The following is a 118165-nucleotide window of genomic DNA, read 5'->3' on the forward strand; positions in this document are numbered from 1 at the left end:
ACTCCTGGAGTTCACCCAAACTCATGTCCATCGAGTCGGTGATGCCATCCAGCCATCTCATTCTCTGTCGTCCCCTTCTCCTCCTGCCCCCAATCCCTCCCAGCATCAGAGTCTTCCAGTGAGTTAACTCTTCGCATAAGGATGCCAAAGTATTGGAGTTTCAGCTTTAGCATCAGTCCTGCCAATGAACACCCAGGACTGATCTCTTTTAGAATGGACTGGTTGGATCTCCTTGCAGTCCAAGGAACTCTCAAGAGTCTTCTCCAGCACCACAGTTCAAAAGCATCAATTCTTCGGCAATCAGTTTTCTTCATAGTCCAAATCTCACATCCATACATGACCACTGGAAAAACCATAGCCTTGACTAGATGGACCTTGGTTGGCAAAGTAATGTCTCTGCTTTTTAATATGCTATCTAGGTTGGTCATAAATTTCCTTCCAAGGAGTAAGCATCTTTTAATTAATTGCATGGCTGCAATCAGCATCCGCAGTGATTTTGGAACCCCCCAAAATAAAGTCTGACACTGTTTCCACTGTTTCTCCATCTATTTCCCATGAAGTGATGGGACTAGATGCCATGATATTAGTTTTCTGAATGTTGAGCTTCAAGGTTAGACCTAAGTTATTGTACCTAACCAGAAAGAGTTAGGAAAAAAAGACTGCTTTCTTTTTGTTGAGCAGCAGATAAATAGCTCATCCTTTACCAAAGCTACCTTTAAAAGACAAATGCAAAATGTAAAATTAAATAATATTAACTAAAAACCCAGCCAACAGAAAAATCTATGTTGAAGATGAAAATAGAAAAATAAATAAAAAGCAAAAAAGGGAGAAACAAGTGTAAAAAGGCAAACTCAGGAGATATTAGAAAACATCCAGTTAAAACTAAGAAGCATGATTGAATTTACATGTAAAGTTTAATTAAAGAAAATGCCTCCAGATTAACTACAGAATAGATAAAGACATGAAATAAAATACATTGACAAAAAGTTGGAATAGCTAATGAAAACACTGATGTGATGAAAAGTAATAGTTAACAGACCAGCTATACACTGCAAGGTAGGAAACTCATTTCCCAACTTGGCTGAACAACAGAATCACTTGGATTGATAAAAATTCCGATTCCCAGGCCCCACTCAGTTGAGCTTGTGAGTCAGTGGGATTGGAGTGGGGTCCAGGAAGCTGCTGTCTGATGCCAGACCCTGATCTCTGCTGGAAGGCTATTTCTCTCTCTCTGTTCTGAACACTCTGGTTCTAACATGGCTCATGCATCTCAGTTTATTCCAAGGGGGATGACAGAGGACCCAGAGAAACGCTGTGGAAGAGACTGTCGAAAAGAAGCTCCATACTGGGCACACCTGCGGAGCAGAGAGATGGTGAGTCAGAACCAGATGGTGGCCTGGGTGGACAGGAACTTGGGAGGAAACTGCTTGGCCCTGCAGGGCAGAGGATGCAGAGAAGCTGGGAAGACCCCCTGGGGACGTGAAGTCCTCACCTTGCAGGGCAGGCTCCTCTCCCCTGGAAATAAGACACTCCATTTTTACTTCTGCTTCACTGGAAAAGACTGATGCTGGGAGGGATTGGGGGCGGGAGGAGACGGGGATGACAGAGAATGAGATGGCTGGATGGCATCACCGACTCGATGGACATGAGTTTGAGTGAACTCCGAGAGTTGGTGATGGACAGGGAGGCCTGGCATGCTGTGATTCATGGGGTCGCAAAGAGTCGGACACGACTGAGCCACTGAACTGAACTGAACAAGCTAGGAATGCCCTCAGATCTTTATCTTATTTCGTGGTTCTTACACATTAAAGAGTCACTCATGGGTCTCTATTTCAGGAGTTCTTACATATCGGGATATACCATAATTGCCCCCAAGAGCTTGTTGAACATGCAAAACCACAGACCCCAGTCCCAGACGTGGTGTGTGCTCCAGGGGTCCGCTTCCCCGGAGATTCGAATGATGGGGGCTGGGTGAGGACCACACTTGGAGAAGCGCTGCTTTGTGCCGCTGGGGAATCCAACCTGCTGAGGGCCCTTGGTCAGCAGCCGGCCCTGGGAACTTTTATCAGCCTAGTCGCCTCTCTAAATCATTCCTGCAGAAAGAGGAGATAATAAAAATTGCAGCTCCTCAAGTGCTATTCAGTACCTGGACCTAGATGGATACTTGGTTCATTCATTTCCTTAGAGGCAAGTACTGTTATCAGCATCCGCGTTTTGCAGACAAGCAGAGTGGCAGGTAACCTGCCCACGCAGGCCACACAGCTACTGAGATGAGAAGCAAACCCAGAGTCTGCTCAGCGCTCTGAGACCCCTCCCTACCTGCTCCTGGGGAGGTGGAGGCGCCAGCGAGGTGGTCCCAGCAAAGCTCTTGGGAGAAGTGAAGGGCGGGAGCAAGCTAATGGGAGGAGCCCACCCTCTCCCGAAGAAGTACAGCCTGGGGCGGGGCAGAGCACAGCCCCCCTAGTAAAGCACAGCACATGCGTCTATTGTACAAGGGCTTTTCTTTTTTTTCTTTCTGGTACCCTTGGCTCCACACTGGCGATGACTCAGTGCCAAGCATCCTAGAATCAAGAAATGTTTCTTAAGCTAAAATAGTAAGGCGCCCTGAGCTTAGAGCTTCTGTATTCTTCAGTTCAGTCCAGTCGCTCAGTAGTGTCTGAGTCTTTGCGACCCCATGAATCACAGCACGCCAGGCCTCCCTGTGCATCACCAACTCCCGGAGTTCACTCAAACTCATCTCCATCGAGTCGGTGATGCCATCCAGCCATCTCATCCTCTGTCGTCCCCTTCTCCTCCCACCCCCAATCCCTGCCAGCATCAGAGTCTTTTCCAGTGAGTCAACTCGTCGCATGAGATGGCCAAAGTATTGGAGTTTCAGCTTTAGCATCAGTCCTTCCAATGGACATCCAGGACTGATCTCCTTTAGAATGGATGGGTTGGATCTCCTTGCAGTCCAAGGGACTCAAGAGTCTTCACCAACACCACAGTTCAAAAGCATCAATTCTTCGGCACTCAGCTTTCTTCATAGTCCAACTCTCACATCCATACATGACCCTGGAAACACCATAGCCTTGGCTAGACAGACCTTGTTGGCAAAGTAATGTCTCTGCTTTTTAATATACTATCTAAGTTGGTCATAACTTTCCTTCCAAAGAGTAAGCGTCTTTTAATTTCATGGCTGCAGTCACCATCTGCAGTGATTTTGGAGCCCCCCCCCAACAAAATAAAACATAATATGTGTCTTTTTAGATGTAGATATTCTTGCCAGTGGAAATGGGAGGATCCAACAGGAAGTGCTTTTGAAATGAATAAAGCAAAGCCGGATGTTTCCCCAGGAGGCCTGCCGAGGTCAGGCAGGGATGACCCCAGCCATAGCTGAGGACTCTATAGCAACCTGATCGAGGACCCCTGGGAGCTATGAGGATGTGCTAAAGTTCCTATTCGGTCCCTGTCCTGTTCCGTCCCTGTTTCCTCCTCCCTGGTAAAATAGGGACAGTAATCGGAGATCAGGGAGTGCTGACACTGCAATGGGCTTAGCCCTGTGTCAGGAACCCGGATGGCACCTGATGAACAGTAGTTACTGTCTGGTGATGACAGGGATTACTTTGCCAACAAAGGTCCGTCTAGTCAAGGCTATGGTTTTTCCCATGGTCATGTATGGATGTGAGAGTTGGACTGTGAAGAAAGCTGATCGCTGAAGAATTGATGCTTTTGAACTGTGGTGTCAGAGAAGACTCTTGAGAGTCCCTTGGACTGCAAGGAGATCCAACCAGTCCATTCTAAAGGAATGGGTGTTCATTGGAAGGACTGATGTTCATTGGAAGGACTGATGTTCATTGGAATCCTGGGTGTTCATTGGAAGGACTGATGCTAAAGCTGAAACTCCAATACTTTGGCCACCTCATGCGATGAGTTGACTCACTGGAAAAGACTCTGATGCTGGGAAAGGTTGGGGTCAGGAGGAGAAGGGGACGACAGAGAATGAGATGGCTGGATGGCATCACCGACTCTGTGGACATCAGTTTGAGTGAACTCTGGGAGTTGGTGATGGACAGGGAGGCCTGGCGTGCTGTGATTCATGGGGTTGTGGAGAGTCAGACATGACTGAGCAACTGAACTGAACTGAACTGATGACAGGGATGAGGGAGATGCTGACTCCGGTCACCAGCACTTTGGCGGGGGCTGGGGGACTGCCTTTCTCCCAAAGACTGGTTTGCTGTGCAGCTCATGGAAGGTTAGGGAAGGTGCTCTGGCCGCGGCAGGGTGTATTTTGAAGGCGTGTAGTGCACGGTATGTGACGACCTGTGGGACGTGAGTGACGCGCAGTGGTGTGCTGGCACTGGGCTGCGGGCCGGCCGTCTCTGCCCCCGGAGGGGCCCGCTTCCGCCGGGGCGCCGGCCCCATTCTTCTGGCCCAGAGGCGGTGTTCTGGGGTGGAGTCGTCCCTGGCGCGGTGCTCCCGCGCTGGCTGTGCGCATGGGGAAGACGCCGGGGTCATCTGCCCCGGTAAATGTCTCTCTCTTCACCCAGAGTCGATGTTTCATTTTTTCCAGCTGTTTCCTCAGTTTCCCCTTGACTCGCCTTGTTGTTCAGTCGCTCAGTCGTGTCCGACTCTTAGTGACCCCATAGACTGCAGCAGGTCAGGCTCCCTTCCCTGTCTTTCACCGTCTCCTGAGAGTTTGCTCAAACCTAAGTCCACTGGGTCGGTGGTGCCATCCAACCATCTCGTCCTCTGTCATCCCCTTCTCCTGCCTCCAATCTTTCCCAGCATCAGGGTGTTTTCCAGGGCGTGGGCTCTTTGAATCAGGTGGCCAAAGTATTGGAGCTTCAGTTAGACACTCTAACCCCAATCTTCATGTGTCTGTTTGAGAAGCCAAAGGTAATCATTCTAGGAAACAATACTAGGTTTGAAGTGAAAAGGCTTAGTCTAGTTGCAACAATTGCAGATCCCAGTGAAAAATGATTATGTGCGTCTTTTTTCAAAAACTATTAAGAATTTCAAGAACCATCATCAAGAGCCAAGCACCCATTCATGAATGCTTGGTGGGTGACCCAGCAGTGGACACAGTGTCCGTCTCCTGTGGAACTGACTATTCCGTGACTTCCAGACTATTCCATGTGCCAGCTTCTGTCACAAAGGAGTGGACTCACTTCTCTTGGTGATAACTGAGACCAGACCTGCCCTTCAGGAACCTTTCCTGCTGAAGGTGGCTCTGTCCTGAGAGTAGGATAAGGGGATGGAGGAGGATTCTGGTCCATTAAACCATCATTCCCAACCGCCTCACCATCCCTGCCTCCTCACCCAGGGTAAAGGCAGTTCTGGTCCCTCCAAACTCCTGGGCCCACTTCACGGTCAGACCATGCCAGACACTCCCAAGACCTTTCCTGTACAGGCAGAGTCACCTTTGTTGTGTTTGGGTGCTCCAGAGGGCTTGGCCTGGTGATAAGAGGAGGCTGCTAATCTATTCTACAGTGTGTCCTTGAGGCCAAGCACCTAGGCTGGCAGTGGGTGGGTGGGTGGGGGGGGGGTACTGCTGCATACAGAGAGGTGCTGAGAGTAGTCCAGTTAGCGAATCATTGAAGTCACTTACTTCGGGGGAATTGAAAACCACTTTTCAAATAGGATTTTTAACAGTTATTCTCAACCAGGGGGGATTTTGTCCCCCAGGGGATATTTGGCAGTGTCTGGAGATATTTTTGATTGTCACAACAAGGGGGCGCTGCTAGCATCTTATGGGTGGGGGCCAGGGATGTTGCTCAACATCCTGCAGTGCACAGAACAGCCCCCATTCCCCCCCAGAATGTTCCAGAACAAAGTGTCATTAAAGCTGAAGTTAAGAAACCTTGTTTTAGAACCAGGCATGTGCCATTGAATTTGTTCATTTTAATAAGGACTTATTAATTGATATTCATTGATGGTTAATTCATTGTTTTACCAAAAAAGCAGACTTATCTATAGCTCCGTCCTCAAGTGTCAGCCTCAGTCCAGTTATTTTTCCAATTCTCCCCTTTAGGGATTAAAGTTGATTAAGTTTCCTCTGTCATTTTTCTGGGGAGATGAATAATCTAATTTCTTTCCAGTATGATTTGTTGACAGACTTACTGGATCTTTATTGTAATCTTAGCCTGCCGCTTTTTCCAAGGCCATGTGCTTTGAGTCTCTTGAACGGTTTTGCCTGAGAACCTGCCTCAAGAGGTCAATTCCGACATGACTCATTAACTCCTCCCCGTTTTCTAGACATCTTCTAGGCTTTTCTAGACACCTTCCAGTCACTATCCCTTGCTATCCATACCAACTCAGGTGGGCTTGTTTTATGATCTCTGTTTTACAAATAAGGAAACTGAGGTTCAGGTTAAGACAAAGTCATGTACCTTGACCAAAGTCACATGGCAAATATTCAGCCCTCTAAACTCCATATCAGGTATTCAGTCCCTTAGATGGCATCACCGACTCAATGGACATGAGTTTGAGTAAACTCTGGGAGTTGGTGATGGACAGGGAGGCCTGGCATGCCGCAGTCCATGGGGTCACAAAGAGTCAGACACGACTGAGCGACCAAACTGAACTGAACTGAACTGAACACCACATACGCCTACATTCTCGAAAAAATTGCCCTGAACCTAAACAGAATTGGCGAATATGTAGAGTTGTCTTTGTTGCTCTGCTGCTGACCTCACCCTTCTCCCCCACCTCACATGCCCCCAACCTCCCCTCACCCTCCACCAAACACACACACAGTCAACGCCCTACAGCCTGGCCAGCTCCCCAGCGGCCCTCATTTATTAAAACCAGAGCCTCCAGACCCACCTTCCCCTGTCTTTGCAACTCACTCTACCCCCTTCCATTTCCTGAAGTGCTCTTCCCGCAGAGGATTTGGAAGAAGGTCAGTGTCTGTTAATGGGAGAAATGAGTGATTGACTGGTGGGTGGGTGAGGGGACCAGTGTGAATGGAGTAATCAGCTCCCATGTTTCTCAAACAAATTCTCCCAAAAGCGTGGCCCAGAGTTGCCTGCCCAGAGCAGAGACTCTTTGAGATCCTTTTATCTTAAAAAGTCACCTGGAGTTTTACTTCCCAATCATAACAAAACCGCATTTATTGTGGTATGAAAATAGTGTTTTGAATATGTGACATATGGTAACATTGGTCCCTGGGGAAGATGCACCTGTTTAGCCTGCAGATGTCTCCAACCCCAATCTCAGGATAAGAAACAGAAAAACCAATCCTAGTTGAAGGTGTGTTATTCCTGAGTATGAAGTTTGGGGCTTCCCTGATAGCTCAGTTGGTAAAGAGTCTGCCTGCAATGGAGGAGACCCCAGTTCGATTCCTGGGTCGGGAAGATCTGCTGGAGAAGGGATAGGTTACCCACGCCAGTGTTCTTAGGCTTCCCTTGCGGCTCAGCTGGTAAAGAATCTGCCTGCAATGTGGGAGACCCCTGATCAATCCCTGGGTTGGGAAGGTACCCTGGAGAAGGGAAAGGCTACCCACTCCAGTATTCTGGCCTGGAGAATTCCATGGACTGTATAGTCCATGGTTCGCAAAGAGACACGAGTGAGTGACTTTCACTTTCTTTTTTTTTGAAGTTTGGATTAAGATGTTTGTATTTCAGCAACTATTGAAATAGTCAAAAGGCCTTTCCTTCCAATATTCCTTTTTGGAGAAACTGTATGAAAGACTAATTCCAGGCTCAACTGCTTCACTGGAATCTTAACAGTGGGATGATGGCTGAACTGTCCAGCAAGTGCAGGACATTCCAGAATCTTAACTGTCTCTGCTAGACCCAAGTTACAATCAGCTTTCTTTTCTTTCTCATAGATGATGAATACGAAACTTCTGGAGCTTTTGGTAAGAAACACACCTTAGTATATCTTTAACAGAGCACCCCCAAGCGCCCCATCCTCTGATGATATTTGCCAACATAACCCACTGCAGGAGGTTGGGGAGGAGCAGAAAACAAATAGTGAATTTAACCGAAAGGACTAAGTAAGGGAAAGAAAACAAGCAGTCAATTCCTGGCCTTGAACCATGCATAAAACATTTTCTCCCCTAACTGTTTTGTTCTTGTTGCCTAGATGCATTTTAGAAAACTATGAAGAGAGGATGTGGATATGATTTAATCAACTATCATTCAAAGATATAATTAAACTAAAATCAGACCCAAAAATCCTAACTTCAGCTCCCCCAGTAATGCCTGTGGCTTTGTGGGTGCTCATAAAGTCTTATGGAAAAACCCAAATGAACTTTTTGGCCAACCCAATACTATCTGTTTCTAGAAAGAACCTGCCAGATATACCCCCGGAATCACGCCTTTAGCTTAATGTCTACTCCATGGGGTTATCATCACATATGTGCAGGGCTCACCAAGAAACTTGGGTGGGCTATTTAGCAATGACAGCAATGATACCTCATTTCCTCCTCTCTGCTCTTAGATGCTGAGATGCCGACACTGTTTCCCGGGGGTGAGTCGAGGTTTTATGACTCCTCACTTGATGTGGTTTGGCGGGTTGTGCGCTTTTAAATGGTGAGTAGGTCCCAACCTTATAAATACTACCAAACAGAGTGATTTCGTCTGGGGAGTTCTATGCGTTCTCATCACTCATAACCTCGGCCTTTTCTCAGTGCTTCAAGGAAGGCTCTGCCTCTACTCCATCCCTCTTTGTCTTCTTAACTCCGCCCTTCTCTTCCTCCAAGCCTCAGGTCCATCATCCCTTCTTAGAAAAAATATCCTGGAACCGCTACCCCTTATGCTCTCAAAAGATTATGAACATCTCCACGTTTGCTTCTTAGCACCTTGCAGAATTGTAAGTTTAAACTTAATGTTGGATCAATGGGACTGCCTCCTCTAGTCTCCTCAAACTAAACTCTGAACTTTGGGCCAGGAAAGACCAGATCTGGTCTGTGAATCACAGTAGCCACAGGGCTATCTGCTGGGATCCAGCATGTGTTCAATAAATCTTTGTCGAACAGCTCAACAAATGGGTCAATGCAGAGAGTGTCCCTTCTCCTAACATGCAATGTTGTGGTTTTTTTTTGAAGACTGACTGCAATTGCAGCTAGTGAATGGGTCAGGCAGATGTTGTGGAGGTGGGGAGGCTTTCTACCACGGCCAGTGGCGCAGGGTCTGTGATGACCACTGGGACATGCATGAAGCCGAGGTGGTGTGCCGGCAACTGAGCTGTGGGCCTGCCCTGGCAGTGCCGGTGAAGGCCTGCTTTGGGGAGGGGGAAGGCCAGCTTCTGCTGGATGATGTGGACTGTACAGGAAGAGAGAGTTTTCTGGGACAGGGTCCCCATGCTGACCGGTACATCCGTAACTGCGGTCCTGGAGAAGACGCCAGTGCCATCTGCTCAGGTAACAGTCACCTCTCCTCCCAAGCATGCTCATGTCATCATCCAGAGGGCATCTCTAGTAATCCCATCAGCAGAGCCTGCACTTGTGTGCGGTATTGCTGGAAGTGTGTATGTGCATGTGTCTGTGCGTGTGTTTGGGTTTTTATCATATATCTTTTGTTTCTTTTTTTCCCCTCTTTGATTTCCCTTTGTTTTATTCTATTAGTTGGGTTTTTGGTTTAGGGTGCCATAAAATCATATGTGCAGACCATCTATGACCACTTGTATGAGCCCAAAGTCAAGAGGCAGTTGTCAGGTGAGGCATTCAACTTGAGCACAGGAATTTTCTAGCAAATAGATGTTGAAATGGATTTTAAACAGAGAAATATAATGGAAGATACTAGGGTTTCCATTACAAGGACTGGATTCCAAAGTGACTGTGACAAAACACTGGAAGTCAGCAGTGACATTAATCATTCCCTGAGTGTGTTCTACTTCCACAGGGCACTGTGGGGAACTAAAAGATAAAGCTTTGCCCACTGAAAAGTATGCAGTCAAATGAAGGTGTAGAAACCAGGAGTTTAGAAATTAGAATAGCACTGAGTTTTGTCCTATTGATTGTGAGTACAGGCCATGTATTGCTAATCACACGTCTTTGACCAGTTAGTAATTGTCTTGATTGTTTTAGCCCAGGGTTTCTCAGCCTCAGCACTATGGATGTTTGGGGCCACATAATTCTCCATGATGGGGGCTGCCCTGCACATTGTAGGATGTTTAATAGTATACCTGGTGACTACCCACTGAAGGACCACCCCCCAAACTGTGGCAACCAAAAATGTCTTCAGACATTATCCAGTGTCTGCTGGGGTGGGGGAAGGGGAAATTGCCACTGATTGAGAACCACTGGTCCAGACAAACAAGTGAATTTCCCCCAAACATGTGACTGATACTTATACAACCAACCCTGAAGTCATAAAGGTGTGTACTAGCTGGGAAACAACGGAAATCATCTAGCGGATCTAGAGCAAATAACTTGGCTGTTTGCTAAACATCCCAGTTGTATTCAACCGGAATGAGTGTATCCAAGACAATTAAAAAGTTTTTAAAGTCCACTCAGACAGCTCAAATGTTGGTGGAAGTGTGCATGTACATGTGTTTGTGCATGTGTGTGTGTGTTGGTTTTTTATCATATTTTTTTTGTTTCTTTTCCCTTTGATTTGCCTTTGTTCTGTTCTATTAGTTGGGTTTTTGGTTTAGAATGCCGTAAAAGCAGAAATTCTGTAGAGCCACTGTGTTCCACCTGTTTCATGTGTATCAGGAACTATTTGCCTCCTATTTGGAGATATTGCAGAGTCTCTGGGAGGAACTAGCACAGCCACAATTGTGTAGGATGTGTTACTAGACACACTGGGCTAGTATGTGTCTGTGTATCTGATGGTTAGTTAAAGTAATCTGAACTAAGGCAGGGAGCATCAACATTTTTATTTCCAGGAGTCATATTCTTTCATTTAAAAATTCATTTTGAATTGAAGCCCCTCTAGAAACAATATCCCTTTTCCTAAAAGCGATCTTTTCTTTCTCCACATATTAACAGAGTGAAAATTTAAACCAGCATAGGGTAGATGCCTGTTTTTGTTTTATTGACTTGACATTTTTCGTTCTATGAGCCACCCAGGAAGGTAATAGGTAGATCATAAAGGAAAAAGTAAAATAAACAGTAGGATGGACCAGATTCCCATGTTTACTATCCTTATTTGCTGTTTCCACATTCCTGGGCCACTGAGATGATCCCACCATTAAGTTTTCACGTACAAAATATGTAGTATGCTCAGCTGGTAAAGAATCTGCAATGCGGGAGACCTGGGTTCGATCCCTGGGTTGGGAAGATCACCTGGAGAAGGGAAAGGCTACCTACTCCAGTATTCTGGCCTAGAGAATTCCATGGACTGTATAATCCTTGGGGTCACAAAGGGTCAGACACGACTGAGCGATTTTCACTTCACTTCACTTCTCCCCGCCCAGTTTGGCTCATCAGCTCCAACCAAAAAAACCTTTTTTAAGTCAAAAGGAAAGTTTGCATCAAGTAAGTTGGGCTTCCCTGGTGGCTCAGAGGTTAAAGCGTCTGCCTCCAATGTGGGAGACCCAGGTTCGATCGATCCCTGGGTCGGGAAGATCCCCTGGAGAAGGAAATGGTAACCCCCTCCAGTATTCTTGCCTGGAGAATCCCATGGATGGAGAAGCCTGCTAGGCTACAGTCCATGGGGTCGCAAAGAGTCGGACACGACTGAGCGACGGAATGGAATGGAAGTTGAAAGTGCTATTGGGCCACTTTCTTCCCTCCTTAAAAGTTAGCTTCATTTTGTTTTCAATCTTGAGGGTTTTATGTTATCAACTAGTATTGATATTTTCTTTTTGCCAATAGAGTTGCCACTAAAAGCCTTATTGCTACCACTGTATTAAGGGAAAGTCTTGGTAAATCTTCGTGTAGCTTATGCAGCTGTTCAACCTATGTTCTTTCCCACTATGTGGGCTCAGAATGAATATTTTATGTCTTAACTGGGGTCTCACAGAGTCAGACACGACTGAAGCAACTTCGCAGCAGCAGCAGCCACTGAAATCTTGACTCCTCTCCTTGAAAAGAATGCTAATGAGTCACTGCCCTTGCCACAGGGTCGAAAGTCTTTTCACGTTGAATTTGCTATATTAATCCTTATTTGATGCAAATTTTCCTTTTGACTTAAAACTAAAAGCTTTTCTGGTTGGAACTGATGAGCCAAACTGGGGAGGGAGAACATATACATATGTTGTACGTGAATCATCCATTTATTGATGGACTAGGAAACTGCTGAGTCTTGCATTGTGCAAGACTGGTAAACCCAGTGGGAACATGTTGAAGACAGGCATATATTACCCAGCTGAGCTGTGGGTTGAGGGAAAAGGCTATGGGTTTAGCAGTAGAAGCTCCATGTTTGAGTTCCACTCTGCATTTTTGGGCTTCCCTGGTGGCTCAGATGGTAAAGAATCTTCCTGCAATGCAAGAGTCCCAGGTTCAATACCTGAGTTGGGAAGAGTCCCTGGAGAAGGGAATGGCACACATTCCAGTATTCTTGCCTGAAGAATCCCACGGACAGAGGACCCTAGTGGTCTACATGCAGTTCATGGGGCTGCCAAAGAGTCAGACACGACTGAGCAACTAACACTTTCGCTGCCATTTATTTAGTGTAGCCTTGGGCAAGCCATTTTTTTAAGGAGATTAAAACATCTCTCTCTCCTTTTTTTAATAAAGAGGACTAAAACATTTGCTTCAGTGTCCTCCATTTGGGTTAAATGAGGTTATGTACATGGAATGATAAGAGCAAACTTTATTGAGTGTCAGTGACACTTGGGGCATTGTTCTAGGTCTTGGCATGCAGAGTTATTATTTAATTCTCTAGTTCATTCTTGATAACTCGCCTGCTCTCAGGGGGTGAGCATTCTTTGGAGCTAGCATCACAGGTTGAAGTTACTACCTTTAGAGTCTCTTCAAATCAATCAAATCAGCAAATATTTCTGAGAGTCTGTTATGTCCAAGGGGCTGTATTTCAGCAGGAGTTCACTATGTTTCATATTTGCTATTTTTGACCTGTCACATTATAGATTTGTTGAAAATGATTAAGTAGGTGAGGTATAAGTTATTCGATTTAATTGAGTATTAAATATTTTCACTTATGTGTACCCAATAGGTGAAGGAAATTCAGAAACTGTACTGTCAGGTAAGAGAACATTTTTGTGCTCTTTCCTGGGACACTTCTGGTTGCTTGTCAAAATACAGGAGAAAAATAAGTGAAAGAGTTGCTGTTGAGTTATTTTGCTGAGTGATTCATTATGTGTGTTGTGCTTAGTTGCTCAGGCATATCCAAATCTTTGACACCCCATGCACTGCAGCTGGCCATGATCCTCTGTCCTTGGGGATTCTCCAGGCAAGAATACTGGACTGGCTTGCCATGCTCTCCTCTAGGGAATCTTCCCAACCCAGGGATCGAATCCAGGTCTTCCACATTTCAGGCAGATTCTTTACCGACTGAGCTACCAGGAAAGCCCAAGAATACTGGAGTGGGTACCCTATTCCTTCTCCAGCAGATCTTCCCAATCCAGGAATCGAACCGGGGTCTTTTGCACTGCAAGTGGATTCTTTACCAGCGGAGCTACCAGGGAAGCCCAATTCTTTATAACCTGCTCTTTATAATGAAGCTTGTGTGGGTGATTTTCAGAGTGCTGCTCCAGCTGATTCTTTAAAAAAAATAAAATGAGATAACAATATCATTATTTTAAACAAATACTAGAAACTATTTTGAACATCACAATTTTATAATTACTTTTAATCTTCATCTTGGCAGCTTCTCTGAGAGTTTTCAAAATTCCTTAATTTTCATAAATGATACATTTCAGTTTTTCTTTGGAGGAAGCATCATTTGATCACATGTAATATTTGCTTATTGTATGAGTTTCTAATCTCTGCCTTAAAAGATTGGCATACACTTAGTGGCTTAAACAATGCACGCTTACTATCTTACAGTTCTGAAGGTAAAAAATAGGTCTTACTGAGTTAAAACCCAAGGCTACACCAGGCATTGTTCGTTCCAGAGGGTCTAGAAGTGGAGATCAATTTCCTTGCCTTTTCCAGTTTCTAGAGGCCGCCTGCATTCTTTGGCTCATGGCCTCCTGCCTATCTTCAAAGCCAACAGTGGGAAGAATATTAAGACCCAAAACATATCATTATTGTAAAAAAAAAAAACAAAAAAACTGAGCACCTGAGCTTGGACATCAAGTATGAGAGAGAGAGAAAGGGGCTGGTTAAATCTCATAGGACTGAAGGTTGAGAGGTGGTCTAGCATCTCTGTCACTCCCACTCTGTAAGGAGTGTGAGGAAAAGGCAGGATTGTGTTATGTGGGGGCGTGGGGGTGGGTCTGTGTGTCAGTGAATGAGAAAGGGGTGTTCCTAAAGAGTCACCTTATATCTTTAAAATCTAAGAAATAAATCAGGACACCTGGCCTGATGCCTGGGAAGTGGCTACCCTGGAAAGACGCCACTGTTTCCCTGAGTCACTTGAAGAGGGGACGCGTCTTCCTGGTCATGGTGTGTGCAGTACCATGCAGGTCATTTTGTCTTCGCGTCGTGCGAGTCCATGCCCTTTTCCTTACTCCATCATCTGTGAGGCTGCCATGTCAGTTACACCATCAAGTGACTCACGTCCTGAGGATGCTGATGGGATCTTCAATGAGCCCTCGGACCTGTGTTCCATGTGGCTCTGTGGGGCTGAAACCCGCTGTGCGTGTCAGATACACCCTGGATCTTTGGTACCCTCAGTTCAGTTCAGTTCAGTTCAGTTGCTCAGTCGTGTCCGACTCTCTGCGACCCCATGAATCACAGCACGCCAGGCCTCCCTGTCCATCACCAACTCCCGGAGTTCACTCAAACTCATGTCCATCGAGTCGGTGATGGCATCCAGCCATCTCACTCTCTGTCGTCCCCTTCTCCTCCCGCCCCCAATCCTTCCTAGGGTCAGAGTCTTCCAGTGAATCAACTCTTCGCATTAGGTTGCCAAAGTATTGGAGTTTCAGCTTTAGCATCAGTCCCTCCAATGAACACCCAGGATTGATCTCCTTTAGAATGAACTGGTTGAATTTCCTTACAGTCCAAGGAACTCTCAAGAGTCTTCTCCAGCACCACACTTTAAAAGCATCAATTCTTCGGTGATCAGCTTTCTTCACAGTCCAACTCTCACATCCATACATGACCACGGGAAAAACCATAGCCTTGACTGGACAGACCTTTGTTGGCAAAGTAATGTCTCTGCTTTTTAATATACTCCTAGGAAGACTGTAATACTGCTTCATCCACATTCTTATATGGATGGCATGTTGAAGTGATCATAATTTGCACGTATTGGATTAAATAGGGTACATTGCTGAAATTAATCTCACCTCTTTCCTTTCTAAAATGTGCTGCCGGAGCTCAGGCTCTGCGCCTGGCGGACAGCAGTTCCTTCCTCCACGCCAGTCCCTGTGTTGACTGCCCCACGTGGATTTTCTTATCTGATCCTCCTGACAGTCAAATTAAGAAAACTTCTATAACCTGCCTTCTCTCAACAGGGAAACTCATACTCAAATGGGCAGTGGAATGATAACACAGACAGTCTGACTCCAGAGCTTAGAGATTAGTCTCTGAACTACTTTTTCTCCCTAAACCACATTCAAATCCTATTAACTACTAAAAACACTGACTAGGCATGTGGCCTATTCAGAGATTCTGCGATGGGGAAAGTGAAGAGTAAAGAGAGGCGACCAGCATCCAGTCCCATCACTTCATGGCAAATAGATGGGGAAAAGTGGAAACAGTGGCAGATTTCATTTTCTTGGGCTCCAAAATCACCACGGAAGGTGAATGCAGCCGTGAAATTAAGAGTCACTTACTTCTTGGAAGAAAAACTATGACAAACCTAGACAGCACATTAAAAAGCAGAGACATCACTTTGCTGACAAAGGTCTGTATAGGCAAAGTTATGGTTTTTCCAGTAGTCATGTACGGATGTGAGAGTTGGACCATAAGGAAGGCTGAGTGCCCAAGAACTGATGCTTTCAAACTGTGATGCTGGAGAAGACTCTTAAGAGTCCCTTGGACAGCAAGGCAATCAAACCAGTCAATCCTAAAGGAAATCAACCCTGAATATTCACTTACAGGACTGAGGTTGAAGCTGAAGCTCTAACACTTTGGCCACCTGATGCAAAGAGCCGACTCACTGGAAAAGACCCTGATGCTGGGGAAGATTGAGGGCAGGAGGAGAAGGGGATGACAGAGGATGAGATGGTTGGACGGCATCATCAACACAATGGACATGAGTCTGAGTAAGCTGCCGGAGATGGTGAAGAACAGGAGAGCCTGGCGCGCTGCGGTCCACGGGGTCGCAGAGAGTCAGACACGACTGAGAAACTGAACAAGAGTGAAGAGGCAGCTCAGCTGAGTCAGCCCTGCGTTTATATTCCTCCTCTTGCGCTTGCTCGTCCTTTGCCTCCAGAGCACCCGTTAAAACACCAGCCACAGCCTCCAGAGCACTCGTCCAGTCCCCCACCCCAGGCTGGCAGCTGCCATCCCTCTTCTGGGCCCACAGTTCCCTGTCCTCACTTTTAGCTGTATTCCTTTCCTGCACAGTTGTCTGTCCATTCATCTCTCCAATGATGTCATCAGCTTCCCAGAGCAGAATCCGTATCTTTCTCATCTTTGACATTGTCCCCAGCCAAACACACACACGCACACACAGGGTCTCAAGAATAGTGTCTCCTGTATGATAGGCATTCAGTGCTCATTAAATGAATAAATAACTAAATGCTTGAACAATGAACACTGCTCCACCGACCCCGGTTTACAAATGTGCGTTCACTTCCAAATGTTTACAGAAGGAAAGAGTGGACCCAGTCAGTTCTTTCATCTCCTGTCCAAGAGGCTCCGGGTTCTTCTGAAATCAGAGGGGCATGGCCCAGCTCTTGGCAGGACGATGCTCAGTGCCAGCTGCTGGCCTCTGGGTTTGGAGCTCCCTCTCCTGCCTCCCAGCTGTGTGACCCTCCCCGGGTTTCTGTCCCTCTTGGTGCTTCAGTTTCTGATCTGAAACATGGGGTGATAACTGTGTTTCAAGGAGCGTTAGTGAGTGTCAAGTCAGTGAGTTCGTGTTAAGAGCCTGGTGCACAATCAGGCACCATGAGCCTGGGTTTCTGTGCCTTGAGGTGTGTCCAGTGCGACAGTGCCCCTCTGGAAGAGGGGATTCAGCTCTGCTCTTTGCTAATGGCCTCAGCCATTTTGTCATCACAAGTCCTCCCCCCAGCACTTGGCTGTCACCAACTTGCTTTCTATCTCTACGGATGCGCTTCATCTGATTCGTTCCTATAAATGAAATCATACAACATGTGGCCTGTGGTGTCTAGCACAATGTTTTCAAGGCTGATGGTTCCTTTTTAAATGCTCTGTCTTGAATGAACTTGTCCACAGCTAATTGAATTCTTCTCCTGGAAATGTGAAGCAGGTGAAGAAAGTCCTCTTTCTGTGCTGTGTTTAGTCAGTTGTGTCCGACTCTTTGTGACCCCGTGGACTGTAGCCTTGCAGGTTCCTCTGTCCATGAAATTTCCCAGGCGGGAATACTGGAGTGGATTGCCATGCCCTTCTCCAGGGGATCTTCCCAACCCAGGGATTGAACCAGCATTACAGGTGGACTCTTGACCATCTGAACCACCAGGGAAGCCCCCTTAGCTTCCTGTTTGGTATTAAACATAAGGAGTCATTTCTCTTATACTGTTGCTTTCCCAGCAGCTCTCTCAACTTCTGCCATCCCAGAAGATGTGAACCACCCAGCTGTATCCTCAGGTAGGTCAGTGAACTGTGAGTTAAAGCAATGAAGATGGGTGTGGTACTTTGTTACATGCCACTTCCAGCATTTTTTTTTTTATTTCTAAAAAAGAATTTTATTAAAAAAGCACAAATGCAAAGAAATGAACAGAGGAAAATTTATGCGTCGAACCTGGACTGGTCACTTATGATAATATACATGCTACAATTCCATTCTCCCCAATCATTCCACCTTCACCCTCTCCCACAGAGTCCCAAAGACTGTTCTAAATGCCTATGTCACTTCCAGCATTTTAAGCCCAGAAGAAGGATGAGTTGTAGGTCAGGGCCTGGGAGAACTCACTGCCAAGGGCTCTATGGACAATGTGGTGCCCAGTGTCACCTTCGGAACCAGATTTTAAGCTCCAGAGGACAAGGGTTTTATCTGCCTTTCTTATCACTGTATCTGCAGCACTTGTCACAGTGCTTGTCACATTAGAGGCACCCAGGGAAAGTTCACTGGATCAGTAAATGAATGTGTAAGCCCTGCATGGGTTTCCCAGGTGGCACAGTGGGAAAGATTTCACCTGCCAGTGCAGGAGACACAAGAGATGCAGGTTGGATCCCTGGGTCAGAAAGATCCTCTAGAGTAGGAAATGGCAACCTTCTCCAATATTCTTGCCTGGAGAATTCCACAGACGGAGGAGCCTGGCAGGCTACAGACTATGGGGTTGCAAAGAGTCAGACACGATTCATCGACTAAGCGCGTAGCCCTGCACGTGTGGATGGGCTGTCTGACCCTGCTGGGGTAGCTCTGGTCTTAGTTAAACATAGTCCTGCTAGGCAGTGCGTAGTGGCGGCAAGTCCCTCTGCTTAAGAGACCTGGGCATCTCTCTGGAAAATGCTGGTAGCCCCCTGTTGGCACTCACATCCCTTCTCAGAAAGAAGTGCTAGGATTTCACATGTGAGCAAACTAATGAAGCCGAATTTCAACAAATATTTTTCTTTTTCCATCTCAGCAGACAATGAAGAGTTACCGACTGGCGTACCAGGTACGGCAATGATTTTGTCACTGGATCTATACATACACAGCCTTACTGTGCAGATGGGTGGGACCTGGATGGTCATGTCATCAGATTACACAGTGTCCTCCGAGTGGTCGACAATCAAATCTGTATGGATACTATGATTCTTAGAACTTTTGCCCGATTCTTTCATGATCGCTTTATTACTGCTGAGCATCCTTATGCAGAAAGGGGACTATCGGGGACCAGCCTCGATATGACCCAGGGTATCCTCGGGATGAACGGCGTCGGCGTCAGAGAGAGAGAGAGAAAGAAGAGAGAGACAGGGGCTGATGATTCCTTGGTTTACGCTGGAAACCAATAAAACCCCAGCACGGGGCTTGCTCTGTTTACGTAGGCCGCAGGCGCCCTCTCAAATCGCTGGAGGCACCCCACCAGGGCACCCCCTCGAGTGAGTCTTAGAAGCCCAGGCAGATAAGTAAACTCAGAGGGCCCAGCGCTCCAAGGATCTCAACCAGAAAAAGGAGAATAGAGAAAAGGATGGAAAAAGAGAAAAGAACGACACGGGGAGACCAAGCTTCAGTGAGCAAGGCCCAAAACTTTATTTTCCAGTGCTGCTTTTATACCCTAAGTTATGTGCATAAGAAACAGAGAAAGGGAGGTATAGATTCACGCCAAAATCACGTGGGGTCAGCAGTCTTGACCCTTATCAGGATCAGGGCTTATTTTTGTGTGTCTTGTGATAAAAGTTTTAGGTGATTTACATCATCTTCTGGCCAGGGGGCCTGCTAACAGTTTTATGGCCCTCTCTCCTAACAATAGGTTAGTTAGCAAGTAAAAGGCTTATATTCTTTTAAGGTGACTTTCCTAAAGTTAGGTGCTAGACACATAACAAAGTTACATTCCTATAAGGCACCGGTGTAGTGAGCTGCAAGAAAGGAACTTATTAACTTAAGATCTGATGTGGTTAAATCAAAGGCTACTACTTATATTCTCTATATGTGATTAATATATTTCCAAGGATACAATGGATAGAGGAAACTTTGCAGCAAGCATTGATTCAACAATGAAATCTTTTTTAGTACTACTCTAATGATTTTAACTTCTTCAACAGATTCCTGTATTTTAGAATATTAGGCTTTCTGTCCTTGCATGGCTGGGAGGCTATAAACAGTCACATTCATAGTTGTAAGAGCCCGGACAAACTTGTCATGCAAGTTAGAAAGCTATCAGAGGCGCTTGGATTGGAACACTCCTATTAAGCCGAGGAGAACTTTTAAACTACAGCTCTGAATTAATGTTTTCAGAGAAAGGTGGTTGGGGGGAAGCCCCCGTAAGTATTAGAGGACTTGGTAAGAGGCGTAAGATAGTAAAGCAGTCAGATTCCGGTTTTCTTTGGGGTAGATGCTCAGGTAAGTCCAGGGGGTTCCTCGAGTCCTGATTAGCCTTTGCCCGTCAGGCCTCTTCCCCAGTTGACCTTTGCCACGGGTAGGATTTCCCTCGCTGGCTCCCGGCAGGGGACAAGGCTTTGGGCGGGTCAGCAGAACAGGTGTACAAGCTTTCTAACAGCAGCTTGAAGGTCACTCCAGCCTCATTAGAAACGGGTCATTTGTTATGACATGTGGCCAGCCCAGAGGTTCTGGTAGGCTGTGGCATAGCTGGCGACTATTCGCCAGCTGCTGGTTGAGTCCTTTTCCGAAGTGCTCTTGTGTCTGGTCTCAGAAAGAGACGCTTCGGTTCTAATCACTGTTTCCCTGTTGTTCTAGTTCTACCTGTGCTCAACTTGCCAGCAGAAAGTCGCAGAGCCAGTTTTCCTTGGCCCAGCCCATCAGGTCAGAACCTTCCTGGCAGGATGTACCACTGTTCTCATGAACCCCTGGGGGGATTATCAGAGCCCAGGAAGGACCCTAGGGAGTTGCACTCTCAGAGGCCTCAGAGGAGCTCAGGGCAAGACCGTAGTAAGACAAGAAGGGTCATGGCCTCCAGGACTGGGGTCAGTCAGCTGAGCCTCCCTCATGGTTTCAGCACTGGATCATCCTTGCTTTCCAGAGAAACATTTTAAAGTTCAGAATATACAGAGAAATAAGAAGTCAATAACTACGTTGACGTCCCCTTTACCTGGACATGACTGATGCTTACATTTTATTATACTAATGTTCCAGTCTTATCAAAAAATAAAACATCATAAAAATTATAGTGATAAAGATAAATTGAAGGTTCCCCAAATTCCCCAACTCCAGGCTCTGCTCTCTCCTTCCTCAGAGAGCTGGGAAGGAGAATTCTCCCTGAATTCTGTGTTTATAGTTCATTTTTAACATTTTATGAATAGCAATAATGTCATCTCAGTGCATGTTATGTTGTGTTTTTCTTTCACACAAATTATATTAGTCCCTATATATCGTTTAGTAGCTTTTATTCTTTACTCACTGTACATTTGTGAGATTCATCCATATTGATATGCACACATATATAAAAATATATACATCTCACTGCTTTTAGCTGCTCTAATATAACATTTTTTGAGTAAGCCATTTATTTTCTTTTCCCCACTGACAGAGATACATTTTCCTAATTTTTCACATCTGTCATGCAGATGTCAAGTCCTAAAGCACCAAATCCATATTCTACCATCTAACCTGCCTTGTTGAGTAGGTGGTAAAGAGCAAGTCACACAGCAGGGTAATTATTAGGCAATTCTTGCCTAGAATGCACTCAGACATGTGGAGTAATCAAAGGATTACCTTTATTTGTAAGCCAGACAAAGAGGTCGAGTTCCATAGGTAAGTCTCATGAACTGACCTCGATGTTCTCTTCCGCAGGAGACTGGCCCACCCTGAGGCTGGTCAACGGCCCCGGAAGATGCTCTGGGCGGGTGGAGGTTTCCTATCAGGGCAGCTGGGGGTCGGTGTGCGGCGAGGGCTGGGGTCTGAAGGAGGCGCACGTGGTGTGCAGGCAGCTGGAGTGCGGCTGGGCGGTGTCCGCGCCCCCAGGTGCCCACTTCGGCCCAGGCTTCGGGAAGATTCTCCTGGACAACGTGCACTGCAGCGGGGAGGAGAGCCACCTGGCCCTGTGTGCCCACGACACCTGGTTCACTCGCAGCTGTGGTCACGAGGCGGACGCCGGGGCCATCTGCTCAGGTGAGGGGTCCCAACGACTCCCCGACAGAACGGATTATGACAGCAAACGAGCGGTGAGGCAGGGCCCCCTCCCGAGCGGGCTGGTGGTCTCCTCTGCCCATTAACAGTGTTCTAAACCCGGTCCCCTCCAGGGGGATTTGGGCTATTTAATGTCCCATTCTGTTGCTGTTCAGTCGCTAAGTCGTGTCCGACTCTTTGCGATCCTGTGGACTGCAGCACGCCAGGCCTCCCTGTCCTTCACCGTCTCCCCGAGCTCAAACTCGTGTCTGTTGAGTCGGTGAGCCCATCCAATCATCTCGTCCTCTGCCATCCCCTTTTCCTGGTGTCCTCAATCTTTCCCAGCACCGGGGTCTTTCCCAGTGAGTCAGCTCTTCCCATCAGGCGGCCACAGCATTGCAGCTTTAATATCCGTCCTTCCAATGAGTATTCAAGGTTGATTTCCTTTAGGATTGGCTGGTTTGACTCCTAATTCTATATGGCTAATACTTATCCTGTGAGATAGAAATGGGATGAAAGTAACCATGTTAAATCAGGCTATAAAGCAGTTAATGGAGGCTGGTTTGCTTGGTCCATATCGCTTGAAGCCTAATAGGTTTCCCAGTGCCTAGTTCAGCGCACTATACAGATGGAACTCACGGACGTGCAGCACTGACCTGGCTTTCCTGTGCTCACACTCTCCTCCAGGAAACCGCTTCATCCTGGGCTGCTTGGCCCCTCTTCTGGGCAGCTGCTAGAGGGCAGATCCCAGGCACTCCTTAGGGGTGGCTTGATGGACAGTTCAACACTGAAATGGAATACCAGCGAAAAAGGGAGTTAGAAACTAGCCAACTACCCTGTCACCCCATGCAGTAATCTTCCCCCGTCAGAACTAAGTTACCAGGCCATTGCAGGTGTCTGGGGCCACTGAAGGAGTATAAATTAATGGTCATCGGGACTTCCCCTGGTGGTCCAGTGGTTAAGACGTCATCTTCCAATTCAGGGAGGGTAGAGTTGATCCCCGGTCAGTGAGCTAATATCTCACATACCTCATAGTCTCCCCCCCAAAAAAAAAATCATAAAACAGAAATAATAAAGACTTTTAAAATGATTCACATCCAAAAAAAGATCTTTTTAAAAACGGTCATTGACTTTAGGATGTAACCGTTTTCTATGACTGTGCCCACTAGTCATCACAATCACTTTTTTGAAAGAAAATAACCATCTATTTTCCGCAGTGATTAGATCAGAAATTTATCCCCCTGGAGTCTGTAAGACCTGATCCTCCCTAATAGGCAAAGAAACTACACCAGTAAAAAATGTATATTTATGTGATTTTAGAGTACCTTGGTCACTGGGAAAAAACCACAGGGCCATTTCCATCACTCCTTTTCATCCTAAAGCAGCAGTTGTCTTTTTTTTTTTTTTCAAACTTTAATGTGCATCAGAACTGCCCAGAGGGTTTGTTAAGACACAGGTTGCTGGGCCACACCCCCAGAGTTTCTGATTCAGTAGGGTGGGGTGTGAGAACTTGCATTTCCAACACGTTCAGGATTGTTATGCTGCTGGTCTGCCGATCACACTTTAAGAACCACTGTCTGAAAACAAGGAATTTTTCTTATCCTAATAATCAGAGGCAGAATTATCATCTTCATCATCTTCATTGTCATCGTTGCCATCGTCTTCACCACTGTCATCCTCACCACCATCACCAGCACTGTCACCATCAGCACCTCCATTGTTGCCAGTGCCATCAGTGTCAGCATCGTCGTTACCAGCACCACCATCATCACCATCATCAGCAAAAACTAGTCCGTCCGGTAAGCTGAACCTTTTATCTGTGAGTCACTTCCCTGGTTGTTTTTAGTTTATGTGCTTTTATGGTTGTGTATTGTCAACATTGGGCTTCCCGGGTGGCGATAGTGGTAAAGAACCTGCCCGCCAATGCAAGAGAAGAGAGATGTGGGTTTGACCCCTGGATCGGGATGATCCCCCAGAGGAGGGCATGACAGCTCACTCCAGTATTCTTGCCTAGAGAATCACTTAGACAGAGAAGCCTGGCAGTCCATAGCGTCACAAAGAGCTGGACGTGACTGATGACTTTGCATACTTGTAACTAATGATTAATGACTAGAGTATGACTAATGTGCATAGCCAACATTAAGCACCCAAACAAGAATTTTTAAGCAAATTATTAGGATATCTGCAAAATATTTGAGTGTCTAGTGTTATGCAAATAAACATCCCTATGGATGATTCATTCTTCATTTATAGCTAGGAGCCTGAGGTTGCATCCATTGCCTCCTCTTCATCCGTCAGCCACTGTTCTCATCCAGATACTCATCACCTCTTCCTACCTGGATGAACTCAGACTCCTCCTAACTGGCTTCCCTGGCCACAGGCTCCCAACAGTCTATAGCTGGCCTGCAGTCAGAATTCAGTTCAGTTCAGTCGCTCAGTCATGTCTAGCTCTTTGCAACCCCATGGACTGCAGCATGCTAGGCTGCCCTGTCTGTCACCAATTCTGGGAGCTTGCTCAAACTCATGTCCATCAGGTCAGTGATGCCATCCAACCATCTCATCCTCTGTCAGCCCCTTCTCCTCCTGCCTTCAATCTTCCCAGCATCAGGGTCTTTTCCAATGAGTCAGTTCTTCGCATCAGGTGGCCAAAGTATTGGAGCCTCAGCTTCAGTATCAGTCCTTCCAATGAATATTCAGGACTGATTTTCTTTAAGTTAGGTTTATTAAGATACAATTTACCTACAGTAAAAACCTTTGCAGTGCAGAGAATTTTGATAAATCATTACAACTGCGTAACCATTACCACCATTAAGATATAAAACATTCCGTTACTTTAAAGGGTTCTCTTATGCCCCTTGCGGAGAAGGAAATGGCAGCCCACTCCAGTGGGCTAGAGGCGCCTGGCGGGCTGCTGTCCATGGGGTCTCACAGAGTTGGACACAACTGAAGTGACTTAGCATGCATGTGGAGAAGGAAATGGCAACCCACTCCAGTGTTCTTGCCTGGAGAATCCCAGGGACAGAGGAGCCTGGTGGGCTGCCATCTATGGGGTCTCACAGAGTCAGACACGACTGAAGCGACTTAGCAGCAGCAGCAGCATGCCCCTTGCAATCAGTGCTCTCTCCTGACCCCCAGATTCTGGCAACGACAGATACGATTTTTGTGCCCGTGGGCCTGCCGTTCCCAGAATATTATGTATTGAATTAAGACAATGTGCCACATTTTGTGTTCCTGGGCTTCCTTACTTAGCATGATACTTTTGAGATTCATCCATAGAGTTCCATGTATCAGATATCCATTCTTTTTTAACTGCTGAGTAGTATTGTACTGCGTGAATATACCAAAATTTATTTCACTATTTACCACTTGATGGATATTGAATTTATTTCCAGTTTTTTAGTATTATTAATTAAGCTGCTAAAGCATTCAAGTACAGGTTGAGTGGACCATTTTGCTTTCCCATCAGCAACACTTGAGAGTGACGGTTGCTCCATGTCCCTGGGAATACTCTGGCTTTTCCGGGTTTTGTTTGCTCATTGCAGTCTCTACTGTAATGAGACAGTGATATCTCTTTGTGGTTTTAATTTGCCTTTCCCTGTGAGAAATGATCCCAGCTTTTTCATGTGCTTATTTGCATCTCCTCTTTGGTGAAGCGTCTGCTGAAACCTTTCATTCTTTTATTTTATTCTTTTTATTTTAAACTAGATTGTTTCTTATTGTGTTCTAAGAGAGGTCATTATACATTCTGGAAACAAGTATCTTTTCAGATATGTGTTTTGCAAATATTTTTTTCTTAGTCTGTGACATCTTTTTAGTTTCTTAATAGTGTTTTTTGAAGAGCAGAAAATTTAAATTTTAATGAAGTCCAGTTTATCAAAATCTTTTTTTTAATGAATTATACTTTTGTGTTTTATCTAAGGAATCTTCACTTAACCAAAGGTCTCACAATTTTTCTCTTTTCTTCTAGAAGTTTCATAGTTTTAGGTTTTTCATTTAACTCTATGATCCATTTTTGTCCATTTTTTAATATGGCTTAAATTATGGTTCAAAGGATTTTTTTTTTTTGTAGAGATGTCTAATCATTCCAATTCCATTTGTTGAAAAGACTCTCCTAACTCCACTGAAATACCTTGGCACTTTTGTCAAAAATAAAACAGCCGTTAATACATGGTCTATTTCTAAACTCTTCTACTGATTTACATGACTGTTGTTACACCTGTAATACAGTGTCTTGATCACTGTAGTTTCTGAGTAAGTTTTCCTTTAGAGTAAGTCTTGAAGTTGGGTAGTGTGAGTGCTCCAACGTTTTTCTTTTCTCTTCTCTTTCAAAATTATTTTGGCCAACCTAGGTTTTTTGCCTTTCACAAATACAGTATTTTAGAATCAACTTACCAATTTACACAAAAAATGTCTGCTAGGATTTTTAATTAGGATTGACTCTACATATAAAGTTGGAGGAAATTGGCATCTTAACTATGTTGAGTCTTCTGAGCCATCTATATACTGTGTATCTCCATTTACTTAAGTCTTTATCTCATTCAGTTCAGTTCAGTTCAGTCGCTCAGTCGTTCCAACTCTTTGCGACCCCATGAATCACAGCATGCCAGGCCTCCCTGTCCATCACCAACTCCGGAGTTCATTAGCAGTTTGCATTTTTCCATGTACAAATTTTGCACAGACTTATCAGACTTATCCATAAGAATCCCTTGGTTTTGGGTGCTACTATAAAAAGCATTTAAAATTTTTTCTATTTCTATATTTATTTATGTGGCTAACGAGTTAATTTTCCCCCAAATAACCAAGTATTTATTGAATTGGGAAAATGATGGTAAATTTTTAAAATATATTCACTTCTTAGTTTCTAAACCTTACTCCTGTCTGTTATCAGATCTGATTTCCAGTTTTATAGATCAGGAACCTGGTGTTCATTTGTACCTAAATGTGTGCTAAACAAGAGTTAGATCTCAGATGAGGACAAACATGTCTTTAAGCTGGACGTTCACTAGGCCCTTGAGAACTGGCTTCTTACGTTTCACAAAGAGATGCTGTACATGGTGTGGCGATGAGATAGCCCTCCTTTCACTCAGCTTTCCTTCTGTTTCTCTTCACATGTCTTGTGTGTTCATCTCTGATTTGTGTTTTCTTTTTACTGCAGCTGCTGAAGTAACAATTGCCCCCATCACCTCTTGGGAAGAGCAAACACCAACAGGTATACAAAATACAACTTGAGTTTACAACAAAACTTTATATTCTCTATATTCAAGTTTACAAGTTACTTCACATTTCTAAAAACAAGAACAAAAATGGAACTTTAATAACAAACATTGCGAGGAGGCTCCAGCCTCTACCAGGATCTTTGAGTTAGTCAAATAAAGATGTTTCTGAGATTGTGCTCCCAGAACCACTCGTTCAACAAGATGTCAAGGCGAGCCAGCCATTGCGGCTCACACACATTCTGTGGTCTCGTGAACTGAGGAGACATTGCATTAAACAAATTAAATGGGCTTCTTTACTGTAGGATGTCTGTTGTTCAGTATCTCAGTCATAGCCAACTCTTTTGCTTCCCCACGGACTGTAGCCCGCCAGGCTCTTCTGTCATGGAATTCTCTAGGCAAAAATACTGGAGTGGGTTGCCATTTCTTCCTCCAGGGGATCTTCCCGACCCAGGGCTTGAACTCAGGTCTCCTGTTTGGCAGGCAGATTCTTTACCAGTGAGCCACCAGGGAAGCCAACAGGATGTCTAGGAGCTATCCAGTATAATTAACCTTATAAAATTCCCACGAAAAGTCATGGGTTGCCATGCCTATGAAATACACTAGTCCCAAATCCCTTTGTTTTCATGTACCATCTATTTGGAAGTTTTCTGCCTAATACAGTAAGGAACATATGAAGTCCAGGTATTTGGGATCAATGCATATGCTGCCAGAACGTTCCAATCAAATTAAAATGGAAGAGCACCTCATCTCCCTAAATATATAAATTTGAAGTCGCTGTCCTCTAATACCTGTGCTGCCAGAATCGAGGTCCCCCCCTTCTCCCTCTAGCTGTTAAAGTCCTACTGTGGCTGGGCTGCTCCTTTCCTCTGGGTGGCTTCCGCTGGTTTCCATGAGGACACACGTCCTCTGTACTTGTGTCTTTTCTGTTGACATTGCTCATAATCCACTTCTTATTACAATTACTCAGACACTTATTCTAGCTTCGAGCTGAGTTACAAGCCTTTGAAACGCAGGCTCCCTTTCTCTCTTTGTATGAAATATTTTAAAATAAATGTTGCCATACAGTGTAATTGTAGAAGCTGCCTTCATTTCCTTTAGGTTTTCTTAAATATGATGTTCGTAAACTCATCATCTTTTTTTTAAAAATATTTATTTCTACTGAGCCAAAGATTTAAGGTTAAGTTTGCCATGAACATAGAAGAGATGACTAAAAAAATTTAAACAATCTTCTTTGATGGTGATGGTGACTGACTTGGATGAATCAAAAGAAAAGGAAAAACTTCAGAAGGGAGACTTCCCTGGTGCTCCAGCAGTTAAGACTCTGTGCTTCCACTTCGGGGAATGTGGGGTTCAATCCCTCATTAGGGATTCAATGTGGGGTTCAATCCCTCATGCTTCATGGCGTGGCCAAAAAAAATTTCAATTAAAAAACAAACAAAAAGGTTTTGTTTAAAGACCAAAAAATACTTCAGAAGGGTCTTATCATGAGTCCTTGCGGGAATGTGTCTACTTTATTCTTTTCACTCTGCTGACAGATGGTGACCTAGCTTTGCTGTCCCTTCCAGCTGACAGCTCCTTGGAGCCTTCACACAGGCTTGACACCGAGGCCTTGACACCTGCAGGTACAGGAAGCAATTCCTGAGAAATCAAGGGCTCATGGATCGTGTGGGAGAGACATTCCTCCAAGCTGGAGGGAAACCATAGGCATGGTTAAGGTGAAGACAGCCCACTGACGGACTATGGGATTCAGAGCAGTTTTTTTCACCTTTCTGAGTCTCAGTTTCTTCATCTGTAAAATGGGAACCCATCCCTTACCCTGTGGGGTTTTTTTAGGGAGTCAGAGAGAAGTGGTTAAGCTAGTGACTCTCTGAGGCTCTGGCACTAAACTCCTAAACAACAGGTATTAGTTCCTGTCCTCAATGCCCTTGACATAGTAAAGCAGTTAACAAAGACTTAGGGGAAAAAGGGACCAAGTAGCTCTGAGACTAAAGTAGTTTCGCATGGCCAGGAGTCTATTTAGCTGCCATCAGTCGACAGACAGTCTTGTTTCTGATTTCACTAGATACACTGAAGTCTCTTATTTCTATCGCTGTCCATGGTAGAGGGAATAACACAGGTTCTTGTGGGAGAATCTAGGAATTCAGGCAGTTTCTTAAAGAGAGCTTCATCTTTTGGGGAAAGGGGGGATAAAGTCTTCCTGAGGGGACTGAAATTGAGGATTATTCTGGCTCTTCTTGCTATCTGGGTGGCTGCGGACTGCATCATCTTGCCTGATTGTAAAACAGGCATGTGACCACCTGGAGATTAAAAAGGATAAAGGGAGCCTTCCAGAGATGGGAGGGCAGACCCCAGTGCCTCTCCTCATTGTTTCTCCCCAGGGGCCTGGGTGGCCGTGAGGCTGGTGGGCGGTCCGGGGAGGTGCTCAGGCCGCGTGGAAGCTCTGGTCCAGGACACGTGGGGGACTGTGTGTGTCGACCTCTGGGACCTGGCCGAGGCTGCCGTCGTGTGCCGCCAGCTGGAGTGTGGCCAGGTGGTGGCAGCCCCCCCGGAGGCCCACTTTGGGGTGGGTTCCGGGAAGGTCGCACTGGACATTACGCAGTGTGTGGGCAGCGAGAGCCAGCTGGGGCAGTGCGTGCACGGGGGTGAGGCTGGGCACAACTGCGGGCACTGGGAGGACGCCAGTGTCATCTGCGCAGGTGAGCGGCTGGCATCTCCCAGGATGTCACTGCTTTTATGCCCCTTCGGACATCTCAGCCCCTATTCACACCCGTTGTTTAGCTGTTTATAATAAGCCACGCTGATGTCTTTCAACCCTCAGGTGCCAACGATCCCCCAGCCCTGACTCCTGTCCCCAGGTCTGAAGCTGCTTCCTCTGTGTACACACTCACAGGTAGGTCCTCTGTGCCTGCTGCATGTGCTTTCAGCTCTGTTAACCTTCCAGAAGACACTATTGTAAAGATACTTACTATAGTAAGTACAAACAAGTCAATGCTGAAGGAAATCAACCCCAAATATTCATTGGAGGGACTGATGCTAAAGTTGAAGCTTGAATACTCTGGCCACCTGATGCAAAGAGCCGACTCATTGGAAAAGACCCTGATGCTGGGGAAGATTGAGGGCAGAAGGAGAAGGGGACGACAAAGGATGAGATGGTTGGATGGCATCACCGACTCAATGAACATGAGTTTGAGCAAACTCCAGATGATAGAGAAGGACAGAGGAACCTGGCGTGCTATAGCCCATGGGGTCACCAAGAGTCAGACGTGACTTATCAACTGACAACAAAAGATGCTTAAGGGAATAACTGTTACCCAGTTCCTATTTTTGGTGCAAGGACTGCTGATAAGGACAAAAAAGGGTAGGGTATTTGGGATGCTCATCCATCACCTGAAATTCTTGAATGTTCCTTTCCCTTCAGTTATTTATGGGAAATCCAGATTGTATCCCACTGAATTAGAAGCTGAATCTACTGTTAGTCGATTTGAAAGGGATCCAAAGAAGTTAAAGGTGTTATTAAAAGCAGACGATATTTGTACACCTGTCGGGTGGTGGTAGCCGGGCGAGCTCCCTCAAATTGATGTTCACAGAGGCCGCAAGGATGCAGAAGGCAGCAGAACTCCCGGTGCCAAGGCAGTCCATGTGGGCACCTCTCCCCCCACATCTGACTTGTCTGGGTCACCATCTTCTCTGGCAGCAGCCTTCAGCACCTGCAGGTCATTACTGAAGGCTGAAGCCAACTCCATCGTCAACCAGTTAAAATTGAAACCAGAAATCAGTTCTTTACACTGAACATTCCATTTGTTGGGTTAATTGCCATTTCACATTTTAAACACTGATTTGATCCAACTGACCCCATAATTAGATGGCAGTAAGAAGGTTTGTTTGAATTGATGTTTTATGAGACAAAACGAGGTACAAGAGCTGCTCAAAGATGCCGTGTTTGTCTCACATTGCTTGGGTACCACGCAGTCTAGGCAGGTTTGCCAAACACCTAGGGAGAGTCGGAGAAGTCCATTCATTGATATGAATGCTGCGTCTCCATGATAGAACACAGCTGATTGTTTCCTAAAAGGGAAAGAAGAGATGGCAGCAAAGAGATCCCAAAATGAACTCATGGAGAGAGCACGGATGCACCGACCATGGGAAATATTCTAAACCCTCATCTCAAAGACTGGATAACTGAGCTTAAAGATAGGGGAGGGGAGGTCTTCCCTGCCCATAACTTTGTTTGTCGGGGAACCAGTGGAAGACCCAGTGCCTAGTATTTGAGTCTGACTTTTCAGAATGTTCTCATTGCAAAGATTTTCTTTTCCTACATGGGATTAGGAGGCTCCTGATCACGAGCGATGTCCCTGTTTGTACCTGTTTGCAGGTGCTGGACTGTCAGCTACCATACCCACAACAGGCCCTCCCAGCCTTCACTCCACCCTCCCGCCAGCAGGTAACGCTTTTCTGTGACTTGGCCAGTCTTGTGCTCAGCATTTTCTGAGAAACTAGTGTATGCCATGCACTGAATTAAGGGTGCTCCACAGTAATCATAAAGGAAGCTGCTGTTCCCAGCATATCACAAGAAAATAAGCAGAGACCCAGAGAACACAGTGAACTGCTCAAATAACTAGGCACACAGTCCTAAGTGGCAAAGGCTGGATTCACCCAGACCTGTTAACTACAAGGATCATGTTGGTTTCACTGTGTTTTTCATGGTGACCTGGATCAAAGCTACCTAGACAAGGAGAAGGTATAATAAGGACTAATTGCTCATGCCAAGTGGAGAAGGAAATGGCAGCCCACTCCAGTGTTCTTGCCTGGAGAATCCTGTGGACAGAGGAGCCTGGTGGGCTGCTGTCCATAGGGTCGCACAGAGTTGGACATGACTGAAGCGACTTAGTATGCATGTATGCCTTGGAGAAAGAAATGGCAACCCACTCCAGTATTCTTGCCAGGAGAATCCCAAGGACAGAGGAGCCTGGTGGGCTGCTGTCTATGGGGTCGCACAGAGTCGGACATGACTGACGTGACTTAGCAGCAGCAGTAGCAGCTCATGCCAAGACTATTTGAGAAAATTATATGGAAATGTTAAGTTTATTATTAAACTGTCTACAAAGAGAATTTATTATAATAAAAGATATGATAGACAAAATGTTAATTATTAATTCGGATTTTCCATTTTTCTCATCACTGTTTCATTTGGGCAAAATTGATCTCCTCAGCTGGGCCTTCGCATGAGCTGATAAACCCTCTATACACCCATTCTTGGCATAGTTCCCCAAACGTGGTCTAATGCAATCTTTTCTTGCCTGGAGAATTTGATGACAGCGAAGTCTGGTGGGCTACAGTCCAGGGGGTTGCAGAGAGTTGGACACAACTGAGCAGCTCACACTTTGACTTCGTTCAGTGTTTTTGACACTGACACATAGCTGGGAGGATGTTGCTTCCATCTTACAGTTGAATTGTAAGAAAAAGTGGAGTCAGGGCCAAACTTTGGAGCAGAGAAATGACGGCATTGTTCTGGGAGCTCAGTTGTGCCCCTGCAGCGGGAGCCCTAAACTACACTCCTGAAACAGGCTAGGAATCCATTTGGAAAAACAAGCATCCTTTTGTATAATTAGTTGGACAGTTGCTCAAAAAGAAGTAGCTTTTCACTATTGATGGGAGCTGCCCCTCTGCCTCTACGTGCTGAGCTGACCTTTCTACAAGTGCATCTCCTGTGTGAATAGCATCACCAGGTAATCAAGGAGTGTGAGTTGCTCAGTCCTGTCTGATTCTTTGTGACCTCATGAACTGTATAGCCTGCCTGGCTCCTCTGTCCATGGAATTCTCCAGGCAAGAATACTGCAGTGGGTAGCCATTCCCTTCTCCAGGGGATCTTCCCAGCCCAGGGATCGAACCCATGTCTCCTGCATTGCAGGCAGATTCTTAACCATCTGAGCCACCAGGGAAGCCCAGTAATCAATGAACAAGTCCTTTAAAAGTGACCTGGGAATATCCACTTCCTGCTCTGTTGGGCTGATTCATAGAAGACAAGTCCTCCCAATGAAAGCAAATAGAAAAGCCAAATAAAGCTGCAAAGCCTATTCTTTTACTCTTGGTGATAAGGATTATGTGACCCAGAAACATCATTTCTAAGTAGTTTATTAGCGCCTACCCATGTACCCCGGTAGAGGAAACCTCCCTGACCTTAGAGAGCTGGGTCCCAATGCCTCTCCTCGTTGTTTCTACCCTTTGGCCTGGGTGGCCGTGAGGCTGGGGGGCAGTCCGGGGAGATGCTCAGGCCGTGTGGAAGCTCTGGTCCAGGACACGTGGGGGACTGTGTGTGATGACCTCTGGGACCTGGCCGAGGCTGCTGTCGTGTGCCACCAGCTGGAGTGTGGCCAGGTGGTGGCAGCCCCCCCGGGGGCCCACTTTGGGGTGGGTTCTGGGAAGATCGCACTGGACAACACGCAGTGTGAGGGCAGCGAGAGCCACCTGGGGCAGTGCGTGCATGGGGGTGAGGCCAGGCACAACTGCGGGCACTGGGAGGACGCCAGCGTCGTCTGCACAGGTGAGCGGCTGCTGTCAGTCCCTGCCTGGAGGGCTGCTCCTGTGGCCCCCCTACTCACCCCTACACACACACACATACCCCAGTGACACACACACACACACCCCACTGCCCAGCCTCAGAATGTCAGTGGACCAGGCAGGCAGCCTGGCTCCTTCCAGGTTGTTCAGTCACCCAGCCATCCCCTTAGCTGCAGCAATTGCTGAGTATGACTTATAGGCTGGCTCTCAGCTCAGAAGTGGCTGGTTAGGTCTGAAAATTCTAAACTGAACTTCAGTTCAGTTCAGTCGCTCAGTCATGTCCTACTCTTTGCGACCCTATGACCTTGAATTTAGCCAAATCAGAGTGTTGGGCCTAAAAATCCAAATTCTTACATTTTGTGGTGAAAATAAGTCGAAGTGCAGGTTCCAAGAAGCAAATCCTTTCGTCGCATTAACTGATTGGATCTGAGAAAGCCCTGCCCCTCTGGACACTGGACAACTTTCCTGTACACATGGCTCCCACCACTCAAGTCCTCTATGGGTCCTCAGAAACGTTTGCGTGTGTGACCTCAGGGTGATGGACCAAGTTGTCAGCTGGTATGCCAGGCCTTCCACATCTGGGCCTGGTGGCCCTCCCAGAATTATGTGTCCCTCTGGCTGACTCTCTGCCCCCACTACCCTCCCCATCTTTCCTGATTCTGCCCCACTGGTGACTTGAATAATGTCCCGACGAATGACGAGTCCTCAGGCTGCACCTGCCCACCTGGAGTCACCCTTGTCACCTCCTGAGGCCCCCAGGGAGCAGTGGTCCCTGAAGATGTCCTGGGACAGCCCAGGTTTGCTGCCTGGTCCTGTGTCCCAAGTCCCCAGGAAATGCCAGGCTCCTCACGGGCAGAGTCTCTGCCTCTCTGCCTGCCACCCCTCTCTACTTGTAGGATGCCCACAGTAAACGTTCTCCCATTGAGACGTGGTAACACACACATTCTCTCTCCACGTTGCAGGGGCCGATTCCACAGCTGCTCCGCCTGCAGGTAGGGCCCGTGGTACGTCTTCCCCTAGACTCTGCATGACGGGAGAAGGGCGTGAGGCTTCGAGGCAGATGCTGGTTTGACTCGCAGCTTCATTCTTTCACTGGTCTGTTCACTCACCCATGTGCCAGACTCTGTGCCAGTGAAGCGTGGGGGCCATGCCGTGGTCAAAGCCCTGGACCCTCCTTTCACGGGGTTTACTCCCTAATGGGAGAGACAGCATGACATATGACCCCCTCAGTTAGATGACCACAGCCAAGACAGTCCATCTCCATTCCTCTTCATTAAAGTGGGAATAATGCAGAGAATACAGAGTAAGGCAAAGTAATATCTCTGCTTTTAAAATGCTATCTAGGTTGGTCATAACTTTCCTTCCAAGGAGTAAGCGTCTTTTAATTTCATGGCTGCAGTCACCATCTGCAGCGATTTTGGAACCCCCCAAAATAAAGTCTGTCACTGTTTCCATTGTTTCCCATCTATTTGCCATGAAGTGATGGGACCAGATGCCACGATCTTCATTTTCTGAATGTTGAGTTTTAAGCTAACTTTTTCACTCTCCTCTTTAATATTCATCAAGTGGCTCTTTACTTCTTTCAGTTCAGTTCAGTTCAGTCGCTCAGTCGTGTCCTACTCTCCGCGACCCCATGAATCACAGCACACCAGGCCTTCCTGTCCATCACCAACTCCCGAAGTTCACTCAAACTCATGTCCACAGAGTCGGTGATGCCATCCAGCCATCTCATTCTCTGTCGTCCCCTTCTCCTCCCGCCCCCAACCTTTCCCAGCATCAGAGTCTTTTCCACTGAGTCAACTCATCGCATGAGGTGGCCAAAGTATTGCAGTTTCAGCCTTAGCATCAGTCCCTCCAATGAACACACAGGATTGATCTATTAGATGATACCTAAAGATTCCTGGCACCTGGAAGGCACTCACACAGCCATGGCTACTTCCTCTGGTCACGTGCCCACCTAAAGGAGGGCATGTGGGGTTCAGAAGGCCCTGAGCTGTTGGAATCTGATCCCAACTGGTTTCTCTTCAGCTGAATAACCATGGGCTTCCCTGGTGGCTCAGATGGTAAAGAATCTGCCTGCAGTGCGGGAGACCCAGGTTCAGTCCCTGGGTTAGGAAGATCCTCTGGAGGAAGAAATGGTAATCCATTCCAGTATCCTTGCCTGGGAAATCCCATGGACTGAGGAGCCTGGTGGGCTACAGTCCCAGGGGTCGCAAAGAGTTGGACACCACTGAGCGACTTCACTAACTTTTCAGTCCCCATGTTGTTAGAACAGGCACATTGGATGCCATGCTCCCTAAAACTCTATGCTTTTGATGTTCTGCAACTAACAAGGAGGGAAGAAGTAGCCACATAGGTTAGCTGAATTAAGTGTACACCACTGGGAAAGCAAAAGATGGTTGTTGAAAAACAGAGATGTAGGTCTTAAAATAGAAATTAAGAGACATCTTACCCTCTAACATTTTGTTATGAAAAATTTCAGATATACAGAAAAGTTTGAGGAATATAACAGTTAACTCCTACCTGGATTCTATGATAAATTTATCAATCCATCTATCATTCATCAGCTTACCTTTTATTAAGGTTTTACTGATGTGCCATAAGGTTCATCCCTGTTAAGTTCCAGTTTGATGAACTTTGGTGATTGTACACGGTTGTGTAATCACCACTGTGGTCAAGATACACAGCAGTTCCCTCGGCTCCAGAGGTTCCCTCGAGCATTTCAGATCTGCTACCCTCCTCCCTGCCCCTCCCCAAAGGATTTGTTGTGTGACTCTCCTTGCTTTGTTTAGGTAAAGTCACTATGCCCCTGGGGCGAGGGTAACCAAGAAAGAGGCGATGGCCCCCTGACAGCCTGCATGCGCAGGCCACTTGGGGCTGTCTTTGCTTTTGCAAAGTGGCCATGTGGCCCGTGTCAGCTTGTCAACAGGCAGTAATGTCATGTTTCATCTGAAGTGGGGATCTTGGGGACAGGAGGTCGCTGGCCTTAGCAGCGTCATCATTATTCCTGCTGAATCCTGATGGGAGGCAGCTGCCCCTTGGAGTAGCTGTTTCCCTTCTCACGATGTTCTGACTCTTCCCTCACGTCACTCCTTCCTTTTTCCCCCATCAACAGCCTATGAGAACCTACTTCCCACGTCACCGGCAACATCAGCGGCCCAAAACCCACCTGCTTCTGTGCCTCCAGGTAAGGCCGTTTCTTTTTGTCTTGTATCTTTGGTTGGGACAGAGGTGATGTGGTCACACGCCTTTCCTCGCCCAGCAGGCCGCCCAGGCTTATTCATACAACTGTCTCCGAGCTCCCCTGGAGCCTTTCATGAGGCCTTATAGCTCCAAAACATTACCTCTGCGGCAGGCTATTGACCCAAGCAAATCTCAGGCCACAAGCCCCAGGGGTCATGAACTAGGAAAATAGACTCAGCCTCCTGGGAGGAGTGAGGGTCACACTGCAGAGTGCAGAGAGTGAGGCTAGAAGGTGAGCAGTCTTAACCCAGGTGTGATTAACTTGGCGTCAGTTCTCAGATTGGTTGGCATCAAAGTGAAATTTTGAGCTTCATCAACATTCTGGTTTCAACTGATCTGAATTACATGCTTGCAGTCAGAAGCTTTCATCTGGTTGGGGTCTGCTTCCTGCAAATACAACTTAGGATTCTGTGTCAGGCCTTTAAGATGGATGCCATCAGACACCTTAGAGCCGCATGTTGGCATGGGACCCTCGTGGCAGCGTGAAGGGTGTGGGTACAAAGCCACGGAAAGAAAGGAGAGCCAGGGTGGCAGAGGGCAGTCCGGTCCTCAACAGGCAGAGGGAGCGGCCGGCACCCTGAGACCCCTTTCCTCCCCGCAGGAGGCTGGGCCCCCGTGCAGCTGGCGGGTGGCCATGGGAGCTGTGCCGGCCGCGTGGAGGTTTTCTACCAGGGTGCCTGGGGGACGGTGTGTGATGACCTCTGGGACCTGCCGGAAGCAAACGTTGTCTGCCGGCAGCTGGGCTGTGGCTGGGCCGTGGAGGCCCCGGGCGAGGCCCACTTTGGGGAAGGTTCCGGAAAGATCCTCCTGGACAACGTACAGTGCAGGGGGCATGAAGAGCACCTGGACGAGTGCTCCCACACTGGCTGGTTTGCCCACAACTGCGGGCACGGAGAGGATGCTGGCGTGGTCTGTTCAGGTAACCCCACTCCCTTCCCAGGCAGAGCCCAGCTGGGCCCTTTCGAGAAAGTCCTTTCCTAGGGACAGTGTAAAAAAATCACAATTGAAAGTAAAGCAGGACAGGAACTTCCCTGGTGGTGCAATGGTTAAAAATGCTCCTTCCAGTGTGGGGAACTTGGGTTCGGTCCCAGGTTGGGGAACTAAGATCCCACAGGCCGCAGAGCAACTAAGCCTGAGCACTGCGATTAGAGAGCCTGCAGCAAAGAACCAGTGACGCCAAAATTTTAAGAAAAGAAAAGAAAGCAGGATGTTTTTCACTGACAGCAGATGTTTTCATCTCTCCCACTTACAGATGCTGAATACTCAGTGGCCTTGCTACCAGGTGGGGAAGGTGGTGTTCACATGTGCGGTTTCTCCAAACCTGGTCGGGGGGGATTCAGAGCGGCTCAGAGATGTGGAGTCGCTGACTGTCCACTGGGACAGAGGGGGAGCCCTTAGACGTCATTTGGTCCCAACTCACCTACCTCTTCAATTCACTGTGCATTTCACGCTCAGGAAGCAGATTCAAAATTTCTTAAACTGCACAGCGCTTTGGGGTTGTGAGGGGCTGGCAGTGAGATGCGGGTGGGAGTGGTTGAGATGGGAGAGGCAGTTATGGACACTTTCTGCCCACGGGCAGCAGAAGGCTGACGGGCCAGACCTGGCCAGAGTCAAGGCTCCGTTTAGTTCCTACCCTCTCCTTGCCCCTCTCTCTGATCCTGGCCCCACACTGCTTCCTTGCTGGTGGTTTTCCCACATGCTCTCAGCGTCAGTACCTGGAGTTTTCCACCCCTGTGCCCCTTCTCCTTTATCAAACCCCTGGTCCCTTAATGCCTTGCCCTTGGCCAGCTCCTGGCTGAAGGGTGAGTCGTGGCAGAGCGGAGTGGACAAGGTCTGATAGAACTGCAGTCACATCCCAGCCTCAGGAGGTGGGAACGGATTGGTCCTCGGAGACAGTCTCCACTAGGAAGTTCTAGGCCAGGTGTTGCTGGCTGGAGAGACGTTGGGGACAGTGACCTTAGGTCCTGACCCCCCGTTTCTGAGCAGCACAGGCCAAAGGAAGCAGTCAGTCAGTGCCTCTTCCTGTACTTGCATTGAAGCCTCATGACTCACCACACTGGGGTCACAGAAATTGACTACAGGAGCCAGAATGTCCCATCTTTCAGTTCAGTTCAGTCGCTCAGTCGTGTCCTACTCTCTGCGACCCCATGAATCACAGCACGCCAGGCCTCCCTGTCCATCACCAACTCCCGGAGTTCACCCAAACTCATGTCCATCGAGTTGGTGATGCCATCCAGCCATCTCATTCTCTGTCGTCCCCGTCTCCTCCTGCCCCCAATCCTTCCCAGCATCAGAGTCTTTTCCAGTGAGTCAACTTGTCGCATGAGGTGGCCAAAGTATTGGAGTTTCAGCTTTAACATCAGTCCCATCTTTAGTTTTCTTAAATTCCCAAATTAAAAAATATCTCATTTACATTCTCTGACTCTCTGTATCCTTCTCTGTCCTTTCTTTCTCATCTTCCTTTGTTTTGTTTTGTTCCTCTCCTCTTCCTGGTATCTTGGGCTTTCAGAAGCTCCATTAAACTTTTCTCAGTGTCTCTTGGAGATAAAGAGCTAAGATAACATGACAAGAAAATGAATGCGTCCAAGTCTGAAAGATCTGGATCAGTGCTTCTTCCCTCCTGCACGTGACCACCCCCTGCATGTTCTGTTCCACCCCCAGAGACTGGCTCAGGAGTTCTGCGAGGGGCCCTGATGATGTATCTCTCACTGGCTCCTCGGAGGCTCCTTGTGTGGGTGTGTCACCCTCGGTGCCAGCTGACGACCCCATTGTGTTTGACGACGTCCTTTGTGTTTGACAGGTCCCCCTTTGGATGTCATGGCGGAGACGGAGGCTGCAGGTGAGACCAGGTTGTCCTTGGCTGCCCTGATCATTGTCATCTAGCTCAGGCCCTAAAGTGATTTTTCTAGGAAATTGAGCAAAATACTACTGCCCTGCGTAAGTCACCCCTCTGAGCCTGCATTCTGAGTGACTTGTCCAATAATGAAGGTTCCAGTTCCATTTCTATTAGTCCAAGAAGGCAATCCAAATGATCAAGTGTGGTCAGCCTTCCTGGTCTCCCAGCATGGACACCACATGTGCTGGACAGACCTGTGGCCATTAGCACAGCCACATTGCCAGGGCACTACCCCAGGGCATCATTTTAGAGGGCTTTCACCACAATGGACGCCTTCTCTGCCCTCTCTCCTTCTCTGACTCTCTTTGTCCTTCTCTGTCCTTTCTTTTTCATCTTCCTTTTTTGGTTTCTCGGCTTTGGCCAGTATCCTGGGCTTTCAGAAGCGCAGGATAAGCTTTTCTCAGCACCACTTGGAGTTGAAGGGCTAGAATAACGTAATACCTGGAGGGCCTGGCTGGTCCTTCTAGGGAGGAGCCAGCTGAGTGTAGGTCCACTTCTTACACAACCAGGTAATCTGATGGAGAAAGCTGTTGCTGCAGCTGTCACCTTTCATTTTGAACTAAATATGGGACAGATGGATAGACAAACAGACAAGCAGGTAGAGAATCAAATGGACACATGGATAGACAGATGGACACAGAACAAATCAGAGTTGCAGAGGGTGGATGACTCAGGGCAACTTCTTTCCACTTAGTGGATTTTCAGTGGTCTAATTTTAATAAATTACAAATGCTAGTGGGTGGAGCACTGCCATCTTCTCATATAGAAGCTCCACGTGAGCTTGACCTTAATTGTGAAATAGAGTAGTTTATTCATTATTACTGATGACATGATAAAAATCAAAGCTATAGGATATAGGACGCAGTGTAACCGAAACTAGAGTCTGGCTGCTCACTGCTCAAAAGCCAAGAAAGAGACAAAGTTGGTGGAAAGGAAAGTTTGCCTTATCTTGGATGCCAGCAGAGGCTGGGGGAGTGGCACCTGTCCAAAGGCTGACTCCTCTTTCCCCGACACTCAGGGGGCAAGAGCTTTTATAGGCTGAGGGAGGAGGGTACATGCAGAAACAGCACAGTCAGCTCTGACCAGTGTCATCTTGATACAGTTACAAATTAATTCAGTTCAGTTCAGTCCCTCAGTCTGTCTGACTCTTTGTGACCCCATGGACTGCAGCATGCCAGGCCTCCCTGTCCATCACCTACTCCTGGAGTTTACTCAAACTTATGTCCATTGAGTTGGTGATGCCATCCAACCATCTCATTCTCTGTCATCCCCTTCTCCTCCCACCTTCAGTCTTTCCCAGCATCAAGGTCTTTTCCAAAGACTCAGTTCTTCTCATCAGGTGGCCAAAGTATTGGAGTTTCAGCTTCAACATCAGTCCTTCCAGTGAATATTCAGGACTGATTTCTTTTAGGATGGACTGGTTGGATCTCCTTGCTGTCCAAGGGACTCTCAAGAGTCTTCTCCAACACCACAGTTCAAAAGCATCAATTCTTCGGCGATCAGCTTTCTTCACAGTCCAACTCTCACATCCATACATGACCACTGGAAAAACCATAGCCTGGACTAGACGGACTAGACAATTTAATTCAGTTCAGTTCAGTTCAGTCACTCAGTCGTGTCCGACTCTCCACGACCCCATGAATCACAGCACGCCAGGCCTCCCTGTCCATTACCAACTCCTGGAGTTCACTCAAACTCATGTCCAGAGAGTTGGTGATGCCATCCAGCCATCTCATTCTCTGTTGTCCCCTTCTCCTCCCGCCCCCATTAGGTACAGTTAATTTTCAGTTTCGGGGTCAGTTTGTTTCCGTTTCCTCTGAGGCCAGTTCTCAGAATTGCGGCAGCTTCTGCCATGGGTGCACTCTGCTCATCATATAGTTGACTTCTCCACCTGGCGGGGGTTTCAGTGTCTATGAGACAGCTCACAGGATAGGGCTCAGAATATTACCTACAGCCCTTGAGGAGGAACTAAAGGTCTTGACTTTGCTTAATGATACGTTATTATTATTTGATCTCCTTTGACTGTTCTTTGTTTCTGCATGTTCTCCCTTCTCTGATTAAACTTAGTCTTTGGCTAAAGCTTTTCTGCAGACAAAAGACAGGTGAAGGACATGGGAGATGGGCAGGCAAGGACCATAGAGTCCTGCTATTTCACCAGCAGTTACTGGGGAGTAACCAGGGGAAAAGTTCAGGCTGATTCTGGATAACTGCCCTACCCAGAAAGTACATGTCAGTGGCAAAATTCTCTTGAGATCAAGAGAGACTGTGAACTTCAGACCTAATGTCATGTCCTAATTCCTAAATTTACAAGAATTTGTTGACTAGTTTATACCTCTGCTACATCCTGTGATGTACCCAACAAAGCAATGACCCATGAAACCTTTCGAGGGGAAAAAAAAAATGAAAGAAAAAGAATGTCAACTATGGTGAACTGAACAATAAAAAAAACTGAAATTCTGAAATCTCTCTCTGCTTTTAGGAAAATCTCGGTGTGGCAGAATCATTACTAACTCGTCTGGAGCGATCAGGAATCCCCCTCGGAACGAAATGCATGACAACATAACGTGTGTGTGGGAAATCAGAGCCAACGCATCTGACCACATACGACTGGCGTTTCCGTACCTTAAGTAAGTCAGAAGGACTTCCCTTAAGTGCACCGTGTGGTTTAAGATTCCAGGTGTTTATTTCTTTGGTTGATTCCTGTAATTACAAGAGTCTTCCTTTTTAAGTTTCTATTTTGAACTCACTACAGACACATAAGAAACTACAAAAATAACAGAGTCCCATGTTCACTTCACTCTTCTTTCTCCACTGGCGACATCTTATATAACTGTAGAATAGTATCAAAAACACAAATCTGATGTCAGTATAATGCTGTTAGCTGGAATATAGACTTAGGTGGTTTTCACCATTTTTCACTTGCACTTATGCGTGTGTGTAGTTCTGTGCAATTTTATCCCATGTATATGTCCGTGGCTAGGTCCTCTGGGTTTCCCCAGTGGCTCAGCAGTGCAGGAACCTCAGGAGACATGGGTTCGATCCCTGAGTCGGGAAGATCCCTGAGGGCAGTACGGCAGCCACTGCAGTATTTTTGCCTGGAGAATCCCAGAGACAGGAGCCTTCAGGGCCACATTCCACAGTGTCGCAAAGTGTCCGACACAACAACAGTGACTTAGCATGCACGTACTCACGCGTAGGTCCACCACTACAATCTAGAACAGCGACCCCCAGCCTTTATAGCATGAGGGACCAGCTTCATAGAAGACAATTTTTCCACAGATGGCGCGGGATGGTTTCAGGATGATCCATGTGCATTTCTTGTGTACTTTATTTTTATTATTATATAACTCCACGTCAGATCATTAAACATTAGGTCTCAGAGATCAGGGACCCTTGATCTAGAAGCAGAGCATGCGTTCCCCGACCACAAAGGGGTAACTAATTTGTCCTGCATGTTTACAGCCACCCCAGCCCCTGTCCCTGGCAGCCATTAAACTATTCTCCAGTTCTATGTAGGTTTGTAATTTTGAGACCCTTCAATCTATGGAGTCATACAGTATTCTTCTGAGATTCACTTCTCTCACTCTGCTTAAGGCCCTTGAGCTCCATCCAGGCTGTTGGCTGTTTCAAAAATTTGTTCCTTGTCATTGCTGAGAAGGATTCCATCGTGTGGAAACCAGAGTTTGTATAACCATTTCTTCCAGTGAAGGATGTTTGGGCTGTTCCCAGCCCCTCTGTTATATGTAAAGCTTCTATGAGCATTCATACACAGGTTTTTGCATGAACTTAAGTTTTCATTTCTCTGGGATTGATGATCGAGAATCAATTGCTAGGTTGTATAGTACGTACATTAAAGAACATGTCAAACTATTTTCCAGAGTGACTGCCATTTTGCATTCCTTCCAACAACATATGACAGATATAATTTCTCCGTATCCTAGCCAACATTTGCTGTTATTTTTTGTACTTTTGTTGTTTTTGTTCAGTTATGTCTGTCTCTTTGCAACCCCATGGGCTGCAGGCTTCCCTGTCCGTCACCAATTCCTGGAGCTTGCTCAGACTCATGTCCACTGAGTTGGTGAGGCCATCCAGCCATCTCATCCTCTGTTGTCCCCTTCTTCTCCTGCCTTCAGTCTTTCCCAGCATCAGGGTCTTTTCTAATGAGTTGACTCTTTGCATCAGGTGATATCCATTAATTTTTTTTTTACAAAAACCATTTTTAGCAAACAGGTCTTGCATATGTGTTGTTAGATGTATATGTTGGTGTTTCTTTTTTCTTTTTGGAGTTATTATAGATAATACTGTTTTATAATTTTGGTTTCCACATGTTTGTTAGAAATATGATTATTTTTGTGCCCATGAATTCATAGTTAAAATGAAATTCACCTTGTATACTTTGTATAGGGGTGTGTGTGTCTGTGTGTGTGTGTCTGTGTGTGTGTGATGGGGTGTGAGAGAGCTTGATAGTATGTGTGTATGGATTTCAGCTTGCTGGTTGAAGATACAGATTCCATGGAACCCTCAGACCTAATAAAACAGGAACATTTAAGTTTTAATATTGTAAACTGTCAGGATTGATATCATTCATAGGTGAATGTCTTATGTAAACTAACCTTCAGAAAAAAAGTATTTATTGCTCTTGACTTTTGCTTCATCAAAATATGACTTGGAACAGACATCTCATCAGGCTGAGATGTAAAAATGGTTTTCTGATTCCCGCATTCTGTACAAATTTCACAATAAGGAACAACAAAATCAGATGACTTCCACAAAGCCGGCTGAGCCGATTTGGTAGTGACCCTCCCTCTTGGGCAGGCCGGCTGCTTGAAGCCTGGATGCAGGTTGTTTGGTCCCTGGGTCCACGTCCTAGTGGCTGCCCATTGGCTGGCCCTGCCCTTGGGCCCAGGTTTCAAGGTACCTGTGGCCTCAGGGTGCTCAAGGCCTTATCAGGGTTACACCTACTATTCCAGGCTTCTCTCCCCTCTTCTAGTTAAAATCCATCCCCAAAGGTAATGGCTCTCAGAAAAAATGGGGTAAAAGGAATCTACTATGTTTGGGCCCACCCTGGTGGCTCAGGCAGTAAAGAATCTGCCTGCAGTACAGAAGACCTGGGTTCGATCCCTGAGTCGGGAAGATCCCCTGGAGAAGGGAATGGCCACCCACTCCAGTATTCTTGCCTGGAGAATTCCATGGACAGAGAAGCCTGGCAGGCTACAGTCCATGGGGTGGCAAAGAGTCGAACATGACTGAGGGACTTCACACACACACACACACACACACACACACACACTATGTTTGAATGATGACAGCCTTTTGATCTTGCCCCAGGCTCTTGATAGCAGCAGAATAGTCTGCCTCACAGCAGACCTCTGAGATCCACTGAGGTGGGGGGAGACTGAGGCTTCCACGGTGCTTGCTTCCCCAGCCTGGACTGCACCAATGAGTATTTTGAAATCCTGGATGGCCCTCCATCCTCAGCAAAGTCCCTGGGGAAGACCTGCTCTGGAACCTATCTCACCTACTCGTCGTCCTCCAGCTCCCTGACGCTTGTGTACTACCGAAGCTACAACAACATGGGGAAACGCTTCGCCGCGTATTATTACTCTGAAGCCAAAGGTAAGAAAGAGTAGTTAAGGGAAGGCGATCTGGAGCTGGGCTGTCTGCCTGGGGACTCTGGGATTTCGGGCGAGAGACTCAGCCTCTCCATGCCTGGGTCCTGTCCCTGTGTGATGGGGAGAAGAGAGCCTTACTTCTTAGGTTTGCTGTGAGCGTTCCCGGAAAAGACGCAAGTAGAGCCCTCTGCACAATGACACGCATGATAAATGCTCAGTAATTGGCAGCTTCATCACGGGCTGTTCTCACGTAACCATGTGATGTCAGGCAGCCCACTAGGAAGCCACTGCTGAAGTTACTCTGAGTACTAGGTGGGTGTCTACAGAAGAAGGTGTGATCCCAGCCTGAGGGAGTCTCATGTACAACGTAGAAGGAATTCAAGACGAACACATGACATAATCCAAGGACAAATAAAGCACAGTGGCATTAGTGGTAAAGAACCCACCTGCCAAGCGGAAGATGTAAGAGATGCGAGTTCAATCCCTGAGTCGAGAAGATCCCCTGGAGAAGGGCATGGCAACTCACTCCAGTACTCTTGCCTGGAGAATCCCATGGACAGAGGAGTTGTCCCGAGGACGTGCAGCGATGGGTCCTTTACTGTTTACCACAAAAAGGAAAGAATCTGAACTGGTGAAGAGTTCTAGCATCCTCTGTGTCCAGGAAGCTGCTCATACATCTCTGTAATCTTAGCAAATGCCAGGGGAACTCACTGAGCGAGCTTGGGGAACATGTTGTTAAACACAAAGGAGACACTCTGGGTCACAAAGTGGGCCAGGGGAAGTCACTGGGATTGGCATTTAACAATTACTGATGATGATTCTCTTGTATTTGCAGATGCTGTTTCACAGACCCCACATCTAATCAGTGAGTCACCTTTACAGACATTGCTTAATCTTTATTCCATGTTCATGTTTATTCCCTTGCCCCTGCTCCTGGTGTTTTTACTGTCATAGTCTGACCTCTCTTATATATGTTTCCTAGTTTCCTTTGTAAATCCACCTTATTTGAGAGAGTCTGTCTACACAAGTTACACAAGTATGAAGACAGTAGTAGAACTAGGTTACACACATTAACCATTGGGTACTGTATATTGATAAATTATCCATTTGATTGCCTTAATTCCTTGTTTTTATCAAAGACAATGAAAGGCATCTAATCAGACACTCCACATGCAGGGAAAGTTAATAACAAAAACCTAAAGCAGAAGCTTGCAGAAGAAAGAGCTGTTTTCCCCAGAAAAGCACTGATGGTGAATGTATTTTAACACAAAACGGCACAATGTAAATGCCAAATTTCCATGGTTGGGCAGAGGAGGGAATATTACTTCCATTGGATCTCACAGCCCTGGCCAACATCGAGACTCGCCTGTAAGGAGAATTTGACTTCGAAGGTCACAGAGTATAAGGACGATAGGAAAAATGATTCGACCAGAATTTTGGCATTTAGTGGAGGCTGAACTCAGACTTGTCTGCATCCTCCCATTTTGCTCAAGGGTGTCTTCTTGTATCCACAGCAATCCCAACAGCAACACCCAGAATGGTAACAGCAAGACCAGGTAAGCCATGGAACACACATACACACCCATTGTCCTTGCCTCTGGGTGCCTCTGTTTATGTCTGCATCTGTAGCTGCTTCATAGGCAGAGGCTGGACCGACTGCAAGTGGTTCGTCTACTGGCAAATATTTGCCCGCTGACTCTGTGTAGACTTTTCAGGGCCATTCAGAGCTCTTGGGATCTTTTGGCTCTAGGATCCTAGGACGAGCAGAATTCATTTTTTCAGCACCTTTCTGAGTCATCAAAGCCCGAGCAACTTATAAGCACCCTCCAGTGGGTTTCTGCCTTTTCTTTTTACAGCCTGTCTTGCTCATTGTTAACCCCACACCTGTATCACTGATAGACTTGTTCCAAGTGAGTAGAGTGCCAGAGGCATTCCAGGGGCAGTGAGCTAGAATAGCAGAGAGAAGAAAAATAGTGAACTTCGGAATCAGGAGAAATGAGTTGAGATCAGCTGCTGACCAGACATGGGATTTAGGCTAAGTCACTTTACTTCTCTGGGCTTCCCCAGAGGCTCACCAGTAAAGAATCTGCTTGCAATGCAGGAGCTGTAGGAGATGCACGTTTGATCTCTGGATCGGGAGTATCCCCTGGAGAAGGAAACAGCAACCCACTCCAGTCTCCTCGCCTGGAAAATCCCACGGACAGAGAAGCTGGCAGGCTGTGGTCCACGGTGTCACAAAGAGCTGGACACGACTGGAGCAACTTAGCACACACGCGTGCACTTTGCTTCTCCAGCTGTCAGTGTCCTCAGAGATAAAACTGGCTTATCTTCCTGTGTTACTATGAAGTTGTAGGTGAACACACAAACACATATACACACACAAAAGCACTTCAGAAAATCACAAATCACTGTGCAATTTATTCTGTTTTTCTGCATTTAGCCAACACAGGTTGGCTTATAGCTCTGGCCCAACAGATGTTCATTTAATGCATGTTTAGGCTAAATGTTGTTTTGACAGTTTTAGCGACTTTCGTGTCACTTTAGTGACAGTTTTGTTTTTTACTTTCGTGACTAGTTGACTGACCTTTTACTGAGTTCTCCATCCCGAGCAGCAGTGTGGGGTGAGGAGTTCAGCTGTCCCCAGAGGAGTGAGCATGCGTCCAGGAGGCTATGCTCACCCGGTCTCTCTCTGCAGGGGACTGGCCGGAGCTGCGGCTGGTGGGCGGCTCAGGACGGTGCTCAGGACGCGTGGAGGTCCTGCACCAGGGGGCCTGGGGCACCGTGTGTGATGACCTGTGGGACCTGAACGAAGCCGAGGTCGTATGCCGGCAGCTGGGGTGTGGTCGGGCCGTGTCCGCCCTCGGGAAAGCCCACTTTGGCCCAGGCGCTGGAGACATCTTCCTGGACAACCTGCAGTGCGCCGGGGCGGAGCGCCACCTGGGCCAGTGCGCCCACTCGGGCTGGTCAGAGCACAACTGTGGCCACCACGAGGACGCTGGGGCCATCTGCTCAGGTAGCCGCTCCCCTCCTGCCGTCACAACCCAAGGGCCTCAGGACCACCCTGCTAGAGTTCAGAGTCAGCCAGGGCCGAAGACGGGCTTCCCTGGTGGCCCTGAGATAAAGAACCTGCCTGCTAAGCAGGAGGTGCAGGTTCAATCCCTGGGTCAGGAAGGTCTCCTGGAGAAGGAACTAGCAACCCACTCCAGTATTCCTGCCTGGGAAATCCCATGGACCTGGAGGCCACAGTCCGTGGGGTTGCAAGAGTTGGACAGGACTTAGAGACTAAACCGCCACTATCCAGGTTGAACACAGGATCCTCAAACATGTAGCATTTGATGTTTGCTTTATCCCTTTAGGACTTCCCTGGTGGCTTAGCTGGTAAAGAATCCACCTGCTATGCAGTAGACCTGGGTTCAATCCCTGGGTCGGGAAGATCCCCTGGAGAAGGAAATGGCAACCCACTCCAGTATTCTTGCCTGGAAAATCCCATGGACAGAGGAGCCTGGTAGGCTACAGTCCATGCGACCTGGTGGCTCAGTTGGTAAAGAATCCACCTGCAATGCGGGAAACCTGGGTTTGATCCCTGGGTTGGGAAGATCCCCTGGAGAAGGGAACAGCTACTCACTCCAGGGTTCTGGACTGGAGAATTTCATGGACTGTATAGTCCATGGGGTGGCAAAGAGTGGGACACAGCTAAACAACTTTCACTTCACTTCACTTATCCCTTCTAAGTTGGTTGAACAGATAAGATTTTAACTGATTCCCAGAATAAAATCTTAAAATTTTCTAATTTGAGAGTAAGAATGACCAAAGGAATGTGTGCCTTACTGCATACAGACATATGAAAAAACATTAATTACGGGGATTTTTAAGGAGTATTTCTAAAGGTCTTTGTTTCAAGGGGCATCCAATGTAGTAAATCTAAGGAGGATTGAGGAGCTGGGCAAACTTGAGTCTGGATCTCAGAGCCGGCGATGACCCTCAGACAGCATTTGATCGACTCTTAAGCTCTTGGAGCCTCAGTTTCTTCATCTGTGAAATGAGGAGACTGCTTGCTTTCTGGCGAGATTGCAAAAGGGCTCCTTCGAGGTGTCCTTCGGAGCATCAGGACCTGACAAAGGGCTGCAGTTTTGGCAGTTTTTACTACCATTTTCCTCACTCAGTCATCTAACACCAGAGAATCAGTGAACTAAAATGGCTGGTTGTAATTGCCTCGCGACAGCTTTCCAAAGTACTTTGGGATACAGACTTCCCCAGCGGTCTAGTGGTTAAGACTTCAGCTTCCAGGGCAAAGGGTAATGGTTCAATCCCCAGTGAGGGAGCTCCAATCCCACATGCCTTGTGGCCAAAAAACCAAAACATAAAACAGAAGCAATATGGTAACAAATTCAATAAAGACTTTATAAATGGTCCACGTCAAATGTATATATATATATATATTTAGATGTGAACAGTTAGAGTGAGTTAATCACCTCTGGAAGATCTCGTAATAGCCCTTTCCAATAGCAAGATATCTCTGTGAACTAGCAGCTGTAATACCTGGTGTGATTCGAGAGATTCGGTAACTAGAACTTGAAAGAGCACTTGTTCACAGACGCGCCACATGAGACGGAGTCGGTGCCTGGGACTTTTAACTGGTTGTTGTTCTGTCACTAAGTCGTGTACGAGTCTTTGCAACCCCGTGGATCACAGCACGCCAGGCTTCCTGTCCTTCACTATCTCCCAAATTCATGTCCACTGAGTCAGTAGTGCTATCTAACCATCTCATCCTCTGCCGCCCTCTTCTCTTTTTGCCTTCAATCTTCCCCAGCATCGGGGTCTTTTCCAGTGAGTCAGCTCTTTGCATCAGGTGGTTTAACTGGGGGCACATCTTTTTAAAATTGATTTATTTTTATTTGTTTGGCTGTGCCAGGTCTTAGCTGTGGCACTAGGGGTCTGAAGTCTTCCTTGGAGTGTGCTGGATCTTTAGACATGACATGCAAACTCTCAGTTGCAGTATGTTGGATCTAGTCCCCTAACTAAGGATTGAACCTGGCCCCTTGCACTGGGATCGTGGAGTCTTAGCCACTGGACCACCAGGGAAGCCCCAGGAGGTGCATATTTTAAAACACTGTCTTGTTTGCTGGAGCATTCACTCACCCATCTGCTTACTTGGAGGTGTTTTATTATCTGTGGCACATCCAACCCAGTTACAGCCTCATGGGGTGTTTTTATTCCTAAATTTCAATGTTCTGGGGAATGACTGTCCAGATCTGAAGTGTGGAGTATTAGTCGCTCAGCCGTGTCTGACTCTTTGTGATCCCATGGACTGTAGCCCACCAGGCTCCTCTGTCCATGGGATTCTCTAGGCAAGAATACTGGAGTGGGTTGCCATTCCCTTCTCCAGGGGATCTTCCTGACCCATGGATTGAACCCATGTCTCCTGAATTGCAGGCAGATTCTTTACCATTTGAGCTACCTTGAGATGCCCCCAATGTGAAACTCATCTGCTACACAATCAGCAGTCTAGGTCATATCATCCCAAATGTGCGCATCCATCTGACCATTTTCTTATAACACAGTAGCCAACCAACAACCAGCAAGAAGTTTCCTATGTCTATAGCTGAATCTGTTTCTCCCAATACCGTGGTATTCACAGGGACTCATTTTTCCTGTATCAGATGAATAATCATTTATAAGGATGTAAGGAAAATCTCTGCTGTTGGTTATAAAAGTCAGGATTTCAGAAAAAGACTGACATAATTTTTCTCTATGTAAACAGATGCGGGAGACTCATCTAACAGCTCAGGTAGGTCATGCCTTTTTTTTGATGGGACTTGAATATCAGCTCTTTGTGATTTATTGCTGGGCTCAGTTCATTCTTTGTCTAAGCTGCTGATATTTTCATGGCTTTAAGATGCCATTTAAAAGTGTTATTTGGAATTACTCCTTTTGATATTGTTACAGGTGATGATGTCTCTATGTGTGTGGGTTAGAGACACATAGGTACAGGCATGAAATGGCACTTCAAGGTCTTTTTGCAAAAGCTTTCCCTTTACTCAAAGGCATTTCCTTGAGTCTGTCCTTGACCAGAACCTTCTCAGTGTTTTAAGAGGAGTCTTTCTTTTCATGGCCTTGTACTGGTGTGAGAAAGCATTACATTCGCATCTGTGTTTAACTAACAAATTGACTGCAGGCTTCCTGAGGCAGGAGCCTTATCTCTTTGATTTGCAGCCATATCATCAGAGTGTAACATGAAAGGCATTCAGTTTCACCTCAAACACTGTTGAAATGACATTACACTGGCTGAACGCCCCACAGTCTGCATGCAACTCAGACATACATGAGAAACACGAGGGACAGGCCCCAAGGGTCAAGACAGGGCACGTTCCTGCACACCGGCATCATCCTGCTGGCCTCCGAGGCCTGGGGCCAGTGGACCTCCAGGCGTCTCCTGGGGACTCACAGGCCCCTCTCTGCAGGGGACTGGCCGGAGCTGCAGCTGGTGGGCGGCTCAGGACGGTGCTCAGGACGCGTGGAGGTCCTGCACCAGGGGGCCTGGGGCACCGTGTGTGATGACCTGTGGGACCTGAACGAAGCCGAGGTTGTGTGCCGGCAGCTGGGGTGCGGTCGGGCCGTGTCCGCCCTCGGGAAGGCCCACTTCGGCCCGGGCGCTGGAGACATCTTCCTGGACAACCTGCAGTGCGCCGGGGCGGAGCGCCACCTGGGCCAGTGTGCCCACTCAGGCTGGTCGGAGCACAACTGTGGCCACCACGAGGACGCCGGGGTCATCTGCTCAGGTAGCCGCTCCCCTCTCGGGCTACAACTTCAGATGTTGTGGTTGAAGACTTGTGAAGCTATGCGTCCCAGGTGGAATTTTTCAACCACTTATCCAACCATCCATCTGCTCATTCTGTTGTCAGCCAATCCGTGAGTGCCCACTGTGTGCCAGGCACTGGCCCAGGCACACGCCCTGCCCCGGGCAGCCCCAAGTTGCACATAGGAGGCTTTCAATGTTAGTGTGAACGGGCACCCCCACAGCCTCCTTGCTGAATCCTGGACCCCACCCCACCCCCAAAGATTGTGATCAACTAGGTTTGGGAAGGAACGCTGGAACCTGCATTTTAACAGATGATCCAGGTGATCCTGCCTAAGAGGGGCCACAGGTAATCCAGCCCTGGTGACCGGGGCAGGGGCAGAGTTGACCCAGATGCTCTACCCCACCCTCTGAGTGCAAGGACCCTGCCGGCGAAGGACTGGAATGACCCAGGAGCAGTGCTCTGAGTCCTGGGCCCAAAAAGACCGTGGTCCTCCCCGCTTCATCCCCACCTGCCCCCTTGCTACACTACCTCCTCCAAACTTTGGATTCACTAAAGAGAGTAACCTGTTGTCTTTTTTTTGTGCATTCAGATTCCAAAGACCTGCCTCCTCCCACACCTCCAGGTACGTCCATATTTTTTCTTGTTCAGGCAACTTTATATAATAATAATAATAACATTGAATACTTATAAATGCTTTCAGGAACTGTTTTGGGGACTTATACCTATGTAACTTATTTAATCTGCACAATAGCCTCTAAAAGTAAATTATTTGATTATTCTCATTTTCCAGATAGGTAAACTGAGATACAGAAAATTAGTAATGTTCCCAGGGGTAGCCAGTGGACTTGAAACACAGGTGTCAAGGCTCTTGACCACCAATCTAATAAACCGCATCCGTTGATTGGCCCCAACTACACAAAGACCAGAGGAAAACTAACACAAAACAGGGGAGACGTTTAGCTCAGGCTACTACTTTAATCTTCAGGAAGTGAAACTGTTTATCTCTCAGCCGTGTCTGACTCTTTGCAGCCCCATGGACTGTAGCCCACCAGGCTCCCCTGTCCATGACATTCTCCAGGCAAGATACTGCAATGGGTAGGCATTCCCTTCTGCAGAGGATCTTCCTGACCCAGGGACTGAACCCAGATCTCCTGTATTGCAGGCAGATTCTTAACCATCTGAGCCACCAGGGAAACCTGCAAAAAGACATTTTAAATATTCTTTTACAGAAAGAGTCATTTGAGATGCAGAGAGGTTAAGTAACGTTCCTAGGATCACTCAACGAGTTAATGTGGGGACTGAGCTTTGATACTAATCAGTCTGACCCCAAAGGACACACTCCTGGGAATCTTTTGCTTGTTTTCAAACAGTTTTTTAAGTTAATTATTGAATGATATTCTTCTATAATAAAAACTGAAGATTGGAAAAGTCAAACACCACATGATGTGTTGATTCTGAAATGATGTTGAAGGTAGTGAAAAGGCGTTTTGTTTCATTTCAACAGACATTCCTAAGCATCTACAAAGCAGCAGGCCTGATGCTAGGGTGTCTGAATAAATTTGTTTATTTAATCCCTGCAATTGAGGATTAGGGAGATCAAGAAGCCTACCCAGGATAACTCAGTTAGAAAGTATTAAAACTGGAATTTTAAGCCCCATCTCTCACCCTTTGAATCCTGTCCACACACAGCCTCGGAAAACACCACAGGGCACAAGTTGTTAGCAGGAGCATCTGACTCGGTCATCTGCCTGAAGAAGACCTGAATGTGTTCTGAGTATTCCTGGAGGGAGACCAGCTTTGTGTGTTGGGGTCGTGAGTGAGAGGAGAAAGGCCATCTAAAGTTAAAGGGTCAGCGCTGGGGTCAAGGGCAGTGGATATTCAAATTAAGCCTCATCTGTAGTGTTCCCATTTATGTAATTCAGCTAAAGTGAAAATTACATGGATGATGGTGAAATGGGGAAGACCATACTGCGTGAATGATGGCTCAGCGGTAAAAAATCTGCTTGCAATACAGGAGACTCGGGTTCGATCCCTGGGTTGGGACGATCCCCTGGAGTAGGAAATGGCAACCCATTCCAGTATTCTTGCCTGGAAAATCCCATGGATAGAGGAGCCTTGTGGTCTACAGTCCATGGGGTTGCAAGAGTCAGACATGACTTAGCATCTAAACCACTGCCACCATATTGCATGAAAGGAGCCGTCTGGTCCTCTCTTGCTGTTCTAAAATGTAGTTGTTAAAAGCAGCAACCACTGAATTATAGGCCACGGTTTGGTGAGTCAGGAATTGGGGCAGGGCTCGGCTGGGAGAGTCTTCTGCTCCACACAGTGTAGAGCAGGTCCACCCAGTGGCTGTTCTGGAGAGTCCAGGACAGATGCACTCTCATGCCTGGGGTCCTGGTGGGGGCTCAGCCAAGGGCCTGCTTCCTCTCCAGGTGGTCTCAGGGGACCCCTTTGCAGGGCCTCTCCAGCAGGGGAATCAGACTTCTTACAGAGTGGCTCGGGCTGGCTCAGGGTGCCATGAGCAAGCCCATCTTCCCAGAGACAGGAAGTGGAAGCTGACAGTCTCTTATGGCACAGCACAGCTTCTGCCATATTCTGCTGGCCAGAGCTTCCACAGAGACTACCCAGGCTCCAGAGAGGGGACCAGACCCCACCCCACGACCAGAGGCATGTTGGAGAACCTGTAGCCTTCTTTAGCCTGCTCCGGGACCATAGAGAACATTCAGTCAGCACCGTCACACTTTTCTCTATTTGCCCTAAGTACATGGACATTTCTAAGGAAACCCTTTACATTTTTGCTAACTTGTAGATGAGACTAATTCTCCTGATGTCAGCATTATCTCCCTTTTTTTTTCCTTCTAGGTCTTTCCACAGCAGCTCAGGATCATGTAACAGGTAGCTGCTTGTTTTAAACTGACATGGTAACTCCATTCCAAAAGAACCATCAGAGGAAATGCTAGGTGGTATGCCCTGGATGGGGCACAAAGGCTGGCTTAGTGTGGGTGAGGGGCTGCCTCTGATGCCCAAGCCACACCCGCCACAGCCCCTCCCATGAGAAGGTGGGGTGGCCGGGACTCAGCCCGAGGAGCCCCTCTGTCCTCACATGCCCCACCGCCACCTCGCTGAGGGGCGTGGCGTTAGTATGGCCAATGCCTGGAAATGCTGACTTTTTAACTAAAGCAGCAGCTGGGAAGGGGCGTGTGGATCTGCCCAGATCAGAGGAGGCAGGAGGGTGACAAGGGACTCGAAGAAAATGTGGCTCAGTCCATCTGCCCATTCTCATCTGCCTCCTATGGGCACAGTCCTGTAATAGGTGCCCACAACAGGTACCAGCCCATCACCGCCCGCCATGTATAGTTCAGTTCAGTTCAGTTCAGCTCAGTCTTTGCAACCCAATGGACTGCAGCACACCAGGCTTCTCTGTCCATCACCAACTCCCGGAGCTTATGAAAACTCATGTCCATTGAGTCAGTGATGCCATCCAACCATCTCATCCTCTGTCATCCCCTTCTCCTCCTGCCCTCAATCTTTCCCAGCATTCAGGGTCTTCTCAAATGAGTCAGCTCTTCGCATCAGGTGGCCAAAGTATAGGAGTCTCAGCTTCAAAATCAGTCCTTCCAATGAACACCCAGGACTGATCTCCCTTAGGATAGACTGGTTGGATCTCCTTGCAGTCCAAGGGACTCTCAAGAGTCTTCTCCAACACCACAATTCAAAAGCATCAATTCTTTGGCGCTCAGCTTTCTTTATAGTCCAACTCTCACATCCATGCATGACCACTGGAAAAACCTTAGCCTTGACTAGACGGACCTTGGTTGGCAAAGTAATGTGTAGAGGCTTCGGGAAACCCAGTCCCAGGGGTTCAGTGTCAGCCTGACGTTTGTAACCTACCAACAGCAGTCCACACTAGCTCCCTGGGCTGGCGGTGTCCCTCACCACTTCCCACCCTCCATCGTGGGAAAGACCAGGAATCTGTGAGATTCCAGGAGGCTTTCAAGGTGCTCAGGGGAGAAAGAAGAAAGTTCAGCATCTTCACAGTTTGGGTACAAGGTCAATGAAATGTTATGCTTTCAAATTTCCTCTAAAATAATTTGACGATTCTTAAGTTTTCTGCTTTTTTTGTGTGGTGTGCTGTTTCTAATTTATATGTTTGTGTGTGTATAAATTTATTATATTAAATAATATAGTTATATTAATATGACAACCAGAATGGAAGCGTTAGCATTCACTTGTTTAATTCTTAAAAGTCCAAAACCTCTAAGCTCCAGTCTCCGTAGATATTGAGATGAAGGAAAGACAACCTCCCCAGAAACAGAGGTGAAAAAGTAGTTAAAGGGGGGCCCTGTCACACCCTCCCAGAACAGTCCACACTGCCCCCATTGCCTTTGTCTTCACTGTCTCAGACCCTCAGATCCTCAGTCACCCCTTCCCCACCACGTACAGCTCCATCTCTGTCTCTGCCTCTCTTTCCCAACCCTCAAGCCGATCGGCTCCACCTGTCTCCCAGCAAGCGAGACCTTCCACTTCAGAAAGAGTCAACAGGACAGAGAGAACATTTTCCCCATTGCATGACAGAGGGAGGAGGGCGGGGAGCTCCCCCATCAGTGTGTTCTGTTGCTGCTGCTGCTACGTCACTTGAGTCACATCCAACCCTGTGCGACCCCATAGACAGCAGCCCACCAGGCTCCTCTGTCCCTGGGATTCTCCAGGCAAGAACACTGGAGCGGGTTGCCATTTCCTTCTCCAATATATTCTGACCTGTCACAATTACACTGAATAGGCTCTCCTTCCCAGAAGATGCTTAGGCTACAGATCTATTTATTCAGGCTGCAGCCTGACTCCTCCAGGTCCTTAGTGGGATGACATAAGTGACGCCATGGCGACATATCCTCACATCCTTTTTCCTGCTGTTTCAGGAGAAAGGAACTCTTGTGGAGGGGTTATTTCTAGTCTCTCTGGATCATTTTCCAGTCCGCTATATCCGGAAAACTACCCAACAGACATCCAGTGCGTGTGGGAGATCCACGTGGATAAGAAGTTCCGCATAGAACTCATGATTCCAACTCTGAAGTAAGAAAACAACTCTTTAAAAGAAGTGCATGCTTGCTAAGTCACCTCAGTCGTGTCTGACTCTTTGGGACCCTGTGGACTATAGCCCACCAGGCTTCTCTGTCCATGGGATTCTCCAGGCAAGGACACTGGAATGGGTTGCTATGCCCTCCTCCAGTGGTTCTTCTCAACTCAGGGATCAAACCCGTGTCTCTTAGGTCTCCAGCATTGGCAGGTGGGTTCTTTATCACTAGCACCATCTGGGAAGCCCTCTTTAAAAGAAGAGTCTACCTAAATAAGAATATTGCCTTGAAAAATTCAATAAGTGGTTTAATTCACGTATTTGACTTAACATTACTATGAGTTTTTTTTTAATTTATTTTAAAAAATTGTCCTTTTCAGCTTTGCCCTCATTGTACCCTGGGTACCAGTATTTATCCTCTTAGACTTTATTTTTCTTTAATCTGAGTTTTAAGCAAGCAGTAAGAGGCTTTACCTACACACGTATTAAGCAACTACTCCAGCCATGAGCCCTGCATCCTCTATATGTTGCCTTAAAATGAAGTGAGATGGTAGTCATTGCTTCATCTTGGACATGAAAAGACTCTTCTAAGTCACTGCCATTCTTTTATTATCAGTTCATAGAATAAAAACTGACAGTTTTTGTGTGCTCACGCTCTGTACTGTGTATTCTGTATGCTTTGTCACATTACAGAGTCACTAAAGGCCTAATAAAGATGTCATTATCATCCCAGTTAAAGACTAAGAAGCTGAGACTCAGAGAGGTTACTCACCAAAGGCCAACCGTCTAGGTCCATTGGATGTCAAAGGCCCCGCTCTTCACTGGTATACAATACTGTAAGGAGAGTCTGTACCAAGCCCGTCTCCTGTTGACCATGACACACACCATGCCACAAACACAGCAGTAATGTGAGATGTGATGAAAATCCCCCTTTCACAAGCACTCCCTTGTCGCTCGGCCCATGGAGTCAGGAATGCCCTATCACAAAGAATGTTCTAGAAACATGTTATCTTTGTCAACTGAAACCCTAAAGACACAGCCCACAGTGAGGTGAGAACCTTGAACCCACACCTCTAAAACCTATCTTGTTATCAGTTATCCGTTTCTTCAGAATCGGCCCCCAGGACTTCCCTGGTGGTCCAATGGTTAAGGCTCTGTGCTCCCAATGCAAGGGCCCCAGGTTGATCCCTGGTTGGGGAACTATTAGATCCCAAGTGCCATGTGGCGGGGCCAAAAACAACAACAACAACCAATCAGCCCTCATACACATCCCTGTGAATAATTCAGTTCAGTTCAGTTCAGTCACTCAGTCGTGTCTGACTCTCTGCGACCCCATGAATCACAGTACGCTAGGCCTCCCTGTCCATCACCAACTCCTGGAGTTCACTCAAACTCATGTCCACAGAGTCGGTGATGCCATCCAGCCATCTCATTCTCGGTCGTCCCCTTCTCCTCCCGCCCCCAACCTTTCCCAGCATCAGAGTCTTTTCCAGTGAGTCAACTTGTTGCATGAGGTGGCCAGAGTATTGCAGTTTCAGCCTCAGCATCAGTCCTTCCAGTGAACACCCAGGATTGATCTCCTTTAGAATGGACTGGTTGGATCTCCTTGCAGTACAAGGGACTCAAAGTGCAAATCCTGTTCTACATGCTGACATTGTTTTTATTTCAAAATCAAGTTTTTCCTCCCCAAGAATTTGGGTATGAAGAATGTTGTAAAATACAGAGTTAGGAAAATTGGGCTATGATGTCAGTTACATGCTGATCAGTCGGGACAACTTTATTATTAAGATTTTATGTGCAGTGTACATTTGCATCTCCCGAGGTTTCGTGTAAGTTGTGATTGGCTAAAATCAGTATGATTTCTAAGTTTCTATTACTGAGTTGAGGCCATAAACCTCACACATTCTTCAGAAAGAGATAAAAGGAGTTTTACTAATAAGGCGTCAGAGAAGGTTAATTGATATTTTATGTATTTATATGCAATTCAAAGTATAATCCAAATAGTTAATTCTGTGCGCATGTCATACTTTTCAAACTTTAAGATCTAGGAAACCCTGGGACTTCCCTGGTGGTCCAGTGGTTAACAATCTGCTTCCATTGCAGGGGGCACAGATTTGATCCCTGATCGGGGGAACTAAGATCCAGCATGTCATATAGCCCAACCAAAAAATAAATAAATAAAAATAAACCTAAATAAGCAATTAAAAAAAAAAATCTAGGAAGCCCTAACCAGCTGCTAAGCCTCTGCTGTGATTCCCCCAGACTGGAAGATATCCTTGGATGCCCGTATGACTCAGTTGAAATCTTCGATGGCCCCAGGATCGCCTCTCTCTCCATGGGGAAGTTCTGTGCCTCAGCGGCTGTGATGTTTTTCTCCTCCTCTGACATCCTGACGGTGGTGTTCCGAAGTGATTCCATGATCACCAACACTGGCTTTCATGCTCTGTTCAATGCGATTCCCCAGGGCAGAAGAGAGTCAGGTAGGAAGGTTCAAGTAGGCTTTTGGCCTTGAAAAAAAAAAAGAATAGTTTTCTAATTTAAGGGATTCTCCTATTAGCAGAAGCATGGGCTTCAGTTTTAAAAGCTCCCCTACAATTAGCCAGAAAGGCCCTGCTGTATCACTGCTAGCTTTTTCCACTAAGAGGGTCTCATGGGCGATTGAAATAAAGCAGTGATGGGCTTCCCAGGTGGTACTAGTGGTAAAGAACCCACCTGCCGATCGACGCAGGAGATGCAGGTTCCACCCCTGAGACAGGAAGATCCCCCGGAGGAGGAAATGGCAACCCACTCCCGTATTCTTGGCTGGAAAATTCCATGGACAGAGAAGCCTGGCAGGCTAAAGGCCATGGGGTCACAAAGAGTCAGCCACGACCGAGCAACTGAGACATGTGCAGCCTATATGTGAATGGGCAGGCAGCTCCTCTCCACGGCTGCCTCCATCACAGCCCATCGCCCTGGACCTGTTACTGTCCAGGGTGCTGAAAGGTAAAGTCAGACTTTCAAGAATCCTCCTCCCTCCACCAGCTGGCTCACTTTACATCTTGCCTCCTTTGAACCCTAGACTCACCACATTAGAGGCTTGGGGACTCCTTAATGGATAGACCCTATAGCTCTTCATTCCAGAGCCAGGTCCAATTTGCACCCAAAAAAATACTTACCTGCCAGTCGTGGGGCCACAGTAACTCAGGTCGCTAGGAATTCAGGTAGAAACTTCCAGTTTGTATTTTGAGGCTGGGGGGTGGGGGGCGGGGAGGGTGTTTCTGAATGAAGGAATTCCTTATGTATTTGACCTTCCAAAGGCATGTGTGAGATCTTGCCCTGGGGAGGCTAAGTAAAGTCCAGGAGTTGAAATCCAGACCATTCGTTAACTCAGGGTCATCATTTATTCATCCAATAGTATTCACTAAGGTCCTACTATGTGCCAGCCCCAGGTAGAATTGCTGGGGATGCAGCTAACAGTACAGTGCCCTCCCCCCTGCAGTTTACGGTAGGGCGGGTATGGGTGAGTGGGGGAGGATCAAGACACAACAAACAACAGATAAACAAGATGATGTGGGGGTGGTGATAAGGTTGGGAACACAGAGCCACGTGGGATGGAGGAGCTGCTACTGTGGACCGAAAGGGGATGGACGGCCTTGCTGAGAAGGCCATATGTGAGGAGTGACCATAAAGGGGCATCTCAGGCAGAGAGAAGAGCAATGCACAGGCTCTCGGGGAGGAAAGAGTTGGACATGTCAAAGAAACAAAGAATGCAGAGCCTGTGAGCACAGTAAGGGAAGAATGTCCCCAGGTGTCACCAGGGGACAGCAGATGATTCCAGCGGGACACAGCCTGTTGACCCAGAAAGAGCCAGTCCCTTTGGGCTTTATGGAGTCATAGACACCCTTGTGGCCAGGTGCCTTCAGGGGATTAAGTCTACACTTATCCAAACACTTATCCAGGACATGCCCAGAGAAGCAACCAGGAGCTCATTGCCCCAGAAACCCAGCTTTGTGACCCAGAGAACCACACGGCAAGATCTGCAGGACCCAAGGTGTATCAGGGCCGAGCACTGTGCTTAATTGCATGCTGTTGTTGACTTGGCACCCTGTTTTACAGATGAGGAAACTGAGGCCCAGGGAGATAATTTGTCAAAGGTTACACAACTAGGGAGCAGGAGAGCTGGGATCTAAACCCACCTCTCTCATATATTACAGACTAGAGACAGCCTTAATAAGACTTCATTCTTGCATTTATTTGACTTAGCTGCAAATATGGGAGCTAGAAATCCTTCCTATGTAAAACTACCTAAGCTCAAAGGTAAAACCTTGCTTTGTTTAGAAGATGAGCCAGAGCTGCAGCAGGTGGGCAGTTCTGAATGGTGCTCGGGACGTGTGGAAATCCTGCACCAGGGAGCCTGGGGCACTGTGTGTGACAACCTGTGGGACCTGAACAAAGCCGGGGCTGTGTGCTGGCAGCTGGGCCATCGCTGCCCCAGGAAAGGCCCACTTCAGCCTGGGCTCTGGAGACATCATCCTGGACAACCTTCAGTGTTCGGGGAGTGAGAGCCACCTTGGCCAATGCCCCAGTTCCGGCTGGTCAGACCCCAACTGTGGTCACCATGAGGATGCTGGCGTCGTCTGCTCAGCTGCCTCTCTCTCTCTTCCAGGGGCAGGTTTTTTCTGATCTTTCAGCAGCTCAGGGATAGAGGAAGGCATGCACAGAGCAGGGCTGGTGACCTGGCAGAAGGTGTCCCTTCAGCCAGGCTGACTGAGAACTGGGCTCTCTGGGGAACACACACTCCAGGGCCACATAAATTGTCAGGTTGTGTTTTCTGCAGCTCCTCTCAGGTCTGGAGCTGTTTGCTAAACATGCCCTTTCTTGCTTGTGTAACAGGAAACCTGCCTCCTTAGGACCTGCCCACACTGGAAAACCACCACTTGTCCTGATATAATTTAACTCAGATTTCCTAAATCTATCTTTTTAATGCATGCAGATGCAGGGGACTGGGCTCCAGATGTGACTCCTGCACCCCCAGGTAGGTCTAACCCTGCATTTCCAATATCTCTGCAAAGTAAATAAGAGATCTAACCTCTTTCAGGGAGCTCCAGGTTCGATCCCTGGATCTGGAAGATCCCTTGGAGAAGGGAATGGCAACGCACTCCAGTATTCTTGCCTGGAGAATTCCATGGAAAGAGGAGCCTGGGGGGCTACAGTCCTTGAGGTCGCAAAGAATCAGACACAACTGAGCAACTAACATGCACAACCTCTTTCAGCATGCAGACACGGGTGGACAGTGACCTAGACACTGGAATCACCCAGGGAGTTTAAAATTTTGTGATACTCAAGCTGCACCCCAGACCAGTCACATCAGAACCTCGGGGTCTCACCCAGTCATCGGTGATATTTAAAACTTCCTGTGTGATTCCAGCGTGTGGCCAAGGCTGAGAGCCAGTGGCTTGTATGAGAAGCTGAGAGTCACTTGCCCAAAGGAAATAGCATCTGACACTCTCCTCTCTGGACGGGAGATCAGGCAGGGGCAGGAGGGACTGAAAGAGGATCTCCCATTGCAGTGGCCAAGCAGGGGGTTGATCTGGAGTAGAGGAGGTGGGAAGGTCTGCCTCTCAAGAATACGAGTTAGAGAATGAAAGTGTGCAGGTAAACAAGGATGCACTGAATGTCGAACTCTCCCAGCGGGTCAAGAGCAGATTGGGCGTGAGAAGCAAAAATGGCTAGGGCTCCTCTATGGGCCTCCTGACTTAGCCAACACAGCAGAGATAGAGGAAGGTACACCTTCTTCAGGTAAATGACTCAAAATCCATGTGATCCGCACCCCTCCGCACTAGAGATTCCAGCTGTATCAGAGCCTCTGGCACTCGCCTGCCTCTGCACAACAAGTTCTTACCTGCCAGCTTCCCTGATCACTGGCACCCTGGGCCCCATCCAGCCTCCGCCCAGCCTTACCCAGTGACTGCTGCCACCCTCTGCCCTCTGTGGGAGCCTGGGTTGGGGAAGGTCAGGGGTGCACCTCACAGTGTTTGGGGGCCAGGCAAGGTGGCCGGCAGCTGCCCCAATCCTGGGCTGGCTCCGCTATGGTGCACGTGGAGGGACACTTGGTGGGGGCCTCTTTTCCTCCAGTCCAGGTCCCGAGGGCATCCAGGTGGAAGACTCCATGCCTTGAGGCTGCCTTTCTGGGGTGGGTTGCAGAGGTGGGCCTGTGGGAAGAGGCCCATCTTACTTCCTTGGACTCCTTGTCCAACGTGCCTTTCCCCACCATGGCTCTCAGCTTCCCAGGTTTTGTCCCTCGGCATTTTGGCACCTGATCAATGTCTGCAGGGACAGTGGCATGCTCATGAGCCCGGTGCCGTGACTGGGTGATGCCTCATGACAGGTCACTCTCAGGACAGCCCTTGGGTTGGTGAACCCAGCGCAGAAGAGAAAACAAATCACATGACTGCGTTGTCTGTGATTTCGTGGTGAATCACAGAAAGAGGGGAGACGCTACATCTCGGTCGGGGAGCAAAGAGGAGTGAGTGTGTCCACACCATGTATTAAGACTCAAGACTAGTAGCAGCTTCGTTCATTTGCACTTAAGTAGAAGGTGATATCATCGGGCAAAGCTCTTTCCTGATTTTCTTTGGTTTTGATTTTTGCAGCTGCTGTTCCCCAAGCTCCTGTCCTACCAGGTAACTCTCTTGTACTGAAAATATAACCCCTAAAGGATAGAATGATGATTGCTGTTGTTCAGTCGCTAAGTCATGTCCGATTCTTCTATCCAATGGACTGCAGCACGTCAGGCTTCCCTGTCCTTCACTATCTCCCAGAGTTTGCTCAAACTCATGTCCATTGAGTCAATGATGCCATACAACCATTTCTTCTACTTTTATGAATTGGAATTGTGGTGATAATTCATAAAAGTAGAATAGACATCCACTGTCCTGGTTGCATGAGGGAGAGGAAGTGGGGATGGAGTCCTCCCAAATGGGTGGATGGTCTGCATCTCAGTTGAGCTGATTTGCTTGACAGGAAGCTGGGACAGGATTAATGAAGTGTCCTTGACACCCCACAGCTGCCATGTGTATATCCAATCCATGTCCAGCCTCACTTACAATCTTAGGGTCCTGCCTACCCATCACACATATTTCCTCCACCCTCGCCCCCACGCCTTGGGGGTACGAGCACACTCCAGCCAAGCCACGGCTGTGTCTACACCAGCATGATCCCTTCCCATTTTGATTCACTCTTGAGCTTGGTGGGATTCTGGATTCTATACCTGGGAAAAGGTAAAGTAAGGAGTCTGAAGACTCCAGCCATGGCTATCTTCATCCCGTTTTCACAGGAGGAAGTAGCTCCTGTGGGGGCGTCATTTCAAGTCTGTCAGGATCCTTCTCCAGTCCCCGGTACCCAACCAACTACCCCACTGACGTGGAGTGTGTTTGGGTGATCCAGCTGGCCGAGAAGTTCCGCGTAGAGCTGACGATCCCCAGCCTGAGGTAAGCAGTTGAGTCTTCCTCTGCTTCAAGAGCCAGTTTGGATTTGAATCTGTGCTTTCCCCAAGAGGTTGCCTTTCCAAGTGCCTGCATCATTAGCTGCTATAACAAAAATTTAATAGACTGGCTGTCTTAATAAACAACAGAAGTTTATTTCCTGTAGTGGCCCCATGGTGTAATGGTTAGCACTCTGGACTTTGAATCCGGTGATCCAAGTTCAAATCTCTGTGGGACCTGACTATCTTTTGGGCTTCCCTGGTGGCTCAGATGGTAAAGAATCTGCCTGCAATGTGGGAGACCCGGCTTCAATTCCTAGGTCGGGAAGATCCCCTGGAGAAGAGACTGGCAACCCACTCCAGTATTCTTGCCTGGAGAACTCCATGGACAGAGGAGCCTGGCGGACCATGAAGTTGCATGAGTTGGACACCATTGAGTAACTAGATGACATGATGTGACGAACAAAAATATAATAGCCTGGGTGTCTTAATAAACAACAGAAGTTTGTTTCTCACAGTTCTGCAGGCTGGCAAGTCCAAGATCAGAATACCAGCAGGTTCAGTGTCTGGTGAAGACCTGCTCCCAGGCTCATAGATGGCTGCCTTTCACTATGATTTCACCTGAGGGAGGGGACCTGGAGCTTTCTCAGCCTCTTTATAAGTGCAGTAATCCCATTCTAAAGGAGATCAATCCTGGGTGTACATTGGAAGGACTGATGCTAAAGCTGAAACTGCAATACTTTGGCCACCTCATGCGATGAGTTGACTCAGTGGAAAAGACTCTGATGCTGGGAAAGGTTGGGGGCAGGAGGAGACAGGGACAACAAATGAGATGGCTGGATGGCATCACCGACTCTGTGGACATGAGTTTGAGTGAACTCCGGGAGTTGGTGATGGATAGGGAGGCCTGGCGTGCTGTGATTCATGGGGTCGCGGAGGGTCGGACACAACTCAGCAACTGAACTGAACTGAATCCCATCATGAGGGCTCTGCCCTAACAACCTAGTCACTGCCCAAAGCCCCCACCTCCTAAGACTATTACTGTTGAGGGTTAAGTTTCAACAAATGAATTTTGAGGGGACACAAACCTTCTGCCTACAGCACCATCTGACAAATCCTTTCATATGTTAGGTGAAGACTGGTTTGGTCATCTGAGCTTAAGGAATTTTTTTTTCTTAATTTGTTAATTTTTTTTCAGATTGTATTTTATTTTTTAATTAATTAATTTATTTTAATTGGAGGCTAATTACTTTACAATATTGCAGTGGTTTTTGCCATACATTGATATGAATCAGCCACGGGCATACATGTGTCCCCTATCCCAAACCCCCGCCCACCTCCCTCCCCATCCCATCCCTCTGGGTGATCCCAGTGCACTGGCTTTGAGTGCCCTGTCTCATGCATCAAACTTGGACTGGTGATCTATTTCACATACGGTAATATACATGTTTCAATGCTATTTTCTCAAATCATCCTACCCTCACCTTCTCCCACAGTGTCCAAAAGTCTGTTCTTTATATCTGTGTCCCTTTTGCTGTCTCACATATAGGGTTGTCGTTCAGTTCAGTTTAGTTCAGTCACTCAATTGTGTCCGACTTTTTGTGACCACATGGACTGCAGCACACCAGGCCTCCCTGTCCATCACCAGCTCCTGAAGTTTACTCAGGCTCATGTCCATTGAGTCGGTGAGGCCATCCAACCACCTCATCCTCTGTTGACCCCTTCTCCTCCCGCCTTTAATCTTTCCCAGCATCAGGGTCTTTTCAAATGAGTCAGTTCTTCTCATCAGGTGGACAAAGTATTGGAGTTTCAGCTTCAGCATCAGTCTTTCCAATGAACATTCAGGACTGATCTCCTTTAGGATGGACTGGTTGGATCTTGCAGTCCAAGGGACTCTCAAGAGTCTCCTCCAGCACCGCAGTTCAAAAGCATCAATTCTTTGGCGCTCAGCTTTCTTTATAGTCCAACTGTTGTTACCATCTTTCTAAATTCCATATATAAGCATTAATATACTGTATTGGTGTTTTTCTCCCTGATATTCTTCACTCTGTATGATAGGCCCCAGTATCACTTAGGAGTTATAATCACTGAGCTCAACTTCCTGTGCAGTTGGAGAAGACCCCATGAGCATCCCTGACGCCATCATGGAGGGAACCCCAGCTGTGGTGACCCCCACATGAGGACCCCACCCCTCCACTCTCGGCCAGCTCCATTTGGGACACAGCCTCTTCCTCTGGCTGAACCCCAGTCTGTTCATCGTCATTACCTTTTCTGACCTTTATTCTTCCGCCTGGTGCTACGCACAATAGATCATCTTCCTCTTCCCTCCAAAAATTTCTATTCTGTTCCTACTAAGACTTTTCTTTTGCATATTAAATAGCTTCAGTTCATTTGTTCCTCCTAGCCCCCTTGGTGGGGGAGCTGAAATAGACCAGGAAAGACGAGTGACTGGCTGACCTAGACCAGTGCCAACAGGGAGCGGTACGAAAGGGCAGACTCCGGCACCATCAGAGGGGTCAAGCCCACGAGGGGGATGTGTGGTTGAAAGGAGATGCAGGGGTGACTGCAGTTTCTGGCTGCATGTGATGCAAAATTTGGCTTTATGTATAACGTTCTGGCAGATTTCCTTGGGGAGCTTAACTCTGCCTTCACCTCCTCAGATTAGAGGACGTCTACGGGTGCCCTTATGACTTCATCGAAGTGTTCGATGGACAACAGGTTGCCTCACTCTCCTTGGGCAGATTTTGTGCTGGAACCGAGCTCACATTCCACTCTTCTTCAAACATCCTGACCACGGTGTTCAGGAGCGATGCCAGGATCACGAACATGGGGTTCTACGCCCTGTACAGCGCCATCCAGCAGGACGAAAGGGAGAGTGGTGGGTATCATAATGCAGACTTCAGAAGAATGTCCAGTCTAATGTGCACCCTTTCTCTTTAAGCGAGGAGATGCTTTTGTAAATGTGGGTTCCACCCGCATTACTGCATCCGAGTGACATCACTCTGACACTGACAGCCCCCAGACCACCCCTCCCCCTGCTCCGCCCCTCACTGTCATCTTCCTCCACCAAGACGTCCCCCTAAAGAGATAGAGAGCCGAGTCTCACGTCTTGCCATGGCTGTGCGTGTTGAGGGAGGGCCCATGACAACAGCCTCCTCCTTCTCCAAAGGAAGCAGAAATGCAGTAAAGCAGATCCTTCTAGAACGAAACCATCTCAAACTACAACTGCCAGCCCACCTGCTTCCAGCTGAGTTCAATGCAGAAACCATCCAGAATACTTACTGTACAAGATAAGAAGACCGTTACAGAGCTCTCAGCAGATAATGCTTAGGGTGGCTGCACAGCTTGTCCCTCAGTCAGGGGACTCCGGGGAGTATGAAAGGGGCTCTGAAATAGTTGCCGGCAGTCGTGTTAGTCGTTCAGTCCTGTCCGACTCTGTGACCCCGTGGACTGTAGCCCGCCAGGCTCCTCTGCCCATGGGATTCTCCAGGCAAGAATACGTGGGTTAGTTGCCATCTCCTTCTCTAGGGGATCTTCTCCACCCAGGGATCCAACCCAGGTCTCCCACATTGCAGGCAGATTCAATAGGCACTAACTGACCTACCCCAGTCATAAACCAGGAAGCTATGACAAACCTAGACAGCCTATTAAAAAGCAGAGACATCACTTTGCCGACAAAGGTCCGTCCGTAGAGACAAAGCAATGGTTTTTCCAGTATTCATGTATGCATGTGAGAGTTGAACCATAAAGAAGGCTGAGTGAAGAAGAACTGATGCTTTTGAATTGTGGTGCTGGAGAAAATGCTTGAAAGTCCCTTGGACAGCAAGGATATCCAACCAGTCCATCTTAAAGGAGATCAGTCCTGAATATTCACTGGAAGGACTGATGCAGAAGTGGAAGCTCCAATACTTTGGTCACCTGATGCAAAGAGCTTACAGATTGGAAAAGACTGATGCCAGGAAAGATTGAAGGCAAAAGAAGGGGGTGGCAGAGGATGAGATGATTAGATGGCATCACCAACTCAATGGACATGAATCTGAGCAACCTTTGGAAGATAGTGGAGGAGCCTGGCATGCTGCCGTCCATGAGGTCACAAAGAGTTGGAGACAACTTAGTGACTGAACAATTCCTGGCACATCAAGACATAGAGTCTCCCTATCTAGAGTCCAGCAGCTGAATATGCAGAAAGGTGCCCATTGGAGAATGTCAGAGATCCTCTCTTGGGCAGAAGGTTCCAGGGAGATGGGGCACAGCCCCACAGCTCAGGAGACTCTGCTTTCCCGTCCCCAGGTGAGTCCCTGAGGCTGGGGAATGGCAGTCACAGATGTGAGGGTCGGGTGGAGGTCTTCTCCAACGGCACCTGGGGCACCGTGTGTGATGACAGCTGGGACCTGACGGACGCCAAGGTCGTGTGCCAGCAGCTTGGCTGCGGCGAGGCCTTGTCAGCCCCGAAGCAGAGCTACTTCGGTGGAGGCACCGGCCACGTCGTCCTGGACAACGTGCAGTGCACGGGGAGTGAGGCCACAGTGTGGCAGTGCCCGCACGGCGGCTGGTTCTCCCACAGCTGCGGGCACCACAAGGACGCGGGCGTTGTCTGCTCAGGTGAGCCCCAGGGACACGGCACACCTTGATCGGGGGGCATCTCACCCAAGCAGCCTCTGGGAAGGGGGGTGACTGGGGAGTAATTGGAGCCATGGGCTCCAAGCCATCTTTTTAAGTCAATTTGCTAAAGAGGTAGTTTGCTTTCTCTTAAATCATTGTGTTTGTAAAATGCTCAAGTGAAGTGAAAGTGGCTCAGTCGTGTCTGACTCTTTGTGACCCCTTGGACTATATAGGCCATGGAATTCTCCAGGCTGGAATACTGGGTAGCCTTTCCCTTCTCCAGGGGGTCTTCCCAACCCAGGGATCGAACCCAGGTCTCCTGCATTTCAGGCAGATTCTTTACCAGCTGAGCCACAAGGGAAGCCCCAAAATGCTCAAAGTCCCACCTTAAAAGCTGTGGTGAGGGACTTCCCTCGGGGTCCAGTGGTTAAGGCTCCGTGCTTCCAGTGCAAGGGGTATGGGTTTGATCCCTAGTTAGGGAACTAAGATCCCACCTGCTGTGTGGCAAAAAAATAGTCATTATAGATCACTCATATGTTTTAAAGAAAGCTGCAGTGGTTAAATAGAGGGTTATATTAGCAGGGTTTTGGAAGAGACCCTGGTGCTGGGAAAGAATGGAGGCAAGGGAAGAAGGGGACGACAGAGGATGAGATGACTGGATGGTATCACTGACTCAGTGGACATGAGTTTGAGCAAACTCCAGGACAGGGAAGCCTGGCATGCTGCAGTCCATGGAGTCGAAGAGTCAGACCCAAACTAGCGACTGAACAGCAGTGTGTCCAGTGAGTCAGTGGTGCTCTCTGACCGTCTCATCCTCTGCTGCCCTCTTCTCCTTTTGTTTCAACCTTTCCCAGCAGTGGGTTCAGTGCTACACTCCTAGCTGCCCAGAACAGAATGTGTTTGATGCCAAAAAAGAAAATAAATAGAAATTTTAATTTTAAATTAATTTTAAAAACCCTGATTTCCTTTTGTGTGACTGTCTTACTCAATTCATCTCTTATTCTCTCTTCTGTCTTGGAGTAGATATTAATGGCAACCCAAAAGCAGGACCAACTTCCAAACATTTTAACCCATTGCCAGGTCCCTGGTATGAGTGAATCCTAGCTACTTTTTAATCCTGTAATTGGGACACCATCTGATTAAATTATTTCTTGTTAATTAACAAAAGCCATGCAGTCCATTAGTCTTTCCCTGGTGGTTCAGACTGTAAAGCGTCTGCCTATAATGCAGAAGACCTGGATTCAATCCCTGGGTCCGAAAGATCTCCTGGAGAAGGAAATGGCAACCCACCCCAGTCCTCTTGCCTGAGAAATCCAATGGACAGAGGAGCCTGGTGGGCTGCAGTCCATGGGGTCACAAAGAGTCGGACACGACAGCGGCTTCGCTTTCACTTTCACTTACGCAGTCCTTTAGCATTGGCAAAACGGTGGGGCGTGGGGCCGGGGGGCAGCAGAGGGTGAGGAAAGAGCTCGAAGGGAAAGAGAATTCAGATTCACCGGAGATGCAGTCTCTGGTCACTGGGATTTCCTGAATCAACATCCGCATGCAGAGGCGTGGGGTTGCAGTCGGGGTAGGGTTGGTAACTGCCTGCAGTGGTGATCATGCAGTAGTTACCTGTGGAGCAAGGAAACAGAAACCCAGGGTCAGCCCTTGACAAATTCTATCAAGCTACACTTGTCTGCATACTTGTCCAGACCCCCAGCCTCTCGTAGCATTGGCGTATCTCTGTCCGCTACCGCACAGAGCAGTCACAGATCTGTACGTGGATATTTCTGAGTACTTTAAAGGAGTTTTCTGGATGAAAGTCCTTGCTTACAGTATCATTTTTTTTCCCTCTGTATTTTCACAGGCTCGACTGATGACAGCTCCCCTACAGGTACTTCAGCTGTATTTAAAGGTTTCTTGTGATTTTATGTTTGCTTTCTTTTCAGTTGTAAGATTTGAAGCAACCGAATGAATGCTCTTGCTTCCTTTTACATATGAGAAGCTCCAGCACAGAGAACCCTTTAGAAAAGCCACTTCAAATCCAGTATTTCAGCCACAAAGTGGATGCTTTACATAACTGTGGTCTTGACTTCAGCAAGAGTTTGGACAAAACACAACAAGGGTCTCCTAACACAGCTGTTCTGTGAGCGCAAAGTCACATTGCACTGAGCAGGGAGCTTTTGGCTTGCATCGTCTTTGCTCCCTTTTCAATAAAACACGTGCTCAGACCTGTCGGTGCAAGTGGGTTCATAAAGCCCTCTCAGCCTCATGTCCTGATCATTTCTCCTCCAAAAACACTGTAAACTTGGGACTTTCCTGGCGGTCCAGTGGTTAAGACTCCACGCTTCCAATCAGGGTTCAATACCTAGTCGGGGAGTTAAGATCCCACATCCTGTACACATGGCAAAGAAAGCACACACACACACAGACACACACACACACACATACACACACACATACAGACACACACACACACAGAGACACACACACACACACACACACACTATAAACTTGAGAGGACACAGGTAATGATCGAAACTAACAAAGAGCAACTTGGGAAACTCCAAGAGCCTCCAAAGCTATTTTTTTTTTTTTAGTGGTTACAAGCAAAAACTGCTCTAGAACAAGTTCTCCTAATTTTGTTCTCACCCCATCCACTCTTGACCCCTCTAAAAACACCAGCAGAGGTCGGTGCCTCCTTCTGATGGGGTTTCTTTACTGTTTCGTGCAGATGAAAATATCCATTGTGGCGGTTTGCTGACAAGTAATTCGGGCTCTTTCTCCAGCCCCTGGTATCCTAAAAAATACCCCACAAATGTGGTGTGTGCCTGGGACATACAAGTGGATAGCAGAGCGCGTGTCAAACTTACCTTCGAAGTGATAAAGTGAGTGAATAGCTCCTGCTTTTACTCTCCTCTTTACTTGATTGTACCGCCTGTTACCACCCCCACCCCACCCCACCCTCGCCAAAAGTCCCAGCTTTCACATTGAGTTCTCAAAAGTAAGGAAGGCCTTGGAGACTCATCCAGAAATATTGATCAAAAAAACTTTTAAAATTTTATTTGATTCATATTAGCAGTGCTGGATCTTGGTTGCTGTGTGGGCTGTCCTCCAGTTGCAGCAAGTGGGGGCTGCTCTTGGTTGCCATGTGCGGGCTTCTCACAGCGGTGGCTTCTCTTGTGGAGCACAGGCTCTAGGGCTCAAGTAGTTGTGCAGGGGTTTAGCTGCCCCTCGGTTTGTGAGGTCTTCCCAGACCAGGGATCAAACTCGTGTCCCCTGCTTTGGCAGGTGGATTCCTAACCGCTAGACCACCAGGGAAGTCCCCAGATCAAAACTTAAACACATGGATCTTTTAACCCAGCAATTCCAGTTCCGGGAAATTGGTCCACAGATAAGGTCTCATGAGCAGTGAGAAAAATCTTGGCTGCATTCTTACAGTAGCACGAGGTTGGAAGCAGTCTTTTTGCCTCTTGATGAAAGTGAAAGAGGAGAGTGAAAAAGTTGGCTTAAAGCGCAACATTCAGAAAACGTTCATGGCATCCGGTCCCATCACTTCATGGGGAATAGATGGGGAAACAGTGGAAACAGTGTCAGACTTTATTTTTTTGGGCTCCAAAATCACTGCAGATGCTGATTGCAGCCAGGAAATTAAAAGACGCTTACTCCTTGGAAGGAAAGTTATGACCAACCTTGATAGCATATTAAAAAGCAGAGATGTTACTTTGCCAACAAAGGTCCGTCTACTCAAGGCTATGGTTTTTCCAGTGGTCATGTATGGATGTGAGGGTTGGACTGTGAAGAAAGCTGATCGCCGAAGAATCGATGCTTTTGAACTGTGGTGTTGGAGAAGACTCTTGAGAGTCCCTTATACTGCAAGGAGATCCAACCAGTCCATTCTAAAGGAGATCAATCCTGGATGTTCATTGGAGGGACTGACGCTAAAGCTGAAACTCCAATACTTTGGCCACCTCATGCAAAGAGTTGACTCATTGGAAAAGACTCTGATGCTGGGAGGGATTCGGGGCAAGAGGAGAAGGGGATAACTGAGGATGAGATGGCTGGATGGCATCACCGACTCGATACACTTGAGTTGGTGATGGACAGGGAGGCCTGGTGTGCTGCAATTCATGGGATTGTAGAGTCGGACACGACTGAGCGGCTGAACTGAACTAAACTGAGGGAGTCAATTAAACAGATTTTGGTACATCCATCTATTGCTGTCACACAGTTGAGTTCAGTCATGTCCGACTCTGTGATCCCATGGACTGCAGCACACCAGGCCTCCCTGTCCATCTGTCCGACTCCCAGAGCTCAAATTCACGTCCATCGAGTCGGTGATGCCATCCAACCATCTCGTCCTCTGTTGTTCCCTTCTCTTCCTTCCTTCAGTCTTTCCCAGCATCAGGGTCTTTTCCAATGAGTCGGTTCTTCACATCAGGTGGCCAAAGTACTGGAGCTTCAGCTTCATCATCAGTCCTTCCAATGTATATTCAGGGTTGATTTCCTTTAGGATGGACTGGTTGGCTCTCCTTGCAGTCCAAGGGACTCTCAAGAATCTTCCCTAATGCCCCAGTTCAAAAGCATCAATTCTTCAGTGCTCAGCTTTCTTTATGGTCCGGCTCTCACATCCTATTCATGACTAGTGGAAAAATCAAAGTTTTGACTAGACAGACCTTTGTTGCAAAGTAATGTCTCTGCTTTTTAATATGCTGTCTAGGTTTGTCATAGCTTTCCTTCCAAGGAGTAAGCGTCTTTTAATTTCATGGCTGCAGTCACCATCTGCAGTGATTTTGGAGCCTAAGAAAATAGTCTGTCACTGTTTCCATTGTTTCCCCATCTATTTGCCATGAAGTGATGGGACTGGATTTTAAGCCAGCTTTTTCACTCTCCTCTTTCACTTTCATCAACAGGTTCTTTAATTCCTCTTTGCTCTCTGCCATAAAGGTGGTGTCATCTGCATGTCTGAGGTTATTGATGTTTCTCCCAGCAATCTTGATTTCTGTCTCACACGTAGGGTGTATTGCTATGGAATGATCTGTGAGATCGTGGCCAGTAGTACAGGGACTGACATGCATAGACCATCTCTGGAAGGAAACAAATAGAAACTGTTCATTGGAGCTACTTGTGGGAAGGGGACTAGTCAAAGCTGGAAGAAAAGTTGCTTTTAACCATGTGCCCACCAATACCACTTAAACTATATTTCTTATGCTTGTAATGCATATTCAGAAAATACAATTGAATGAAAACCTCAAAAAATTAGAAGATTTTTAGAGTCGGGAAGATATGCACTGCTTGCACCAATGGGGTTACGGCTTCCTCCATCCTGTTTGAAGAGACATAGGTTTCAGGCAGCTCTTCTAGAGCCCTTCCTAGAACAATCTTGGTGGTACCTCCTAGGGGAAAGTTAGTGGATAGATCGGAACACTGTCATGACTTCACAGATTGGAAAACTTCTACAACTGTCCGTATGACTTCATTGAAATCTTTGATGGCCCACAAAGTGAATCTTTTTCACTGGGGAGGTTCTGTTCTGGCACAACCCCAGTATTCACCTCCTCGGCAAATCGCCTGACCGTGGTCTTCCAAAGCGATGCCATTGTCACCAATGTTGGCTTTTCTGCATCCTACGAGGCTCTCCTGCAAGATCAGAACAACACTGGTAGGTTCTTGGATCATCTTAGCCCCTGGTCCTGCTTGGCAATGACAGGGAGGGTGGATGACTGACTCTGTGATTGGGGAAAGGGGCCCCAAGCACCTTAGTTTACCCTCCAGACCTGGCTAGAGAAAATGGTTGAACACCCAGCACTGCCATGAAACCACATGTCCAGATACATCTTCTGACAATAGAGAACGTGACCCCGGGTGAGAGGGTTCGTGGCTGATGCTGTCCCTGAGCCTTTGCACTCAGAACGCCTGCCTAGAGGATGCGGGTCCTGACTAGGGCAACAGCAGCCAGGGTCCCCAAGCTTGGTGCTTCCCACATCACACAGGGAGCTTGGGGACCTCCTTTGGGAACCTCCTTTGGGGACCTCGCTGTGAGCAGGCAGTCCTGTCTGGGAAAGAGCTTTAAAAAGCATGTTGTTGTTGTTTTGTTTGGTCACTAAGTTGTGTCCAACTCTTTTGCAAACTCATAGACTGTAGCCCGCCAAGCTCCTTTGTCCATGAGATTTCTGTCAAGATACTGGAGTGGGTTGCCGTTTCCTCCTCCAGGGGATCTTCCCAACCCAGGGATCCAACCTGTGTGTCCTGCATAGCAGGCGGATTTCTTTCCCGCTGAGCCACCTGGGAAGCCCTCAAAGAAGCATATGCCACCCCAAATCACATTGACCTGAACGATGAAACCCAAAGTACCTTTGCAGTCTCTTTAACCCACCTCAGTCCCTTCCCAGAATGAGAAGGGAGCCCCGGGAAGCTTGTCAGCTCAGAGGAGAGGCACAGAACTTCCTTGAAGGCAGAACAGTGACCTGGGCATGTCTGTTTCCTAGATGTGGTGCTCAGGCTGGCCGACGGCAGCCAGCCCTGCGAGGGCCGCGTGGAGCTGCACTTCAACGGCAGCTGGGGGACCGTGTGTGATGACAGCTGGGACCTGCAGGATGCCGAGGTGGTGTGCCAGCAGCTGAGCTGCGGCGGAGCAGTGTCAGCCCCCGGGAGGGCAAGATTCGGCCGAGGCCTGGGCCCCATCGCCCTGGATGATGTGAAATGTGTGGGGACTGAAGCCAGGCTGTGGCAGTGTCTGCACGGTGGCTGGTTCTCCCATAACTGTGGCCACCACGAGGATGCTAGCGTTGTCTGCTCAGGTGGGCCTGATACTGGGGCCCAGGGTGGGCGAAATGACATTCCTGCTCCATGAGCCTTCACCCAAGTGTACTTAGAGCCATGAGGAAGTCCTGGATGGTCCCTGTTTCCCAAGCTTCAGCCCTGCATGGTCCCCATCATGCACGCCTACTACCCACGGTGGTGTTGTTGCTGTAGTCACTAAGCCATGTCCGACTCTTTACAACCCCATCAACAGGTTCCTCTGTCCTCCACTGTCTCCTGGAGTTTGCTCAAATTCATATCCATTGAGTCGGTGATGTACCTAACCATCCTATCCTCTGCCACCCCTTTCTCCTGTTGCCTTCGATCTTTCCCAGCATCAGGATCTTTTCTGGTGAGTCGGCTCTTTGGATCAGGTGGCCAAAGTATTGGAGCTTCAACTTCGGCATCAATCCTTCCAGTGAATATTGATGATTGATTTCCTTTCACATTGACTGGTTTGGTCTCCTTGCAGTCCAAGGGACTCACAAGAGTCTTCTCCAGCACCACAATTCAAAAGCATCAATTCCCTGGTGCTCGGCCTTCTTTCTGGTCCAACTCTCACCACATCTGCACATAACTACTAGAAAAAAGCAGAGCTTTGACTATACAGATCTTAGAAAAGTGATGTCTCTGTTTTTTAATACGCTGTCGGAGAAGGCAATGGCAAGCCACTCCAGTACTCTTGCCTAGAAAATCCCATGGACGGAGGAGCCTGGTAGGCTGCAATCCATGGGGTCGCTAAGGGTCGGACATGACTGAGCGACTTCACTTTCACACATTGGAGAATGAAATGGCAACCCACTCCAGTGTTCTTGCCTGGAGAATCCCAGGGATGGGGGAGCCTGGTGGGCTTCCGTTTATGGAGTCACACAGAGTCGGACACAACTGAAGTGACTTAGCAGCAGCAGCAGCAGGTTTGTCATAGCTTTTCTTCCAAGAGCAAGTGTCTTTTAATTTCATGGCTGCAGTTACAGTCTACAGTGATTTTGGAACCCCAAAAATAAAATCTGCCACTGTTTCCATTTTTTCCACTTCTATTTGCCATAAGGTGATGGGACCAGATGCCATGGTCTTAGGTTTTTGAATGTTGAGTTTCAAACCAGCTTTTTCACTCTCCTCTTCACCCTCATAAAGAGGCTCTTTAGTTCCTCTTTGCTTTCTGCCCTTAGAGTGGTATCATCTGCTATCTGAGGTTGTTGATATTTCTCCCGGCAATCTTGATTCCAGCTTGTGATTCATCCAGACTGGCATTTCATGTGATAAACCCACAGTTAAGTTTTCTTAATTCTTTCCTTTATATCAGCCCTACTCTGTTCACTTAAGTGAATTCATTTTGCAAGGAAAGTTTATATTACCACCATATGGAGGGTCAGGATCACTTGCCGTGAATAGAAAATACATAAGAATAAATACAGTAGCAATAAAGTTAAAATGGTTAAAAATAAATAGTGAACTATCTAACCAATTCACAACCACCTACATCTGAAAATATCCTTAAGCAGAACAGAACTAAATGTAAGCTTTTATATTTTAATTCAATGAATGCATGACTCTGAAAATAAAACTCATGTAACCGCAGATTATCTGGCCTCCCACTAGTGATGAGTGATGCCTTGGGAATGGTCTTTTTGGTTCAGACCCTCACCCCCACCACCTTCACAGGTAACCAGGGATGCTCTGAAAGTCATAGAACTGGGAGCCCAGCTCCTCAACCAGCATTCTTACTCCTCAGTTGTATCCCAGTTGAACCTCTGCAGATAAATTCACTAGTTGGAGTCAAAAGCCCCCCTTTATCTTCACATCCTTCTGGCTTTGGCTGGCAAGAGGCAAACTGGTTCATCAGCTAGACTGGCAGCAACCACTTGAGACAGGAGGAAAGAACAATCGGGGTGAAAGGCCTGGAAGGTTCTGAGAGGAGGAGAGAAATGAAGAGCAGAATCAGTGCTCTCAGCAAAGCAGGAGCTGTAGCGTCAGAGGACAAGGCTGGGGACCTACAGGGCAGGAAGGTTTGGAGCAACGGCCCTGGATACCCAGGAGGTGGCAGGGTGGGGTGCAGAGGGGCCTGGCCCAGCTCCACAACCCACTCTGGGGCCTGTCTGCTCCTTCCCAGTGCTGACCTTGCCAGTGTATGTCCTTGAGACAAACATGGTTCTGCCCTTTGCAGACTGATGTTTAGTCTGGGAGGCAAGCCCACACCAAGGAAGAATTACGAAACCAAACCAACTGGCAAAATAAGTGCTCCACACAAGTCGACCATCCCTGTGGCCTCTGTTTGCTACCCACCCACCCACCACCAAAATCCACAAAAATGACATTGCGGTCTCTGGCAATGGGACAGAAATGAAGTAGGACATCGGGACATTGTAGCCATGGCAACTCAGGGCCATTCTCAGATGCCCAGATGGGGTACAGTTTCTTCCCCAAACAAGACATACACCTTATTACTTCAAACAAGCAAATCTACCCACCTTGGGTTTAAGAAGAATCAAGGGATGTAATCTGATTTACGTGTCTCTTGATTTACGTCTCTCGTAGCCTCCCTGCCTTACTCAACACCATCAGCGGCTGTGGGCCACCCAACTTCAGGTAAGTGCGGTTGTTCTGAACTAAGTGGCTATAACTTGCCTTGGCAAAGTCGCCATGGGAGATAGGGTTATGACTCAAGGACCGGATGACCTGGGTTTGTTGCCCTGGCTTCCCCTTCACCAGCAGTGGGACCTTGAGCAAATCCCTGAACCTCTCCATGCCTCGGTTTCCTCCTCTGGCTAAGGATGCAAAGGAAGATCATAGCATTGGTATCGTGAAGCCAGGCTGGGGTCACTGGGTCCCCAGAACTTGCGTGTGGGGCTCACCAGTCAGATGGCAGCTGTCTTCTTGTCCCCGCTTCCATCTCCCTGTCTTCTCACCCCCTCCCTTCCCTCACCCTGCAGGGTGTTGCCTCTGAATGTCGCCTTCTGCCTGACGGAACTGTAAATGAAGGAGCCGGAATCCCCACTCCTTAAGCCTTTCCCTGACTCTGATTGGCCCGGCCATTGTCACATTTTGAATTAGGTCAGCTCCTTTTCCATAGTCTTTAAGATAAAATAAAACACGCTGAGAAGAGTTAGAAACAAAGAGAAGTGAACCCTAGCCTTTAGTGAGCGCTCGAGTAGGTTATACTGAACAGCAGTGATCCCCAAAGGATGCTTGTTGACTTTAAAATATACCTACTGTTTTTTCATCCATCAACCCCCCTACTTCATGCTTTTATTTTCTTGAGCTTGTGTGAGTTGGCTTGTACCCTTCCAGACATACCAGCTGGTGTGTTCTCCCCACAGAGAAAGGACTTGGGAAGGGAACCAAGTTAGAAACCAGAAAATCTACAAGCCAGGGAGCCCTTCCCCCTCAAGCTTTGACTGAGAGTTAAATATGTTTGACACTTAACGAGGTTGTTGCATAATTTTTTCTTTCACGTTCTGTCTGTCCTCAGCATCTTTTCCAGTGCCAACAGAGATGCCCACATCAACAGGTAACCTTTCTTCAACTGCCTTCCCTTTCACAGTTTTAGGTCAGAAAAGCTCCAGCATTACCATGGGAGAAAATGTCCCTGCAGGAAGCACCTTCCTCTGCAGCCTCAGGCCGTACACATGGCTGCTGTCGAAGGAAGGGCTGATGAAGTCCAGGTTCACCTAGAAAATCTGTGATTGGAAAAGGAGAGGGAAGAGGCTGTGAGATGCAGGGATGGCTTGTGGGAGCTGGAGTGGAAGCCAGCACCTGGAAAGGCTGGAATGGGAGTACCCGGCTGACCCCCATCTCCACCCAGTCCTGCCGTGAGCTCCCTTGGCTGTGTTCTGAGCATATCCAACCTCTACTCTTTTTGTAACACCGCCCTTTGACCGTGGGAACCAGCCTGCGATGACTGCCCTTTATACTTCCAGAGCATCATTGCACATGGTGACACCTGATCCTGGGGATAACGTAGATGCAAATTATTGTTCTTGTCACTTGATCAGTGTGTACAAGGCTCTCAGGGAACCTTACACACGTACACACACCAATTAGTGTGTGCATGATAACTTCTCATGAAAAATCCAACAAACCCTGTGAGTGCCAGAAACAAAGACGTCACAGCAAGAAGGGGCAGCTATGCAGGGAGGCAGGGCTCTGGAGCAGCTGGCTAAGGAGCAAAACCATTTCTTAGCCAGCTGTAATGCTGAAAAAACACAAAGTAATACCCAGGGCGAACTTAAAATGAAGGGGGGAGTAGACTTGTTATCATCCATGGTCAGTGCCCAATTTCCAAGAGATACTGACTCTTCCAGTGGCCTCTCTGGACGAGCCTTGACAGAGGTCATTGTTTGAATTGTCCACCAAGGTCTGGGCCTGCGGCTGGCTGATGGGTCAAGCCGGTGTGAGGGCCGAGTGGAAGTCTGCCATGCCGACACCTGGGGCACTGTGTGTGATGACAGCTGGTCCATCGAGGATGCCCACGTGGTCTGCAGACAGCTTGGCTGTGGCCGGGCCATGTCTGCCCTCCCGGGAGCCAGATTCAGCCCCGGGGCAGGCAGCATTCTCTTGGACGATGTCAACTGCACGGGCAGTGAGTCCTCCCTGGCGCAGTGCCCTCACGGCGGCTGGTTCACCCACAACTGCGGGCACCATGAGGACGCTGGTGTCATCTGCTCAGGTGAGCACAGGTGTCTCCTGGGCCAGGCGCAGGGCTGCCCAGGTCAAGCCTGGAATTTGCACACTGAGTCTGGAATTCCTCCATGCCTTCAACCTTCCACTGTACTCCAGATGGCAGATTTCTAACTCTGAAAAATATGCCAGCTGCTTAATATATGGGATCCAGCTTGAGTATCTGCAAAGATTAGTCAGTTGTAAAATAAAGAAACTAATAGTACTTATTTCATAAAGCTGATAGGTGGATTAAGTGAAACATTCCATGTAGAATACATAGTCAAGCATATGGCACATTGTCAATGTACATAAAGAAACCTCCTGCCGATGCAGGAGATCTGGGTTAGATTCCTGGGTCCAGAAGATCCCCAGGAGGAGGAAATGGCAACCCACTTCGGTATTCTTGCCTGGGAAATCTCATGGGGAGAGGAGCCTGGTGGGCTACAGTTCAGTGGGTTGCAAAGAGTCGGACATAACTTAGTGACTAAACACACACAAAAAAAACATAAATGTACAAAAACTTAAATTATTTTATTGTTGGCGGTGGTATTTTGGTTGCCAAGGCAAACTCTGTCAGAATCACTAGCTCAGAGATTTTAACCAGGTGAAACAGCCCGTAGCTGGCTGTGAAGACCTAGAGGAGGCAGCCCTGGATGCTTCAGGACAGTTGTTTACCAGGCCCGTTGAGCAGCGTGTTAACTGAGACCGTGGTCTTTGAACCACTCCCCCGCCCTGGTTTCTATTAATCCATCCTCCTGTTTTATCTCTGCAGATTCCGCAGCTGCTGGGAACCCAGGTACTTGTGCGCTCACATCCGTTTTACTTGCTGATTGGTGACTAGCCATCTGGTGCAGGGTCCCCACGCTGGTCTTCCCTCCCAGTCTTTACTTTCCTTAACCATGATGTTCTGAGATCCTGACCTTTCCACCCTCCCAGAATGTGAAGCTGCTCCCCAATCCCGTGGGGGCCCTGCTTTGCACCCAGAGGAGATGCTATCCTGGGTCTTAGCATGCTGATGTGTTATTGCTTTTGCATGTGAAAGCTGCATTTCAATGAGACTCTGAGACACTAGTTCTTGACCCCGAATGGTGGCTCATGCTGCAGAGGCCGTGGGAGGCCAGAGACAAGCAGGTCTGGGGGCAGGTGGGCCGGGGCAGGAGCGGCTCCTCCCCTGGGAGCACCCCTACCTGGGGCCCAGGATGCTGCCCTGAATTCTGTGGCACTAACAAGATGCCCCCATCCTAGGGGGCCATATCCGCATGATCCCAAAGTAAAAGTGAAAGTTGCTCAGTCGTGTCCGACTCTTTGTGACCCCACAGACTATATACAGTCCGTGGAATTCTCCATGCCAGAATACTGTAGTAGGTAGCCTTTCCCTTCTCTGATGGACCTTCCCAACCCAGGGATCGAACCCAGGTCTCCCGCATTGCAGACAGATTCTTTACCAGCTGAGCCACCAGGAAAGCCCAGCAATACTGGAGTAGGTAGCCTATCCCTTCTCCAGAGGATCTTCCTGATCCAGGAATCAAACTGCCTCCTGTGTTGCAGGCAGATTCTTTACCAATTGAACTATCAGGGAAGCCTATCAGGGACAGTATCACTCTTATATCTGCTATTTCGTTATTCCCAATTGGAATGATGTGTACACATTTATGAGCTATCATATTTTAAATGGCAACTATTTGATGAGAGATTAGAAGGGATGGTTTAAAAAGGCAAACTCATGTGTGTGATTAGGATGGTACCTGAGAAAAACATGGGCTTCCCTGGTGGCTCAGACAATAAAGAATCTTCCTGCAATGCAGTAGACCCGGGTTTGATCCCTGTGTCAGGAAGGTACCCTGGAGAAGGGAATGGCTACCCACTCCAGTAGTCTTGCCTGGAGAATCCCACGGACAGAGGAGCCTGGCATGCTGTGTTGGCCACAGCTGAGCAGCTAACACTTTCACTTCACTGAGAAGAATATGAAATTTCATTGTGCTTGTTTGGAATGTCCTCATGGTGACCTATTTTTCTTTTTTATCTCTATAGTTACTTCAACTCCTGGGGAACAGTCACATGTTTACCAACCAATAGGTACTGTTTCCATTCTTATATTTTGTATATGTTTTTCTAAGGCTGGGGTCCTGCCATTAGTGGCCAAGAGAAATGTAGCCAACATTATTCTCATAGTACTGTATGGAGTAAAATCTGCTCATTAAGGGAAGGTGGGTGATCCTCGTGTAGGGACCTTTTCAGGGAGAACAAACAACCCACCTGCCCTCAGTCATGGAAAGGCCTATTAAGGCCCTGACCCACACAGGGCTCCGGTGGGCCCTTCTCAAAGGGGAAGCCCACCAACCAGCCCCGAACTCTGGGACACAGAATCTAAGGATCGTCTTCACCTACTTTTAATTCAGGGCTCAGTGTCACTTGACCAAATCCTTTACCTTCTTGAGCAATGACACCATCTCTTCTGCTAGTTGTTCTAACCTCTGACCTCCTCCATCATTCTCCAATGAATATAGTTTTCAAATTCAAGAAAAGTGAAAAGAATGTTGTCCTGAAAATTTCATAATATACTTTTAGAGATCGGGGCTAGAAAAGCGAAGTCTGAATCCTAAGCCTGTGTTTCATTTTGAGAGAAACAACATGAGAAATGACACCCCAGAGAGGATGAAGGCTGGTTATTTTTATTTATTTATAATCTATTTACTTGGCCATGTCATACCTTACCTGTGGCATGTGGGATCTAACTCCTAGATCAGGGATTGAACCCTGATCCCCTGCATTGGGAGCATGGAGTCCTAGCCCCTGGACCACCAGGGAAATTCCAAGAAGGTTATTTTTAGGTGTGTGTGTGCCTCTTTCAAGGGGCTTTCCTGATGACTCAGGGGTAAAGAATCTGCCTGAAGTACAGGAGACTCAGGAGACGCGAATTCCATCACCGGGTTGGGAAGATCCCCTGGAGAAGGAACTGGCAACCCTCTCCAGTGTTCCTGCCTGGGAAATCCGCTGACAGAGGAGCCTGGTGGGCTCCAGCCTGTGGGGTCGCAAAGAGTCGGACGTGGCTGAGCACGCACGCAGACTACAAAGCCAACAAGGTGGCTTGTGTTCCCATAAAGAAACCGTCCGGTGAGGAAAACACGTAAAGGCTGTGCTACGTTTCAGATACAGAAAAGCAGTGCTTTCTTTCCTCTGTGCGTGTCATTCCCTGTGAATGTATGTAAAGAGCCCACACACTGGGGTGGATTCTCTAGCTGGAAAGTCCTCTCATTTGAGAAGGGAGGGAAGCTTCTCAAGCTGGCCTGGCTCTGGGCTCCTGTAGATCTGCCCGTGGTGAGGCTGGCCAGCGGCAGGAGCAGATGTGAGGACCATGTGGAGATCCACCATCACGGCACCTGGGGGACAGTGTGTGATGACCCCTGGGACCTGCCGGCCGCCCGGGTGCTGTGCTGGCAGCTGGGCTGGCGGCCCCAACGAGCAGTCTGTTTGGTGATGGCTTTGGCCCCATCTTCCTGGACCACGTGCAGTGTGCGGGCGATAGGCCCACCTGGGCCAGTGCTGGCACCTCCGTCCATGACTGTGGACCCCACGAGGATGCCAGGGCCGTCTGAGCAAATACCGGACCTTCCCTGAGACCCGGCCTCCTCCCCAAGTAGCAGAGCCCCGTCTGTCAAGCAGGCTGACCCCACAGGCTTTGGGGCTCCTGGGCAGGCGAACAACTTTTGAGGAAGCTTGAGTCCCATCAGGGTCCCCCAAACATAAGGTCAGGGCCCCTTCTCAACATTGTTCAGCAGACTCTGGGTCACTCCTAGCCTCTCTTCATTTGCTGATCTACCCAATGCTGAGTCAACACCCTTGAGTTCACTTTAGAGTCCAGTCTCTCCCATCTTCAAGGAATTGCCAGCTCCCCTCTGTCATCCACCCACTGGGGTGATTCATTGTACTTCCTGTGTCTTGAAATGATCTGTTATGAGCTTTAAAGATGACTTAGTAGTGCTGTGTTGGGAAATTCCATGAACAAAACCAGGTTCCTCTCACCTATGCCCCTTGTGAAAGCGTCAACGCTATTTCTTTTGGCCCCAATGATTTGAGATAGTTTCCCTTTCTTCTTTTGTTAATTCAGCCCATTTATGCACTATGCGAGACTGCCAAAAAATGTAAAATAGAAAAAGAAATCAGGTGAAATGAAAACACCCACTGCCCAGCTTCAGCTTCTCTTATTTTTATAGAGCAAAGACCAGAAGAATAGGATTTAGTTCATCCATCCATTTATTTAACAGACATTTACTGAGTACTTTGGGCTTCCCAGGTGGTGCTAGTAAAGTATCTCCCTGCCAGTACAGGAGATGTAAGAGATGTGGGTTCGATCCCTGAGTTGGGAAGATCCCCTGGAGAAGGGAATGGCAACCCATTCCAGTATTCTCTTCCTGGAGAATTCCATGGACAGAGGAGCCTGGTGGGCTACAGTCCATGGGGTCACAAAGAGTCAGACGTGACTGAGTACACATGCAGTGAGCTCTTTATATTCACCAGACACGATTCTCGGTGAATATAGTAATGAGAGCAGCAGACAACCATCCTGCCCTCAGGGTGCTTACATTCCAGTGCGAGGCTTCAAGATCGTGTCTGTGTTTCAGCCATGATAGATCATTAACCAGAATAAATGAATGCTGAATGGGGGCTTATAATACCCTTTATTGTGTTAGACAACCACTTTCTCCTAATACTTAGACAACTTAGTGCTATGTCATAAGCTAGTTTGTTGGATGAAGATGAGAAACCAATGTTAGAAAACTAAAGTCAGGATTAGGAAGCTTCCTGTGTGTGCGTGCTCAACTGCTTCAGTCATGTCCGACTCTTTTGGGACCCCATGTGCTGTAGCTCAGCAGGCTCCTCTGTCCATGGGATTCTCCAGGCAGGAATACTGGAGTGGGTTGCCATCCCCTTCTCCAGGGGATCTTCCTGACCCAGGGATCGAACCTGTGTGCCCTGTATTTCCTGCTTTGCAGGTGGATTCTTTAGCCACTGAGCCACCCTGGAAGCCCAGGAAGGTTTCTAGTACTTTGCAATTCTAGGAAATGTTTTCTCTTCACTGTGTCCAGGAAACAGGCTTTCTGATCCATCCAGGGAGATCACACTGTTCCCACAACAATAAATGTTTGCTTCCCACTTCCTGCCTCATGCATCCCTGTCTTTGTTCCAGTCTCATCCAAGCAGCCTTTATCTTTAACGTCACATTTCGGGTCATTTTGTTTCTAATTTGCATATCTGAGGTACAAATCTTTAAAATATCGGGTTGTCCATAAAGTGCGTTTGGGGTTTTCCATAAGCTGGAACCAGAAAACCCAAACACACTTTGTGGCCAACCCAATAAAACAATATTTTCTAAATTTCTTATAAGTGGGTGGGGTTTTTGTTTGGATTTTATCTTATTTTGGTCTCTGGTTTGTTTTTATCATTTCAGCGTCAGCCACAGAAATTATCACCTCACCTGGTAATTTTATTTTCTTGCTTGCTTGATATAAATCATATGTATATAGACTGCCTTGCATATGGTTAGGGTTAAAGTTTATACCTCATATGAAGACAAACATCAAGCTCATATCAAACTAACATAAAGTACTCATATATTTCTTGAGTAATATAGGGGTAAATTGGACAGATACTGATTACATGCCTTCGGTATGTAGGACACTATGTGTTCAGCGTGCTTCTCAGTCCTTGGTGCCACAGTAGAGAAATCAGGAGCTTTGTTCATACTCCCAACAGTGTTCACACGTTGGGGAATTCAGTGAGTTAATTTTTAACTCACAGGACTTCAGGTGTCTCAGGCAAAAAATATACCTCCAATTTGCTTTTTCAGGAAATAATCGAGTCCACATCTCCCATGTGTCTTTCACATTATAGCACACCAATCCAATGATAGGCGAATTTTTAAAAGCATTTACAGGACTTCCCTGGTGGTCCAGTGGTTAAAACTCTGCGCTTCTGCTACAGTAGACAAGGATTCAATCCCTGGTCCGGGAACTAAGATCCCACATGCTGCATGGTCAAAAAAACAGCATTTGCATGGCTAAATAAGTTGAAAGTGAAAGTGAAAGTCACTCAGTCATGTCCAACTCTTTGCGACCCCATGGACTATACAGTTATTGCAATTCTCCAGGCCAGAACACTGGAGTGGGTAGCCTTTCCCTTCTCCAGGGGATCTTCCTGACCCAGGGATCAAACCAGGGCTCCCACACTGCAGGTGGATTTTTTACCAGCTGAGCCACAAGGGAAGCCCATAATAAGTTGGGGAAATACAATACCCCTCTCTATGTTAAAGCTCTGACAAGCTCTACCATAAGGGATCATCTTTAAACTTGGCTCTATCCAATGTTTCTCAAACTTCTTTGACTGCTGAGACCTTCCAGGTTTGAGTAGAAATGCAGCATCACAGAATTTGGAGCCAGAGAACCTGGGATTATGTTCTGGCTCCAGCCTTAAACCTCTGGGTGACAACTGGGCAAGGCCCCTTCCCTCTCAGAGCCTCTGTTTCGTCATCTTCAGAATGGGAAGGTGTCACTTGTCCAAGGATGGGGTGGCACACACCTGGGCAAGCCCTCAGTGATGGGAGCTTGGTGTCACATCCCTGAGGGATGTGTGTGTTGTCACCTCCTGGGACCTGCCTGGTTCTCTAGGTAAGCAACTGCTGCTGCTGCTGCTGCTGCTAAGTCACTTCAGTCGTGTCCGACTCTGTGTGACCCCATAGATGGAAGCCCACCAGGCTCCCCTGTCCCTGGGATTCTCCAGGCAAGAACACTGGAGTGGGTTGCCATTTCCTTCTCCAATGTGTGAAAGTGAAAAGTGAAAGTGAAGTCGCTTAGTCGTGTCCAACTTTTAGCGACCCCATGGGCTGCAGCCTACCAGGCTCCTCTGTCCATGGGATTTTCCAGGCAAGAATACTGGAGTGGGTTGACATTGCCTTCTCTGATTTGGATGCTTGGTGCCTCTCAAATTTTAATGTGTCTATAAATCACCTGGAGATCTTGTTAAGACGCAGATTTTGGTTCAGTTCCCTGAGCGAGAGTGAGGGGTGGGGTGGGGTTTTAAACATCTGCCTTTTTCACAGGATGGTGCAGATGCTCCTAGCCCATGAACTCGGTTTTTGAGATGCATCCTCTGAAGTTTCGAGATGCAAAGGAACTTGTCCAAAGTCACATGCCTTTTTACTCACAGAGAAGAGACTAGAACCCCAATCTCCCGGGTCCCAGACCCAAGTGTCACCTCCCCCACTATTTATTTCCCTTAGCTTAATGAAAAGGAGAACAGGAGAATCAAATAGGAACAGAGCATAATCAAATATGAACAAGACTACAGCATAATTTGTAAGCAGGGTAATTCTTTTAAAAATTTTACCAATGAACGTGATTGAAAAGAATGGTATTTAATTACGGTTTTCTATAAATTTTGCTTGTTTTGACAGTTCCTGCCTCGGTTTCAGCCACAGATTTGGTCCTTACGACTGGTAACAAGTTTTCTGCTGATTTGTCCTCTTACTTATGTTAAGAGATATTGATGTGTTGAAACTCTACCTAAAGAGTACTGTTGGCCCAGGGGTCACTTGGCTGAATTAATCCCTTGGAAAATAGAATCCAGAAATAGACAAATATACAATGAAGTTGAGGTCCCAACATTCAAGTAAAGCACTTGCATACATTTGGGAGTGATCCACAGAGTCTACTGTTCATACTTCCTACACGCACATTAACAATTGGCTCTCTGGTCTCCCTGCTGACTGTGTGTTATGAGAGACAACAGATTAGGGTCGGGGTGCAGAGACTGGGAGGGGGAGACCTCATAGAAGAGCCACAGTGGTAAGGGCAGGAAATGCTAACAGACAGCCACAGAAGCATTCAGAAAACTGTTCAGTGTCACCAGCCTTTCTAAATATCACAATATGAAGCAAAAATACCCACTAAACTCAACATCCTTTGAGATACCTCCTTGACACAACCTTGAACAGCGATGGTTTCCTTCTTGATGAGCCTGAATCATGCAATTTAAAATATGACCAGTATCTTCTGTTTAAGAGGGCAGGGAAACTTGTTTTCTTTCAGGAGAGTTTTAATTGATACCAGCTCATGTGGGGTTTTTATTTTTGCAAGAATATACATATAAACATATATAAGAATACGTATATTCTTTTCCATTATAGTTTATCACAGGATAGTTCCCTGTGCTATACAGCAGGACCTTGTTGTTGACCCATATATAATAGTTTGCATCTACTCACACCATCCCTCTTGCCATTTTGCCAGAGGCTCCGATATTCTAATGAACAGAAGATCTGTATTTAAGAGACAGAGAAATGTGTAGTTTATCTTGAAGAGATAGGATAAGTGATAAGCTTTAATTAGGAAGACAGCAAAATAGAAAAAAATTAACACAGAATACAACAGACAATTTGACTTTGGCACTAAAATGGCAATAGGTGTCAATTATCATTGAATAGATAAGATTTAAAACCACCTAAAAAGGAACTAAAAAGCCTCTTGATGAAAGTGAAAGAGGAGAGTGAAAAGGTTGGCTTGAAGCTCAACATTCAGAAAACAAAGATCATGGCATCTGGTCCCATCACTTCATGGGAAATAGATGGGGAAACAGTGGAAACAGTGTCAGACTTTATTTTTTGGGGCTCCAAAATCATTGCAGATGCTGATTGCAGCCATGAAATTAAAAGACACTTACTCCTTGGAAGGAAAGTTATGACCAACCTAGATAACATATTAAAAAGCAGAGACATTACTTTGCCAACAAAGGTCCTTCTAGTCAAGGCTATAGTTTTTCCAGTGGTCATGTATGGATGTGAGGGTTGGACTGTGAAGAAAGCTGATCACCAAAGAATTGATGCGTTTGAACTGTGGTGTTGGAGAAGACTCTTGAGAGTCCCTTATACTGCAAGGAGATCCAACCAGTCCATTCTAAAGGAGATTGATCCTGGGTGTTCATTGGAAGGACTGATGCTGAGGCTGAAACTCCAATACTCTGGCCACCTCATGCGAAGAGTTGACTCACTGGAAAAGACTCTGATGCTGGGAGGCATTGGGGGCGGGAGGAGAAGGGGACGACAGAGAATGAGATGGCTGGATGGCATCACCAACTCGATGGAGGTGGACTTGAGTGAACTCCAGGAGCTGGTGATGGACAGGGAGGCCTGGCGTGCTGTGATTCATGGGGTCACAAAGAGTCGGACACGACTGAGTGACTGAACTGAACTGAATAAACATTTAAACTCAGGGCAATGCCTGATAACAGAGAAATGACTGCAGTATGTATTTCCACTTTGCTTGACTGTTGTGTGTGTAAAAACATGGTAGTACAGGGAACACACAACTCATGTGTTTTTAATTTAGGTACTTAAACTTTTACTCAAGATGGTGGGAAACAATTCGTCCTCACACTTAAATTTTTCCAACAGCAAAGCCTGGTTAATGAGATAATAGGAAAGGCAGAATTGTGTGTATTAGAAAAAGAATAAGAACTTTCTGATCCACTGACTAACTTTGCTGTTGTGTTTCATATTCAGGCATCATCCCAACCTCAGAAGAAGTGACTCCTTCACCTGGTAATGCCCTCTGCCCACTGCCAATGTAGACGGATGACACAGCAAGGTTGCCTCTGTCATGCCACCAGGGCCAAGACTAGGACAGCTCTCGGGGAGGTGTATTGTCAGCTTGTTGTCTTTTGAGCAGAGTGCCTCGTCTGGGCCAGACCCTGCAGCAGGCCTGGGGACTCGAGGGGTCAGGAAGGCAGAGAGGGGATCTCCCTAGCCAGGTCAGCTCACCCGTCCTCGGTTCTCATAGCATCACGCAGCTCTCCATAGTGCTTGTCACAAGAGCAGTTTCGTAGCGCAGGCGCCATACCTAGTTTCACTGATTGCCCCACTCCAACATTTAGCACAGTGCCCACCAGAGTAGATAAATGAATCAAGACTTGATTAAATGAAGTCCGTGGTTTCTGTAGGCTTCCCCTAAGGCTCAGCAGGTCAAAAAAATTGACCTGCAATGCAGGAAACTCAGGTGTGATCCCTGGGTTGGGAAGATCCCCTGGAGTAGGAAATGCAACCCACTCCAGTATTCTTGCCTGGAAAATTCCACGGACTGAGGAAGGCAGAATACAGTCCATGGAGTCACAAGAATTGACGTGACTGAGCACGCATGAATGCACGCATGGTTTCTATGCTCCAGGGACAGAGAGAAGAAAATAAATTAACTATAATACAATTATTTTTTGCCATTTGGCAGTTTTGATCATTGTCTTTTCTTATCTCCAGCATCTCTGAGTATTGCTGTAACCACCTCGACAGGTAATTTTGATGTTATTTTGGGCTGTGTCTGTCTTTATTACTTGCTTATAAATTATTTGATTTACCAATGATCTCATTAAATAACTGTTTATGTCATGATAAATTCTTTGAAAGCTTTAAAATATGTTTATACTGACCTGACTCAAAAAAGGCCACACTAACTGCATGGGCCAAAGGGGAAATTAGTCCAGCCAATTCAGCCAAACACAAGCGATGACTCATTCGCTGGACTGACTGGTGGCCGAATGCGAACTGTCCATGAAGGAACCTTCTCCTGAGCACCAGCCATCATGTAGGTGTTGTCAGACTGGTGGAGAGTCAGACCATGGCTTTTACTTATCCTTCCGAATGTTCAACCAGCATTCGGTGAAGATGGCCACGCGCCAAGGTAGTGAGGGATGCAGAAGTGACCAGGGTAGCAAATGGCTCTCCTCTTGGATGTTAGACTTTGAGTGATGCCATTATCTGAGGAGTTACTGTGTAAATTTGTTTTTTTTTCCTCTTTCTTATTTTTTAAATTATGAAAGTATGATAACACATTTACAGAAGGCTTGGAAAGTCCAGGACAAAGTTACATACAGTTCTACTATGCATCACAATTATTTTTAAGTAGATAAATTAAGATTTTTAGTTGGATTTTAAGTAGATAAATGAAGATTTTAACTTGGATTTTAAGTAGATAAATTAAGATTTTTAGTTTTGAATATCGAACTCTCAAAAATTAATAGAATGAACACACAGAAAGGATAAATAGACTAGAAGGATATAGTAGACCTGAAAAGCACCATGAAGCAATTCAGCATAATTAAGATTTATACCATTTTCACACAAACAAGATACAAATTCTATTCAAGTTGCCACACAGACTGTAAGCTAGAAAACACTAGAACATATCCAGGAACACAAAACGAGGTGCAAAAATTTCACGGTCTAAAGGTATTGAACTCATACGGAGTCTGTTCTCTTATCACTATGGAATTATGCTAGCAGTCAGTATCAAAAGATACTGAAAATAACGCACATGTTTTCTATTTGAAAATAACGCACATGTTTTCACCGTGTAACTTTGGACTTAATAATTGACAAACAGTGTTAGAGATTCATTTGGGTGGGGGACAATAAAGAAGATGCTCCACTCTACTCCAGGTGTTGAGGTAATCATGACATAAAGCATCAGAGTCAGAACCAAAATATGGTCTTTATTACTGACACAGCCAAGAGATGCAGGGCATCTCTTAGTATGAGACAAACGGACTTTTTATACTCCTCCTCACCCTCAGCCTAGATCTTGAGACAGCCTACCTAGGGAAAGTTCCAGTCTGCAGAGATCACCCTTTCCTGGGTCACTGCCTCCCACTCATTTAAGGGGAGGCAGGGAAAAGCGGGGCTTCCCTGGTGGCTCAGAGGGTAAAGCGTCTGCCTGCAATGCAGGAGACTCGGGTTCAGTCCCTGGGTAGGGAAGATCCCCTGGAGAAGGAAATGGCAACCCACTCCAGTATTCTTGCCTGGAGAATCCCATGGACGGAGGAGCCTGGTGGGCTACAGTCCACGGGGTTGCAAAAAGTCGGACATGACTGAGAGACTTCACTGTCACTAGGGAAAAGCAAGTCCCCCATTTATGGAATCTTTGTTAGATGAACACTGTACAATGGAGAAACTTGGACCAATGGCTGTTGCCCTCTGAACAGGCAGCCTCCAAGGGGAGAAGGGAAGGGTGGCCAAGAGGAGACCCAGGGAGTAGAGGGGTGGCCTGGGGGCAGTAAAGGATTTGGAGATGCCCTGCTATAGCTCCTGTGTCTAGACGGTAGGCAGACAAGCCAAGTCAGTCATGATGAGCTTTGTTGGCCATTTTTGCATCTTCTGTAGCTTACAGACGTGCCTGGTATGGCTGTCTTATTGCTGCCTTGTTCTTTTTGTTCATCTGCAGCTTCGTTGTCAGCCAGTGTGACCTCCACACCAGGTAAAACACTGTCTAGTGTCCTTGGAGTTCCATTTATCAGACTAGGCTGTCGCACGGATATTTTGTACCCAACACAGCCTCAGTAAAAACAGAAACCCAGGGGTCTTCTCCACTGGTATATACATTTCTTCATCTCTTTTTCTTCAGATCGCTCTTCAACCTCAGCAGATATGACCTCTCCATCTGGTAAATGCTCTCTCATTGTGATGTTTAAATGAACCAGACTAGCTTCTTACTTCTCGTGTCTTATTTTGAAAACAAGCCCACTTAACAACCATTTTGGCCACAAAGTAAACCCCCATGAAAAGACACATGAAGTGTCTTTTTTCTCCTAAGTGTCCTGTTTTCTTTGCACAGATGTGTTCTCAGCATCAGCAGAAGTGGACACCCCCTCTGGTAATGTTTTCTACCTGTCACATTTCCTAAGTTCAAACTCTCCTCTTTCTGTTTAACAAGTGAACATATACATAGAATATTTTGTCTACAGCATAAGCCCCAATGTAAACAGAAGTCCCAGCCTCCTTTTCACAGAAATTAAGCTTCATGTTCTCGTTCCCTCAGCCAGGGAACACCTTCTGCTTGTCACACTGGTCTTAATCGGATGTGCCCGAGAGGGCTGGGGGTCCACACCTCCACCTGCTGCATGGTCATGTTATGATTCAGGTGATGCTTTGACCCCTCCGCCCAGATGCACCCACTAGGGGACAGACTGTGATCGTGTCGGTTTTACCCATTCACCACTTCCCTGGTGGCTCAGACAGTAAAGCGTCTGCCTACAATGTGGGAGACCCGGGTTCAATCCCTGGGTCAGGAAGATCTCCTGGAGAAGGAAATGGCAACCCACTCTAGTACTCTTGCCTGGAAAATCCCATGGACGGAGGAACCTGGTGGACTACAGTCCCTGGGGTCACAGAGTCGGAAACAACTGAGCAACTTCACTTCCACTTTCTTCTGTTTTCAACCACAATGTTTTTGAAAAAAATCATTCCATCTCCTTTTCACTAATGCTCGAGTTTGATCCTTCTTTGTTTGCAGATACGACTCCCGCTTCAAGCGAAGCTCCTTCGTCACCAGGTATCTTTCTGCTCTTTGCAGTAGCTCTGTGAATGGCTTTCTGAAAGAATCCAGCCAAGAAGAAACGCTTCCTGTTTCCCTAACAGAGGTGGGGAGAGGGGACAGGAGAGGCGGGGGAGGCTGCAAGCCACCCCGCTTCATTCCTGATTCACCGCGTGGAGCCAGAGTGGATGTGCCTCCTACAGCCCATGCCCCTGAGAGGCGGAGGGCTGTCGAAAGAGTGTGCTTTGGGGTCTCTCGGGTTTGAATTGTGGGTGATCCAGGCACATGTACAGGGCCTTCCAGGTGGCGCTAGTGGTAAAGAACCTGCCTGCCGATGCAGGAGATGTAAGAGATGTGAATTCGATCCCTGGGTCGGGAAGACCCCCTGGAGGAGGGCACGACAGCCCACTCCAGTATTCTTGCCTGGAGAATTCTATGGACGGAAGAGCCAGGCAGGCTACAGTCTATAGCGTTACAAAGAGTTGGACACGACTAAACTGATTTATCACACACATGCACTCACAGACACGTGTGTAAGCTGAGTCTCCACGTCCTCATCCATAAAATAGTGATAATACTTAGCTAGCATGTTTGTAGTAAGAACTAAGAGTCATAAATTATAAGACACATTGCAGATGCTCATACTGGGAGCTGTTGTTAACCTACCTTGTTAAAGACCAACTTCACATACACTGTTTCACCCCCTGCATGCACAAGTCCGCAAGATAAATAAGCAGAGTGGATTCTATTATATACAGCTTAAAACAGTCTTATTTTTTTAAAAAAATTGTGGTCTACAGCGTAAAATTTCAATGAATTCAAATGTTAATGCTTTCTTTTTACTGGAAAAAATTTTTTGGCAGCCACAGACCTGGTTTCAACAGAAGCGACATCATCACCTGGTAACGATCATATGCCTGTTGCTAGATTAATCCTTAGTTTTATAGTAGTTTATACAACCAAACACCGTCAGAAAGCCCATTGTTACTCTTCCTACCTTGCTTCCTTCTGAATATTTTCATCTGGGATTGTGTCTCTTAGATATGGTCTTTCTCTTATCTAAAAAGATTTCTGGAATTTCCCTTGATTTTCTTCATTTCATTTTCAGCCCTTGTAAAAATCTAATGCTTTTGAATTCTTCCTTTCAAAACTTCAGTGCATTTATAAAATTATTCTGACCATTGAATACATTGTTTGATAACTATCGGTTAAGACTCCCTGCTTCTGATGCAGGGAGCACAGGTTCAGTCCCTGGTCTGGGAAATAAGATCCCACGTGCTGCACAGCACGGCCAAAATTTTAAAAAATAAATCAGTAATTTGATTTTTGGAAAATACACAGCACACAACACTGTTTGTTACATTTTGACGCAACTTAATGGACAAAATATAAATAAATAAAACCCAATAAACAGTATTTCAGCACCCAAACTAAAAACTTTTTAAAAAGCATTAGTGTCTAAATTTAGAAAAAACATTTGGTTCATTTTCAGCTTTGAATATAAATATGTGACTTCGAGGATATGCATGTTTTTAAGCTTTTTTTTTTTTTTTTACAGTTTCAGTTGGTGAGGAAATGACCCCGTTACCTGGTAATTTTTGTTTGTTTCTAAGCACTAAAACTATCATATCATTATTAATACTCATTTCTTTTGCATTGAAATCTCCTACCCTTTACGGAAAACTTTATCGCTTTTAGGCGTGTATGTGCAGGTGCAGATGTGTGCTCACACATACGTTTTGTAGGTTAGAAGCCCTGATTCACCTCTCAAGACCTCACTCAGAAGATGTTTGCCTTTATTCATAGTTCGAACAAGAATTGTTATCTTGCTTTGAGTATCTCAGTACCAAATCAGATGAGGAGGACCAGGGCATTTCAGTCACAGAAGCAGATGCCAGAGATGTTTATTAACATTCACTGAGCATCTTCTATGTGCTGAGCAGAGCAGGAAATTGAAAAATAGTCACTAGCAACCAATTTATATGAAGGCAAATCATTTTATACACATTAGTGGGTGTGGCACCACCAACATGATATAGGTTTTCTTTTTAGTTTTCCTTTTTAAATCACGTTTTTTGAAGTATAATTATGTACAGTAAGTTGCGCACATCTGTGAGTTTTGTCTCATGTATACAGCTGTGTGAGCACCACCACATTCAAGACCTAGAGCATTCTTGGACGTCAGTGGGTGTGAGTGCATAGGCGCTCAGTCGTGTCCCTCAGTTGTGTTCAGTGGTGGTCCAGTGGTTAAGAGGCCGTGATTCCAATGCAGGGGGCACAGTTCAATCCCTGATCAGGCAACTAAGATCCCACGTGCCTCAGGACGAGGCAAAAATTTTTTTTTAATTAAATTAAAAAAAAGAGAGATCTAGAGTATTTCCATCCCCCCAGAAAGTTCCCTCATGCCCCTTTACAGTAAATCCTTTCCACTTCCCCCAGACCAACTGATCTGTTTTCTGTCGCTGTAAATTAGATTTGGTTTTCTAGAATCTCATATAAGTGAAATCTAAGCATATGTGCTTTTGTATCTGACTTCTCAACCTTGTTTAACACATTTTAAAGAAATATTTATTTGGCTGCAATGGGTCTTTGTTGTGGTGTTCAGGATCTAGTTCCCTGACCAGATATCAAACCCAGACTCCCTAAATTGGGAGCTCGGAGTCTTAGCCACTGGACCACCAGGGAAGTCCCAACAAATTTTAAGATTTGCCCCAGGTGGTTCCATATGTTGGTAATTTGTTCTTTTTTTCATTTTTATTGTTTCTGCTTAGTAATGTTGCATTGTGTGGACATGCCACAATTTATTTGTCCATTCTTCTATGGACATTTGAATGTTTCCAGGTTTTGTGTATTGCTGAGAATTTTGCTATTTATACATCTCTCTGTGATCATGTGTTTTCTTTATCTTGACTAAATATCTAGGAATGGAATAACTACATTACTTAGTATAGAGGTTTTCATTGAGATATAATCGATACCTCAGTAAACATAAACATATTAACACAATTAACATATTAACATATAATGTGTCAACATAATTAACATAGTAATATAATTAATATTCAGTTCAGTTCAGTCGCTCAGTCGTGTCCGACTCTCCGCGACCCCATGAATCACAGCATGCCAGGCCTCCCTGTCCATCAGCAACTCCCAGAGTTCACTCAAACTCATGTCCAAACATAACATAACAATAAACATTAGTTTCAGGTGTACAATATAATGATTTAATATTTGTATATACTGCGGATGATGACCACAGTAATTTGAGTTAACATCCATGACCAAACATAGCTACAAAAATTTTTTTCTCAAGATGAAAATTTGCAAGTACTCTCTTGGCAACTTTCAAATACATAATGCAGTCTTATTAACTATAATAGTCACCATGCTGTACATCACATCCCCAGGAATTATTTTATAATTGAAAATCTGTATCCATAATAGTTCTTACAGTTCTTACAATGTGACTTTTATTCATTAAAAGAAGCTTCACTGGATAGAGGTGATGAGTTAGTGCCTCTCGCCCCCCGCAGGCCTGCCCCTGCGCCTGGCGGGCGGGCGCGGCCGCTGCGAGGGCCGGGTGGAGGTCCGGCACGAGGGCGTGTGGGGCACGGTGTGCGACGACCACTGGAGCATCAGGGACGCCCGCGTGGTCTGCCGCGTCCTGGGCTGCGGGCGCGCGCTGGGCGCCCCGGGGCGCGGCCGCTTCGGCCCGGGCTCGGGGCCCATCCTGCTGGACGACGTGCGCTGTGCGGGCACCGAGGATGCGCTGGGGCGCTGTGCCCACGCGGGCTGGGCGCGCCACGACTGCCAGCACTGGGAGGACGCGAGCGTGGTCTGCGCAGGTACCCGGGCTCCCCTGCCACGCCGGGCCCTCCCCGGCGTCTTCCTAAGGCTCCACCCTTTCTTTCCTCTCCAAGCATCGCTAAGGTCAGAATTCACCAGCCCGAGGAACGTCAGGTCGGCCATGGCCCCAGATTCTAGGATAAGAAGAGCATATTTTATTACATAGCCATGGTGGTAAATGTGGCAATCACCATGGTGATAATCAGACAGAGGTGGCACTTTATTAGCCAGTTTTTTCTAATTCCGGTTCAGCGCAGTATTTGTCCCGAAACATAGTTAAAAGTTTATGAAGCCAAAGAAAGAAGTGACAGCTTTTTAAAAAATGATTAAAAAATATAGAATTTGTCTGTTGTCCCCTTTTCAACCTCTGATAAGGGCACAGTCCTTGGTGGAATCCCTTCTCCACCTTGACCTAGCCCTTGGAAGTCAGAACCTGGGCCTGTCCTGGGTTCCCCGTGTGTCCCTTTCATCCAAGATTCAGCGAATAGTTTTTGTCACCAGCCATCTGTCTTGGCATTTGACTTCCATGGGCAGACCTTCTGTGTGGAGTCATCCTCCCCTATATTTGTCCTTAATTTATCCACTAAATCTCACAGAGTGATGGAATGCGAAGATTTGGTGAGTAAGGTTAGCTCACTTTGGCTCTTCCATGCTACGTTTTTGTAGGTGAATCAAAGGCATCCTTGCTGTTCCTTATGCCTTTATGTGGGAATTTCTCTTGTTTTGCATAGAAATGGGGCCCAAATAGGCTATCAGAGCCCACTTAAGACAGTTAATTCCACAGGGAGCCATGTAGTGTGAGTCAGCCTTGGGGTTGAGGGGTCCTTTTACTCCAGATCCTCATTTTAACTGTCTGTTCACAGTTCCAGCCATTTCTCATGTTGTTTTGGGGCCCCCTGTATGTGGTAATTTATCTTCTATTCTCAGATTATACACCAAAGGGTTTCTTCTTCATCAGGTTTGGCAGCCAAAAGACCAGTGGTCTGGGGCTGAGAGCGTTTGAAGGGCTGAGGGAATCTGGCCAGCTGTGCTTCCTTCTGGGTCCTGGCCCTGGGTTTCTGTCTTGCCTTGCTTCTGGGAGGGGAGGGCTTGATAGCCATGAAATGTGCATTTCCCAGCCTGGGCTACCATGCACTCCATGTGCATGGGAAGGGACGCCAGCCAGGGTTCAACCATGCGATGAGTTTTATAACCTGCAAAGCTCTGTGTTTACTAGTCTCTCTCCCCAACAAATCTTGGTGGTGATGACACCATCCTCAACACTACTTTATCTATGCCAGAATCCGTCCCTCCAGCCCCATCAGGAGGCCCTGGGCCCTCCTTTCCTTTGCATTGTCCTGGAGTATTTTCAGGCCATTGCTTCAGCTTTCATAGGTGAACCCAATGAGCCCCTTTCCCTATGGTTCACGTCTGTGGCTGGCTGTGTTATCCCCGTCCAGTGCTTCTGCACAGCTGACATTTGCTTTTCTTTGTCCCCCCTCACCAGGTGCGGCTGACTCTGTGGTACCCAAGGACAATGGTAAAGTCTTCTTCCTTCCTAGGGTGTGAGACTCCAAAAAGGGGAGCTAAGAGACCCATTGTCTGTGGAAGAATGAACAGACTGCGTGAGGGGACCAGCGTCTGTGTCTCCCCTGAGATCTCTTGTATTTCCATCCTCTTGCTGGGCTTTAGGAGGCTGGGGAGGAAGTCCTTTTGCACCCCCTCACTTGGCTTCCATTCCCTTTTTCTAACTTAACCCTCATCCAAAGGCTCAGATGCATGTTCCGGCTCAGATGTTCTTACCATATGAGATGAACTGTCCTTTAAATCCTTAGAAGAGGCTCTGACTCTTGGACACGTTCTGTGGGTAGGACCCCATGGATATGACATGACTTTTGGAAAGAAGGGGAAATATAAAGTCAGTGAAAGTCAAGTTGAGTGTAGGGGGTGATGAGAGCCAAACCAGCCCCAACCCAGGGCACTGTCCATGGTACTTTCATAAAGTAAACATAACTCACACTCAGGGTGCACCGTATGTCCAGTGCTCCAGGTTCTCTTTGTAACTTTCTCCCCATCCTCCCTCTTCTGTAGCCCAGCTCTCCTGCTGGCCTCACCTTTTCCAAGTTGTCATTGACCGAGGCTACCTCCGGAGGCTGGGCTACTCGTCCTGGGACATCCATTTAAATGATGAGCTGTGTCGCCCCCGAGTCACAGGGCGCTACTTGATCTTCAACGTTCCCTATGGCCACTGTGGCACCGTCAGACAGGTATGAAACTGACAAGGTGGTGGCACCCTTCTGTGGACGGAGGCCAAAAAGAGAGGCTTGGGAGAATCCACCACCCGTTAAAAACCTGAACAGGGACAGAGGAAAGGCACAGCCATGACTTTGGTTCTGAGTTCTGTGAGGCCTGGAACAACTCATCAGTTTGTCTAAAACTGCCCTTCCTTTGGAAGTTTGGAATACATAGTGACAGGTACAGAGTGCTGATGGGCTGATGGGTGGATGGACGGACGGACAGACGGATGGATAGATGGATGCTATTCTCTAAGCTGCAAAGCCAAAGCATTTTGTTACCACATGCTTTTTTATTCAGCAATAGTGCCCACCTACCATGTGCAAGCTATAGTGTTGGACTTGGGGAAGACAGGCTGAGTGCCATGTTTCTAACCAGGTTTCCCAATGTAGGAAACAAATATTGAGATATTTATGTATAATGAAATGAGTATGTTTATTTCATTTTGCTTAAACACCTACTTATTTCACAAACCAGTATCATTGAAATTAAGGAAACAAATATATCAAAGATACAGGAAGAGTGTATAACCAGAAAATCATGTTCATAGGCACATTTAATAATGTAACAAGTTACAAAGCAAGATCCCCATGCTATTCGTGTATTCTTTCACATCCCTATTTAGACACATGCCCCAAAAAAGAGCACCCCAAACACTTGACATTGTTGGAGGTTGAATGCATTCAAACAGTCTGCATGGTGCTAAATAACCACTTTAACTCCATACTTCACATCGCATCTATTTGTGCAGACTGTGATCATTCTCATCCTCTTTCTTCTAAAAATTCTAGTTTTTACTTTCTTCCCCAGCAGTCTGCTAGAAGCTCCCCAGTGTCTGGGAGGAGAGCAGGCCCTGGACATTTCCAGTCCACTGGGGAGAACCCTGAGCTGTCCTCTCTGGCCCTGGCCGGCCCAGCTCCCCCTGCAAGCTTCCTGTGCTGGCCACAGTTCTGGGGCCAGAGGAGACAGCAAGTCAGGAACCGCCTGCAGTGGTCGCAAGTCCCCAGGCACCTAAGGGGAAAGGCAGCGCTATAAAAAGGGCCCATGTCCGAGTTCCGAGTCAGGGAATGAGCATCCTTAGGTGCTGAGGACCCAGCAGCCAGTATGACTGACAGGACCTCAGCTCCATGGCACTTACATTGGCGAGAAGGGAGACACAGGTCCTGAGTAAACACACAGATGAGAGTCCTTTGTCATGAAAAGGATTTAGGAGACCGTCAAACAGGGAAAAGGATAGAAAATGCTTTGGGGTGGAAGACCAGTTTTGAGTAGGGTAGTCAAAGAGCCAAGGCCTGAAAAAGGACATAAAGCAGGTACAGAGGAAGAGGAGGACGGCTCCACGTAGAGGGTCAGCAGAGGGGTGCAGAGGCCCCGAGGCAGCAGCCAACTTGAAGAGGTCAAGAGAGAGACTCAGGGCTGTGAACCACAGGAAGCCCAAAGTCTGGTTGGAATTGGGCAGGGCCACACGGTCCTAGAGTTTAGCTTTTCTTCTGAGCTGTGCGTTCTCAACACGGGTGACATCCCCCTCAAGGGGGAAGAGAGATATGGTTCTTAGGGGCAAAAAAAAGAAAGGAAAACAAGGCAGACCAGTGAGAAACACTGCTGTAAGCTGTCAGGTCTTTCCTTGGAGGGTTTCAAGGCAGACTGCCACTGGATCTGAGTCGCATGGGCCAAGACTCCCTTGAACAAAGATCCCTGGCCAGGATGAGTCTCCATGATCCAGCAGGCTATGGGAAGGAGGCTGCTGGAAGCCCCTACTCATCAGCTTCCAGCACCTTCTTGGCCCCTTGAAGTCATGTTGGATTTGAAGGAGCAAGGCTGAGAGTGAGGGTCCGTAGGGCCAGGCCCACAGCTCACAAGAAGCCAGGATTGGTCTGGGGGTCAGAGCAGGGTGGAGCAGTGGAGGAAGTCAGCAGCCAGTGTGGACCTCCCACCCTGTCTCGCCCCCCACAAGAGGGCAGAAGGGAGTCCAGACACACACTAGGGGTTCCCTGGATGCACCCCAAACTCCCAGAAGCAGGGACATAAGGTCAGCCCCTCATGACCTCAGGTAGCAGAGAGGTCATGCCTGAGGCCTCATGCCCTCCAGCTTCTGAGCAAACTGGCTCCGAGTGGCGGGCACAGAGCAGAGGTCTCCGCTCGTGAAGAAAGTGCTGGTCAGGGAGCCGGGAGCATGGGCCACCAACTCTCCCCTCTCCTCTCAGGAAAGTCGCGGCTCCCTCAGCTACTCCAACTCCATCAGAGGCCGAACCAGGGGCCTCCCGGGCCAAGTCGTCGTGCGGCACAGGGTCCCTCAGCTCAAGTTCACCTGCAGGGTGGACGGCCCGTCAGCAGTGGAAATCGTCCCTGGGGAGAACGCTGGCTACGATGTGTCCATATCATTCCTCGAGTTGCCCCTTTCCCAGCACGGAGAGAACACAGGGCCACACTACACCAGCCAGAGGAAAGAGGTCTTCCTTCAGGCCACACTCCACAGCCCCAACCCCAGCCTGCGGCTCTTTGTGGATACCTGTGTGGCTTCTCCAGACCCCAGTGATTTTACAACTGTCAAGTATGATTTGATCAAGCAAGGGTAAGGAAAATGGAAGGCCCTGTCTGGTTGATGTGGTTGACTATTTACCTGTTATTGTTTTGGGGGACCTGTTTTGTTTTGTTTTTTAATAATTTTGTTTATTTATCTGGGCTTCCCAGGTGGCTTGGTGGTAAAGAATCTGCCTGCCAATGCAGGAGATGCGGGTTTCACCCCTGGGTCGGGAAGATCCCCTGGAGAAGGAAATGGCAGCCCACTCCCGTATTCTTGCCTGGAGAATTCCATGGACAGAGGAGTCTGTCAGGCTGCAGTCCACGGGGTCACAAAGAGTTGGACAAAGCTTAGAGACTAGACAACAACTATTTATTCATTTATGTTTATTTTTGCCTGTGCTGGCTCTTCACTGGGGCTCCCTGGGCTTTCTCTGGTTGTGGTGAGTGGGGCCTGCTTTTCTTTGCGGTGCAGGGGCTTCTCATTGCAGTGGCTTCTCTGGTTGCAGAGCGTGGACCCGCAAGCACATGCGGGCTTCAGTAGTTGTGGTACACAGGCTTAGTTGCCCCGTGGCACATGGAATCTTCTGGGACCAGGAATCACATCCATGTCCCCTGCATTATCAGACAGATTCTAACCACTGGACCACCAGGGAAGTCTGACCATTGTCTTCTTAACTGGCAGTCCTCAATCAGAACTTTGTGCCCAGAGTCTTCATCCTGCCCAGAGGCGGAGCCCAGACCCTAACCGTCCCTCTGATCCCAGCTGAGGGCAGATAATTATAGGAAGTCTAGACAACTTCCCTTGAATCCCCAAAGAGTCCTAGGTAGAGCCCGTGCTGTCTCAGGCTCTGCTGACTCATGCCTCTCTTCTCTCCAAGTTTTTTAACTATTGCCTTCCCCATTCCTCAGGGTATTTGGCCAGCACTGATGGGCTGCTGGGTTATCCCAGGCCAAGCTCTTACAGTGATGAGGTTTATTCTGGCACCTTTGGTTAGACAGAACATTTGCCAAATTAGAACTCAGGCAAGATGTTTGCCTTTATAGCTCTCTTATCCTCCAGCCAGGGCAAAATGCTTACGGATGGGTAATTGGCAACCAGTGTCAAGACATCAAAACTCACTTTCTGATGGCAGCTCCAGAGTGGTGAAAGCCACTAAAGCCCTTGAGAGGCGTCATGGTGGCTGATTCCAGAAGCTGGGGAGGGCAGGAGGCAGCACCTCGCACAGGCAGAGTGGGGCACGGTGGGAGGTGCACAGATGTGGCGCTAAGCCGCACGGAGTCAGAGAGAGAAAGCTCTCCCCTTTTCAGGCCTCCCGTTTCAAAACCTGTCAAGGAGAGGGAGTTCCCTGGTGGCCCAGTGCTTAGGACTCAGTGCTTTCACAGCCATGGCCCAGGTCCAATCCCTAGTCAGGGAACCAAGATCCTGTAAGCCGAGTGGCTATATGTATCAGAGAGGCCAGAATTTAACAACTGTCATACTTCTGCTTATTTCATTAACAGGTTTCATTAGCTCTTCTTTCTCTGGTTTCCGAAGGTGGGAGCTTGTTTTTGTTCAGTTGCTAAGTCATGTCCAGCTCTTTGTGACCTGGGGACTATAGCGCGCCAGGCTTCCCTGTCCTTCAGCACCTCCCTGAGTTTGCTCAAACCCATGTCCATTGCGTCGGTGATGCCATCCAACCATCTCATCCTTTTGGCCCCTTCATTGTTGTGTAATGCCCTTTTTCATCTCTAATAATTATCCTGGCTCTGTTTTGGCTGAAATTAATACAGCTAATCCAGCTTTCTTTTGATTGGTATTAACTTGGTAAATCTTTCTCTATCCTTTTACTTTTAATTAATCTTTGTCTTTATATTTAAAATGGTTTTCTTATAGACAGCATATAGTTGGATCTTGTTTTTTTTAAATCTACTCTGGCAGTCTGTGTCTTCAAATTGGTATATTTAAATCATTCACATTTAAGTGATAGTTGACATAGTTGGATTAAAATCTGCCATCCTAGTAACTGTTTTCTATTTGTTGCATTTGTTGTTTCTGCCCTCAATTCTCCTTTTGCTGCCTTCTCTGGTTTTAATGCAGGTTTAATGCATTTTATATGCTGGTTTTAACTGAGCATTTTATTTTATTCTCTCTCCTCTCTTGATATATCATTTACTTCTTTCTTTAGTTTTTCAGTAGTTACACAAAATAGGTTTTAAAATAAATTAAGTTTACCTTCAAATAATATGTACTGTGCTGTGCTTAGTTGCTCAATCGTGTCTGACTCTTTGTGACCCCATGGACCATAGCTCACCAGGCCCCTCTATCCATGGGGATTCTCCATGCAGGAATACTGGAGTTGGTTGCCATGCCCTCCTCCAGGGGATCTTTCCAACCCAGGGATCAAACCCAGGTCTCCTGCATTACAGGAGGATTCTTTACAGTTTGAGCCACCAGGAAAGCCCAAGAATACTGGAGTGGGTAGCCTATCCCTTCTCCAGGGGATCTTCCCAACCCAGAAATTGAACTGGGATCTCCTGCATCGCATGTGGACTCTTTACCAGCTGAGCTACCAAGGAAGCCCCTCAAATAATATAGCTACCATCTTTAATCTACCCTTTTGAAAAAATAGAGTAGGTAATAGTTCTGGCTAGCATTTACTTTGTGTTTTTTTTTTTTTAACTGTTTTTCAGTGCCTTTCTGTTTCTGGCTAGGAATGGTGGTTTTTTTCTCTCATCATTTCAGTTCAGTTCAGTCATTCAGTAGTGTCCAACTCTTCGTGACCCTATGGAGTACAGCACTCTAGGCTTCCCTGTCCATCACCAACTCCCAGAGCTGGCTTCAAACTCACGTCCATCGAGTCGGTGATGTCATCTAACCATCTCCTTTTTTTCATAGAAGAAAGAAAGGGTGGGTAATGGGAGGAACTCTGAAATTCAGAGGTTTGTGTCCAAGCCCAATAACCTGAGCCAGAATTAATTCATACCATGCTTTAAACTGGGGCTTCCCAGAGGTGGCACAGTGGTTAAAAAATCCACCTGCTAAAGCAGGAAACAAAAGAGATGCAGGTTTGATCCCTGGCTCAGGAAGATCCTCTGGAGTAAGAAATGGGAACCCGCTCTAGTATTCCCACCTGAAAAATTGCATGGACAGAGGAGCCAGGCAGGCTGCAGTCCATGGAGTCAAAAAGAGTCCAACACGACTGAGCGACCAAACTACAAACAACAGCGTGCTTTAAGTTAATCCTCTTGGGGTTTTTCTTCCCATCAGGTGCATCAAAGACAATACTTATATCAACCTGCACTCCCAACAAAAGAATGTAGCCCAATTCAAGTTCAACATCTTCAGCATTCTCACCAGCTACGACGTGATCTATCTGCAATGTAAGGTCACCATCTGCAAAGTGGGGGACCATTCCTCCCGCTGCTCCCAGGGCTGTGCAGGGCGGAGCAAGAGGGGCACAGGCCCCCAGAAGGCCACAGAAGAGCAGACTGAGCATTTCCAAACTGTGGGACCACTGGAGATCCACAAAGGAACTGATCAGAGAAAGACTCATGGGTGATTTCTCCAAGTTCCACATCAACCTGTTAGAAATTAGAAGCAAATTCTATTTCTGCTCAGCAAAGTAATGTTGGATAAATCTGAGGTAGTCCTCGTAGAGACAGATAAAAGAGCTAAAGAGGTTCTCTTCGAGGTTGATTGCTAAGTAAATCTTGTCTGATTACCAAATTTCTAAGGCAACTGCTCTCTTTGCAGCTAGGAATCTTGCATTTTATAATTCTTCACTATCAAGAACTTGATCACTGTCTTAAACTGTACAACATGTCATAAAGAAAAGTTATCTCTTGATACCACACTGCACTTAAAGATATTTTTGGCTCCTTAATGTTTAGATGCTAGCAGGTGGATCTTTTTGTTTCTGTCCCTCTGGTGGTGTGAGAATTTATTTTCAGATCTTGCCAAGGGCCCTGTGAAGAATAAACCAAGTGTCTATCAGAAAATCACTGCTCTTTTTTTTTTTAACTATAGTCATTGGTCAGTTGAATCAGATAAAACTTACTCATTGTTGTTTACGCAAAGTGAGCTTTATTTGTCTGTTTCAAAGAAAACAAATTGGGCCTTGGCTTTGTTGAGTTTGGGTTAGGCTTGCAAATGAGAGCCTGAGCAACAATCACAGGAACCCCTCAGGACTGCTCTGTGAGCTGCCGTGTGCTTAGTCTGCTTCCCAGATCTTCAGAGCCTTACGGGAAACCTGAAAAGCAGACAAAGAAAGATTAGCATAGTCCCATATCCTCCCTGAAAAGAAGGGCCCCACCCACGTAATCTAATCTCTCATTATATCGGAACAGAAAGAATTCTGCACTAGGCTTAGTGCCCTCAAAGTTGTCTTTAAAGAAACAGACTTTTTTTTCCTCTTTCAAGAAATATTTAGTAACAGTACTTAACACATGAACTCTCAAGTCCAGGGGATATTGTTCCCATCTTTGTCAATAAATAGCATGTACCAGATGATAATACACTATTGTCAAGTCCCTCAGGGAGGAGGGCAGGGTTTGATGGGGCCCGGGAGTGAACCCCAAATTCCTGAGAGATAAAAATCTGATAAGTGACCTGAGGAGGGACATTGCCTCTAAAGTGAGACATATCAGTTTCACTGCAAACATGCCCTTCACCGAAAACCATCTTGGTAAAAGTAAGTTCCCTGTGGATACATAGTAGAAGTTGATATGTAATTAATGGTCAGTTTGATGAAGATAGCATCTTTCTATCCAAAGTTAATTATCTCTCACAAGTAGCTTCATCCTCAGTCACATGAAACAATGATTTTAGCATCTGGGCATCTATTTTGTGCAAGTGCTTCAAATTAAAAAAAAAAAGTTTTTACAGATTACCAAGAGCTGCTAGAATTTCCACTTTTAAAAGTTCGCCTGCCCATTAATTGTACTTGTCTAAATCTTGCAGAGAAAGCAGAAGGCTAAGAGCTTCCAAAATTAGCACCTTATGGCTTTTAGCAAATCCCTAATGTGAAAAGTGTTGACATTTAATGCACTGAATATTCAAGAATAAATAAATAAGGGACTTCCCTGGTGGTCCAGTGGCTAACACTCCAGTCCCAAGGCAGGGGCTCTGGGTTCAATCCTTGGTCAGGGAACTAGATTCCACATGCCACAACTAACAGTTCACATGCTGCAACTAAAGTTCCCGCATGCCCAGCTAAGACCTGGCACAGTCAAATAAATACAGAAAAAAAAATTTTTTTAAGAAAAATAAATAAGGGTCCAATGAACTTCCAGTTCAGGTACTCTGGGTGTAGTTCAGGGAATGGGACCCAGGAAGCTGCTCTTTCCAAAAGCACTCAGGTGATTCTTAGGAATGGTGAAGTTTGAAAACCATGGCTACTGTTCAGCATCTCATGTCAAATGGATCAAAATGCACTTAACAAAAAGAAAGGTACAAACCAGAAGCTCCAATTAGTACAGACAAAAAAGGCCTGAGAGAAGCCTGCTCTCTCTAGCCAGAGGACCAACAAAGAGGCAGCCGGGCAATTCTAGAAAACTCAGAGGCAATAACTTACTTGCTCCATGGGTAAAACTGTGGCCAGCAAAGGTGAAGTGGGGAGCCTGGACTTCCACCTGCTCTCCGTGCCCCTCACCTATCCTCTCCCTCTCTTTCCCTCCCCAGGGCGTTATCAGAGAAGGCAGAGTAAAGAGCTGGGCAATGAGGACCCCCCTGCACCCTCAGGTCAGGTGGAGCCTGGACTTTCAGCTCCACTCAGCAGGTCTGAGACACTCCTTTGAGGCTGCTAAAACTATAGAAAAAACCAGCATTGATATTATATATCAATATAATGCTAATCATGCATTGTGTAGCTCCATCACTCCACTACAAAGGAGTTTGGTTTTTTAAATAATTCCTGGTGATGGGATTTTACGCTCTCTAGTGGGTCACAATATTTGGCAGGTTTCATAGTATTACGCTACTCCATCTGATGCACCTCTGAATACCGCTCTTGCATGGCCTTCAGCAGGTGTTCAGTCAGTTCCTGGTAGAAGAATGGTTGATGGGCCAGTCACCAGACAGTTTTCAAGTGCTGCTTGTAAATACTTAATTTGATTTTCCCAATCTAGTTCTTTTCACATTAGAAAAGATCTTGGCAGTAGTTGCATTTAAGTTGGATGAGGGAATGCAGAGGAGACTGACCCGCATGGCCACTGGGGGAAGTATTTGGAAGATCTCCATGAAACTACTAACAACAAAATGGGGGGAATCTGTTTTGATTTGGACCTGGAATTCAATCAGGCTCCTAAGGACCTGTTTGCCTTTATCTCCATGGTGAATCCCCTGGCACACTGGAGTAAAGAGAAAGCCTTTGGGCATCAGGAAAGTGGCTGCCGGTTGGGCAGCCCTCCCTCCCATTTTACGTTAAGGAAACTGAGGCTCAGAGAGGTTAAGCAACTTCTGCAGTGGCACGAGCTTGTGAAAGGCACAGTTGGTTTTGAACCAAGTCTGCCCGGTTCTAAAGCCTGTTACATTCTGTTCCTACTGCCCACCAGAGGGGTGTCTCAAAGAACCCCTTACTCCATCCTGCCTCCCTCAAGGACCCTGCGATGCCTGGACTTAGGGTGCACGCCCCACATTTGGAACACACTTGCACAGGGCCTCCTGGGTGCTGGGCACTGTGCTGACCACTGAGTGGGGCTCAGAGGGAAATTGCACTGATGCTCAAGGGCTTGCTGGTGACAAGAGAAAATCCAAGTTCACTTGAACTCCTAAGATGAGGCAGGAAGTAGTAGGTGCCAGGAGAGGAAGTGCTCCAGGGACACCCAGGAAGGACTCGTCACTTCCAGTTGGCAGGTTTGGGGCAGGCTCCGGGGAAGGTGCAGCCTTGAATTTGCCTCTCGAAACCCTTACTGAGACTGGGGCACTCATGTCACCCTCCAGGGAGCTTCTCGGCCACTCCAAGGGCTACTGTGTGAGACCGGCTCACCCTGCTGGCTCTAAAGTGCTGAATGTACCTTCCTCAGCCAAGCCCTCAGCTGAGAGGACGGCCTCTCCGCCCGGAGGCGACCTCTGCCAAACGCTTAGTTCTAGCATCGCTTTCTCCCTGTGAGCCTAGAGGTAGTAGCTGTTTCTCATTATTTCCTGTTACCCTTTTTCATCCTTTTTAGTAGGTAACCAACCACTTGTTACTAGTTAATTCCTTATCTTGAGTAAAACACGGGATGCTGACTAAGCAAAGGTTGTGCTAAAGAGGAAAAGTACAAACTCTGGTTACAAACGGAGAGTCTGGGGTTGGAAGTGGGGTTCAGAGGCTCAGAGGAAAGAGCAGAGACAGAAGGGGGCAGCTCGAGCAGGAATGAAGGGGGGTGCATCCTCCTGCCTGCTGCTGAAACCAGAAGGATCTGGGCTTCACCACTCAGCAGGTTAAAGATACTGTCTGCAGTTAAAGATACTGAAACAGCTGAGTCAGCAAAAATCAGTGCTAACAGTGATGCAAAAAGAAGGAAAATCGGCTTCTGAAGATTTGGAGGATAGCAGGAGGAGGCATCTCAGGTTTTTAAAATGTCCTTTTGACACCACAGAGCTCAACCCCATCGTTACATAAATCAGGTGCCCTCCACCCAGAGAAAGCCCGCCTGGCTGATACCCTCTGGGATGAATGGCGGTTCCCTCCTGGCCATGTAACAATGTCCATGGCAGAGTCAGCTGGGTGAGAGTGAAGGAAGCCGGCAGAAGGAGAAGGGCTCGGGCATGGGAAGTTTATAGCAGAGTCTGAAACAGGAAACACTCTAACATCTATTTTTTTTTCTCCCTGGGGTTGTAAATATAGATGTATTTTCTACTCTTAACTCTCCTTATATAGAAATATAATATGATAAGCTAGTTGCCCCAAGTCCCAAAGTAGGTAAGACACAAATTTAAGTACTTTTACAACTAACAACAACAACAATACTGGAGGCAGAGAGGGTTATTTTCAATATTGTATTTATTCAAAAGCACATAAATATGGTATATAGTACATGATATAATGGAAACAGTATAAAACTTGACTTGAATAATAAAAGACTCTACTAAGAAAGAAATATTGTTCATGAAGATATTTGTACCCACCCAAGTCAGAGCCCCTCGTTTACATTACAGTAGCACGGAGGCAGGGCATCGAAGCTGGGGTACAAGTTACATTCGTCACAGCACTGGAGGCCAGGGTAAGACCCAGCGGTGAGGGCCGCACCGACCTTGTCTGGGGTGACCATGGCTGGATTATTTTTTAAGGCCAAACAAACAGGTACCTTTGGCATGCTTAAGAAAAGACATATACAGAGCATAGGATTAGAATATTTCTTCTCGGTCCACATGTTACAACTGTCAGGGGGATCTGGAGAATTTGGGCCTGGAACCAATCAAACCCATGACACCAGCCCGAGATGAAAGCAATGCTGCCCTCCTCCCAAGTTCCTGGCCAATCCCTTCCTCTCCTAAGAGTGCCAGAAGTGTAAGATCAGCTTCCAGCAAATGAGGGAGAGTGAGTTGCAAGTGCGGGTCACCCAGGTGATCGATGCAAGTTCACCAAGGGCAGAGCACAACCCGGGAGGGTGCCAAGTCAGCCGTCCCCGGGTGCTGGGAGCTACCTTCCTGCTTACAGACCGAACTTCCCCAGAATGGGAACACAACTGCTGCTTTGTTTTTGTATTATTCTCCCCACTCATCACATAAAGAGTCTGAGACATGGACAAGCGCAGTGCCCTGATCAAACACATACAAGCAGAGGAGGAGCTGGAAATAAAAACCAGGTCATTCAAAGCTTGATGCAGGACTGTTCGTCAAACATGCTGTCTCCTTGGAACGTTAATGCATGGGAACACCACTGCTTCTGACAACCAGTCTCGCCCATATTTGAAGGCTCCTTTCCCCCAAACTTAACACTCCCTTTTCAGATCGACACTCCCTGGTGAGGCAAAGCCCAGGATCTTCACACAACTCAGCTTCCCCAGGGGCCTACAGGCCCATCCCACTGTGCCCAGAGCCAAGGACCCGCTGAGAGCTCCCCAACTCAGGCGGGGGGAACATCAGCTCAGCGCATCCTCCAAGTAAGCAGAGGCAGACTGTCACACCGTCTTCAGTCTGCAGACCTGTGGAGTCGACCCGCTGAGGGTACGGGAGGGCAAAGCAACGCAGACGCAGCGGCTGAGAACAGTGTCCTTGTGAGCTCACAGCCCCAGACCAGAAGGGGCAGAAAGCCAGCCTCTACCCTCCCCGCCTCGGTCCTCTCAAACCCTCCCGCTGTTCCTGACGTCACCCAGGGTGCGGCCACAGGGCCGGGGATAACCCCGCTCAAGCACAGAGCCCCAGGATCCCGTGTGAGGGGGTGTCAGCCCCTCTTACCCACATCACTCACTTCAGTGCGTTGGCTACTTTGTTGTAAAGACAGATGACCACGGCCATCAGAACGAGCATGGCCAACAGGATAGCGCCACCAATGCAGAACATAATTATCGTGTTAACTTTGGAGCTTTTATCTAGGCAGAGAAGTACAGGCAAGCAGTGAACGTGGCTTCCCTCCCCACAGTCACTTAGCAACCACAATATGCTTCCTTCAGTGAAGAAGAATGAACCCAATGCTTGTAAAGCACAAATAAGTCTTCCTAGGGGGGTGCCCAGGACCATAAGTGGGCCCAGAGATGGGGAAAAAGGTTCATTTCTAAGTGAGATGGGACTGACACACAAAGTCCAGAGAGAAAGAAGGAAAGACAGTGGGAAGAATCTTTTTCTCTCTTTCACATGCAGTAAAGTGCAGCTGTAAATAACAAACTTGCCTACCTTGGAACAAACGGTTTTACTTCCAAACATCTGGGCCTCCAGGTTCACTTTCAGAGTCAGAATTAAACCCCTGCTGTACATTAGGCTTAAAAATCTCTGACAACAATTATTAAGGGAACAACTTTCTTAAAATGTTATGTTCATTAATCCTAAGAATATACTCATCTCTTTTGTGAGATACGTGTTTCAGGAAAAGGAAATTTCTCCATTCTCCCTCTGACAACTGCCAATTTTCTCCTAAACCCTAAATCTTTCCAGGAAGTCCAAATTATGTGGAATAAGCAGTTTATTTAATCTAATGCCCTTAAACTGGGGTAAGGTGACATGGAAGAGAGAACGAAACCATCCAACCGCCAAAGCATACTTACGAGAATCTAAGTCGTCAAAGCTGGATGAAGGCTGACAGTAAAAAAAAATTACAATTAAAATAAACTTGAGGGAACAGTACATCTTATCAGGGATTTCTCAAACCTTTAATTTGAGAAAGAAAATTCTAACTGTCCCTGTTAGGAGTATTTGAGATGTACGTTTGAAGAGCTCGCTTTTAGAAGTGCAGCCTCCACGAGCAGAATGGAGAATCAACTGTCCAGCCCCAACTTCTGTGCCAATCAGGCCATACTCTGTGTGACATCAACTCTGGACACCAGCTCTCTTTCATGGAGTTCTGAATTCCATTCCATGCTCAGATATACTGTGGCACCAGTGGACATGTAAATGCCCAAATACTATTTTAAATAATTTCATTTCAATATCACATTTTCAGGTTCTGTTTCTCTCAGAGGACTTTTTTAAGGTTTAACTATTAATCAAAAGCAAATCTTTTTTTGGGGGTTCAATATAATAAAAAGACAGTGATGTGGGGAGGATAATATCTAAAAATGCTCAATATTTCTAAAAGTAAAATTATAGAAGGCTCATTAGACTCTGTTTTAGCAACACAAGGAAGTAGTATATACTTGTAGCCACTTAATAGGATTCAGATATAAGTTCAGTAGAGGAGGGCATGGCAACCCACTCCAGTATTCTTGCCTGGAGAATCCCATGGACAGAGGAGTCTGGTGGGCTATAGTCCATGGAGTCACAAAGAGTTGAACATGACTGAAGCAACTTAGCAAGCATAGGTTCACTGACTTCAGAATATTATCATACTTTATGGTTAAGACAAAAAGATTTCAAAAAGCAATTTGAATATCAGGATATCTTTTAAATCGGGCTCCTATGATTTCAAGGTACTCACAACAGCAAAGCTGGTTCCATTAAAGGAAAGAATTAATTTACCTACAAAGGGTTAGTCCTTGCTGCTCTGGCCAAACCCTGCGTTAGGTTACAAACAGCAAGGGAGTTATTACCAAAAATGGTGGCATAAGATCTCTGAAAATTCTCTCCTTTATAAAAGCAATGAAAATCTGGCAAAAAAAAAAAAATTGTCAGAATCAGGTTTTTCTGACTCTGAATACTAACTATAAGCTTTCAGCAGCTCAAGGAATATCTAAGAACTGAATTTCAGTATGAACAGCATGCTAGCCTGCTTTGTGGCACTGTTTCATCATTCATTCTCCAGCTCCATGGAAGCCTTATTTTCAACAGTCCTGATTCCAATGCAGCCAACCAGATGGAGCAGAATAATTAGAAGCAGAGCTCTTTCAAAGCCTCATTCCCAAGAACTGTCATTATCTGACTCATCTGCTGTTTTTCTGAAAGACCTCGCTTGCAAAAGCTATCTGTATTTGACCCAACTTGGGAGTCCACTCAGTGCAAGAAGTCTTCTCACAGAACTTTTGGCAAAGAGTTTTCACTTTCTGGCTCTCTGAGCAGTGGATAATATTTGGGGCAAATGATTGTTGTCAGTCAGTTGCAAAGTCATGTCTGACTCTTTGTGATCCTATGGACTGTAGCACGCCAGGCTCCTCTGTCCTCCAGTCTCCCGGAATTTGCTCATATTCATGTCCACTGAATCAGTGATCTCATCCTTTGTCATCCCCTTCTCCTCTTGCCTTCAGTCTTTCCCACCATCTGGGTCTCTTCCAGCGAGTTGGCTCTTTGCATTAGGTAGTCAAACTATTGGAGCTTCGGCTTCAGCAACAGCCTTTCCAATGAACATTTGGGGTTGATTTCCTTTAGGATTGACTGGTTTGATCTTCTTATAGTCCAAGGGTCTCCAGCACCACATTTGAAAGCATCAATTCTTTGGTGCTTAGCCTTCTTTATGGAAAAACTGGTGAATTAGATCCATAGAGGTTTTGAACAAATCTAAAGGCCGTGCACATATGTAGAGCTGTGTGCATGCAGAGTTATGAGTATGCTCCAGAAAGACATGAGATGGCCCTGGGCATTATATCCCAGCTGACCTTTTCCCAAGCAGGAAACTGAAGGTAAAAGCAGTTTTCAGCTTCTTGGCTGATACTACTGAAGGCATGCCCCAGGATGCACACAGAGCCTCTCAGGAAAGACTGGACAGTACACTGGATCCTGGTGGCTCAGATGGTAAAGAGGCTGCCTGCAGTGACGGAAACCTGGGGTTGATTCCTGGGTTGGGAATATTCCCTGGAGAAGGAAATGGCAACCCAACCCAGTATCCTTGCTTGGAAAATTCCATTGACAGAGGAGCCTGGCAGACTACAGTCCATGGGGTCGCAAGGAGTCAGACACAACTGAGTGACTACACCTGTCCAATCATTAGCTGCCTATTAAGCTAATCAATAAAGACTTCAGTGTTCATACATGACAAAGAATACTGACTTTACACAGAATTAGTTGAGAAAAGTCACTAAACAAGTATAACAAAACTTGGAGAATGGGGAGAACCTGATTTCCAGAGTTGCCATATTGTATTACAGTGTTTTACCACCTCATGAAACGAGTTGACTCACTGGAAAAGATTCTGATGCTAGGAGGGATTGGGGGTGGGAGGAGACGGGGACAACAGAGAATGAGATGGCTGGATGGCATCACCGACTCGATGGACATGAGTTTGAGTGAACTCCGGGAGGTGGTGATGGACAGGGAGGCCTGGTGTGCTGTGATTCATGAGGTCGCAAAGAGTCGGACACGACTGAGTGACTGAACTGAACTGAACTGAATCTTGCTTTTGCAGGGGTAGGGGGGACACAGCATGTGACCTGTGGGACCTCCGTTCCCTAACCAGGGACTGAACCCAGGCCATGTGATAAAAGCCTGGAATCCTAACCATTAGGCTATCAGGGAACTCTATGTTATTTTAAATGTGCAATTTTCAATAAAAGGCAGGACATGCAAAGAAACAGGAAAGTAATAAAAACTTTCCCTGAAGAAGCCCAGGTGTTGGCTCTGCTTGATAAAGACTTTAAATCAGCTATTTTAAACATGTCTAAAACACACCACCTCTAAAGAACTAAAGGAAAGTATGAGAATAGGAAAAAAAGAAAAATTCACTGGAGGGGTTCAACAAATGATTTGAGCAGGCAGAAGAAAGAATTAGTAGACTTGAAGACAAGTCAATTGAGATTATCCAGTCTGAGGAACAGAAATAAAAAATAAACTAAATGAACATGAACTTCCAATTTCCACTCCAAAACGTAAACAGTTTAGGAACTGTCATCCTCAAAACAAGAAAAAAATCAAAACAAATTGAAAACCAACAAGTCTTCTTAAGTAAACAAGATAATTGAAGTCACAGGGAAAATAGCCATCCCTTCTCCCCAAGGGCTTTCCTTGTGGCTCAACTGGTAAAGAATCCACCTGCAATGCAGGAGACCTGGGTTTGATCCCTGGGTTGGGAAGATCCCCAGAAGGGAAAGGCTACTCACTCCAGTATTCTGGCCTGGAGAATTCAGTTCATGGGATCACAAAGAGTCAGACAGGACTGAGTGACTTTCACTCACTTCACTCCCCCAAAAAGCTAAGAGGCAGATGAATACAGAGAATCATAGCATACAGCATACCAGAACAGAAACCACTGCTGGAACCAGCAACGGGTAATAACACTTAAACAGTAATTGAGGAATTGCTGGAGAATCAATGAGGACTAGCTTAAGAAAAACAAACAAACATTCCCCCTGGGGTCTCACTTTTGATTTTAGTGCACACTTTCATGAGTTTTACCTCTAAGAGATCAATTAGATTCTTATGGTGAACACTGAAAAAAACTCCTTCATGCTTTTGGTCTCCAATGACACCATTGTGGAGGTGTCTTTGTTACTGCTGGGAGATAGTAAAAATCCTCAATCTCCTCTGGGCTTCCTCCGATATCACCCCAGCAGTTAGGTGAAATAATGTTTCATATCTACCAGGTGAGTGTGGGAGTCCAGAGTTCCCAAGGTCTCCACTGACACCACAGAGAATAGGAAGAAGTGTTACTTACTACCTAGGGAAGAAAGTCTCAGCTCTACTCAGCCTTCTCTGACACTAACCTGGAGAGAGGGGCTTGGGAAATCTCTTTATAGCCTGGTGGAATGGAAGTCTAGTTTCTCCACGCAGTCTCTTCTGGGAGAGGGGAGTAGTGGGGAGACGAGGAGGAGTAGGGCCATAGTTTTTTCTGTGGTATTTGGCTGGAATACTGTCTTTTTAGGCTGCCTGTTTCCTACTCCTTTGGATAGAAACATAGGCTTTTGTTGGGCTTTTTTGTCTGCCCCCAATGGTGTTTGCAGGTTGCCAGCTTCTTCAGATCCAAGTCTAGAAATGTGAGGAAAAAACAAAATCCAGGGGACTCACCACTAGGTTTCCTTGAATCTCAAAAGTTACTAGCTAGTCTGTTTTCTTCTCTCCATCTTTCAGAGTCTTGCTTTACATGTTCAGTGTTTAGTTGCACAGTTAATACAAAACATAAGGTACCTAGTCAAGGCTATGGTTTTTCCAGTAGTCATGTGTGGATGGGAGAGTTGGACTATAAAGAAAGCTGAAAGCCGAAGAATTGACTCTTTTGAACTGTGGTGTTGGAGAAGACTCTTGAGAGTCCCTTGGACAGCAAGGAGATTCAACCAGTCCATCCGAAAGATCAGTCCTGGGTGTTCACTGGAAGGACTGATGTTGAAACTGAAACTCCAATACTTTGGCCACCTGATGCGAAGAACTGACTCACTGGAAAAGATCCTGATACTGGGAAAGATTGAAGGTGGGAGGAGAAGGGGACGACAGAGGATGAGATGGTTGGATGGCATCACCAACTTGATGCACATGAATTTGAGCAAGCCTTGGGAGTTGGAGATGGATAGGGAAGCCTGGAGTGCTGCAGTGCATGGGGTCACAGACACAACTGACTGAACTGGCTGAAGGAAAGGTACATCTACTCCATCTTACCAGAACATGAGAGATTTTGAAATCAACCTTCTACTTAATGATGAAAGCCAGTGCCAACCCTTCACTTGTCTGACCCAGAGTGAACAACTTAAATTCTGTACCCCAGGCACTTCACGTGTGTCAGGCCCCTAAATGGGGCCTGTCCACATCTCAATGTATCTTTCCAGCCTCATTTCCTGCTGTATTTCCCCACACCCAATGTATCTTCATGCCTGAGCCTTGGCTAGATGGCTCACTAGTCTCTCCTCTATCTGCTGAAATACTAATCCTGCAAAGCTTCACTAAAACACCATCTCCTCTGTAAAATCTTCACTGATTCCCATCTGGCCCACCTCCCATGTTAGTTGCTCCTTTTTCTT

The 118165-nt window shown here is 46.9% G+C and overlaps 2 protein-coding genes across 2 annotated transcripts; one reads left to right on the forward strand and one right to left on the reverse strand.

The window, feature by feature from the left end:
• The first annotated feature begins 9138 nt into the window (after positions 1–9138).
• LOC129555128 (scavenger receptor cysteine-rich domain-containing protein DMBT1-like) lies at positions 9139–106275 on the forward strand. The gene is made up of 43 exons (XM_088841978.1): positions 9139–9349; positions 21525–21842; positions 28621–28677; positions 29434–29751; positions 29874–29945; positions 31428–31497; positions 33280–33596; positions 36729–36800; positions 37458–37775; positions 39657–39695; positions 42232–42379; positions 45178–45368; positions 46200–46229; positions 46879–46920; positions 48060–48377; positions 51126–51152; positions 51826–52143; positions 52754–52786; positions 55027–55059; positions 57081–57234; positions 59498–59715; positions 62211–62252; positions 63871–63900; positions 64554–64707; positions 67361–67578; positions 68991–69302; positions 72019–72172; positions 74729–74946; positions 75773–76084; positions 79555–79593; positions 86194–86223; positions 88195–88236; positions 93005–93037; positions 93185–93227; positions 93393–93433; positions 94073–94111; positions 94957–94995; positions 95652–95684; positions 97627–97938; positions 99426–99458; positions 100010–100185; positions 102418–102785; positions 105984–106275. Exons 1-43 carry the CDS (start codon positions 9139–9141, stop codon positions 106273–106275), a joined length of 6264 nt encoding a protein of 2087 aa, XP_088698104.1.
• A 4335-nt stretch (positions 106276–110610) lies between these two features.
• LOC129555127 (protein FAM24A) lies at positions 110611–112982 on the reverse strand. Its single transcript, XM_088842542.1, has 4 exons — positions 112897–112982; positions 112601–112602; positions 112111–112231; positions 110611–111014 (listed from the first exon to the last, which is right to left on the reverse strand). The coding sequence occupies exons 1-4, from the start codon at positions 112980–112982 to the stop codon at positions 110831–110833; spliced, it is 393 nt and encodes a 130-aa protein (XP_088698668.1). The 3' UTR covers positions 110611–110830.
• Between the last annotated feature and the right edge of the window lie 5183 nt (positions 112983–118165).

This window comes from Moschus berezovskii, chromosome 12 (assembly GCF_049115385.1).
Source record: "Moschus berezovskii isolate FMDL1 chromosome 12, NW_MosBer_1.0, whole genome shotgun sequence".
NCBI lineage: Eukaryota > Metazoa > Chordata > Mammalia > Artiodactyla > Moschidae > Moschus > Moschus berezovskii.

Excerpts from the sequence above, each read along its gene's own strand:
- LOC129555128 (XM_088841978.1), top strand. The coding sequence starts at position 9,139 with ATGCATGAAGCCGAGGTGGTGTGCCGGCAACTGAGCTGTGGGCCTGCC. Across the intron at positions 42,380-45,177 it reads CTGGCGTTTCCGTACCTTAA|CCTGGACTGCACCAATGAGT; the intron begins GTAAGTCAGAAG and ends TTGCTTCCCCAG. Across the intron at positions 51,153-51,825 it reads AGACTCATCTAACAGCTCAG|GGGACTGGCCGGAGCTGCAG; the intron begins GTAGGTCATGCC and ends CCCTCTCTGCAG.
- LOC129555127 (XM_088842542.1), bottom strand. The coding sequence starts at position 112,982 with ATGTACTGTTCCCTCAAGTTTATTTTAATTGTAATTTTTTTTTACTGT. Across the intron at positions 111,015-112,110 it reads AAAGTAGCCAACGCACTGAA|CATGCCAAAGGTACCTGTTT; the intron begins GTGAGTGATGTG and ends TCTTTTCTTAAG.